Below are 101093 nucleotides of genomic sequence, written 5' to 3' on the forward strand. Positions count from 1 at the left end.
TGCCACCGTTCACACCACCACTCTGTTGCCAATGGCCCTGCGCCGTCACCTTTTGTTGCCACCTGCCACTGTGACCTTTATGAGTTGGTCTCTTGAGGTTCCACCAGCTCTCAGTGATTTCAGCTCTCAGTGGGGGAACCTCGCTGCCAGTGCAGACTGGGCCGTCTCTTCCACAGAAACACTGTCCCATGGCACTTAGATCTGATTATCAGTGATTTCAGTTGTAGTGGTAACTTAACAAAACAAAAGACTGTCTATGGAACCTAATCAGCTCTGTCTTTAAACAGTGGAGAGGGGCAGGTCAAATCGTACTTGTGACTCAGACAGACCATCAAGCAAAACACCTGTCCCTGCCCTCTCTCTTGGTGCCCTCAATCAACACAGGCTAAGTACAGTTCTACTGCTCTTTATTCATACAGTAAGAATAACAACATTTCATTACCCACCCCCCATGCATTCAAGTGATTTGTAACCCAACCCCAAAATCTATCACTTGGGCAACACAGCTCCATTTGCTGTATACCTAGGTAGATTAGGTGTAAATGTAAATACAATCTGATCCTGAAGTCTTTCCCCTCAGCCCCCAGCTCATCATTAGCTGTCAGGGAGAGCTCATTTAGACTTTGCCTACAAATCATAATTTGAAATTATTAGGTTGGCCAACATCACCGAGATGAATGCACTGCCACTGTCGTAAAAAACAACAGCTGTATAAGGAAGATAGTCTGTGTTCATACTTTTCGAATCTATGATACTTTTTCAGATACACATATTTAATCATACAGTTTATATGCTTTTAAAGTGTGTATTAATGTTTCAATTTCAATTCAAATTTCCAAACAGGCAGGGAGCCTGCCTTAGCCTTGCTGCGCCACTGACCAGACTTTTAATGGCCCAGATGGCATGGCCACCAGGTTCCCTTTTTGATTGGGCATTCCGGTTGAAAACTGGATGCCTGGCAACCCTACTGCCCAGCATACTGAGGCTGGAAATCTTTTATATTCCACCTTTAATGAATATCTAATTCTCCCATGTAAAGAGTGGGTGGATACTGTTCATTCCTGAATCTCAATGTCTACTGTCATAAAATAATTATTACCTGGCTCCACTATTGTCTGACACCCCCCTAATTTCCTGCAACTATGACCATTTAAATATCAATAAACATTAAAAAAATGCTTACAACCCATTCCTTTGCACTACTGTGAAAATTTAAATCGATAAAAATTGAAAAAAACTTAAAAATAAACTTTGATATTATCTGTAAAAATTATTTTTAAAAATGAATTCTGCCAAGCCTGATATTAATGTAACCACCAAAGAGATTACCTAGATTCCTTGCGGGGGGCTCAGTGTGCTGGTAGCTCGGGAGAAGCACACTGTCCCTGGTAGGGAGTGGGAGCCAAGGGCAGACTCAGAGTCCGCTTGGCAACAAAAACCAATAGAGAGTGAGATGCCCTTCCCAGGGAGCTCAGGAGAGGGGAGAAGACATTTTGAGGCAGTCTGGAGCCAGCCAGGGAAAGAGCTGGTCTGGCTGTGTGGGAAGTTGGTGAGTCCCAGGCCTGCATGCAGGGTTCCCCCTGAGAACTGGCCTCTAGGGACCTGGAAGCAAGATCCCTCAGCTTGGGTCTTTCCCTCTTCAAGATGACTCCCAGTTTCTGGAGTTTTGCTGGGAAAACTCCCCACAGCCAGGCTGAGTTAACCTTCCAGCTCCCTAGGTGAGATCAGTCACCACATGGCAAGCTCTGCTCTGGCTGCCAGTCCAGGGCTGCCACCTGCTGTGTGTCTGAGTGCTGGGGTGGGAGACTAAAGTTTGGATTTTAATATAGTTTTGTAATCTGCACCTTGAGCCATCACTCCTTTGTGATGAGGGGAAATCCTGGGCCCAGAAGCAGCAAGACTCCTGCATGATGAGGATGCCTGCCAACAGTGATCATCAGTAAAGTTAAGACTTTGCTACAGTTATTTTTAGTACAAGTCACAGACAGGTCACAAGCAATAACCTTTTACTAAAATTAACTGGGACAAAATGGGGAGAAAGGGGGGTCCAGCTCCCATTGTTGCTGGGGTTCTGGCCTATGGTGGCTGAGAATACCAGTGGGCCACCCACGGTGGCTGAAGCGGAAAAAGTCACGGAGGGTGGAAGGTCTCACAGAATCTGTGACTTCCCTGACCTTTGTGACATAATCTTAGCCTTCATCATCAACCCTCTGCAGTGACTGAGGAGTCCAGAGTCGTCTCTGAACCTGAGGAGTTTGTGAGTACACTATCTTTTAGTTAGCTAGTCAGGGAAGTTGGGAGATCCTTTACTCCCTGAACTGTGTCCTCAAGTCAAGGAGTGAGGGTTTGGGGATTTTGGAACCTGCTGTCTATTAAACCTGCAGAGGGACTTCCCATCTTATCCCACTTGTGAGTCCTTTGGGCTGTACCAAACCCAGTCAGCCACATTGCTAACCACTACACAGAAGATATTGTGGTCATCAAGGTACACATACCAACGGGACACTAATTTTACATATGCAATATCTTGATTGGGGAAATTCACAGGTATTATCAGCGTGGGCACCGGTGACGCTGAGAATAGTGTTTTACCCTGTTCTGTTCTATTTATCTCCTGTTTAATATAGTTACTGTGTTACATATATTGTACGTGTTTGTGTTATTTCTTGGAAATCTCCAACTATCCGGCAAGTAAGTGGGGGTTACCCAGTGATTAGAATTTCCCACCCACTCTGCCCTGGTGACCCTGCCAGGAAGGAGCAAGGGTGGTGGAGGCACCGCCAAATAAATGTATATGGGAAGAAAAAGAAGTTACGTCCTGCTGAGTGGGTGGCGGGATCCAGAAGAACCCAGGCCTGTCCATCAAAACCCATGAGGAGATCAGCACTAATGGAAGTAACTGGGTGGATAGGGGGCCACCACATTATGACTGGACACATTTCCATAAGATTGGGCCTGTGTAATAATGATTGGGGATAAGAGCCTCATCATCTCCACTCTCTCCTCATTATGCCAACTGAAAGGGCTGAAGTGGTGAAAAGGGGACTCTAAACCCCCCTAGATCCAGCTGATGGATGCTTACTGTGGCCCAGGAACTGAGAGAGACTGCCCTACGGGGACATACCAGGAGCGGGAGGGGCATGTCAGGGCAATGCTGGTACTGCAAAGAGTCTAGTCAGTGTTGTGGCCCCTAAGTAGCTGTGGACAGACTGTTGTATCTTAGGTAGGCCCCCAGGGCTCTCTACATTTTGCAGGGTAGCTCAGGATCAAGAGGGCAACAAGGTGGCTTAAAGTCACCTTAGCCTCCATCCTGCTGGGCAGCAAGTTCTGTGCTGCACCTTTTAAAGCACAGCACAGAATCTCATCATGGTTTTTCCAGCTAGTAAATCCAGGCCCCTCCATTCCCTAATTCAAAATCTTCTACCTCACACTTTTCATGCACCCAAACCTTAGTTATGGCCCTTAGAGATGTATTAGAATCCACAGATGTTTAAATAAGGATCTAGTTCTTACATATTCACATGGTGCGAGGAACATGCAAGGCATTTCTGGTTATAACATTTCAAAATGGTCCTGAAAACAGGGGTTCAGAAAGGCTCAGGCACAAAATGAATAACATCTTGCAAGGAACATATAAGGAATAAAAAGAGGTTTTATAAACACATTAGGATCAAGAGAAAGGAGAAGGAAAGTGTAGATCCACTACTTAGCAGGGAAGGACAGACAATAGCAGATGACACCAGGAAGACTGAGGTCTTTAATACCTATCTTGCTTCAGTCTTCACTAAAAAGGTTAATGGTGACCAGATACTTAAAAATTAATTTCAGCAACAAGGAAAAAGGAACACAAGCCAAAACTAGGGAAAGAATAGGTTAAAGAATATTTAGATAAGTTAGATGTATTCAAGTCAGCAGGGCCTGATGAAATTCACCCTAGGGTACTTAAGGAACCGGTTGAAACAATCTTGAAACCATTCGTATTATATTTGAGAACTCATGGAGAATGTGTGAGGTCCCAGAGGACTGAAGAAGGGCAAACATCATACCTATCTTTAAAAGGGGGAACAAAGAGGACCTGGGGAATTAGGCCAGTCAGCCTAACTTCGATACCTGAAAAGGTACTGGAAAAAATAATTAAACAATGAATTTGTAGGCATCTAGAGGGTAACAGGGTAATAAATAATGGCCAGCATAGGTTTGTCAAGAACAAAATCATGCCAAACCAATCTAATGTCTTTCTTTGACAGGATTACTGGCCTAGTGGATGGGGGGAATCTATAGGTATGATACAGTCCCACATGACATTCTTGTAAGCAAACTTGGGAAATGTGGTTGAAATGAAATTAGTATAAGATGGGTGCACAAATGACTGAAAAACTGTACTCAAAGCGTATTTATCAATGGTTTGCTGTCATACATGCTGCAGAATGCTGTCATATCTAGTGAGGTCCTGCAGGGAGTCTGTCCCGAGTCTAGTACTATTCAGTGTTTTCATTAATGGATAATGGAGTAGAAAGTGTGCTTATACAATTTGCGTATGATAACAAGCTAGGAGGGGTTGCAAGCACTTCAGAGGATAGAATTTGAATTCAAAATTACCTTGACAAATTGGAGAACTGGTCTGAAATCAACAAGATAAAATTCAGTAAAGATAAGTGCTTAAAAGCTTGCAGCTTATAAACATTATTTCTTGCTTGGTATTTTAAGTAACCAGCTCATTTGTTGGTGACAAAGAAATCCTGGAGACCAACACATGCTTAATTATATTCAGAAGAGGTTACTGAGGATTGGAAAGGGGAAAACATTTTACTTTTTTTAAAAAAGTTGAGCTAAATAGGAAATTATAGACCACGAAGTATAAAGGTGTTGTAGAGAATGTATTGAAAAATATCTAAAGTAATTTGGTGGGAGGACAACTGGAAAACAACAGTTTAAGGATAGTACACATGGCAGGTAGGTCATACTTAACCAATTTTCCGGGATTTGTTGAGATGCTGTTAACCTAACAGTAGAATGAAAATAGCTGCAGCAGAGTAAAAGATTAAAAATTATCCACAATGTTTTCACACCCAAAATTAATCAGTAAGGTTAAAAAAATGGAATAAGAAACAAAATAAATTGTGCTCTGAAGAAAACAGGTCTGTGAGTCTTTAGCAATGCTACTTTGTGCTGTGATTTTGTTGGTGCTCACAAACTAGGTTCGGCTTGGGCCATGCTGGTTCATGCTTGGATGGGGGATCTGAAAGTGAATATTTCTGTAGAATGCTGTAGTAGGTGGTGTTAGTAATTCCACTAGGTGTCGCTTTTTACTTCGAGTACATCCTACTAGCCTGCCCACATTACAACTTACTGCTCCTCCCAGAGTCATATCAGAACCACAAAACTGGGGAGGGAAACCTTCCAACCGGCTACCTTTGAAGCCGGAAATGCCAAAGCAGACAGTTGCTACCCAGACAACCACCAGCCATTCAGGATACAGCCGTCCCCCCCAGGCCAGCCAGTAATGCAATGGTTGTCCAGGCAGGCCATATTCCATCTCCTTGCACACTAGGAACACAGACATGAAGAAAGGGAAACAGGAGCAGTCCCAGTGTCCAATCCAGGGCTGGATTAATGCAGGGGCTTTAGGGGCTGCAGCCCAGAGCCCCAGACTAAGGAGGGCCTGGGCGCAACAGGGCTCAGGCAGGCTACTTGTATGCCTTGGCCCCACGCTACTCCCAGAAGCAGCCGGCTGCTGGCATGTCTCTGAAGCCCCAGGCTGGGGGGAGGCAGCTCCACATGCTGCCCCTACCCACAGCACCATCCCCACAGTTCCCATTGGCCAGAAACCGGCCTATGGGAGCTGCGGGGGTGGCGCTTGCGGGCATGGGCAGCTCACGGAGACACACTGTCCCCTTCTCCCCAGGGATGAACAGAGATGTGCCAGCAGCTGGGAGCTTCCAGGAGCAGCGTGGGGCCACAGCATGCAAGCAGGCAACCTGCCTGAGCCCAGCTGTGCTGCCGGCAGGGAGCCACCTATGGTAAGCGCCTCCCAGCTGGAGCCTGCACCTCACACCCCCTCCAACACCCCACCCCCCTGCCCCAGGTCAGAATCCCCTCCTTCACGCAAACTCCCTGCCAGACCCCCCACCCCTTCCTGCACCCCATACCCCTGCCCCAAGTCAGAATCCCCTCCTGCACCAAACTCCCTCCCAGAGCCTGCACTCCTCACCCTCTTCTGCACCCCAACACTCTGCCCTAGCCTGGACCCACCTCCTGCACCTACAAAAACAACAAGGAGTCTGGTGGCAACTTAAAGACTAACAGATTTATTTGAGCATAAGCTTTCATGGGTAAAAACCCCACTTCTTCAGATGCATGGAGTGAAAATTACAGATGCAGACGTAAATATACTGGCACATGAAGAGAAGGGAGTTACCTCACAAGTGGAGAACCAGTGCTGACAGGGCCAATTCAATCAGGGTGGATGTGGTCCACTCCCAATAATAGATCAGGAGATGTTAATTCCAGGAGAGGCAAAGCTGCTTTTGTAATGAGCCAGCCACGCCCAGTCCCTATTCAAGGCCAAATTAATACTGTTAAATTTGCAAATGAATGTTAGTTCTGCTGTTTCTCTTTGAAGTCTGTTTCTGAAGTTTTTTTGTTCAAGTATAGCTACTTTCAAATCTCTTATAGAATGTTCAGGAAGATTGAAGTGTTCCGCAGATGTGCACAGGCTGAAATTGTGAACAAACAGCATCACTTGCCCCATAACCTCAGCCATACAGAACGCAACGCCATCCACAGCCTCAGAAACAACTCTGACATTAAAATCAAAGGGGCTGACAAAGGAGGTGCTGTTGTCATAATGAACAGGTAGGATTATGAACAGGAGGCTGCCAGGCAACTCTCCAACACCACATTCTATAGGCCACTATCCTCTGACCCCACTGAGGGTTACCAAAAGAAACTACACCATCTGCTCAAGAAACTCCCCGCTACAGCACGGGAACAAATCTACACGGACACACCCCCAGAGCCCTGAGCAGGGGTATTCTATCTGCTATCCAAGATCCATAAACCTGGAAACCCTGGACACCCAATCATCTTAGGCATCAGCACTCTTACAGCAGGATTATTTGGCTAGTTGTACTCTCACCTCAGACCCTATGCTACCAGCACTCCTAGCTATGTTCGAGACACCACTGACTTCCTGAGGAAACTACAATGCATTGGTGATCTTCCTGAAAACACCATCCTGGCCACCATGGATGTAGAAGCTCTTTATACCAATATTCCACATGAGGATGGACTACAAGCTGTCAAAAACAGTATTCCTGATGAGGCCATGGCACACCTCGTGGCTGAGCTTTGTGACTTTGTCCTCACTCACAACCATTTCAGATTTGGGGACAACTTATATCTTCAAGTCAGTGGCACTGCTATGGGTACCTGCATGGCCCCACAGTAGGCCAACATTTTTATGGCTGATTTAGAACAACGCTTCCTCAGCTCTCGTCCCCTAGCGACCCTCCTCTACTTGTGCTACAATGATGACATCTTCCCATGGGAAGGAGGCCCTTGAAGAATTCCACCTGGATTTCAATAATTTCCACCCCACCATCAACCTCTGAGATCCACTTCCTGGACACTACAGTGCAAATAAGTGATGGTCACATAAACACCACCCTATACCAGAAACCTACTGACCGCTATACTTACCTACATGCCTCTAGCTTCCATCCAGGACACATCACGTGATCCATTGTCTACAGCCAAGCCCTAAGATACAACCGAATTTGCTCCAATCCGTCAGACAAGATCTTTATCAAGCATTCTTAAAACTACAATACCCACCTGGGGAAGTGAGGAAACAGATTGACAGAGCGAGACAGGTACCCAGAAATCACCTACTACAGGACAGACCCAACAAGGAAAATAACAGAACACCACTGGCCATCACATACCGCTCCCCAGCTAAAACCTCTCCAGCACATTATCAACGATCTACAACCTATCCTAGAAAACAATCCACACCACACTACACCACAGAAACACTAACTCAGGAACCAATCCCTGTAGGAAATCTCGTTGCCTACTCTGTCCCCATATCTACTCTAGCAACACCATCAGAGGACCGAACCACATCAGCCACACCATCAGATGCTCATTCACCTGCACGTCTACTCATGTTATATATGCCATCATGTGCCAGCAATGCGCCTCTGCCATGTACATTGGCCAAACCGGACAGTCCCTACGTAAAAGAATTAACGGACACAAATCAGATATCAGGAATGGTAACAGTAGGAGAACACTTCAATCTTCCTGGACATTCTACAACAGATTTGAAAGTAGCTATACTTGAACAAAAAAACTTCAGAAACAGACTTCAAAGAGAAACAGCAGAACTAACATTCATTTGCAAATTTAACACCATTAATTTGGGCTTGAATAGGAACTGGGAGTGGCTGGCTCATTACAAAAGCAGCTTTGCCTCTCCTGGAATTAACACCTCCTGATCTATTATTTGGGAGTGGACTACATCCACCCTGATTGAATTGGCCCTGTCAGCACTGGTTCTCCACTTGTGAGGTAGCTCCCTTCTCAAGTGTCAGTATATTTATGTCTGCATCTGTAATTTTCACTCCATGCATCTGAAGAAGTGGGGTTTTTACCCATGAAAGCTTATACTCAAATAAATCTGTTAGTCTTTAAGGTGCCACTGGATTCCTTGTTGTTTTTGTGGATACAGACTAACATGGCTACCCCCTGATACTCCTGCTCCTAAACTCCTTTCCAGAAAGACACTAATATAACAGCTGTTCTAAGGTAAGAAGTAGGCTATTTTGAATTAACTGAACTATATTCTACATGTTCTGAACTATAACTGTAACCACAGAATGGCTTTATGTTAATTAAATGGCAAGCTTAGTATAGTGTTAATAGCCTTGATGCCATAATTGTGATCATTTTCTTTTAAATTAGGAAAAAGACTTGTATACAGGAGCCCCAGAAAATCTAATAGTCCCAGGCCCACAGGAGAGTTAATTGGGCCATGGTCCAATCCTCATATGTTTCAGGATTGCTGATAAAAGTGCGTTTGTGGGCAGGAGAGAAGCCTGGAGAAGATGAGGTGACCTATCCCTCAAAGCGAAACCACTGTTCTGCAAGTAATATTTCATAATTCACGACTAATGACTTCTTATTAATGAGGCAGCAATTCAATTGCTAAATAAAAGCAATACTATATAATTTAGTTAATATTTACTATCTAGCAACTAGTACCAATTTCTAAATATTACTACAAATTACTTCTTTTAAGAAATGTAAGTTAATTTTTAAGCAGTTGTAAGTAACTTATTTATTTGAGTTGAAAGGCTCTTCGATGGAAAAGGTACAGGTAGCTCTGACAAAAGTTGAGAGAGAGCCTGGGAAATTGAGGTTCTCTCTTCATCCACATAATTGATACATCACATGGTTTCCCTTCACTACCCAGCCAATTTGCCTCAGCCCTGACCTTCGGGGACCATCTCTAGGGTGAATGGATACTTCATTCATGATGACCTCGCTTTAGCTGTTCTGCAACTGCCTATGTGCATGCCAATTAGTGCATGAGACTAGTTTTATGTTATGCACATGTCCAGTGGCATTACACAGTTCATATAGACCAGTAAGCAGCTGTCAGAAAGGAACCACCTTCAGACACTACCGGCTTGCACTAGATTTGAACTTGTGACTTGTGGGGTTAAAGAATCCATATCCCTTTAACCATGCTCCTAGCAGTGGTTCGGAGAATTAACTGAGTATTGAAAAGGGCAAGAAAAATGGGCATTATGAAGTAAATCTGCCGATAGGCAGATATCTGATATACCCAAACAGACTGGGACTGTTAACTATATTTTATAAAAGTAAGAATATACATCAAAAAGTGAAGTTAAATGTGATATCCTTATTTCTGAGTTGATTGCACCATATGAATGTTGGTACCCATATAACCACATAATGCCTGTGTGTTAGATATATAATTTTTAGCTTTCATCAGTTTCCCAACAACAGAATCTGATGCTTCCTCACCATCATGATACTGTGCATTTTATTGCTCGCATTTTCTGTAAAGACCAGGCCATTAAGCATTAGGGAGCTATTACTAGAAGGATTACTAGTCCCAAGAGCTCAGAATTTGCTTTCAAGTATATATTTGCTTTCAATATTCCTTTCTTTAGAATGTTTATTATAAATTTAATGTTAAACAGATGGAGATTTTTCTGTGATGTACTGTACTGTGTTCAATAAGATATGCTTTAAACACCACCATCCACAGAAGATTGCTTGTTTTTGGTCCAAGGTCTGACACCATACACTGCAGTCCCCAGCTGAAACACAGTACAACTGTTAAATTTATCCATTTATTTTACCTTTAAGTTTCTTCCAGGTTTGGCACATAAACAGAGCAATGGGTGGGTGCATTAAATATAATTTGAAAGGATGAGTAACAGACTGTTCACCCACTGTGTGAACTTAGTTTCTGTACTTCAGAAAGCCTCTCTTTTGCCATAGATAAGAATTGTACACTTTGGCTGTCTGCAATGCTCTGTAATCTCAGGAATGCAAAAGTCCTCGCGTTATCCCCCTTCCCTGCACAAAAACACTGACATCTGGCTGTGGTTTCCTCTGTTTAGACCACAAGATTGCAGTAAATGAGACATTTATTTTCTCCTCTGTGAATTTCCTTTCTGCTCAGTCTTCACACCATTCCAGACCTATGGGTTCACATAATGTTCTTCTGGAAGAGGCGAGAGAGAGAGAGAGAGAGAGGGAGATGTTGAAAAAGACCATTTTTCAAAAGACTAAACCTTAAATCTCTTCACACTGGTGAGCATAATAAAATTACTTCTATAGTACTTTCCAATCAAGGATCTCTGGCACTTTGCAAAGGTTAATTAATCAATCTCACAGCACCCTGTAGAGTAACAAAGTGTCATTATCCTCTTTGTACAGATGGGTGAACTGGAGGTGCAATTATTATTTATATCCTGCATTACTATAGCATGACAGAGGTCCCAACTGAGGTTGGAGGCTTCTTGGGTAAGTGATTTGTTCAAGTTCATACAGGAAGGCTGCCCAGGAACAGAATTCAGAACTCCTCATCCCCAGTCCTGTGGTTTAATGACACAATCATCTTCCTCTTTCACAATCTAATTACTGTCACTGGGGAAGAATAACTTCTGGTGATTTTGCCTTGTTTTAAGAAAAAAAAAGGGTGGGGGGTGAATTTACCTTCTTAAAGCTTCTGTTTAAAACTTTTTTGAAGTTGTTCTGCACTGCTTGTGGACTCAAAGGTCTAGACATATATTTTATGTTGGGTTGTGTTTGGTTTATTGCCTGTATTATTGTCTTTTTGTGAGCAATCATGCAGTTTGAGTCTCTGTTCCCCCGTTTCAGTAATTACCATTTGTGAATTTAGAATTCCCAACTAAGAAAGCAAACTAAGATGGATTGAACTTACACTCTTTTTCACTGTAATAGATGTGACCAGCCTGTTCAATTTATCATTTTTTCATATCTATATTTGATTCCTACAGCTATGTAACTCAATTAAACTACATTGCGTACAAACGTCCTACCTTTGTTGAACTAGATTGCTAGCTCCTTGGGGCAGGGATTGTTTCTTTATTCTCTAGAAGGTGTGTTGACCTCCTATAGCACCATATACATATTAATGATTCATGTTAATGCTCATGGAATTTGAAAAGAGGTGTTCCCTTGGTCTTTAATAATACCCCCCCAAAAAAACAGTTAAATGAAATGTATGCAAAGAGATTTTTTTTCACCCAGCTGGACAGGGACATTGAAATAACTTATTTGAAATGGGCAAAGAGATGGATGTAATTTTGAAAAAATGAGTTAATCAGTGAGAAACTTTTTCTTTTATCATAAGTCAATACCAGGATAGAAGAAAGTACAGTAAAATCTCTCTTAAGTAATCATTCAATGGACCAGGAAAAACTGGCTACTTAGTGGAAGTGGTCTTCTAATAAATCTAGAGCAGAATGGGACTGAATATGTTTAGAAATACTCAGAGGCAGTGTGTAGCAGAAGGTTGCCCAAAAAGGTGGTGTTTTGTGCAGGTTTCACTGTATAACAACCCCCTTTTTAATTGCCCTTTCTTCAAAAGAAAAAGAAGTCTTATCTACACAGTAACGTATACTGAAATTTGTGATCTCTACACATTAAAACTAATTGACTTATACTATGTTGATTATTAAGCACATGGCACATTTCTCTGTAGAGACATGTCAGAAAGAGAAGCAGTTCTGCGGGGTCTCAATGCATGGATAAGCCGATGGTGTAGGGGAGCAGGGTTTTAGGTTTATTAGGAACTGGGGAACCTTTTGGGAAAGGAGTAGCCTATACAGGAAGGATGGGTTCCACCTAAACCAAAACAGAACCAGATTGCTGGCATGTAAAATTGAAAACATTGTAGATGATTTTTTTAAACTAAGGCTGGGAGAAAGCCCTTAGGGTGAATTTATTAAAGGAGGAACTCCCTATCCTAGTAAAGAGGATAACAAAGAAGTTGGTAAAGTACAGGCAGGAGCTAGTGAGGAACAGTCAAACAGAAAAGAGTCCCATTTATATAATACATGAAGGCAAGCAAGTGAATATAGACAAAATGCTAGTAGTCTACATACTAAGATTGGGTGAACTAGACTGCCTGGATGAGGATAAATGAGGATATTGATATGATAGGTATCACGACAACTTGGTGGAATGAGGAAAATCAATGGAACACTGTAATACCAGGGTATAAAATGTACAGGGATGACAGAGTAGGTCATGCTGGTGGGGGAATGACACTATGTGTGAAAGAAAGCATAGAGTCAAATAAAGTAAAAATCTTAAGTGAATCAAATTGTACCATAGAATCTTTATGGATAGCAATTCCATTCTTGAACAATATGAGTGTAGCAGTAGGACAATACTACCGACCACCTGACAAAGATGGTAATGGTGATTGTGAAACGTTCAGAGAGATTAGAGAGGCTACAAATGCAGAAAATGCAATTAAAATGGGGGATTTCAACTATCCTCATGTTGACTGGGCATAGGTCACCTCAGGAAAGGATATAGAGATAAAATTTCAAGGCATAATAAATTATTACTTTTTGAAACATCTTGTCCTGGAATCTACAAGGGGAGAGGCAATTCTTGATTTAGTCCTAAGTGGAGAACAGGATCTGGTCCATAAGGTGAATATAGCTGAATCGTTTAGTAATAGCAGCCACAATGTAATTAAATTTAACATATTTGTAAGGGGAAAAATGCCAAAGAAACCCACCACAGTTGCATTTAAACCCACCACAGTTGCATTTCTATTTAACTAGCTTCCTCATTTCTGTGTAGTTCCCCTTCACAAAAGGGGAACTACACAAAAATGAGGAAGCTAGTTAAATAGAAATTAAAAGGAACAGTCACAAAGGTGACCATGCCTGCAAACTGCATGGAGACTATATAAAAACACCATAATAGAGGCTCAAACTACATGTATACCCCAAATTTAAAAAAAAAGTAAGAGGACCAAAAAAAAAAAAAAATGCTACCATGGCTAAACAACACAGAAAAAGAGGCAGTTGGAGGCAAAAAGGAATCCTTTAAAAACTGGAGATCAAATTCTAGTGAGAAAATAGAAAGGAACGTAAACTCTGGTAGGTCATGTATAAAGTATAATAAGGCAGATCAAGAAAGAATTTGAAGAGCAACTACCAAAAGACACAAAATGTAACAGCAATTTTTTTAAGTACATCAGAAGCAGGAAGCCTGCCAAACAGTCAGTGGGGCCAGGGTATGATCATAGAATCATAGAATCATAGAATATCAGGGTTGGAAGGGACCTCAGGAGGTCATCTAGTCCAACCCCCTGCTCAAAGCAGGACCAATCCCCGATTAAATCATCCCAGCCAGGGCTTTGTCAAGCCTGACCTTAAAAACTTCTAAGGAAGGAGATTCTACCACCTCCCTAGGTAACGCATTCCAGTGTTTCACCACCCTCCTAGTGAAAAAGTTTTTCCTAATATCCAACCTAAAGCTCCCCCACTGCAACTTGAGACCATTACTCCTTGTCCTGTCCTCTTCTACCACTGAGAATAGTCTAGAACCATCCTCTCTGGAACCACCTCTCAGGTAGTTGAAAGCAGCTATCAAATCCCCCCTCATTCTTCTCTTCTGCAGACTAAACAATCCCAGTTCCCTCAGCCTCTCCTCATAAGTCATGTGTTCCAGACCCCTAATCATTTTTGTTGCCCTTCGCTGGACTCTCTCCAATTTATCCACATCCTTCTTGTAGTGTGGGGCCCAAAACTGGACACAGTACTCCAGATGAGGCCTCACCAATGTCGAATAGAGGGGAACGATCACGTCCCTCAATCTGCTCGTTATGCCCCTACTTATACATCCCAAAATGCCATTGGCCTTCTTGGCAACAAGGGCACACTGCTGACTCATATCCAGCTTCTCGTCCACTGTCACCCCTAGGTCCTTTTCCGCAGAACTGCTGCCTAGCCATTCGGTCCCTAGTCTGTAGCGGTGCATTGGGTTCTTCCGTCCTAAGTGCAGGACCCTGCACTTATCCTTATTGAACCTCATCAGATTTCTTTTGGCCCAATCCTCCAACTTGTCTAGGTCCCTCTGTATCCTATCCCTGCCCTCCAGCGTATCTACCACTCCTCCTAGTTTAGTATCATCCGCAAATTTGCTGAGAGTGCAATCCACACCATCCTCCAGATCATTTATGAAGATATTGAACAAAACCGGCCCCAGGACCGACCCCTGGGGCACTACACTTGACACCGGCTGCCAACTAGACATGGAGCCATTGATCACTACCCGTTGAGCCCGACAATCTAGCCAACTTGCTACCCACCTTATAGTGCATTCATCCAGCCCATACTTCTTTAACTTGCTGACAAGAATACTGTGGGAGACCATGTCAAAAGCTTTGCTAAAGTCAAGAAACAACACATCCACTGCTTTCCCTTCATCCACAGAACCAGTAATCTCATCATAGAAGGCGATTAGATTAGTCAGGCATGACCTTCCCTTGGTGAATCCATGCTGACTGTTCCTGATCACTTTCCTCTCATGTAAGTGCTTCAGGATTGATTCCTTGAGGACCTGCTCCATGATTTTTCCGGGGACTGAGGTGAGGCTGACTGGCCTGTAGTTCCCAGGATCCTCCTTCTTCCCTTTTTTAAAGATTGGCACTACATTAGCCTTTTTCCAGTCATCTGGGACTTCCCCGGTTCGCCACGAGTTTTCAAAGATAATGGCCAATGGCTCTGCAATCACAGCCGCCAATTCCTTTAGCACTCTCGGATGCAACTTGTCCGGCCCCATGGACTTGTGCAACGTCCAGCTTTTCTAAATAGTCCCTAACCACCTCTTTCTCCACAGAGGGCTGGCCATCTACTCCCCATGTTGTGATGCCCAGCGCAGCAGTCTGGGAGCTGACCTTGTTAGTGAAGACAGAGGCAAAAAAAGCATTGAGTACATTAGCTTTTTCCACATCCTCTGTCACTAGGTTGCCTCCCTCATTCAGTAAGGGGCCCACACTTTCCTTGGCTTTCTTCTTGTTGCCAACATACCTGAAGAAACCCTTCTTGTTACTCGTGACATCTCTTGCTAGCTGCAGCTCCAGGTGCGATTTGGCCCTCCTGATTTCATTCCTATATGCCCGAGCAATATTTTTATACTCTTCTCTGGTCATATGTCCAACCTTTCACTTCTTGTAAGCTTCTTTTTTATGTTTAAGATCCGCTAGGATTTCACCGTTAAGCCAAGCTGGTCGCCTGCCATATTTACTATTCTTTCGACTCATTGGGATGCTTTGTCCCTGTAACCTCAACAGGGATTCCTTGAAATACAGCCAGCTCTCCTGGACTCCTTTCCCCTTCATGTTAGTCCCCCAGGGGATCCTAGCCATCTGTTCCCTGAGGGAGTCGAAGTCTGCTTTCCTGAAGTCCAGGGTCCGTATCCTGCTGCTCACCTTTCTTCCCTGTGTCAGGATCCTGAACTCAACCAACTCATGGTCACTGCCTCCCAGATCCCACTTCCCCCACTAATTCTTCCCGGTTTGTGAGCAGCAGGTCAAGAAAAGCTTCCCCCCTAGTTGGCTCCTCTAGCACTTGCACCAGGAAATTGTCCCCTACACTTTCCAAAAACTTCCTGGATTGTCTATGCACCGCTGTATTGCTCTCCCAGCAGATATCAGGAAAATTAAAGTCACCCATGAGAACCAGGGCGTGCGATCTAGTAGCTTCTGCGAGTTGCCGGAAGAAAGCCTCATCCACCTCATCCCCCTGGTCCGGTGGTCTATAGCAGACTCCCACCACTCCATCACTCTTGTTGCTCACACTTCTAAACTTAATCCAGAGACACTCAGGTTTTTCTGCAGTTTCGTACCGGAGCTCTGAGCAGTCATATTGCTCCCTTACATACAGTGCTACTCCCCCACCTTTTCTGCCCTGCCTGTCCTTCCTGAACAGTTTATAACCATCCATGACAGTACTCTAGTCATGTGAGTTATCCCACCAAGTCTCTGTTATTCTGTTATTGTGGAGGTGCTAAAGGAGTACTCAAGGAAGACAAGACTTGTGGAGAAGCTAAATGATTTCTTTGCATTGCTTTTCACTGCAACGGATGTGTGGGTGATCCCCACACCTGAGCAAGGCCATCCTTAGGCATACATGGCATACGTGGCTGCTTAGGGCACCCAAAAATTTGGGGCACCACCAGGACAGCAGGTAAGAGTGGGTTGGTCCCGCACACCCAGCGTACGCTGCAGTCTCCTTAGGCAGGAGCTGTATTCATAGAGCTGAATGTGCCGGCGTGGTACATTCTGCATGAGGGAGAGGGTATGGGGGTCTCTGCAGGGAACTGTGACTCGCCGTCACCATGAGATGGGCCAGGCGGCTCAGTATCCTTTGCTGCCTCGTCCCTTCCCACCCCGGGCTGCGAGCCTGGGCTGCCGCAGCGTCTGCTGCATACGAAGCTCGGTGTGTGTCTCAATGGGGGTGGGGGTGGTTCTTCTGGGGGTCCGTGGGCAGGGGTTGTGGCTGTGCCCCAAGTCGGGCATGGGGCACCAGTTTAATAATACTGCATAGGGCCCCATAAATCCTAAGAACGGCCCTGCACCTGAGCCATTCTTTTTAGGTGACAACTGTGAGGAACTTTCCCAGATTGAGGTGTCAGTAGAGGAGATTTTGGAACAAACTGGTAATTAAACAATAATAAGTCACCAGGACCAGCTGATATTCACCAGAAGTTCTGAAGGACCTCAACGTGAAATTGCACAACTACTAAATGTGCTGTGTAACTTACCATTCAAATCAGCCTCTCTGAATAGCTGACCGGGGGGGAGGGCGTGGGTGGTTGGGGTCACGAATTTAACAATGGGTTTCAGAGTAACAGCCGTGTTAGTCTGTATTCGCAAAAAGAAAAGGAGTACTTGTGGCACCTTAGAGACTAACCAATTTATTTGAGCATGAGCTTTCGTGAGCTACAGCTCACTAAAAAAGGTTCCAAAGGCAATCCTGGCAACAACAGGCCACTAAGCCTAACTTCAGTATCAGGCAAATTGGTTGAACCTATAGTAAAGAACAAAATAATAAGACACATAGATGAATATGATATCTTGGGGAAGAGTCAACATGGCTTTTATAAAGGGATATCATGCCTCATCAATCGATTAGAATTCTTTAAAGGTGTCAATAAACATGTGGACAAGGATGATCAATATGTTGTATTTGGATTTTCAAAAGCAGGCATGAGATAAGCAGGAAGATGGGAAGGTCCTCTTGTGGATCAGTAACTAGTTAAAAGATAAGAAACAAAGGCTAGGAGTAAAAGGTCAGTTTTCACAATGGAGAGAAGTAAATAGTGAGACCTCCCTCAAGGATCTATACTGGGATCTGCGCTGTTCAAGATATTCATAAATGATCTGGACAAAGGGGTGAACAGTAAGGTGGCAACATTTGCAGACATTCAAAATGATGGGGTCTAAATTAGCTGTTACAACTCAAGAAAGATATATTGGAGTTATTGTACATAGTTCTCTGAAAACATCCACTCAAAGTGCAGCAGTCAAAAAGATAACAGAATGTTAAGAACCATTAGGAAAGGTATAGATAATAAAACAAAAAATAGCCTAATGCCACTATATAAATCTGCAGTATGCCCACACCCTGAATGCTGTGTGCAGTTCTTGTCACCCCATCCCCAAAAAAGATATATTAGAACTGGAAAAGGTACAGAGAAGGACAACAAAAATGATTTGTGGGATAGAACATCTTCCATATGAAGAGAGATTAAAAAGACTACAACTGTACATTTAGAAAAGAGATGCCTAAGGGGGGGGATCCGATAGAGGTGTATAAACTCCTGAATGGCATGGAGAAAGTGATTAGAAAAGTGATGTTTGCCCTTTCACATAACACAAGAACCTGAGGTCACCCAATGAAATTAGGGCATCAGGTTAAAAACAAGCAAAAGAAAGTACTTCTTCACACAATGCACAGTCAACCTGTGGAATTGCCATGGCCAAAAGTATAACTGGGTTCAGAAAATCAGGAGGTAGCTGTGTCAGTTTGTAGCCACAAAAACAACAAGGAGTCTGGTTGGGTTAAAAAAATAATTAGATAAGTTCATGGAGGATAGGTCCATCAGTGGCTATTCGCCAAGAGATTAGGGACTGAACCCCATGCTCTGGGTGTCCTTAAACCTCTGACTGCCAGGCACAGAAGCTGATTATGAAAGGGACAGCTTAAACACAGTGAGGCTCCTAGAGGGGACGTCTCCTAATATCCCAACTCATACATTTAATCTTTTCCTTCTGTTCTGGAAAATGCCAGTAAATAATGGTTTGATTAGTCATAAAGTTGCATTGAGTTTTGACTGTGAAGGAACTGGAACCCTGGCCTCAAGCTGAAGAAGAGAATGTGACAGCCTGGGCATGGAGAGTCATCATCTGAAGCAGAGCCATGCAGGTCCTGCAGGTACCGTTCTGAACACCAGAAATCCAAGCAACCTAAAGGTACACGGCACCAGCAACATCATGACGTATATTTTCCTCTCGTGGTTTGAGACTCGTTAACATAATTAGTTATGTTTGCGTACATTTGACCTTTAAAGGGTCATTGTCACTCTGTTTGTTCTTAAAATATAACTCCCTTTAAACACATTGGTAGTGAAGAGACTCGGTTCTACATTTCAAGTTTCTTTAGTAATATAGCAAACCAAAAGAAGCAAACGAAAACAATATTTGCCAGAAGAAAAAGGAATTATAAGGAAAGAGTTCATTTTCAAGTTCCTATGAGGGATTTCCAAACAATAGAGATAAACCCTTTTTAAAGTATTTTACCATACAATGCTCTTTAAAAATAAAATAACTCACAAGCCTCATTTTAGTCCTTACTACAGCATCACTCATCTCAATAAAAAATATCCAATATAAATGTCATATCTCTGCAGGGAAATAAAATGGCCAGCATATGAGAGTTAGTGATAAGTGATGAGAAACATGTTGCACCATGTATTTTCAAAGGTGTAATAACCCACAGTAAATTGTGCCATCCTCATGCAAATGGAGCCAGTTTTAAAGTTGTAGCAAATAGTACTTGTCATGATGAACTAATCTGGTTGTTTCTTAAGCTACTTTAAAGTAGCAACCTACATGTAAATCAAGATGGGAAGAGGCAGATATTCAGATTAAATAAATTTATTTTATTCCTAATTACATAGCACAGGTCGTGCCAAATGTATATTGTTCTCTCTTTGAGGGGTTATTTGTATCTAGTAATATAGTTTTTAATCCACTTGCTTTTGGAATTTTTTTACTCACTGCTTACAGAACTATATGGAATCTTCTTCAAACAGTCATGCTGGGCTTTCTACTATTTTCAGGAATATGATAGTGACAAAGTCCTGCTCACAGATGAACTAGAATTCAAACCTGACTTTTTTCCCTTGGAGATTGTTGAGACAATGGGAAAAATTAGGGAGTTGATTAAGTAGCAGAAGAAAGCATTGGTGCTCACTGCTGTCAAGAGACTTAATAGACCTTAGTCTAGAGTTTTGCTTACCTGGAAGTCAGGGAAAGTAGGGGATGGCCTACAATTCTGTTATCGTAGGTGCCAAAAATTCCATGTGTATTTTTGTTTCTACCAGATATCTTGTTATCACTCTTCCCCTAATCACTCTCACAGATTCATGTATAATTCAGGTAGCATGGCTGTACTGGCATCTGAAGGAACTACTTAAACACAGAAGGGAATTAGATCATGTATTAGATCATGTCTTATTAGCATTGCTCAGCATTTCTGCCATAGGCTGAAGGAGAAAAATACTGCGAAAGGATAAAGAGATAAATAACTTTGGCATCCATGCAGCTTGTGAATGATTCATGAAATGAAACCTATAAACTCCTGCCCAGAATGTGAAGACAGTACTACAGGTACCAGATGTTGACGGGCCCAGAGGGATACGCAGTCTGAAGCCAAGACCTAAAAAACAACCCCCAGCAAAGTGGAATAAAATATTGTACTAAATCCTTTGTTTTTGTATGATTACTACATTTGTGCCTCCCTCCTGCAGCTCCTGGCAATGCCTTAGAGGAAAATATTTGGAAAGACCATGAGTCCTGCCTAACCGCTCCCCGCCTTCCCTTAACCCCTCAATAGAGAAAGAACCAGCACTGCAGTACAGACTGAAATGCTGTTTTGCAATGTTGATTTGTATTGTGCTTGTTTTTTAAATGAGTGCTTCATGTCATGCCACATCCAAAGTTAGTAATGGTGCTGATGGACTCTGGAGTGGCCGATGATGGTCGTAATAGTGAAGGTGCTAGGGGAAAGGGAGCAAGTGGAGAAAAGAGAGCAGACTTCTTACCTGTCAATTTTTATTTAAGCGTAACCATGGATTTTGACTGTTTGTATGGCCCTGTGATTTCTGCCCATTTGTCCAGCATGGGGTTGGAATTGCCAGATTCTGCTTCTGGAATGAATTTGTCTGGCCTCTTATTTCCATAATCCTTCAGAGCCACACAATGGTAAAAGAGCAGGCCAGATGAGAAAATATTTGTGCCTGGGTGCTTGTCCAGTATATTTGCATTCTGCAGGACATGGGAGGACTGTGGAAATCCTCCAGGATTAAAGAAACAGAGCAAGCAGCCTGGTTTATGGAGCAAAGAGTCCTAGAAAAGACAGAAAAGGGGAAAACTGATAGGTAGGGATTGGAGATGTGATAACACTGCTGGATAGGAAAAGGCCTTCAGAGGAGAAGCTGGGTAAAAGATAAATCTCCTCATCACTGTGCCAAATTATGGCAATTTTAGCCTCCTTGTCCTGGGTGGATTTAGTGAGTGCCATATCTTGCAAAGCCTGCCCCTTCCTGCAGCTAATGTAAGAAAAGGGTTGAACCTTCTAAAATGTTCCAGTCTTTTGAATTGCTAGAGCTTGGCCTTTGGGAACAGCTGTTTCACTACGTGGTCTGCAGGTCCTCCCATGCCTTCTCCTGGGCCCTTCCATTTCCCAGCTTCTGGACTGTCCAGCCCCCTTTACCTAGCCAGCAGCCAAATTTCTTCTGCCTCCTCCAGAGCAACCACAGGCTATAACAAAGGAAGGGGTACTGCTCCTGCACTTTCTCATCCTGCCCTGCAGGGAAGCATTGTGGGAAGGTGAGGCAGATCAGAGTAGGTATTCCAGTCCTGCCTATGGCCACTGCAATGAAAGAAGTAGAGAATGGGTGAAAAGGTGGAAAAGCCCAGAGAGGATGTGGCTTGCCCCAAGAGACCCAGGAAGGGTATATGGGATAAGGGGGCCAGAGAAGAGGACTAAAGAGGTCCATATGAGAATCTTGTGGGGAGGGTGACGAGGCTGAGAGCCTCTGAGGGCCAGGGGGCAGGGGGCTGTACGTGTGTGTGTCATACAGAAATGCCAGAAAATGGAATAGTAGATGCACAGAAAAACCTAAGAGGGAGGTCTCAGAGAACAAGAAGGGGGCTATGGATAGCTCATGAGAGTTCAAAAGGGGGATGGGCCTTGGGTGACCCATGGGTGTTTGGGGAGTCCTTACCATCCCAGAAATGATATGGGGTGGGTGTCGAATCCATAAAAGAAGGTCCCAGTGAGTGATGGTGCATGGGCCTGTGTGGGACAATAGATGTGTCTTTGGTTCTTTGTGGAGGGGGGCAATGAGCGTGGATGGGTGAGACAGGTGAGTGAGTTCATGGGTGCTTGTGGCACTGTGACTGGTGGTTGTGGCAGGCAGTGGAGAAAGAAGTAAGAGATTGGGTGGTACTTGTTTCATTAGCAAAGAGTGAAGCTGAACAAGTGGGGATAGGAAAGAAGAAGTAGTGAGAAGGGGAAGAGAATTAAGGAATTTTTTATTGAAGGGAAGGAGTAGCTCTCCTTAAAGAAAAAAGGATTCGACAGAAAAAGGAAAGAGAAAGAAGAGCAAGAGAAAAGGAGACAGTGAATTAAACTTTTATTGTTATCATTAAGGGATTCCCAATCTTAAATGGCTGCATTGCAAAACTCTTACTATAAAATTCTATTCTTCTCATCTTAAGACTTTGATGAGCTCTTTGCAAAATGTACTTTGATGTCACAGAATCATAGAATCATAGAAGATTAGGGTTGGAAGAGACCTCAGGAGGTCATCTAGTCCAACTCCCTGCTCAAAGCAGGACCAATCCCCAACTAAATCATCCCAGCCAGGGCTTTGTCAAGCCTGGCCTTAAAAACCTCGAAGGATGGAGATTCCACCACCTCTCCAGGTAACCCATTCCAGTACTTCACTACCCTCCTAGTGAAATAGTGTTTCCTAATATCCAACCTAGACCTCCCCCACTGCAACTTGAGACCAGTGCTCTCTGTTCTGTCATCCGCCACCACTGAGAACAGTCGAGCTCCATCTTCTTTGGAACCCTCCCCCGCCTTCAGATAGTTGGAGGCTGCTATCAAACCCCTCACTCACTCTTCTCTTCTGCAGACTAAATAACCCAGTTCCCTCCGCCTCTCCTCTTAAGTCATGTGCCCCAGTTCCCTGATCATTTTTGTCGCCCTCCACTGGACTCTCTCCATTCTGTCCTTTCTGTAGTTGAGGGCCCAAAACTGGACGCAATACTCCAGATATGGCCTCACCAGAGCTGAATAGAGGGGAATAATCACTGCCCTCGATCTGCTGGCAAAGCTCCTACTAATGCAGCCCAATATGCCATTAGCCTTCTTGGCAATAAGAGCACACTGCTGACTCATATTCAGCTTCTCATCCACTGTAATCCCCAGGTCCTTTTCTGTAGAACTTCTGCTTAGCCAGTTGGTCCTCAGCCTGTAGTTGTGGATGGGATTCTTCTATCCTAAGTGCAGGACTCTGCACTTGTCCTGGTTGTCCCCCATCAGATTTCTTTTGGCCCAATCCTCCAATTTGTCTAGGTCACTCTGGACCTTATCCTTACCCTCCAGCGTATCTACCTCTTCCCCCAGCTTAGTGTCATCCGCGAACTTGCTGAGGGTGCAATATATCTCATTGCCCAGATCATTAATAAAGATGTTGAACAAAACCGGCCCCAGGACCAACCCCTGGGGCACTCCGCTTGATACCAGCTGCCAACTAGACATCGAGCGGTTGATCACTACCAGTTGAGCCCAACAATCTAGCCAGCTTTCTATCTACCTTATAGTCTATTCATTCAATCCATACTTTTTAAACTTGCTGGCAAGAATACGGTGGGAGACCGTATCAAAAGCTTTGCTAAAGTCAAGATATATCATGTCCACCAGAGAGGTTTTACAGTGTGCTTTTTATGTTTGACTTATGTTTATTTTGGTCATTTGAAAGTGGATATTGGAGGCCATCAAGCATGTTAGAGATCCCATGAAAGAAGAATTAAAGGTCTCTGACTTTCTCCATCCTTTGGTCCAGAGCAGATAGACTTTAAATCCCATTTCACATCACATGCGTGCAACTTTTTTCCTAATGATATTAGAATTTAGGACAAAAATATTGGAGAGACACTGGTTTAAGTGGAGCTCTGTTCTTTTTGGCTGTGTAGAAAGTCAGCACTGTTTTTTAAAGAACTGGAAATGAGTTCTTTGAGACACTCCAAGCTCATTTATCATCCTAACTGATTATGGTAAGGAAGGAAAGAAACAAACAAATACAGGATGTCTCCATCTATAGGACTAAAATTGAGATTTTGTCTGGGCCTGCAAAATCACATTGAACTACCACTCTTCTACTGGGAATCTGTCTTGTGGAGCAGCTATGAAACAGGAGATGAGAAAGTGTAAAAGAAAGATGATACCAAAAATCTTTGATTAATAACTCCAAGGACAGAGGGAGGATGCTTTAAGTAATTGAGGTTTAAATCCCTATGGGGGCCAATCTCGCGGAATTACAGGACTCATAGGTTTTAAAACTTTAGATCATCTAGTCTGACCTCCTGTGTATCACAGGCCAAATAATTTCATACAGTTACTCCTTTGAGCCCAAAAACTTGATTGAGTAAAGCGTATCTTCCAGAAAGGCATCGAGTCTTAAAGTGAAGAATTCAAGAGATGGAGACTCCACCACTTCCCCTTCTCGGCTGTTCTTCACTGTTAAAAATGGGTCTTATTTCTAATTTGAATTTGTCCGGCTTCAACTTCCAGCCATTGCTTCTTGTTATGCCTTTTCTCGATTACAGTGTCTGCTAGTACCCAGTATTTTCTCCCTGTGCAGGTACTTATAAAGTGAAGGATGTCTGCCAGAGGTGAAGAATATTAGGAACAGAAGAATAACCTCTGCCAAAGCAGAGTTTGAAATCCTGGGAGACTAGAAGGAATGGACAGGAGCACTAGTGCTTAGGAAGCACTGCTCATTCTAAAATGCACTATGTTCAGATAGGCCCTACTGCAGTGGCGTTACTCTGGTGCCATCATTGGCACTCCCTCCCGCCCCCCCGAGTTCTGATATTGTATTGTTGGAATTCAGTTATTTGTTTGTGGACATTTATAAGCTGATGGTATGGGCTATTAGACCACCCTGCTGCAGTGTCCTTGCAACAATTGCCAGCAGGTCCAAGAAGTTAGCAGGCTAGGCTAGGCTGCTCTGGTGACAACATGGAATAACCTGGGAGAAGGGGAATTCAGGGTTGTCTTCTCTTGCTGATTCCATCACTTTGGATGCTCTTCTGGCAATGGGGCTGCAGGCAGCTGCATTGCTGAGGAAATCCAGTGAGAGATGGCAGCTGAGTTAGGCAGCACTGATACATCCACTCTGAGGGAGCTGCAAGAAATGCAGACTGAGCACACATGTAACCCTTCTGCCAGGCCAAGTTGATAGCAGCAAGGGCCGGGTTCACTACACAGGGGTTCCCTCTCATCAAAGCAAATGCAAAACTGGCTCGAGCCCCCACCCAGTGACCTGGGAAAATCTTACACCCCCCCTGGGCTCCTCAAAGAGGCAATACTTCCCCTCTCGCAAGCACAGAGTCTCGGTGTAGCAGAGAATCTTTAATAACATGAGGTAAACGACATCAGCATTAAATTGGGGAAACACCACAACTAGTGTTCATTAACCAAACCATGAGCAAAGACCCACCCCAGCAAATTGGGCCACATCCTTTCCCTCGGGTTCTTCAGTCCCAGAGAACCCAAACGTCTCTTGAGTCCAGCAATCCACAAATCACCCAAAGTTCAAAAAGTCCAGCCCCAGAGTTCAAAAGTTCATCTGCAGAGTGTTGCTCCCCAGTCTGGCTAAAATGTGCCTGTGTGTGGGGGGGGAAGAGGTAAGGGGCACCTTATGTGTCCTGAAGCTGACTGCCCCACAGGGCTCCGCTCCGCTGTCTCACGAACGGCTCCGCTCTGCACAGCTCACCGTCTCACGAACACTTCACTCCGCCGTCTCACGAACAGCTCTGCTCAGCTCGCCGGCTCACGAACACTCTGCTGTCTCACGAATGGCTCCGCTCTGCACAGCTCGCCTCACCGTCTCACGAACACTCCGCCAGCCTATTCACAAACAGCACTCTAGTTCTTCCGGCTCCCCACTACTTGACACAGTGCTCAGTGATTCCAGCTCATAGTAGTAGGAGCCTTAGTGCTGGTGCACCATAAGGCCAAAGTGAATTCAGCACAGTACCTGTAGCAAGACTCTTAATAGACCCAAAATTAACTCTGACATTCCACAGTGGAGAGAGACAGAGGTGCAATTGGTGTTTCAGGCCCTCACAAAGGGACCCACACCACCAGGTATAAATACCTGTCTCAAACCTCTCTCAATTCACAGACTTTTGGAACTCATGTCCCTTGCCTAGCGAGTGCTACTTAGTTGATGGTTAGTCCCTCCATCATAACAAAAGGCCAAGTACAGTTCCAAGCACAGTTCCCATAATCAGGGTAATAACAATTTATTCTTCCCGCCCCAATAACAGAGACACTAGGAATCCCACAACAGCCAAAGTGACCATTTGGGCAGTTATAGCCTCATTCTAGGCAGGGTGGGTGTGCCTATGCAAATGAGATCAGCCCCTGAAGTTCTTTTCCACAACTTGCCACACCTCACCACCAGATGTCAGGGGTGGAGCTCATCCTGACTCTGCTTACACACAGGATCCTAGGACTGCCATAAAAATAAGGCCAGTAGCTTCTAATTTCTGGAAATCCAATTTGTTGAATGTTTCTGGAAGTCTGTGAGAGGAAATTCTCCCAGGCTAAAGCTCTCTGCTCTGGAGAGCAACAAGCCTAAGCAGCTTTAGATGGAGGCCAAGTAAACGGAGGTTAGAGTGCAGTGCTGCAGCATTCCAGGGAAGGGAGTCTGAACTCAAAGTAGTACATGGGTGAGGACAGCCTAAACTGTGGTGGAATGATCAGTTCTGACGCTATGAGTAATGTCCAGGGCAGTGGATGAGAAATATTTGTTTATGGATGTCACTTGTAAGTAATGCTTTAGCCTTGTTTGCCAAGTCTGAGAAGTTCTGGTTTAATTAAAAAAAATTGTTTAAAGTACTATTTCTTTAGGCCTCTTCTTTTCTAGCCCAGCTCCCTGGAAATTCTTTCTCCCTTTTTTTTCTGATTCTCTTCATTTTAATTCCTGCTCAAAACCTACTTTCCTGTTCTTAATTATACCAATTCTAATGATTTGACATCTTCTCTTTTCCACCAGTTGTTATGTGTTTGTGTTACTGAGGACAGAACTCACTAGTGTTCTGAACTATTACCTCTACCTCACAGTTTGGATAGAAGCATAGGCGCTAACTTTTCCCAGCACTGGTGGATGCTTGCCCCCAACCCCGCCTCCACTCCGCCCCAACTCCACCCCTTCCCCACCCTCTCCCACCCCACCCTACCCCCATTCCAACCCCTTCCCCAAATCCCCACCCCAGCCCTGCCTCTTCCTGGAGCGTGCCATGTTCCCCCTCCTCTTCCCTCCCTCCCTCCCAGCACTTGCCACTGCAAAACAGCTGTCTGGCAGCAGCAAGTGCTGGGAGGGAGGGGGAGAAGTGGGGGAGAAGAGGGCAGAAGGCCGAGGCAGAGCGGAGGTGAGCTGGGGCGGGGGGATGGGGCAGGGAGCTGCTGGTGGGTGCAGAGCACCCACCAATTTTTCCCTGTGGGTGCTCCAGCCCCGGAGCATGCATGGAGTCAGCGCCTATGGATAGAAGGTTCTATATAAGTGTAACTGTACCATTATAAATAAAGATTAAAATGAGCACTAGGTATTTTCAGGTCGTGACAACATTGGAATCACATTCACGTTGTTGTGTAATTTGGTTAGTGAAGTCCAAGATTTGGAATGCTTGACAGTATTTCACTGTTTGAAAAGTTACTGTTGCTTCAGCTGCAGCCATATTCATCTCCCTAGGAAGATTGCCAGTTTCAAAGGAGAATTTGAACATTTGAACTATGTTTTTAGTAGCAATGTGATCTTTTGTATCTGCGGACTTCTCATGAGAAATGGTAATTAAACTCCTACTCAAGGTACATTCAACCTCAGTGACATGTGTTCCCTTTCTCAGAAAATGACAAATAATCCTTCAACATTAACTCCAGTGTAGAATAATTAAGTTCTTAACATATATTTAGATACGTCAAATGCACCTGTTGCAATAGTATCTATGTGCCAATCTGCAGGATAAAGCAGTAGGGGTGTATACATATATAAGCGGAGTCTGAATGAGCTCTCCCCTGACATCTAGTGGTGAACTGTGGAAAAAGACTTCAGAAGCTGATCTCGTTTTCATGGACACACCCACTCTGCCTAGTTGCTCAGCATAGTGGTATTGCTTGGCCAAATGATCACTTGTGGCTGGTGTTGGATCCCCAGTCTCCTTGTTATTGGGGCAGGAGTAAAAACGGGTTGTTATCCTTGTTGTGTGAACCAAGGGCAGCAGAACTGTACCTGGCATACTCCAATGGAGGGACTCACACTCAACTAAACGGCACTCGCTAGGGGACATGGGTTCCAAAGACCAATGAGTTGAGAGAGGTTGGGGACAGGTACTTGTACTTGGTGGTATGGGCCCTGTTTATGGTTAAAGACACCATTTGACCCTTCCTCTCTCCATGGTATAATAAAAGAGCTAATTTAGACTCAATTGAGAGTCTTGTTACATGCTGAAGAGCTGAAATCACTGATACTTAGTGCATCCGATGAAGAGAGCTGTAGCTTATGAAAGCTTATGCTCAAATAAATTGGTTAGTCTCTAAGGTGCCACAAGTACTCCTTTTCTTTTTGCGAATACAGACTAACACGACTGCTACTCTGAAACCTGATACCTAGGTCTAAGTATTAGACCCACTTTGGGACAGTGTCTCTATTGCAAGAGACTATCCATTGTGCACCAGCAGTGAGGCTCCCCCACTAACAGCTGAAATCACTGAGAGCTGTGTTAAGTTTGGGGGGGGGCATAAAGACATCTTGGCGAATGGCCAGCTGGGAGGCTGGCAGAGAGGCGCAGCAAGGAGGCTGGAGGAGAGGGCCAGAGCAGAGCCCCACAGAGGCGTGACAATCGGCCATTGGGGTGATGAGTGAGTGCCCCTGCCTTCTGCACGGGGTGGGAGGTGAACTCTGCAGCTGAACCTTTGAATTCTGTGGCTGCACTGGCCAAGGGCAGAAACTGTGAGTGGGGTGCGGGGGAGGGGGCACGTTAAAGAGACTTTTGGGTTGCTGGACTTAAGGCCCTGAGGGGGAAAGGACACTGCCCAACTTACTTGGGGGTGGATCTTTTGCTCATGCTTTGTGTCTATGAACCCTAGTTGTGGTGTTTTCCCAAATTAATGCCGAGTTAATTCCCTCCTTTTATTAAAAGGTTTTGCTAGATTGACACTCTGTGCTTGTGAGAGGGGAAGTATTGCCCCTTACAGGCAGCCAGGGAGTGGTGTGTAATTGTCCCAGGTCACTGGGTGGGGGCTTGAGATGGTCTTGTGTTGATTTGTTGAAAAGGAACCCCTAGATACTGAACCTGGCCCTTGTTGCTGCTGACTCCACCTGGCAGAAGGGTTACATATATAAGGCAGCGGAAGCAAAAGAAAATCCCTACAGCTATTGCTTTCGAGGTTACAAGCTTATAGTATAGGTTTGTATTTTATGGCAAGAAAAGTCAAACTCCTAAATCTTCAGCCATCCAAACATCATTGTATTAAACACAATTGAGCTCAGTAATGCTGTTCAATACATAATAGATACATTGCTGAAGGGGAGAGCAAATTATGAATATTTTTAAATCAGAGGTAAAGCAAACAAGAAACCAAGAATAGTACATCACAAAATATCTTTCTTTGTGTATTCACAATATGCCTTCCTCCATGAGTAAATAATAACAAGTTGTAAAAATAAGGAAGTCCTAGTAATTGAAGACCTCTCTCCTTCCCCTGTCTTTGCTCCTTTTTAAGATTGTTCCATGAGCCTAGCCTTTTTGTTCCTTTTATTTTCTTCCAAGTCGTCCTCCAGACCAGCTCCCACTCCAAATTCTGCAAGACACAAAACATGGCAACTGAGATATAATCGTTATCAGGTATGATGACTATAAACATATTCATAAACTCAGTTTATTGTGACCAGTTTTGTCCTGCATACATACAAATAATTTATTGATGAATGTCTCGGACCCTTAAAACAAAGAAAAAGACCCCCTCCATTGCCCCCTTGCCAACCAGAAATAAATAAGGTCTCAGTCCTGCAAACACTTAATCATGTGCTTAACTTCATTTGCACTTCATAGTTTCAGCTGAAAACATACTTTCTATATTAGGGTTTATACTGTTGACCATCACTCAAGTTATCTGAATGCAAAACATGGATGTTATCTCTACTCCAGCAGTAGCAAACATAGCGCAGATGCCTGGAGGCGCTCAGGAGAGTGATGATAACTATACATTGATGAACACAGAAAAAAATTCATGATTCTCCATGCTAGAAAATATAACAATCCCTGTTTGATCATCAGAAATAACAAACACAGTAAATGACGTATGATGTTAACTACAAACTTTTTTAAAAAAAATACTCGAATAAAAATGTTTACCATAACATTTGCTGTAATATAATTTTGATTTGAAAAAGTAACTAATTAAACAGGTTAGTCTTGCAGTAACTTTTCTACAGCTATAAAACACTGATGAACTTATCATGCCATCAGACAGAGGTAGCCTTGCATTGTACGTTTCAAATTTGTGCAAGTGAGTTTCACAAATGCAATTTCTAGTCTCTTGGTTACAGAGGACAGGAATTTCCTCTTTAATTTGGATCAGGAGATTCTTAAATGTTATGATCCTGAAAGTGTCTTCAACATGTTGATAAAAGTTAAACTTAAGGAAATTATAAGACAGTGTCATTTCTAATTCATTTACCATCTGGACCTAATTCTTAAACAAAATCTGTAAAATAGCCACACTGGACTTTAATCCAGAGCCCATGATTGTTGGAGGCTCTTCAGGGTGCCTCTATAGCAAGCATGGGAACAAATGGGGAGTGTGATCTTTCAAAATGTATATAATAAGACATTAATTATCTTGATGGGCTGGGCTCCACTTATATTCCTAGGACTAATTTCTAGACATTTACATTACAGGCATTAGTTAATGTAAATTACTAATTCTGCTCCATTAGTTGACTGAGATTTTAATCTTAGAATGATTTGTTGATCTACTTGGATAAAAAGAAAATGTCAATCTTATACCAATTTATTATGAGTCATTAGAGTGTCTTGTATAATAAGTGTAAGGTCAAGTGGGAAAGCAATTTGAGAACATGGTACATTCCCTGATACCTTGGTCCACAATATGTGATGAGAAATATATAAGCATTCGAAACATAGAATGATCCTTTTACAGTATTCACAGTATGTTTTTGATCCCAGAAAAAAATGTATAAAATAGATGCAAAGAACAGTGATACCTATCACATGTAAAACTGAGAATGATGACTTCATGAAAGTTGTTTTGAGCTGCTGAATTCCAAAGTTCTGAGTTGTGATGGCTGGACATTATAGATGCTGTAGATATGTGTAAGCCTTTTCTTTATCAATGGGTTTGCAGTATCAATGTTGCCAACTACTTTTATCCAATTATAATAAATAGCTCTTATAGAGTTGGATCTACAATTACAATTACTGGCATTGCCTTATCAGTAGCTAAAACTGTATTATGCATTATTGGAGGAAAAAGTCTATGACATGAATAAAAGAATGGATTCATGCCTTGATGCCCCTTTACCATCAGAAAAAGGCTATTTGCAGTGGCTGCCCTGGGACCTAAAAGAAAATATAGAAGTCCTTCTTTGGGTTTTAACTCTCCAGGGATATGATTCTGCAAAGTGCTGGGTGCCTTCAGCTTTCATTGGCATTCTCACTGTTCCACACAGTTTTCAATTAAAAAACAAAAAATGTAAACTCGATTCCTTCTATCATCACAGAAAAATTTGTTTACAATATGGGAAATGAGGCTTTTAAACTGTTTTAAAAGGAAAGTCACAGAGCGCATCCCAGAAGAGGTAATAGAATCTTGAGCCATAAGGGTGGGTGTAGGGGAGTAACAAAGGTGGGTATCCGATGCTTGCTGCTAAAGCTGGCTGGAACCTGGAATTCCAGTTTCATGGGAAATTCAGGCATTTTGATTTTTTCATTCCAAAATGAGAACAGAAAAAAATCAAAATTTCCCGTGGTATAAGTTCAAAAGTTTTGTTTTGGAAAATGGCATTTCATTTCAACCTTTTCAAAATGTTTAGTTGTGATAAGGTAAAAATCACTGTTTCAACTTTATTGACTCAGCTTTTATGTTATATTACATTATAATTTATAACATAACATAAAATTCCAAATGGGGTTAGACCAATATTATGACATAATAGTTGAATACTTTGACTTACGTTTAATTTTTATTTTATATTATAAATTGATAACTGGTTTTAAAATTGGTATTCTACCTAGTAAATTGGTAGTGTACTTGGTAAGTAATATTTTAATTGGTAATTGGTTTGGCAGTTGGTATTCTAACTGGTCATTTCTAATTCCTATTCTAATTGGTTTGGTGATCTCACACACAGGGTGTGCAGCAAGAGAGGGAAATAATGTAAAATCCTACTTCATTATTTTCTTTACTTCCTTGTTAGCAGCATACCTGCATCACTGATAATTTCAACACAGCTCTGGTGCTAGGGTTTGTTTGCAACAGATCTCTGTTGCTTAGCAGAACACAAAACATTGTTCTTGCCAATATCTTAAATAAATGGTGTCTATTAGGCATTATTTGCAAATTTTCAAAAACTGAGGGTTGGTTTTTTATTAAGAAAGTTATGAAATGACTATAGCAGTCATGTATAAGCCCTCAGCACTATTATCATGTGCATATGCTGTGATAGGGATTTTTCCTGCAGAAATAGGTTTATTTTCCAAGGAAAAATTCAACTATTTGGCAAAATATTGAATGCCTATGGTTATGTTTGTTTACTCAGGTTAAATAAAAGTTTAGTGTTTTGTCAAACCAAGATGTCAGAGGCTGTGACACATGGCTAGAAGGGGTTAAACATTCTGCAAAATAAATAACCCTTAAAAGACATATGGGGAGACAATGTCTGTGTTTTTGTGTATTTACATATGTATGAGTAGGGTCCACAATGTAATCAACAGTCCCTGTCTATGCTGTATTCTGATAAATCAGAGGTCAAAAAAATATCCTAGCATTTAAATGAAATGTAACACGGGATATCTCGGTATTCATCTCTCTTTGAAATGTACTGTGAATGGTGGCGTAACAAGCAAATTCCGTTAATTCATATAGCTAAGTACCGGTGATGGACTCCTTCAAAGTCATCCTAATTACCTTTTGTTCCTTGAGGAACTGCAACTTGTCAAAAGACATGAAATTGTATTAAAGATCCTTGGGTCCTAATTCTGTCATCTCAGATCTCCTTAGGCTTCATCAGGGGAAGTTTGAGTCACAAGACTGAGGTCCCAGTTATGCTGGTACGCCCTGAATATGAGATTTGGACATTGGACTATAACCCATGAACTATTTCTGAAAGAACTCTTTACAACTACAAAGCTCACCATCTCTCCTATGAATCTGAACCTCAATGAATCAAACTCATGTCTGTATGTATATTGATCGTTTAACCATACTCTTTCTCTCTTTTGTTTTTTAATAAATTTTAGTTTAGTTAATAAGAATTGGTTGTAGCATGTATTTGGATAAGATCTAAAACATTCATTAACCTGGAAGGTAATGTGTCTGATCCTCTGGGATTGGTAGAACCTTTTCTTTCATATGATTAAATAAGATTTACAGAAATTTTCATCATATTTGACGTGGGTACCTGGATGGAAGCCTAAGGGGAACTGTGTTGTTTGGACTTCTGAGTAACCAGTAAGGTAATAAGGAAGCTGTTTCATGCTGGCTTGGTAAATCTAAGTATTGGAATATCCACCAGTTTTATGGGGATTGTCTGCCCCATTCTTTGCAGTTCACCCTAATTGAGTGACCATAGCTGGCTCCTCACTAGGAACCCCGGTCACAGAGGCATACTCAGTCAGTGGGTTCTGAAGAGATCTGCAGGGCCCTCAAGACAGAGGTGAGAAAAACAGCCAGGATTGCCCAATATTTACAGGCAACTGTCCTGTGGAGAAGATTAGAGGGGTAAAAAGCTGTACTAGCAGTACTGAAGAAGGTGTGTGCCCAGGAAGTTCAAGGCATGAGACATGCACTGCTGACTGATCCTGTAATTTAAGGGTATCCATCTACATCTCCTACCACACACTGACATCATTCATGTTATAACTATATAACAACTTGTGGGGGTGGGCAGGTATTCCAGCGGCAGCTCCTCCTGCATCCTACACATCCTCACCTAATGTAGGTCAGTGATTATGGAGTATTTGCAGAGCGGGGAGAGTTCTGTTCCCTCCTCCTTACCTGGTGTAGGTCAGTGATAGAACAGCGAGAGGAAGATCTGGAGGGAGCTCCAGCTGCTGCACCCTGGCATCCCACTCCACTGAAGATGCTTATGGGGATTGCAAAGACAGCCTCTCATTGTTTTTTCCTGAACACATCTCCTCCTTCCTTTTTCTAACCAAACAATGAAGCTGGCCAATCAGCTTCTGAGGAGCTCTGTGAATTTACATTTGTTGACACATTGCTGGGCAACGTGGGGGAGACAAAAGGGAGACTCCCATTACCATAGCAACAGAAAATGCTAACCTTCCAAGTCCTGAAAGAGAGACGGGACTGTGCTGCTTCCAGTTCCTTGCCCACTCCTGGATGCTCACAGCAGGGATCAGTATGTAGGGAATTAGGTGCTGAAATCACAAGGTAAGTCAGAAAAAATTACACATGCAGAGCAGAAAAAATGTGGGTTGTTTTGTGTTCTTCTCAACCTGCTGTTTAAGCTAACCCCAACATACTGTAAAAATTCCAGGGCCCAGAAGTGGGGGGAGGGGCGCCCTGGGCTTCAGCTGCAGGGGGCATATTGGGCCCCCAGCTTCATCCGCCTGGGGAGCGCTGGGGCTCGAGGCTCCCAGCTTCAGCCCTGTGGGGTTCTCTGGGTGTCACCATGCCTCAGTGGGTCAGAGTTGATAATACCAGATTCAGGACAAACTGCTGAGAAATAGGGCTCACATCCCAAACTGGTAGTTATTGTATAATTAGATATACCAATGCCTGACTCTGCAACTGACCTGCTGTGTGACCCTGGGCAAATCACTTCACGTCTCGGTGCTACTGTTTCCCCTCCCACCCTTTGTCTGTTTTGCCTATTTAGATTATAATCTCTTCAAGGCCCAGGCAGTCTCTTACTCCGTGCTTGTATATTGCCCTGCACACTGGGGCCCTGACCTTTTCCTGAGCCTGTAATTGCTATTTTAATATGAATAATGAATTATAATAATAATGTCCATGCCTCATGTGATGTTGGAAACCTGATTGCAATGTTGTAATTTCTATAAAATCCAAATGTGACGTCACAAACGAGATTATAACTTTTACTTTAGCCTGTTTGAGACCCCATTCATTTTCATGGATTAATGTGAAAATAAATATGGAGTTACAAGTGGGAAATGACGCCCTCAGACATCAGATAAAGGATAAGCAGCAAGAGCAGATGAACTCTTATATGATGGTGATGGGAAAAAGGCAATAGGCCAAATTCTACAGGCCTTATTAGGTGAAACTCTCATTAAATTCAGAGGGAGTTTTGACTGATTAAGGACTTAAGTGTGTTGGACTTCAAGTTAGTATTTATAAAACAGAATGTTTTTTGGAAGGTATAATTAGTTTTACTTATTTTTCATTTTACTGTTGAATAAGCAATAGTCTATCCTGGCACCAGGAGACCTTATGCTATGTGATCTTCCAAAAGATACATACTGTTCTGTGGTTGTGAATTGTCCATGTGGCATTCCTGCTAAGTGCAAAGGTGAAGTGTTGAGGATTACTAGCATTGGCCCTTGGTCAGCATAGATGTGTTTTATTGGCTAGAATTCAGTTAAGGAATCCAAACTCATAAAATGGCCTACTAATGGGTTTTGAGGGGTATTTACATAAGAGAATCTAGAGAGGTTCCAAGTTCCAACACAGCCATGAAAGAAGTCCACAACAATCAGAATAATAGCCATGTCAGTGAGATATGCTCCTCCTGAACCTAGAGCCTTTCAAACTGAATGCTTGACCCACACATAAAAGCTAAGAGAAAATAACATGTATTGGTTATAATGCCATTGTTACAACTCTTGATTAGGATTAGTTAAAAAGTTTGATATGCTACAAGTCGTGTTCCCCATACAGAACAGGAATATGGGTGGTCAAACTTATATTCATTACACACTTTTGATTCTGGTCTGTAATACATAAAGTGTCACTCTCAGCCTGAAGCCATTGTATTCCATATGTTTTTAATTGAATCAGACTAGTTCATTATTTTTAGAATTGCTGCTCTCAATGGGAACTGCAGGGGGTCTCAGATATTGGCTAATAGAGCTATATAAGATAGCAAACCATAATTGGTTTCCAATGTTGTATCATTTAGAAAAGAAAAAAATGTTTTATTTTACCTTTTACACAGAAGCATTAATTCAAAAACCTGAATGAATTCAATGTATTTTATGATTTAAGCTAGAGAAAGGGGGTTTTGCACTCTTCAAATACATTTTCAGTTCAAACTGAATTTATATTTACTTTCCAACAAACAAAGGTCAATTTGGCAGGAAGAAATGTAGATCAAATGGTATAATCCCCATAAGGAAGAATAATTCTGTAAGTATTTCAACAGAGAGCTTGGGAATCCAACAATAGGTTATATTGTTAATATGTTGTTTATAGCTTCCTTTATTGTTTGATTCACTGTTAATAATAAAATAGCTTGAGTCAGCCAACATTCTTCATGTGGGAATCAGTGTATTGCTTGATGTTACTTTCAAATCCTTTCAAGTGACATAATAATCAATCTGACATAAACCAGCAAATAGAACAGAAGATGATGAGTACAACCACACTAGGTTCAGAGACTCTTTAAAACTTAGCTGAACTTTCAGACGTTCACTTCCCCAGACCCTCCAACAACAATTATCTCCTCCCTCCACGTGACCCGTTAGTGGCTCCATTTCCTTCATCCCGATAAAAGGCCTTGGCTACCTTCCAACTTGTGTTCAATGGCAGTCCTCCTAAAAATCCCTTTCTACTATTTGAAAGGCCATGTAGTTACAGCAACCTTATTGCTAGGCTCTGTTGGCCAATGAATTCAAATTGTACATGTTCTGGAACCATGTGCACCTGTTGTGGAGCACACCCCACCACACATTCAGTGACTAAAGTCATTTGTAGGGTGAAGAGTTGAACCCCAGGGAAGTAATTTCAGAAAGGACCAGAAAATTCAGAGCCCTATGAAAGGTAAGGGGCTTGCAGACTCATTATATATACAATATATAAACGTCTGAGCGTCTTGAACGTCTGAGGTTCTTGTCAACTGCTGGAAATGCCCCACCTTGACTATCACTTCAAAAGGTTCTCCCCCGCCCCCTCCGCTCTCCTGCTGGTAATAGCTCACCTTAAGTGATCACTCTGGTTACAGTGTGTATGGTAACATTGTTTCATGTTCTCTATGTACATAAATCTCCCCACTGTATTTTCCACTGAATGCATCCGATGAAGTGAGCTGTAGCTCACGAAAGCTTATGCTCAAATAAATTTGTTAGTCTCTAAGGTGCCACAAGTACTCCTTTTCTTTTTGCCAATAAGTAAAAATTATCAAATAACTTTGAATAACTAACAAATTGGTAAAAGTCTAACTCTCTGTGGATAATTTGCAAACAGAAAAGGGAGCTAAATTTGTCAAATAGTTTGTTGAGAATGACAGGTTTCAGAGGAACAGCCGTGTTAGTCTGTATTCGCAAAAAGAAAAGGAGTACTTGTGGCACCTTAGAGACTAACCAATTTATTTGAGCATGAGCTTTCGTGAGCTACAGCTCACTTCATCAGATGTTTACCGTGGAAACTGCAGCAGACTTTATATACACACAGAGAATATGAAACAATACCTCCTCCCACCCCACTGTCCTGCTGGTAATAGCTTATCTAAAGTGATCAACAGGTGGGCCATTTCCAGCACAAATCCAGGTTTTCTCACCCTCCACCCCCCACACAAATTCACTCTCCTGCTGGTGCTAGCCCATCCAAAGTGACAACTCTTTACATAATCAAGTAGGGCTATTTCCTGCATAGATCAAGGTTTTCTCACATCCCCCCCACCCCCATACACACACAAACTCACTCTCCTGCTGGTAATAGCTCATCTAAACTGACCACTCTCCAAGTTTAAATCCAAGTTAAACCAGAACATCTGGGGGGGGGGGGGGGTAGGAAAAAACAAGAAGAAACAGGCTACCTTGCATAATGACTTAGCCACTCCCAGTCTCTATTTAAGCCTATATTAATAGTATCCAATTTGCAAATGAATTCCAATTCAGCAGTTTCTCGCTGGAGTCCGGATTTGAAGTTTTTTTGTTTTAAGATAGCGACCTTCATGTCTGTGATTGCGTGACCAGAGAGATTGAAGTGTTCTCCGACTGGTTTATGAATGTTATAATTCTTGACATCTGATTTGTGTCCATTTATTCTTTTACGTAGAGACTGTCCAGTTTGACCAATGTACATGGCAGAGGGGCATTGCTGGCACATGATGGCATATATCACATTGGTGGATGTGCAGAGCCAGAAGAGTTCCCAGAAGTTACCTACTACAGGACAGGCCTAACAAAGAAAATAACAGAACGCCACTAGCGGTCACCTTCAGCCCCCAACTAAAACCCCTCCAACGCATTATTAAGGATCTACAACCTATCCTAAAGGATGACCCAACACTCTCACAAGTCTTGGGAGACAGGCCAGTCCTTGCCTACAGACAGCCCCGCAACCTGAAGCAAATACTCACCAACAACTACATACCACACAACAGAACCACTAACCCAGGAACTTATCCTTGCAACAAAGCCCGTTGCCAATTGTGCCCACATATCTATTCAGGGGACACCATCACAGGGCCTAATAACATCAGCCACACTATCAGAGGCTCGTTCACCTGCACATCCACCAATGTGATATATGCCATCCTGTGCCAGCAATGCCCCTCTGCCATGTACATTGGTCAAACTGGACAGTCTCTACGTAAAAGAATAAATGGACACAAATCAGATGTCAAGAATTATAACATTCATAAACCAGTCGGAGAACACTTCAATCTCTCTGGTCACGCAATCACAGACATGAAGGTCGCTATCTTAAAACAAAAAAACTTCAAATCCAGACTCCAGCGAGAAACTGCTGAATTGGAATTCATTTGCAAATTGGATACTATTAATTTAGGCTTAAATAGAGACTGGGAGTGGCTAAGTCATTATGCAAGGTAGCCTGTTTCTTCTTGTTTTTTCCTACCCCCCCCCCAGATGTTCTGGTTTAACTTGGATTTAAACTTGGAGAGTGGTCAGTTTAGATGAGCTATTACCAGCAGGAGAAAAGGAGTACTTGTGGCACCTTAGAGACTAACCAATTTATTTGAGCATGAGCTTTCGTGAGCCACAGGGCTCACGAAAGCTCATGCTCAAATAAATTGGTTAGTCTCTAAGGTGCCACAAGTACTCCTTTTCTTTTTGCGAATACAGACTAACACGGCTGTTCCTCTGAAACCAGCAGGAGAGTGAGTTTGTGTGTGTATGGGGGTGGGGGGGATGTGAGAAAACCTTGATCTATGCAGGAAATAGCCCTACTTGATTATGTAAAGAGTTGTCACTTTGGATGGGCTAGCACCAGCAGGAGAGTGAATTTGTGTGGGGGGTGGAGGGTGAGAAAACCTGGATTTGTGCTGGAAATGGCCCACCTGTTGATCACTTTAGATAAGCTATTACCAGCAGGACAGTGGGGTGGGAGGAGGTATTGTTTCATATTCTCTGTGTGTATATAAAGTCTGCTGCAGTTTCCACGGTAAACATCTGATGAAGTGAGCTGTAGCTCACGAAAGCTCATGCTCAAATAAATTGGTTAGTCTCTAAGGTGCCACAAGTACTCCTTTTCTTTTTGTTGAGAATGGTATTCACATAGCTCACCTAGCATTTAATAGGACTCGCATGTAAAATACATACATAAATCAAGGGGACAATTTACAGAAACTATAAGAAAGGCAAAAATCCCAATGTTCAAACATGCTGAAAGCTGAATTCTTGAAAGTGAATAGCCAAGTCCTTTGCTTCAGAATTTGCTCCCTCTTGTGATTGTCCAGAGCCTGGCTCTGGGGCCATTAGGAAGCAGAATGGTGAGATAGTTGGAAGATCTAGATTTTATCCCTGGCACTGCCACAGACTTGCTGTGTGAGCTTATGTCAGTCACTCAACCTCTCTGTGCCTCAGTTTCTTCATCTGTTAAACAGTGATAACAGTACTTATCCTACATGCTTGTTGTGAAGCTTAGTTCATTCATGTTTGTAAAGGCTTTGAGATCTTCCAATGTCAAGTACTACAAAGGTACAAAGGATTATGGTTGTTAAATATGTAGCTGCAGCAGAAGATGCATTTATCTGAGATGGTATTTCACTGATTTTAACAGGTTTAGTGTTCAGAGCATAGGACTAGTAGTTAGGAAGTACACAGTCCAAATCTTGGCTATTCCACTGACACTCTGAAGCTTTGGGCAAGTCACTTAAAATCTCCTTATCAGTTTCCCTAGCCGTACAGTCGGGACAATAAAGCTTAGCTTTCAACCCGTGAGGATTAATTAATCAATGATTTAGTGTTTTGAAATTGTGAAGCAACTTGAAATTTGATATAAATGCTAAGTAGCAATCTCATTAAAAGCTGCTGGGATGTTCATTGTGCTTGGTATTGGTCATGGGAGTGAATGGTCTCTTATGACCAACTGTTAGCAATACATTTCATGATGGTTGCAATATAAGTGATTACATTAATAAACAGGATCACCCACACCTATATTTGAATACTCAGATCAGCACTTAGGCATGGAAAATGGGCAATTTCTTCAAAATCTAAATATCTTCTTAGAAAATGCCTCTTTTACACATTTAAATGTCTATCTGAGTATCCAGATGTGGGATCTGGATATTCTAGTAATGATTGTGATCATGTGAGTCATTTAGCATTTCATGTGCAGTGCTGAACCCTCTGAACTCTCAGTAAAGTAGGGCATGTTGAGGGTGTTTGGCAGTGCAGCTTATACAGTGAAGTTTTACTCTGAAAAGTGACTCCGTAAAAACAGCATCATGCATCTCTGTTTTTTGTGCTTCTTTGTTTTTAATGCCTCCATTTCATGCATATTCCATTTGCTATGTTTACAAGTAAAACTTGCAAGACCCTCTTGGGTTCTAAAAGTCAAGTTGGGTTCTTTTTTCTGCATATGCATCACCCCCATTAATAAAGTTCATCTTCAACAGAATTGCTCAAGCATAGCTGAGAGCAGAATTTGGCCCTGCTATTAGAACCGGGTTTGCAATTCTGCTGATGCTATGGAACTCAGAGGAGAATCCATCTCCCACTCCCACAGCTGTGCTGTGCTAACAGGCATAGACATTAATAAAGATTTATTTTGGTCATTAAGGTTCCATTTCCACAAAGTTTCACTGAAAATTTCACTTTCAGGAAACCAAATTTGAAAATTGAGCTCAAGGAGTGTCATAAATGGTAAGCTGAAAAAGTACAGTTCCAGCAGGAATCTGTATTTTTATTGGTATCCAATCGTACAAAATTAATCCAAAATGAACAAAATATATGGTTGTATGTTTATTTTTTATTTAGTTGTTCCCAGAAACCTTGCAAAAATTACAGCCTAATATCTTGTATCAAAGGATGTACAGTTTATTTTGTTGCTTTCTCCAAGGAAGTGTTATGATCCAAACTTCATTGTTAATTTAATTTCCCAGTTGCATGGTGAATTTAAAGTTCAATTAAAAAAATACACGTAGTTCAAAACTTCATATTAATGGTTTTATCTAGTCTGTCAGTTACATGTCTTGTATTATTTTCTTTCATGCAGAATCACCTTCATCTGCCTGAATGCTGTCTGGATTTTCAAATTTGTTACATCTGTGGCCATGAATTTGTCTTCCAGTCAACACTAAATAAGAAATGCTTGGAAGGATGATGTCATGGAGATAAAAAGTAATTTACAGCAAGACGTTAGTTTAAATGTTACATATGCAAAAATGATCAAAATACAAATCTTAGATCAGATGGAATGGTCAATATTTCCTGTATTTTCTTGAGATGAGGCACATAATATTTCTATCGTGGTTGACTTCAAAGATAGAGTGGGTTTTTTACTGAAAAACTGGTTTTATGACAAGTCAAAATTTTCAGTATTTTTATTGTTCCTTGTGGATGGCAGGGGCCTGATTCCCCTCTTACTTACTGATTTTACATCAATATAACTTACTGATTTTACATCAATATAACACAGATTTACATCAGGTTTAGACTAGTATAAGTGAGAGGAGACTTTGACCTTGCACTGTTATATGTAGTCTCAGACACGGGTCGTTTAATGTTTTTGTTTATCAAACTTAAATGTCATTGATAGTATTGTTGTTCCTTTAGTAAAATTGGGAAAGCATGGTAATCTTTCATGACCAAACTGCACAACAGGGTAAGTGGGTTGTGAAACAGAAGATTTCTGTTCTGTTCTCACCTCATCTACTGTCACTTGCTGTGTGGCCCTAGACAAGGGTTAAACTCAGATCCGCTATAAGCAGTTAGGTCAATGGAATGCACCCCTTACACCACTTCTGAATTTAGTTCTCTATGCCTAAATTCTTCCTCTCCAAAATAAGAACAATACTTCTCTGGAGCACAAGGATGTTGTGAGTATTAACTAATATGTGTAAAGCGCCTTGCGATTCTTTAACTATAGGTGCTGTAGATATGCAAAGTATTACTATTTTAAGAGGAGCATAAAGATGAAAACCGGGGAGGCAAAAACTTGTGCCTCTGAGGAAGACAAGTGAGGGGCAGATTGCTCCTCCCACAAGAAACTCCAGGGAAGGAAAATTCTATAAGGGGAATCCTGTGCCGTTACCTCCATGTTGTTTCTTTGGGGGAAGGAAGGCAGATTTCCATAGAAAGCAAAGGCCTTCTGCACAGAGCTTTTGTGCCTCTGCTTTGATTCTGGGGGCCCAGTGGTCCCTCTCCATTATCTGGCACCTGGTTCCAGGGGAGCTGTGCTTCAAGGAAAAGAAAAGCAATTTTGCAATGAGTTAGAGCTTTTTAAAATCACACAGGACAGAAGAGAGAGGACATGATGTATGTCTCCCTGGACTGCCCACCGATCCCACACTCATCCGCGGACCTACAGAGAGCTATCTGCAGGGTCATGGGTTGATGAAGGGTGGACACTGCTGATGAGGGTTGTGTGCTAGCACTGGGAAATTTCATGAAGTATCATTTTGGTCAGGAATGAAAGTAACAAATTCTGGGTTATGTTTACAGTTGTATTAAGCTCAGCAGTTTTGATTCACCTGGGTTCATACAAACCTTTTATCCGTACTTTGCTTCTCCTGGCTTTGCACCCCACAAGTTTACAGTTTTGAGTTTCAGATTTATATAATAAAATAATTTAGCAGATGACACTGTGGGTCAACCATCTTATATGGCCTTGCTTATTTGTATGGGACTTGAAAGTATAGCATGGTGGTAAGGCAAATGGAGTCTACTTTACCCCTGGTTGCCAACCTTTAACAAGAGATAGTGTTTATTAATTTCTTCTTATATAATTTGTTTCAGGATAAAACAAAACAAAAAGGCAAAACAAAAAAACTGCAACAAAAAACTCCCACAAACCCTTGCCACTGAAACATCACAATCAGATTGCTGGAAATATGCCTCAACTCCATGCAGCTCCCCTATACTCTGATAACTTCTGCCCTGCGAAGCAAAGTCAACAAAAATGAGCATCACATTGAAAAAAGGCCATCTCAAGTAAAGTAGAGAGAACATTCCTGGAACATTGTATTCTTCATGGAAACAACTGTAAAGAAAAAGAGTTTGAGCAAGCATAATAAAACTCCGCCAAGTGCTGGAAGGGCCCCTGCTAATATCTCTACCATCCTGCCTTCAAAACAGATTGCGACACCCAGTGTGTCAGATCTTCCCAGAGTTTTGCCAGAAATAGTGAGTTTAGATTCCATAGTAAAAGCAAGCCCTGGGAAAAGGAGACCAGGCACCGTAATAATATCAAAACGGTCGAACACTACAAACATGTCTCAGAGTCAGTTGAATCGCCCAGTCATTCCATCAAAGAGACCTGGCTTTAGGGTGTGCTATATCTGTGGCAGAGAATTTGGGTCACAATCTCTTGCCATACATGAACCCAAATGCTTGGAGAAGTGGCGTATTGAAAATGACAAATTACCAAAGCATCTCAGAAGAGCAGAGCCTGCTAAACCTCAGTCCCTCACTGGTGGCGCCTATAATATTAAGGCTGCAAATGAGGCAGCTTATCAGAGTGCTCAACCTCAGCTCTTACCCTGTGAAAACTGTGGTCGCACTTTTCTTCCTGATCGTCTCCCTGTGCACCAAAGGAGTTGCAGACCAAAGGATGGTGGCCTGGGCCCTTCAAGCTCTAACCCCCCTAAATCTGTTAAAGGCCCTAGCTCTGGCCTTGTATCTGCAGCACGTACTGATCAATCTAGTAAAGTTCAACAAAAAAGTGGGGCCATACCAGACAAGGTAAATTATTATGCATATGACCTATGAAAGAGACATGATTGTTTTGCTATAGACACCCCAGAGACTAGAGATGAGTGAACTTTCATCAGATCTTAAATTTCAAGGCCTACTTTTTTCAAAGGCATCTTTTTGCTCCATGCAAATTCTTACCAACTGAGCAAGATTGGAGTAAGAGGGGAATAATGTGTTTGGAAGGGAAGGCATAAAATATTTTAATCCTATTTATCCCTGTTTCTTTGATCTTACTTGTTGAAAGGAGATATTTGGGTTCTCATTTTCATGTTCCTGTGGGAGATGTATCCCCAGAAGAGGCCATTATGCACTATAGGTCATTAAGAGATTATGTCAAACTGCTTAAGCAGGCTTTGCATTTTCTAGTATGTTTTAACAGACATCAGATGTTTGTATTTAATTAACACGAGCCCTAATGTTTTCTTGGACTTTAATTATTCCAGAGATTTATATTTTTTAAATGTTAGATTTAACCATGAATAAAATCATTGGGTTTTGCATGTTCAAAGCCAGCAACTCAGAATACAATGAAAAATAAGTAAACAGACTGCAGTTTTTTCCACTGAATTTGATGAAGGAGCCAAGATTAATGGGACCAATTCTAACTTCAATTTATATGCAAGAAGCTACATGAACATTAACAAAATGGAGCCTATATTTTTTTGTTTCTGTACCAACTTTGGAATGGTACTTTATTTTGGCTGAATTTTTTTTTAAAAAGCGCCTAAAGTTAAGCATCTAGATCCATAATTAGGTGCCTAAATGAGTGGCCTGATTTCAAAAGTGCTGAGCATCCAACTTCATTTGATTTCAATGGAGTCACACTACTGTAAAAAAGGGAACATGCATGGTCCAGTGGTTAGCGCATTAGTCTAGCATTCAGGAGACCCATGTCCACATCCTTATTCTGTTACAGATTTCCTACAAGACCAGCTAAGTCACTTAGGCTCAGATTTTTAGAAATATTTAGGTGTTGCTCTGCTCAGCATTGCAGTGTCTAATTCCCATTTTGGTCACCTTTGAAAATGGGACTTAGCCATCAAAGTTACTTAGGCCTTGCAGTGCTGAGTGTGGCAATGCCTAAATATCTTCATAAATCGGGGCCTTAGTATCTCTGTGTCTCAGTTTCCCATCTGTGTGCGTAAGGAGGGGGCTATAATAGTACTTCCCTAGCTCACAGGGGTGTTGTGAGGACAAATACATTAAAGATTGTAAAAGTGAGCTGTAGCTCACGAAAGCTTATGCTCAAATAAATTTGTTAGTCTCTAAGGTGCCACAAGTCCTCCTTTTCAGATACTACAGTACTAGTAGCTATATAAGTACATAAGATAGATAGACAATGGTGAATAGACAGTAGGATTCTTCACCACATGTTCACATGGCATAGGATATATGAAGTAATGCAAAATGCTATATAAATGCTATGGTTGTAGAAAAAAGTACATTAACCTTGTATTGTTACATTGTATTACCAACCAAATAGCTTGTATCATTATGTAATATAGTGTAATTGTACAATGAAATACTATTATAATGCATATGAATTAAAGTTCCTCTTTATGTACAATTTCATGTTTACTGAAGAAGAAAAATTAATTAAGAGAAAAATATTTTTTTAAAAATTAAAAGAAAAAAAGTCCATAATTATAGTGATGTACAGAAAAGGTTCTACGGAAAAAGTGACTTTGTAAAAATGGTAACCTCTTACTCAACAGATGTGGGTGCATTCAATCACATCTGCTGACTTGATTCGCAAAAATAAGTTATTACTGCTTTTTACTCCTCTTAATACTGCACAGCCAGTGTAGTCAAGGTGACGTGAACTGGATTTTAATCTTTCTTGTGCATCATTACTTTGTTTACTTATTTCCAGTCAGTTACACCTGTTCATTCCACTGACATTGATGGGGGCTGTACAGGTCTGACTGACAGTGTAATATTAGTGATGATGCACAAGAAGGAAAGAACCCAGCTTGATTTTCAGGTCTGAGGATGAGTTTGCAGTGCTAGCCACAAGAAAAGAAATCTCTTCACTGGTAAATTGAATACATCTAGTATGGGAATTCTTCAGCAGTAATAGAAAAGGAACAATACACTGCATTTTTACATTTACAGAACCTCTCTTCTGTGTAGACCTGCACTTTCAAAGCAGAGATGGGAGTGGAAAGAGAGAGAGAATTATAATGGGAACATCATCTCAATTCTCTGAGTAGCATAAAGACCACACAAGAAATAGACCATCTGTAGAGCTTAATTTTTAGTCATCTTGTCCAGTTTTCACTGTATTTTTCCAGCAAATACTTGTAACTATTGTTTATGTTGCCAGCTACACAACAATTTACTAATGTGTTAATATTATGTTAAAAATAAATAATGGCTAATTAAGTAATAGCAAACAGCTTTGCAGCATAGAGGGAAAGAGCTGGGCTGGTGGCAGGAGAAGTTTGGAAAATACAACATGCAGTCATACCTAGTTAATGCAAAGTAGAAAGAGCTGCATCTCAGCCCTGTTCACCTGAGGGAATGTTGCCTCAGGGCATGTCTTTTGAGGGACAGGAGAAGGATCAGAAGAAATTAATAGAGGGCTTCTTGGTGAGGAAAATAATCCTGGGCAGTCCATGTTATATTTATCCAAACTACTTTGGTCCAGAATCAGCAAGTCAATTAAGCACATGTGTAAAATCAAGTGTTTTGCTGAATCAAGTCCTTTTATGAATATTTAGTAAAATATATATATATTAAGAGAGTCTCTGTGCCAACAGTTACATTAATATTTATAATCAGAGACCATCAATAGATTCATAGATACTAAGGTCAGAAGGGACCATTATGATCATCTAGTCTGACCTCCTGCACAACACAGGCCACAGAATCTCACCCATCCACTCCTGCGAAAAACTCTCACCTATGTCTGAGCTATTGAAGTCCTCAAATCGTGGTTTAAAGACTTCAAGGAGCATAAACTTGCATACCCCAATTCTGGGCTAGCACTAGCCAGAGGAACCTCATGGCTCCTCTAATTTGTCCCTGTTTCCAGTGGTCTAAAGGAGTCATTACAACTGAGTATCACTGAAATGAAGGGATGTCCTGCCACACACTTTCCCCTTTGCAAGTCCCCTGTGCAGGGAGTTGGATCAGAGGGTGAGGTAGGGTCAGTTATACAGACTCTGCACCACCTGGGGATTCCTCCACACTGGAGAATCCTGAACCAGTTGGTACCACTAAAGCACCTCTTGAGCTTCTATGTGCCACCAATGCAGGATAAAGCAACCATGGGGAAGCAAACAATCTGGCCCACTGTTTTTATGCTAGCTCTGATTTTCTTCTAATCGTCTGCCAAATCTTTTGTCCAGCTGTAGAGAAAGCTAGTTGATGTATTACTGATTTGTTAGTTCAAAGTTGTTTTTTAATCCAAAGTATGGATTTTAATGGAAACTATGGACTCATTTACATTAATTGAGTCTGACGATATATAAACCAAACAATAGCCTATGCCTAATTGACTTTTGGAGATTAAATCAGTTCTGAAATCCCTCTTCTTGGATCCTATTTGGATTATATAGTGATACATTAAGATGTTGTTAGTAAGGCACATAATTATATTATTTAAATCCAGTCGTGTACTACAGAGAATGCACTACTCTTTCATAGAAAAAAAATGGTTGCTACTTCCTATGCAGATTGATATTAATGAAATGCTATAAATGTTCTTTTTCTGCTTTCTTTGGCAACAGATGTTGATAACTGTCATAAATATAAAGGGAAGGGTAAACCCCTTTGAAATCCCCCCTGGCCAGGGGAAAGCTCCTCTCACCTGTAAAGGGTTAAGAAGCTAAAGGTAACCTCGCTGGCACCTGACCAAAATGACCAATGAGGAGACAAGATACTTTCAAAAGCTGGGAGGAGGGAGAGAAACAAAGGGGGTCTGGGTCTGTCTGTATGCTGCTCTTGCCAGAGACAGAACAGGAATGGAGTCTTAGAACTTTTAGTAAGTAATCTAGCTAGGTATGTGTTAGATTATGATTCCTTTAAATGGCTGAGAAAAGCATTGTGCTGAATAGAATAACTATTTCTGTCTGTGCATCTTTTTTGTAACTTAAGGTTTTGCCTAGAGGGGTTCTCTATGTTTTTGAATCTAATTACCCTGTAAGATATCTACCATCCTGATTTTACAGGGGGGATTTCTTTATTTCTATTTACTTCTATTTTTTATTAAAAGTCTTCTTGTAAAAACTGAATGCTTTTTCATTGTTCTCAGATCCAAGGGTTTGGGTCTGTAGTCACCTATGCAAATTGGTGAGGCTTTTTACCAAACCTTGTCCAGGAAGTGGGGTGCAAGGTTTTGGGAAGTATTTTGGGGGGAAAGACGCGTCCAAACAGCTCTTCCCCAGTAACCAGTATTAGTTTGGTGGTGGTAGCGGCCATTCCAAGGCCTGGAGGCAGGGTACTTAACTCCTGCAGGGAAATTCACAGTCTTCCAACCCAGAGGTTTTTTTTTTCTTTTCTTCCTAAAAGTAAATAGGGGGGGTGTGCTCTACCCATTTGCCTGGAGACAAAAGTGGCAGGTTTTTTTTTAGGATTTTGATTTTTTTTTTTTTTTGTTTGGAGCACAGGTTTGAAAAGAAAATTTTTTTTTTTCCTTTGGGCTGGGTAAGCAGGTTTCCAAGTAGTTGGAGGTTTTTTGCTTTAATTTGGGCCCAGAGCAGAGACAAGGGAATGGTCTTTTTCTGTAGGCTGACAATCACTATCAGAGAATAGGTATTCTATTCCAGCACAGCAAAATTTTACAGCCAAGTTTTGTTTGTTTATTTCTAAACCTCGGGTGTAAAGTTAGTAAAAACAGAGAGGTTAGAATGGCAAAATCTGCGGCTCGACTACAGCTCGAATTAGCCAAATTTCAGGCTGAGGAAAGACAAAGGGAACATGAAAGACAGATAGAACTCATGCAGCTGAAGAAGGAACAAGAAAGGGAGGCAGAACAACACCAAGAGGCTGCCCACAAGAGGGAAATGGAGGCAAGGAAGCATGTGGAGGAGGAGAGGGAAAAAGAGAGGAAGCATGTGGAGGAGGAGAAGGAAAAAGAGAGGAAGCATGTGGAGGAGATGGAGAGGATAAAGGCCCAGCAGAATATACCAACAAACCCTAGCAATCCTTCTCCAGGTACCACTTCCCATCCCAGAAAGTTCCCCACCTACAAGGCAGGCGATGATACTGAGGCCTTCCTAGAAAACTTCGAAAGGGCCTGCCTTGGGTACAACATCTCTACTGACCAATACATGGTAGAGCTGAGGCCGCAGCTCAGTGGACCCTTAGCTGAGGTGGCAGCTGAAATGCCTAAAGAACACATGAACAAGTATGAACTGTTTAAATCCAAGGCGAGAGTCAGAATGGGGATAACACCCGAGCAGTCTCGTCGGAGGTTCAGAGCCCTAAGGTGGAAACCAGACATGTCATTTACCCGACATGCCTACCACATTGTAAAACATTGGGATGCCTGGATATCAGGAGCAAGTGTTGAATCTCCAGTAAATTTGCCCTTCCTAATGCAAATGGAACAATTCTTAGAGGGTGTTCCTGAGGAAATAGAAAGATACATCCTAGATGGGAAACCCAAAACTGTAATTGAGGCAGGAGAGATTGGAGCCAGATGGGTGGAGGTGGCAGAGAAGAAGAAAACTGGTCGCAGTTGGAGCGGAGACCAGAAGGGACCACCCCAGACCACACCCTATTACTGGGGGCCGCCCAAAGCCCCACCTACCTCCCAAAGAACCCTCCAGACCCCTTATCGTCCCACCACCCCGTTCTCCAGCAACCCTCCTCGCCCCAGTGACCCGTCAGCTGGACGATGTTTTAAGTGTAACGAGCTGGGGCATGTAAAGGCCAACTGCCCCAAGAACCCCAACAGATTACAGTTCATTGCACCGGAATCACACCAGAGGTCCACAGGCCCAGATACCTCCCAGATACCCTTGGAGCGGAGGGAAACTGTGAGTGTGGGCGGGAAGAAGGTCACCGTGTGGAGGGACACCGGAGCACAAGTGTCAGCTATCCATGCTTCCTTAGTGGACCCCAATTTAATCAACCCAGAGATCCAAGTGACGATTCAACCCTTCAAGTCCAACTCTTTCAATTTGCCTACAGCCAAGTTGCCTGTCCAGTACAAGGGCTGGTCAGGAATGTGGACTTTTGCAGTCTATGATGATTATCCCATCCCCATGCTGTTGGGGGAAGACTTGGCCAATCATGTGAAGCAGGCCAAGAGGGTGGGAATGGTCACCCGCAGCCAGGCTAAACAAGCCGTGAGGCCTAGCTCTGTTCCGGAAACTTCTATCAGGACCCAGTCAGAGGTGATGGACCTGGACCCCAGGCCAATGTCTGCAACAGCAGTAGTGGATCCAGTCCCAGAGACCCAGACGGAACCAGTCCCAGAACCGGAACCAGCCGAACAACCAACACCAGACCCCGTGTCAGCACTGAATCCAGTACTTGCAACCTCAACACCAGAGGGCCCCACTGAACCTGAACTGGCAGCAGCCGATAACCCTACACAAGAGGCTCAGCCGGAGCCTGAATCCCAACATAGTGCACCAGCGGAGAGCGGTTCACAGTCAACAGAAACAGCTCCATCCCCTATATCGCTTCCAGAGGGACCAAGCCTAGGTCCACAATCCCATGAGGAACTGATGTCTCCAGCATCAAGGGAACAGTTCCAGACCGAACAGGAAGCAGATGAAAGCCTCCAGAGAGCTTGGACGGCGGCACGGAGCAACCCACCGCCTCTCAGCTCTTCTAATCGATCCAGGTTTGTTATAGAAAGAGGACTTTTATACAAGGAAACTCTTTCTGGTGGACACCAGGAAGACTGGCATCCTCAGAAACAGTTGGTAGTTCCAACTAAATACCGGGCCAAGCTCTTGAGCTTAGCCCACGATCACCCTAGTGGCCATGCTGGGGTGAACAGGACCAAAGACCGTTTGGGGGGATCATTCCACTGGGAGGGAATGGGCAAGGATGTTTCTACCTATGTCCAGTCTTGTGAGGTGTGCCAAAGAGTGGGAAAACCCCAAGACCAGGTCAAAGCCCCTCTCCAGCCACTCCCCATCATTGAAGTTCCATTTCAGCGAGTAGCTGTGGATATTCTGGGTCCTTTTCCGAAAAAGACACCCAGAGGAAAGCAGTACATACTGACTTCCATGGATTTTGCCACCCGATGGCCGGAAGCAGTAGCTCTAAGCAACACCAGGGCTAAAAGTGTGTGCCAGGCACTAGCAGACATTTTTGCCAGGGTAGGTTGGCCCTCCGACATCCTCACAGATGCAGGGACTAATTTCCTGGTAGGAACTATGAAAAACCTTTGGGAAGCTTATGGGGTAAATCACTTGGTTGCCACTCCTTACCACCATCAAACAAATGGCATGGTAGAGAAGTTTAATGGAACTTTGGGGGCCATGATACGTAAATTCGTAAATGAGCACTCCAATGATTGGGACCTAGTATTGCAGCAGTTGCTCTTTGCCTACAGAGCTGTACCACATCCCAGTTTAGGGTTTTCCCCATTTGAACTTGTATATGGCCGTGAGGTTAAGGGGCCATTGCAGTTGGTGAAGCAGCAATGGGAGGGATTTACACCTTCTCCAGGAACTAACATTCTGGACTTTGTAACCAACCTACAAAACACCCTCCGAACCTCTTTAGCTCTTGCTAGAGAAAACTTACAGGATGCTCAAAAAGAGCAAAAAGCCTGGTATGATAAACATGCCAGAGAGCGTTCCTTCAAAGTAGGAGACCAGGTCATGGTCTTAAAGGCGCTCCAGGCCCATAAAATGGAAGCATCGTGGGAAGGGCCATTCACGGTCCAGGAGCGCCTGGGAGCTGTTAATTATCTCATAGCATTCCCCACCTCCAACCGAAAGCCTAAGGTGTACCATATTAATTCTCTAAAGCCCTTTTATTCCAGAGAATTAAAGGTTTGTCAGTTTACAGCCCAGGGAGGAGACGACGCTGAGTGGCCTGAAGGTGTTTACTACGAAGGGAAATGTGCTGGTGGTGTGGAAGAGGTGAACCTCTCCATGACCCTTGGGCGTATGCAGCGACAGCAGATCCAGGAGCTGTGCACTAGCTACGCGCCAACGTTCTCAGCCACCCCAGGACTGACTGAACGGGCATACCACTCCATTGACACAGGTAATGCTCACCCAATTAGGGTCCAACCTTACCGGGTGTCTCCTCAAGCTAAAACTGCTATAGAACGGGAGATCCAGGATATGTTACAGATGGGGGTAATCCGCCCCTCTGAAAGTGCATGGGCATCTCCAGTGGTTCTAGTTCCCAAACCAGATGGGGAAATACGTTTTTGCGTGGACTACCGTAAGCTAAATGCTGTAACTCGCCCAGACAACTATCCAATGCCACGCACAGATGAACTATTAGAGAAACTGGGACGGGCCCAGTTCATTTCTACCTTGGACTTAACCAAGGGGTACTGGCAGGTACCGCTAGATGAATCTGCCAAGGAAAGGTCAGCCTTCATCACACATCTCGGGCTGTATGAATTTAATGTACTCCCTTTCGGGCTGCGAAATGCACCCGCCACTTTCCAAAGACTTGTAGATGGTCTCCTAGCGGGATTAGGAGAATATGCAGTCACCTACCTTGACGATGTGGCCATATTTTCGGATTCCTGGGCAGACCACCTGGAACATCTACAAAAAGTCCTTGAGCGCATAAGGGAGGCAGGACTAACTGTTAAGGCTAAGAAGTGTCAAATAGGCCTAAACAGAGTGACTTACCTTGGACACCAGGTGGGTCAAGGAACTATCAGCCCCCTACAGGCCAAAGTGGATGCTATCCAAAAGTGGCCTGTCCCAAGGTCAAAGAAACAGGTTCAATCCTTCTTAGGCTTGGCTGGTTATTACAGACGATTTCTACCGCACTACAGCCAAATCGCTGCCCCACTGACAGACCTAACCAAAAAGAAACAGCCAAATGCTGTTCAGTGGACCGGAAAGTGTCAGAAGGCCTTTAACAAGCTTAAAGCGACACTCATGTCTGACCCTGTACTAAGGGCCCCAGACTTTGACAAACCGTTCCTAGTAACCACAGATGCATCCGAGCGTGGTGTGGGAGCAGTTTTAATGCAGAAAGGACCTGATCAAGAATTCCACCCTGTAGTGTTTCTCAGCAAAAAACTGTCTGAGAGGGAAAGCAACTGGTCAGTCACTGAAAAAGAATGTTATGCCATTGTCTACGCTCTGGAAAAGCTACGCCCATATGTTTGGGGACGGCGTTTCCACCTGCAAACCGACCATGTTGCACTGAAGTGGCTTCACACCGTCAAGGAAACTAACAAAAAACTTCTTCGGTGGAGTTTAGCTCTCCAAGATTTTGATTTCGACGTCCAACACATCTCAGGAGCTTCTAACAAAGTGGCTGATGCACTCTCCCGTGAAAGTTTCCCAGAATCAACTGGTTAAAATCGTCCTTGAGATGTGGAAAATATTGTTAGTCTTTATGTACTTGGTAGTATATTTAGAGATGCATGTGTCTTATTAACTCTGTTTTCCTAGAGCTCCAGGAAGAAATCCCAGCCAGTGTTTCACCCTAGCTGAGATTTGGGGGGCGTGTCATAAATATAAAGGGAAGGGTAAACCCCTTTGAAATCCCCCCTGGCCAGGGGAAAGCTCCTCTCACCTGTAAAGGGTTAAGAAGCTAAAGGTAACCTCGCTGGCACCTGACCAAAATGACCAATGAGGAGACAAGATACTTTCAAAAGCTGGGAGGAGGGAGAGAAACAAAGGGGGTCTGGGTCTGTCTGTATGCTGCTCTTGCCAGAGACAGAACAGGAATGGAGTCTTAGAACTTTTAGTAAGTAATCTAGCTAGGTATGTGTTAGATTATGATTCCTTTAAATGGCTGAGAAAAGCATTGTGCTGAATAGAATAACTATTTCTGTCTGTGCATCTTTTTTGTAACTTAAGGTTTTGCCTAGAGGGGTTCTCTATGTTTTTGAATCTAATTACCCTGTAAGATATCTACCATCCTGATTTTACAGGGGGGATTTCTTTATTTCTATTTACTTCTATTTTTTATTAAAAGTCTTCTTGTAAAAACTGAATGCTTTTTCATTGTTCTCAAATCCAAGGGTTTGGGTCTGTAGTCACCTATGCAAATTGGTGAGGCTTTTTACCAAACCTTGTCCAGGAAGTGGGGTGCAAGGTTTTGGGAAGTATTTTGGGGGGAAAGACGCGTCCAAACAGCTCTTCCCCAGTAACCAGTATTAGTTTGGTGGTGGTAGCGGCCATTCCAAGGATAACGGGTGTAATATTTTGTACCTTGGGGAAGTTTTGACCTAAGCTGGTAAAGATAAGCTTAGGAGGTTTTTCATGCAGGTCCCCACATCTGTACCCTAGAGTTCAGAGTGGGGGAGGAACCTTGACAATAACTTTAATCCTAAAATCCTACCAGCTGGATCTGTAGCATCTGGTGCTGCCATCTGCTGTTTATTCCCTACTGTAATGTTTTACCCACAAAATAAAAATGTTAGCCACCTCTCTCTTCTGCATTACTGTACATCTTAACACAGAATCAGTCTGGTACTCCAGCAAAATCTTTACACCATTCACCTGATCTTCCACAAAACTGTGTAATGAGATCATAGAATTAGAACTTTTTCAAATAGCATGTATTGCCAAACAACATGGGCCTGTTCCTGCTCTCATCGAAGTCAATGACAAACTCTCCATTAATTTCAGCAGGAGCTGATTTGGACACTTTGTTAGAAGGTAATTCACAAAAATATGAGGACATAGAAAAGGATAGATAAAAATGGACAATAAAACATTTGAGTGAGTTTCATTAAGAAATATCATGATGGGTGTGGATGTTCCCCTCTCTCCTCTCTATAGTACCGTGCATTTTAGTTCTGAGTTTCAAAAAGGTAGCACTTTTTGAATAAAATGGAAAACTCAGATAATTCCCATGCGGTTACATATTTATTTATCTACGGTGTCAAACAGAATTACCTTTTTATTACTACACTTAACTAGATAAATATAGGGGTCAGTTCTGGCTTCTATTCTACACCATTCCTGTCAGTATGGCCAGTCCCGCACTGAGGTCATTATGATAGCCTGTGACAAAGAGACAATCTTTCTGATACTAATAAGATTCATACTAGAGAGACTTCCACCCCTACGCTAATGTCCTTAACTGTCAGACAGGTTGGGATGGGTGAAAAAAAGTCTGCTTTCCAGGAGCCTGATTCTGCTATTAATCTTTTATACTTCTTTCTCTGCTCCATTGTTCACATGTGAGCGGTGCTGGTCAGAATTCTGGTACCCTGTCATTCAGTTAGGTAGATAATTTGATGAGTGGGAACTTTTGGCTCGTCCAGTACTAGATGAAAAATTATTATGCTCTTAAGGGAAGTTTGCGACCCAGTCAAATTGAATGCCATAACAAACCAAAAATATACCTCTCAGGTAAGTACCATGTTCTACAAAACAGGCTTGGAAAAAGAAATTACTGTGCATATTTTGTTCATTGTTGAAAATATATAGCCTTTGAGTTTAATAATTGTATTCATGGTAGTGAAGACAATAAATGGTCATAACCTTGTAAAAAAGGACACTCACTAGAAGAAAGTCTTAATGACTTTGTCAGGTATTTGGAGCTATTTTTATGAGGACATATTTCCTCATGACATTGGGCATTAATGTGATCACTCTTTTTATAAGTGAAAAACAAAACCGTGAACAGTAAGTAGCAGACTGTTTAGTAACTGTCCTATGAGTAGTCTGGGTTGGAAAATTCCTTGAACTGGGATCTGATGATTTCCAAAAATAATTTACTTCCAAACAATAATCATTCAAAATGTGACATTTGGGCAGGACAGTTTAAGGAGGAATAAAAATTAATGTTAAATACCAGTGGTTTTAAAAATCCCAAAGAAACTCACCATCACAGAGATTCCATGGTTTAACAATCATCTCTTATGAAAAATAGCAAGGAGAACTTTCTTTCACATTTTGTATTTTAGTTAGCTCTGGTATGTGTATCTGTGGAGGTGGGAGAGAATTTAACATGTAGCATGGGTTCAGGACAGGTATCGTGCCATCCTGAAGGTGATCTAGTTCAGTTCTGATGTTTCTCTCTGGTCTTCAGTTTTCTTTAGAAAAATATTTGCATGCTGTTGAAAATTATAATAAGGAGCCATTTTTTCTTACATTTTTTTAATGTGCGTTTCTAAATAAAGCCCAAGTAGACTTCTGGCTACAGTACATCTTTTATCAGACTTCCCTACTCTCCTCCACCAAGGTGCTTCAGCTATGATCTCGAGGGACAATTTCCAAGGCTTGGTTAGATGTGCTTATTCAGTCTCTAGCCTTTCTGCTGAGAGTGCCAGAAAGAGTGCCAACTGCAACCGTGAGTTTTGTGATGTGGATGTCTTTTTGTGACGTGGCTGGCACAGGACTGAGACCACTAACTCGTTCTCACATAAGCCACAAGCAGTCATCCAATGGCAACTTTTTGCAGTGTTGTAGCTCTGTGTAGTTTGAAAGCTTGTGCCTTCCACCAACAGAAGTTGGTCCAATAAGAGAGATTATCTCGCCCCCCCCGCTTGTGTCTATCCAATGGTAATGATGGCCTGTCACTTCAGAATGAAAGTGTGGTGGAGCTGAGATAAAAAGTTACCTCTCTCCCCTAGGACACCTTTTTAAAGAGAAAGCTATTTGCTTTGATGGTGACCCTTTTGTGTTCCCCCCAATATCATTGGAGGTATCTTATTTTAAATAATTATTTTCTCCTGAGTTAAACTACTCTTTTTCTGCTTGATCCCATACTTAAATGATAATTTTTTATTTAGTATGCTGATCCACTGCTATGGCTATGACTGTGATGGTAGGAGTAGAAGGCTTTAAAACTAACCAGTCAAAGAATAATGAAGTGACATCCATGAATTTTCAGCCCAGAGTCTGGAGCATCTACCTGCTCAAGTGACCATTTAATAAAGGAGGGACCTTTATGGGTTTAGGGCCTGAACCAAAGCCCACTGAAGTCAACAGAAAGACTCCCATTGATTTTTGTGAGCTTTGGATCAGTTCCTTAAATATGATCATTTTCCATTAAAATCATTATTGTCTAAAATGAGTTCTGAAAACAATAATGCTTCTTTACTGCAATTGTTGTTTGCAGCCACCAGCCATCAGACGGCCTCCCACTGTTGTTTGTTATATATGTGGCCGTGAGTTTGGAACTAAATCTATTGGCATCCATGAACCACAATGTCTGAAAAAATGGCATAACGAGAATGACATGCTACCCAAACATTTACGAAGACCTGAACCTAAAAAGCCAGAAGTCAGATCCTTAGGAGGTAAGCTACAGACCAAACAAGAGGAAATGGGAGGGTGTAAGTTGGAGGGAAAAAATAGTTTTAAAGAGAGAGAAATGTTTTACATGTAATTTTGTGTTCATTCGTATGAAACAATCTATTTGTGATAGAGTTTAGCTTGTTTTAAGCATCCTATTTTTTCTTTTGCCAAATCAGTGTCAGTTACAGGTGCTCTGTGCCTCTCAAGTAAGGGCCCCTTATATGTCAATCCCTTCTGAATCTAAAACCAGCCATTTGCGATCTGCTTCGTAACTAAGTCCTTCACGGGCATTACTCTGGGCTACTTTCTGCACCATAGGAAGGCACATTTTCAAGCAGGACAGTTCATCCAAGATCAATATGCAAGTACAACTGTTACAGGGTTCAGGGTGCAATCCAGACAAGTTAGGGAGTGACTGTGGCCACTGGAGGGGCCACGCTGAGAATGGTCAATCAGGGTGAACTGCAAAAAATGGGGCAAATCCCCCACACTGGTGGTTTATTCTTATAATTAGATTCACCAAGCCAGTCAAAAAACACTTTCTGTAAGACCTTACTGGTTACCAAGAAGCTAAAATATCGTTCCCATTTAGCAATCCAGTCTTTGGCTCCCACCCAGACAGCCAGGTCAAATATGGTGTGGATTACTTAAAATCTAAACCATATATAAAGTTCTACCAATTCCAAGAGATCAGACACATTACTAACCAGGTCAATGAATATTTCAGATTTTACCCAAATACATTCTTATGGCCAATTCTTATTAACTAATCTACGTTTTATTTAAAAGGAAAAGAAAGAGTTACTGTGGTTAAAAGATCATTATACCTACAAATATGAATAAAGTTCTTAGGTCATAGCAAAGATAGTGAGCTGCTGATTTGCAAAAACTCCTTCCAGAATCAGTTTAATAATAGGCAGTCCATGTATAGACTTTGTTCAAATTCTTCCATAAGAATTTGCAGGGGCAGTCCAGGGTACCTGGAGACCTCAGTCTTGTGGCTTGAACTTCCCCTGAAAAAGTTGAAGCAGTTCTGAGATGGCAAGGATCAGGACCTAGAGTTCATTTATAGTCCTCTAGTAGGCTATGATAGCCTTTTGACAGCAGATAACAGAGCGGGCATTCCTTGAATGAAGAATAGGTAATGCACATGATTGCTTTGACGTAAATCTCTATTTACTAGACACAGACCAGTAACTAGCTGCATTTATTAGGATAAGGTAATTTTACTACAAACTTCAGAGACATAAAGACAATGATATTATTACATCACAAATTTCATCTAAATGTTAACATTCCCTTTTGATCTCTGAATCCATAGAATATAGTAACAAACAGGAATAGATGTTTATCATCCACAAGCTAATATGGTTACATTGTTAACATCTAACAAGATAAAAGTAAACACAGACAAATACAATTAGTATCTTCTTCTAATTCTCTAATAATACAGGTTTACATTTCAAATAATTTAATCTACTTTAACATGGCTTTGATAACTATCTACAAGAATGGCCCTGTTTACCATTTCAATACTTCTCTAATACATCCTTAAGGTTGATTTTGGGTGTCTACAGCCCTCCTCCCAGCAGGCTCCTTTCTGCTAGGAGCTCCCTGAGTGCTATAAAACCCCCACCTGTCCTGAACAGATGAGTTTCCTTTGATTAGGGCTTTCCTTTCAGCCTAAATGTCCTCCAGTTTACAGCCTAATTGGGCCATCTGACCTATGTTACTCTCTTCAGTTACTTGGGGAGCACACTGCATCACAAGCTTCTGTTGTTTTGATTCCAACATACTTAATTTACATAGGAGACAGGTAAATAGTTACCTTCTCTCCTGTCTGGGAGGGAATCTGTTTCTCCCTGTTCGGCCACAGACTTTAAAACATAGTATCAATGAGTCTCCATAATTCCTTATATAGTGTTAATACAGGCATTTCACAATGATATTAATCACCAGGGTGTCATTAGCTTTAAGAAAAGACCTCGCTCTAAATACTTTTGTAACACAGTAATGTTGTATACAATCAGGTGATGCAACTGCTTATCACTTGAGCTTCAGCCCTTTTCTTTATAGACCCATAAACCTTTAAATAATTCTTCTGAGGGTTACCCCTCAAAGTAAAATGTATTCAAGCTGTAAGGAAGGCAACAAATAGTCTGATGCTGAGGGAGCTTCATGCTCTTTCTTCCCCGGCTTGTGTTTGCTGAAATGCAAATTGTTCTGTTTCCTGTCATCTCTTCCCCCTGCTGTCTTGATGTTTACTTTTTGTATGTAAATTGAGGTAAAGACACCTGCCTTTAAAAATAAAAGGAGTACTTGTGGCACCTTAGAGACTTTATTTGAGCATAAGCTTTCGTGAGCTACAGCTCACTTCAGAGCTGTAGCTTTTTGCAGATACAGACTAATATGGCTGCTACTCTGACACCTTCCTTTGTTTAAGATAGACCTGTTTAACAACTCTTCCTGACATACCTGGTTTAAACACTCTTTAGTCATAATTCTAGCATATATCCATATCTTTTAATACCCACTGGGTACATACATCACATGATCAGTCAGATATAAGTTTTCAAATGATACCTCACAAGGCATATTTTGTACAAAGAATTTAGTACAACAGCATGTAGGGTGTGAATACATGGGGTGCTTAGTGTCACACTGACATATGCATTCATTAGAACAAAATATCCTCAGGCAAGAGCAATTTGGGGACTAATACCTCAGCCAGCTTTTACACCTATAATGTTGGCCATTTAAAAACAAACTAACATTTGCCAATGGTAACCACAAAATGGTGTCTGAGATACCAGAGTTTTAACCCTACCCTAGTAGTAATACCAATGCTAACTATGTAGTAACTATTAGCACATGTTGCCATTTTAAAAGCAGCTACTGTATACACTACAGTACAGCATTTTGCTCTTCATTATATATATATATATATATAAATTACAATACCTTATGCAATAAGACAGTTGCATTGATCTTTCTACTGTCTCTAAACCCTAATAGCTTAATACAAATACACTTCCCACTGTGACATATGGAAGCCTAACTACAGTGGAAAATACTGTATGTGATATAAAATAAACATTCATTTCCTCTCACTTATTCAATGATTGGTTTCAGAGGAACAGCCGTGTTAGTCTGTATTCGCAAAAAGAAAAGGAGTACTTGTGGCACCTTAGAGACTAACCAATTTATTTGAGCATGAGCTTTCGTGAGCTACAGCTCACTTCATCAGATGTTTACAGTGGAAACTGCAGCAGACTTTATATACACACAGAGAATATGAAACAATACCTCCTCCCACCCCACTGTCCTGCTGGTAATAGCTTATCTAAAGTGATCAACAGGTGGGCCATTTCCAGCACAAATCCAGGTTTTCTCACCCTCCACCCCCCCACACAAATTCACGCTCCTGCTGGTGCTAGCCCATCCAGGACAGTGGGGTGGGAGGAGGTATTGTTTCATATTCTCTGTGTGTATATAAAGTCTGCTGCAGTTTCCACGGTAAACATCTGATGAAGTGAGCTGTAGCTCACGAAAGCTCATGCTCAAATAAATTGGTTAGTCTCTAAGGTGCCACAAGTACTCCTTTTCTTTATTCAATGATTGCAATTTTGCCCGATTCTGCAAGTTGCGGAGTTTCCTCACTTCCCCTCCCCAGATCAATGAGAATTGGCAGTGCCCAGTGTCTTGCAGGATTGAACCCTTACATTTACTCTGTGCATATGTCTTCACAGCAGAGTTAGCTCCGGCTGTTATTTGAGTGTTGCCTGTAAACCTCCCTCCTGTCCACACATAAAACCCTCTTTCCCATCTTGAGTGATGCTTTCAGCCTGGGTTTGCTGGCAAGCTTGGGGTGTGGGTTACAGCCAGGGTTCTGCTTTCACTCGGGCTGGTGACTCACCCTGTTTGCAATGAGGATGTAGGCTAACTCATTCAAAGTGTTGATAGCCCTTCAGTTCCTTCCCACATTTTCCCTTGGAGAGTGGCTCTGCTGACTACAGCACAAAGAACCATGGGATATGCTCCCAGGAGTCTCAGCGACAGATACAGGTGAGTGCAGCAACAGTGAGGACACAGTAACTCGAGTATTGTTTTGCAGTATGGTTGCTCTCAGCCAGACTAGGCTAACCTGAGTGCCTGAATTAACCCAAGATAGTTCTGCAGTGAAGACATACTCTGAGAAGACATTTTCATTTCATTAGCTCTTTTTATGATTGTCACTTTTATTACTACATACCAGGAGTAAAAATAAGAGAAAAAGATAGAGGACTAGATCTGATAGAGGAGGGCATGGCTGGGTAAAAAAGGAATACTTCAAGGTTTTGTGGAACAGCAGCATTCTGAGCCACTAGCTATCTTGGGGAAGTGGGAGGAAAAGAAAGTATCTACTCTTAGGGCTTGGCTACACTTGCGAGTTAGAGCACATTAAAGCAGCTCCAGGCACCCTAGCTCAGTACTCATCCACACTGGCAAGGCACGTAGAGCACTCCTGGTACTCCACCTTGGCAAGAAGATTAATGCTTGGTGCGCCTTGGCTGAAATGCCCGGGCGTCAGTGTGAACAAGGTGTTGTATTACTGCACTCTGATCAGCCTCCGGAAACGTCCCATAATCCCCTTAAGTCAAGTGGCCACTCTTCTCATTGTTTTGGAATCGCTGCAGGAATGCGGATATGCCCTTGGAAAGCTCCGTTTCTGACAGCCGGCTGCTTATCTGCTCCAAGACAAAGCAACCATTACTGTGGAATGCTGTGTGTGAGAGAGAGAGGCGGGGGAAAGAGAGGAGGTCTGCTGCTGTCTGAATTTACAAGACAGCATGCTGACATGCTTGCAGCCCCCCAAAACCCACTCTCTCTCCCCCACATACACACAACACACTCCCTGTCACACTCCACCCCATCCCACCCCCATTTGAAAAGCACGTTGCAGCCACTTGCATGCTGGGATAGCTACCACAATGCACTGCTCTCTGTGGCCGTTGCAAGAGCTGCTAATGTGGCCACACAAGTACACTTGAAGCTGTCAGTGTGGACAGACTGCAGCGCTTTCCCTACTGTGCTCTACTCAGGCTGGTTAAACTCAAAACGCTCTACATCTGCAAGTGTAGCCATGCCCTTAAAGAAATCAGCACAGCAGGATGCACCTTTATGAATCTGCATGTTGCCTCACTCCTATGCAGTCCTACAAGGTGTTGAGTACCTACTGTGAGGTGCTATGTGCCCACAGATCCCAAGGAGGCACTTGACAGCTTCCACAATATGGTCCTAAGTGTCTGCTGCTGATAGGCTGAATAGCACCATGTTTGAGCAAAAACTATGTGCTCCCCACTCTCCTGTCCCCAAGAAAATAATCTTCCTTTTGTTCTTTTTTGCTAAGATGATTCCAATCATCCAGAAAATGCAAACTACCGCCCAAACCACACACACACACCACATGTCTCACAGTTTTATAAATGGAGGAGGGGGGTAGCCTTTTTGGTGAATGGAACAAGCAGTGTTCTAAAGAGAGGTACCGAAATGAGATCTGTTTACATAAAACTTTGAATAGTTGACATATTTTTTTAAAAAAAAATAAGTGTGACTGGAGAGAACCACTGAACTGATTGCAGTTTTTTTGTTTTCTGAATGCAACAAATGCCTGTAGGGAGAAAGTCACCTCCTTTCCTTTTCTGTCTCTCTCTTTTTATTCAATAAACTTTCCAAAGTACAGAAAATACACATTCATTTCCTGCAAAAGAAAGGGGTATTTGCCTCAGCCAAAGAAAGAAACACCAGTCGGTTGCTCATCTAGCAAAAAGAACATTAGGAACAGGCGTATTAAGAGATCTAAGGGTTATTGTGGTTATGTGAACTGTTGGATATGAATCATATTAAAACTGCCTGGGCCCTTCCTGAAGAGATCCATATCGTGCCAGTGACAGAAACCATGGAATATTTTAAAAATGCATGGGAGCTTTTTTAAATAGACTGGTGCTCGCAGTTTGAAGACAAGGTGAAAGAAAACAAGGTTTTATGATACAAATTAAGTAGCTGAAATAAACTCCAGCTATTTCTTTAGAGCCTGATCCTGTACTCGTAATGCAGGTAAACTCCCACTGAAATAATTGTGAGTAAAAATTGAACAAAATACTACATGTGTTTAGGAAAGGACTGCAGAACCAGTCTCAATGACCTCAGTGGGTGTTTTGCCTGAGTAAAAACTGCAGGATTTGTCCATAAGAGGTTTTGGGCTAATCTCACTCCTATTCAAGTCAATGGCAATACTCTTGTTGACTTAAACTGGAGAAGAATTGGGCCCTTTGCTCAGACAAACACAGATGGGACATACACAACATACATTTCCTCCCATCCACTTGGTCAGATAATACAGACTCATTGAGCAGAACTTGAAATAAGGCCAAGAAAGCGAAACTTTGCTGATAATAATGTGTATACAAAGATGTAAATAATTAATTAAGAATTCATACCATAACACAAAGAGCAATGTTTTTTCCTTGCTTTAGTACAATACAGAATGACTGAGTTTAAAGTTAAGTTTATTCAACCCCTGGGACTATAAGCAGGGCTTTTTTTTTTTTTTTTTTTTTTTTTCAAAAGCAAGATGATTTGGTTAAAACTAAAAGGCTCAGTCAACAGGTATTTCCTGAAAATATTTTCCATAAAGAGCTGAATATGGCTCTCCAGAATGAAAACTAATACTTTCTTTTTTAATTTTCCAGCCAAAGGTTTCTATGATCTTGATGCTCTAAATGAGGCTGCCTGGAACAGTGCCCAGAGCCAGTTAGTTCCATGTGATATTTGTGGGCGTACTTTCCTGCCAGACAGACTGATTGTCCACCAGCGATCCTGTAAACCGAAACCAGCAAAGTAAAGTACCCCCCTCCCCCCTCAAACACACACCTTCCAGCCAAAGCATTAAAGGAATAAAATCCTGCTTGGAAATAAAAGGCCTAGCTCAGAGGCTCTGTAAAATCACAGTGATGTAGAAACATGTTCAGATCATCTCCTTGGTAAAAACAACAGTAGCCACTATAACATAGGCCAAATACAGTGATTTTTTAGCACATCATTATAGAAATGGAAAACATATCTCATCATTTCTGTGCTCTGAAGGGTGCAGCACAGAGCTCATAGTTCAGGGGTGCCAGTAAGGTGCCTTTAAGCCACCTCCTGAGCCTGTGCTATTCTGGGGGGATGTAGTGGGGCAGTCACCCCGCTCTGGCTCAGAAGGGGTTAAAAGCCAGCCCCTGGAGAGGGCTGGGGCTGAGAGAAAAGGCTAGGCTGATTGGGCAAGCAGCCATAGCAGGGGCCATGCCCCAATCAGGCCACAGCTGGCGCTATAAAAGGGCTGTGAGCCAACAGCTTAGGCCCTCTCTCTCGAGAGAGGGAGAAGGACCTGACTGCCTGGGAGCTGAGCAGGGTTCCTGCGAAGAGTAGTGCTGGGGAGCTCCAGCCTGGTAAATCCCCAGGCTGCAGGCCTTATGCAAGGCCTACAGAGGTACTGGGGCTGCAAAGGGATAGCCTGGGGTTAGGCAAAGGCAGCTGATGAGTGGTTTACAGGCTGCCGTCTGCCCCAGTAAGTGGGGGCTAGATGATGACTGGCAGTTGCCACTGAGGCAAGATGGGGATAGAGGGTGGGGGTTGCCCTGGGAGGAGAGACCCAGAGTGTGGGGGCACTGCCAGGGGGCAGCACCCCAAGGTAAATGGGCACTGGGGTTTGGGAGGGACATGGGGGCTAACAGCAGGCAAGACACCAGCCTGCAGAGAGTGCTCTGGAGGCTGGAGAGCTAATTCCCAAATTGACCAGCTGGAGGTGCTGTGCTGGTGAATAATCCCCTTGCTACAGAGGATTACCCTTCACTCCAGAATGAAAGACCCCGGCAATCAGAAGAGAAGCACCCAAATACATAGCAGGGAACTTCCTGTCTCAAATAATGATGCAGGAGAATATCCTGCAGCACTCAGTGATGGTATCTGGGCTGTGCCTCCCTGTCCAACTCCCATGTAAATTACTTTTGGGGTTTAATATCCTCAGTTTTTAAGCTCTGACTGGAACTATCAAGCTTCCTACCTGTAGTGGGTGTAGGGTGAGTCACATGTCTTAGTAGCCCTAGTGGGTGGGGGGGGCAGCTAGAGGAGCCAAGTGTTGGCTGAGCATAAAGCTTAGTTTAGCAGAGCACAATAATCTCCCTTCACACCACCAGCTCCGTCACTCCCTCTTCCTGAGTTTTCCCGTTTCCTTTGTGGCAGATTGCTCTCTTCCCCAGAAATAATAAATAAATCAGCCTGCAGCAGTTCTGGCACCTTGGAGTTGCACAGTTTGCATGGCTCCTAAGGATGTGGGTATACTATACTAAATTAAGCCCCCCTCTCCATTAAAATGTAAAGAACGCAGAACTTTTTACCACCTACCATAGAACCATAATTTTAAATCACACTGTAAGACAAAGCTATTTAATCTGCTTAAACTGGCCTAAGTATTTAGCACCTGGCCCAAAATACACTGCCACTGTCAATGAGAGGTACCCATTGACTTCATTGGGCTTTGGATCAGACCCTAAAACAATAGGAACCTACTTTACCCATCCATTGCAACCATGGAGGAGGCATCCATAATCAGGTGACAAAGTGCAAAGGGGGAGGCCAGCACTGCCTAGCATGGGATGGGTGTGTTTTGCCCCATCCTAAACCATACTGGTAAGCACTAGGAGGTCTGTATTAGGGGCTTTATCCTGTTCATTGCAGTCAAAGGCTAAACTCCCATTGATTTCAGTGGTTCAGGATCAAAGTGCTAGCACAAGACATGGGGATATGTGTTTTATGGGGCAGCACTAAAGATTTTTTTACATCCAACATTTCAAAGAATGCTATTGTGTCCCAGAGCAGAGTCAGAGAGCACCAGTGAAAGGGTTAAACGTGTGAAGGAAGCAATATATACTCTAATAGAATTTCAGCAGAGAGCACTTTTTTTAAACCTCACTCTAAAGTGTTTTATTAAGTGGCTAGGAAGCATGTTAAGCAATCATATGAACTTCCTGAACTGCTGAAAGAAACTGGATCACCTATGAGTTTTCACCTTCAGTTTTAATGCCATTAAGCTGGTTGTATGCATCCTGTGACAAATGTGACTATTCCTAGAATATTTGCACTTATTATTGCATTTATAAAAATCAGATGTAAGGAACTGGATGTCTTTATGTACTCTGAAATGACACATGGGCTTCAAATACTTTTTTTTTTTCAAGCTATCAGTCTGCACAATTTGCCATGTAAGCAAAACAAGAAATAGTATCATTGTTCAGCTATTAAGGGATCACCCCTGGCCCTGCCCAAGCCCCAACACAAAGTTAATTCAGATGGGGACAGATATCAGCATTCTCTGCTGAAAATAATTTCCCAAACAGTCAAGCACCTAAGCAGCCCTTTCCTCTCCAGAAGGGGAATTTTATTTTCTCTTGTTACATATTTCCTGAAGTCAATGGGCCAGTTCCTGCTTTGCAATGCAAAGCTCCATAAACCCAACAGATCCATCCCCTTAAGTATCTTCGTTGCATTGTACGGAATTCTTGGGTGGCATTGGAGCTACTTCACCTCTTCTCCCTGGGACTGGTGGAGGGGATGTAGCAAGGGGAAAGAGGGCTTGGCCAGGATGTTCCCATGCCCCAGCCATCTGTTGCTGCTAGATCCACCCCCAGAGGCTGTTGGCAGCCTGAAAGCTATTCTGTTTTATTCTGGGGACTGGCCTAGTGCAAAATGGCATCAGGATTGGAGGAATTGGCAAAGGTGGCTTAAAACTACCTTTGTGCCTCCTCCGCCCCCCTTCTCAGTTGTGGTAAGCAATTCTTTGCTGCAGCTGAGGAACTGGGCCATCCAGCTTCGTTCCAGAGCAATTTTAAAAGCAGAAATGATTTAAAAAGGGACCAAGGACCGTTAAGGTAATGAGTTCATTTGCTGGCATTGAAAACTAAATATGAGGTAGAATCTAAGATTGACTGTCAATGGGATTTAGGATCCTTATTGCCTAATTCACTTTTGCAAATGGGACTCATGAGCCTAAGTGATGTGCTATTTTGCAAATGTTACCCGTAATGACTGACAGCAGCTTCATGTAAAGCTCTCCCTGCATCCACCTACTCATCTCCCCAGACGGTGTATCCCAAGAGCAGAGCTGAGCCATCTGAAGGGCTATGCACATGGGGTGTTAACACATACTTGTGTGGATCATGCCTTTGGACTCCTGAGCCTTACCTCAAAATTCCCCTCTACAAAGTTCCTGTCACAGCGGCCTGAAGAGTGACTGCTATGCAGGCTTCTGGGGAGTTGGATTAGGGCTGACAAACTTTGGCCATGAGTTTGAAAGCTGTTGTGCTATTGAAATGGAAAGCTAGAGTTTAATTAGAGCTTCACAGCCCAAAGTGAAGTAACTCCTGTTAATATAGCAGAGCTTGCTTTATATATTTGTTTGTGAGATTGAAAATATGAAGGTGACTGGTAGCCTGGCAGTGCAGTAGCAACACAATGGTTCTCATGCCTAAGGGACCCGAGGTCAAAGTCTAAGCTTTTGTACCAACAGGGTGAGTGCACTTTGTAGGTATCACACACCTGGGCTCTGTGTGGGGAGCAGACACTCAATATCACATCACTCTCTAACACAATCCCTGTGGCAGATGAAAAAAGGAGCGCCACCAGCTAGTTCTAGGACTAGTCCGCTTCAGCCAGCACTAGGATGTGGGCCCCTTGGGGGAAAGTAGAATAAAAAGGCATGGATGGGGAAGGGACCGTTCCACAGAACCTGGGAACATCTGCCAAGATCATGGGTGAGGAATGCAATGGGTCTTTTGATCATTTTTGGTGATGGTTGTGTGTGTGTGTGTGTGTTTGTGCAGTACTGGAGACTACAGCCTTCTGTTTATCCATATATGAGGTAAAGCATAGGCAGTAGCATGGAAGGCTTCTTCACACAATCCCAGCAATCAGCCTCAAAACTGACGCTGGAGAGGATAGCTCGATCTCCAGCCTTTGTCACTGGCCTCTGACGAGACTGCCAGCAAGAATACTAGACCTGTGCCAAGTGCAGTGGTAACTTTTATGTCAACATTTGCCCAGTGGGCTCTGCATTGATACCATCAATTCATTTCACAACTTAATTCCTTTTCAGCAGCACTAAGCTGTGATATGTCCAGCATTTTCCATATTTATTTGGTATTAATCTTTCAACCTTCTTTCAGAAGAGGAAACAGAAAACTAAAAAAGCAAAGCATTTAACTTTCTTTGCTTTTTAGCATTGTTTACTGTTCTTTGGCTACTTGTCACTTTTTCTTATCACACATTCAGTTGGCTTATAGCGGGGTCCCACTTCAATCCCATGTTTCTGCTGACCCAACACATAAGTTTCCTAAAGGTCTGAAAAATGTTTTCCTGCACTTTAAAGAAACAAAGAAAGTCCATTTAGTTTGCTATGACTGTGCTGATAGCAACTAAAACCATAACTAGGCAAGGGTTATAAAAAGTCAGAATACAAGCTAAAATATTACTGATTCTCATGCAAGGCTCGGAACATGCTAAGAGAATGAATGTCTCCTTTAAACAAAGTTATTGTTATAAAACGCACAGATCCAGAGTTGGAGCCTAATGTTCACTGAAGGCAATGAAAGTCTTGACTCCAGGAAGGGACTCCCAAAATCCTTGCTCAGGCAAAACCTCCATTTCCTGTGGAATTAGTAAAAACTGGGTAAGGACTTCAAGATTTGGCCTAACGGGGGAAAAAATTTCAATTGCAAATGAATAATGTGTGTAAAATGTTTGCCTACCTTGAGTGACACATTATATTAATAGCTATGAGAATTTCATCTGCAAAAGATCTCTAACTCTCTCAAATGTTAATGTCATAACATGTTGGAAGTGATCAAAACAATCTAGGGTGTGACTCCTTCACTATCTACTCAACTTCCTTAATGAATGAATGTTTATGACAAAAGCCTATGAAGGAGAAAATGTGGCAGTCCAATAATTGATCTTGTTCATGTAAGTGGAAAAACACTATTATATATATGTAAACGTTTTTCAAAATTATTTCATTTTAAATCTTTTTGCTAGTAAATATTTTATCTGCAAAAATTACTGTTTATTTTTATATATAAAAAATTGCTAAATCATTTATTTGTTAATAAACTTTATAGACATGTTTGTTTATAGCTTTCTTTTGTCGTTTTATTTTATACACAAACTATTCCGCTCCGATAATCCTTGTGTAAGTGGTGGAAAGTATCCAAATATTTATTGTACAATGTTAGATAATTTCATTGTAAACTTGATTTATACCACATAGACCAGAAATAAACCAGGCACAATGTAGAAATTATACTTCCTACGGCCTTTGGCCTTATCCTGAACTCTTACAGTGCACATACTTAAGACACACTGAAGCAGAAGCAGACTATAGAGTCCATTGAACAAACGTATGTTTCACACGTTTTATAGATTTTCTTTACATTTTTTCAAAGTTTTTCATGAAGGTTTTTGAAATTTTCCTAAAAAAAATAAATAAAATAACAAAGCCAAAACCAAGCACACACACTGCACCCCCAACAAATCCAAACATCACAAGAAAGTGAACATTTTAGCGTGGCAGAGGTTGTTTTAGGTTTTAGGTTTTTGGTTTTTTGGTTTTTTTCATTTTTCTCTTCCTTTTTTCTTTTTGCTCTTTTTCATTTGTGAAATGGTAAAAAGAAAGAGGATGAGGGGAGAGGAAGGGGAGGGGGAAAACAATCCCCCCCAAAAAAATTGTTGGTAGTAAGTTTCCAAAATCCCAAAATTTTCTCTCCTCTTTTCAATATCTCTAACAATTGGAAAAAAGTAAAAAATTTTCATTTTTGGAAAAAATACCATTTCTTGTCATAAGGCATGGTAAATGAAAAATTTCCCCACCCTTACTAAATCTAGTTTAAATTTAATTTCAGCTGTTTTCTACAAAAAAAAGTTCCTTAGAAGAAGTAATTCACCATTATTACAACACCTTTGACATCTGAAAGTCAAAATCATGTAAATATTCAGCCATTTCTTACTAATCCCCAAACCTTCTAGATGCTGAAATCTAAAACACTGTAAAGTGTCACACACACAACATAACATTCAAGATTTTTGAAATGCACTGCCTTTCAAGAAGGTCTTGTCAGTTCGTGGATGTTTACTCCAGGTGTATCCACACCAATGTAGCTGTGTTTTGTGCAAACGCCTAGTATGGATGTACTGCACTGGTGTCAACTGGGACTTGCATTAGTGCAGATTCCTCCAGTTTGAAACAGGATGAGCTTCACTGGAACAAATCATGGTTTACACCAGTGCAAAGTCCTAGACTAGATCATGTGCTGCACTGGTGTAAACCATGATTTGTTCCAGTGAAGCTGGAACATCAGGGGCTAGAAATCCCAGTGTAGACAAGGCCTGAGTTACTTCAGAGGAAATCAAAATATTCATCATTATGCGATCTCTTACAGTAATGAATATTGCAAGGGAGTAGGAAAACAGCACTTTTCAGTGACCTCTCTGCTGTCCCATCTTGAGCTTTTACCAATGTATACTGCTAATAATATTCCTCAGAAGTGAGTCCTAAAAACAATTTCACTTAAATCTTAATGAAAAGCACATTTTAAGGTAAATGAGTTTAATGATATTTGGGGTTTAAGTTTAAAATACTGCAAGCAATCTACTCTGTAAATTAACAGTGATGTAGATTGAGCCAACCTGAAACCAAATGCTGACACGTGCAAGTGGTATTTTAAAAAAAACCCAGCATGGTTTGAAAAAGCAGCAGTTGGTTTTGATTGTTGATGAATCAACAAAGCCCAGCAGGTGGCAATATAGGCACTTGTCGTAATCTGAAATCATTGAACTCACGTTGTCTAACTATTTTAAGAAGATGTAAGAAAAATATAATTCGGTCGTGTGTGGCTGCACCTCTCACATGGAAAATAAAAGTCTGAACACTGAAGGTGATTTTATTCACTAAAATAATGCAAATTCCATGTGTTAGGGCCTGGGATTATTTCCATCACTGGATCCTTCTTGCCGTATGCATATTTTTGGGAATTTACCATGTATTGTTTCATTAACAAAGTTCATTAGAACAAAGTTTCTTTCAATTGCAAAGTGCACAGTCTGTCTGGAAACCAGACATGCCAAAGCCGTGAAAAAGAGGCAGAAATTGGGCTTGTTTTTGGTTTAATTGGCTTGTGAGTTGCTTTTTGGCTTGTAGCTTGTTGCTGCTTCTTCTTTATATATATATATATATATATATTTTTTTTTTTTTACCAGCTCCCAGCAAGCAGGGGCAAGGAGGCAGAGTCAGGGATGCACAGCAGGCCCACCACAGTCCCAGACTGCATGCTGGGGGCATCTAGTCACATAGAGTGTTGGAGTTCTTAGGGATTGGCTTGTTTTGGCCTTGATTTGAAATGGGATTAGCTTGAATTTTGGCTTATTGTGAAAGTCGGGGTACTTATTTATCGTGTGAAAGTTGGCAACTGTGCTGGAAACACATCCCACAATTTTTCTTTATGAAATGGCCTTTTGAAGGCTAACAGAGTTCACTCTGATCAGAGCTTTGTCTTGAAGTACTGCTGTTAATGGGTTTTACATTTGACCTGCCTAAAGTAAATATTCTCATCCAGATAAGATTTCAAACGGTTTGTTCTGTTCTTAATTAATCAACCATTCTTCAAAAGCCAAGTTTGATTCTGGGGTTAGGTCTCATGATTAATTTACTGATCACTAATTATTTTTAGTATTATCATTTGTTAAATGATGGGTGGAAATATTTGAGGTGGGGGCTGAATTATTTGTTTTTAACCACTCAGCTGGAGAGTCCAAAGAGAAAGGAGTAAATATGTAACACAGGATCTATTTAGGGAAGGCAATTTTAGCAGTGAGTTGAAGTTCTGTATATTTTTGTGCTCGGAGAAATACAGAGAGAAAGTGAGCCTAGTGAACATGAAGGTTTCTTCCGGGCTTCTGGATACTGAAGTAACTGGAGAGTCCCCCGGGGTGAAATTAAGAACCAAGAGTCCTGGGGAGCCTCTGGAATCTTGAAAGTACTGTTAAGAGATCTGACAATCTGTAATAACAATACTTCTATAGTACCTTCTATTCAAGGCTCTCAAAGTGCTTTACGACCCATCCACTAGGCTTATAGTCCTTGCCAGACAAGTCTTAGTCTCGCTATGCTAAAGTTAGGGAAACTGAGGCCCAGAAAAGTTACTTGACTTGTTTGACCAGACCCAGCAATACCACCCAATACACTTAATGCCCAATCCTGTCCTCTCAGCACTGGACCCTGCTCCCTCACAATACAAAGCGCTATTGCTTGTTTGGATGGGCCTGCAGGGAGAAGCTGTAATCTTAATTTTCCAAACTATAGAACCCAAACTGCAAGTTAAAACCCCACATTTTAGCACTTAAATCCCTAATCCTGCAATGAGTTGCATGCTGGTAGACCCCAGTACCCATCAAGTGCTCTGCTAAAACCATATGGTTCTCTGTGGATGCAGGGTCCTACACATGTGCAAAGCATTGCAAGATTGGGACCTAAATATATACTTTAGTATATAGAATTGGCATTTGTACTCTTATGTGATCACTTGAACAGGGGTTTAAGCTCTCGGTAAAAAAAAATGCACCTTTTGATTGATTCTAAGAATGGGAAGCCCTGATTGCGCACATCACAGTAGTATCTAAGGTCCAGCTCCACAAAGATACTTAGGAGCCTAAGTCTTGGTTAGGCACCTATGTCCCAGTTTTGGCTCCACTGTGATCCACAAAACTCCCGCTGAATCCTGTAGGTGCCTCAACTCACTTGGTGCCTAAGTTTTAAGGGTAAAAGTTCACAAGAGGTCTATCTTTCTGCCTGTGGGCATATGCACTGCTGCCTCCCTCTAGGCATCCAGATGCCTCTCTCCTCCTTCAGCTCAAGATTCATTCACAAACTGAAGGAAGACCAGCGTTCATCTACCTAATTTGCATGTAGGGCCCAATCTGGTAGGTGTGATCAGAGGTCCCTACTGGATCAAGTTTCAGAGGGATAGCCATGTTAGTCTGTATCAGCAAAAACAATGAGGCTTCCTTGTGGCACCTTTGAGATTAACAAATTTATTTGGGCATAAGTTTTCATGGGTTATAACCCACTTCATAAGATACATGGAGTGGAAAATACAGTAGGCAGGTATAAGTACACAGTTATGCTCTCTCTCTGGCCCAGTGACTATTTAAGTATTTATCCACTGTGGAACAGTTGTGAGGGCACTGCCCTGGCAGGTGAGAGACCCTGGGTCCAGGCCCCCTACTCCAATCACTCTATTAAGCCACAGTGGAACAGCTTCAACAGGAGAGGCTGATGGAGCCCCACATCACAACATCCCATAGCTCAGTGGTTAGAAACTCCCCTGAGAGGAGGAAGACCCCCTTCTTAACTCCTTTTTTCCCCTCTAGGGGGGAGAGAGGGGAATTGAACCTGGGTCTCCCACATCCCAGGTGTGTGCACTAACCACTGGGCTAAAAGTTGTAAAATGAGCACATTCTCTTTCAACCAGTTTTGTGGCGTGAGTCAGATGTCTAACTCATTCCCCCAAGAGCCACCTTAGATGCCTAAGCTCCTCCATGCTATGTGGCTCCCTGCAGGCTGGACTCCTGAGAGGGGCCGAGCTTAGCATACACTCATCTAGTCAGCATCTCCCATTGGCTAGCTTAGGCAACCCCTGGCTTTTGTGGATCTCATTCTTAAGCACTTCTCTTTCCCCATTCACTGTGTTGGGGACCTTGGCACCTGATTTGGCTTTGTGGATTGCAGTGTCATTCCTGTGATTTTTCTAGTTGCCTAAAAGTTAGGCACCATGACACTCAATGTTGCAATCCCCATGTCCCTTTGTGGATCCCACCCTAAGCACCTAACTGAGATAACTTGGCACCTATCAGTGGATGGCTCCTATCCATACCACTAATGAGGGCAGGCAGGTGAGCATTTTAGGATCCAGTATATATCAATTTGATCTGCTTGTCATTTCACTCTTCCATTTTTTCTTCTCTATTTCCATTTTCTTCTTCTCTATCATCCTGCAAGATTTAGATTGTATTAAATGTTAATCAATTGCCAAGACTTGGGGGTTTTAGTTTGGGTCCTTTTTCCCCCTCATATAATTATTTATGTGTGTTATCACAGGTTGGAGATACTTGTGCATCTGAAATTCAGTAAAAATATATTAGAAAAAAAGAGATTAAAGACCAAATTCTGGTCTCATTTACACTAGAGAATTCAGTGAAGTTCTTCTGGATTTAAACCTGTGTAAATAAGAGCAGAATTTGGCTATGGTATGTGTTCTGTCAGTGAAAGAAGACCACAGTCACCTTTGGGACAACAGTCAATTATAAAACCATTAAGCTGCTTTTCCTGTGCAGGTGGTTCAATGTCCTATCAAGTGTTTAGTCTCATCAAACATCTGACTCACTGGATGTGCACATTTCCCAGTCTCTCTGTATTATTTTGCAATGAGAGAGGACAGAGAAATTAGAAGTTTAAAATTATAGATGGACCTGAGCCACAAACTTCAAATCCAGATTGGAATTTTCAGTGTTCAGGGGTATTTTTGTTCCAGGGGTTTGGTTCAGGCCCCCGCATAGCTAAAATTGAACAGAAGTGAATTGGTAGAGTTGTTTGGTTTCTCTTCGGCACTAGTCAGGATCTGGTATATTAAATATTCACCAGTGTCAAAAGAAATTGGAAGTTTTCCCATAAATGCATGCAATATTCCAAAGAACAGCAGGAATAGCATTTACAGTATCCTCCTGACCTGTAATTCACCTCATCATTTTTCAGTACATAAACTATGGCACCTCTTAGATGTGACATACCATAACTTGATGCAAGCCAGTGCAACTGCACACTGGGTTCATTTAAACAAATATCTCCTCCTCATTTAACAAATGGATAGAACTGCTTGCCATCAAAGATGACCAAATTTCCTGTACTTCCGGTGGGCACCTGATGCTTGCTGCTACACTGTCTCAATGACAGTGGGAAAGTCTGCACATCTTGTGCAACAATATAATAAATAAGAAAATGTTTAAATTGTACTAAGTGCTATTGTCCTTTAGTGTGGTTATTGTTCATTTTTACCCAATCAACACTAGTCCATAGTTTGATAAAGCCGATACAGTAAACCCCAACCTGGGGATTGTTTTAATATGGAGGGCTATTTTAGATTAAAAGTAAGCTTTCTCAACCTCTGATTCTTTGTTGGAGATAGGAGTGTTGCTTTCATTTTGACTGTGGTGGTAGGCACCAGAGATTCCACAGGCAAAGTGACTACAACCCTCTTGGTTGACAATCCAGGGACCTTTAGCTTAACTAGCTCCGTGAGTCCTTATACCCTTTGTGGATCAGCACGGGAGGAACCTGTAATACACCTTCCCCACTGGGTTATGCTTTAGGAACACAAATTCTGTCCTTCTTTAAGAAGCCTAGCTTGGGGGGGAGCAGAGTTTGATAGCTGTTGTAGCACCTAAACTAGCACCATTGTACTATATACACTGCATGTATATAGAGGATATAATAATAATAATGAATAATAATGGTAGTTATGGATCTGTAAATGATGTCTGTATTTTTGCAAAGCTTTGATAAAATAATTGTTAGGAAAACAATCCATTGGAGGAAATTTAGGGAGCCAGAAAATGAGACCAGAACAGGAGACAAGAAGTTGTGCTAGTGTGAAGCAATTTTGCTGAGCATGCCTGATCAGAATCTAAGGGCTTGGCTACACTTGCGAGTTACAGTGCACTAAAGGAGCCCCGGCACACTAGGTCACTACCCGTCCACACTGGCAAGGCACGTAGAGCGCTCTGACTACGCAGCTAGAGCGCTCCTGGTACTCCCCCTCGGCGAGTGGAATAATGTTTGGTGCGCCCCTGCTGGAGCACCGTAGCGCCAGTGTGGAAGCCCTGGTCTGTTAGTGCGCTCCGAATGGCCTCCAGAAGTGTCCCACAATGCCTGTTCTAGCCACTCTGAACTCTACTGCCCTGCCCTCAGGTGACCAACCGTCAGACCCACCCTTTAAATTCTGTGGGAATTTTGAAAATCCCCTTCCTGTTTGCTCAGCCAGGAGTGGAGTGCTCTCAGCAAATCTTTCCAGGTGACCATGCCTCCATGCGCCAGGTGATCCCCAGTATGGAGCAATGGCGAGGTGCTGGACCTCATCAGTGTTTGGGGGAGGAAGCTGTCTAGTCCCAGCTGCGCTCCAGCCGTAGGAATTACAATACCTTTGGGCAGATATCAAGGGACATGATGGAAAGGGGCCATGACTGGGACGCTCTGCAGAGCAGGGTTAAAGTGAAGGAGCTGCAGAATGCCTACCACAAAGCCCATGAGGCAAACAGCTGCTCTGGTGCTGCCCCTGCGACCTGCTGTTTCTACAAAGAGCTGGGCACAATACTTGGGGGCGACTCCACCTCCATTCTGAGGACCACCATGGACACTTCGGAGCACAGTTCAACAAGGTGGGGGGGGGGAGGAGGAGCAAAGCGGGAGCGAAGGTGCTGAGGCAGAGGAAGACACCCTGGAATCCCTAGATGCATGCAGCCAGGAGCTGTTCTCAAGCCAGGAGGAAGGTAGCCAGTCGCGGCGGCCGGTGCTTGGGGAAGGACAAACACCAGAGGAGGTTCCCAGTAAGTGGCTTTTATTTTGGGAAGGAAGTTATTCGGTGCAGGCTCTTGGGGCAAGGGGGGTTAGGACTGCATGCATGCCTAGATGTGGAATAGGGTGTTGATGTGCTCTCTCACATCGTGGTAATCAGCCTCAGTGATCTCTACAAAGGTCTCATCCAGAACTTGGGCAATGCGCTTGCACAGGTTTCTCGGGAGAGCCGCTGTGGTCCTTGTCCCAGTAAGACTAACTTGCCTGCGCCACTGTACCATGAGGGGTGGGGGGACCATTGCTGCACACAGGCAAGCTGCATGTGGGCCAGGGCGGAATCCGCATTGCAGTAGAAAACCCTCCCTTGCTTCCCAGGTCACCCTCAGCAGCGAGATATCTTCCAGAATGAACTCCTGTGGAAAATGTGGGGACAGTGTTCAATATAGGGGCCCCCTGCCAGTGTTGGCTCTCCCCAAGGCACAGAAACCCAGAGGACAGTACAGCCATGAAACAATTAGTCACGCTTGACCCTGTGCTTACTCACCATTTTGGGGCTCCCATGGGTTATGTGCGCTCACTTTGGGATGAGTAAATTATGCTATTGTGTAGACTGTGCTTGCCCGTAAGTACAGGGGAATCATTGCTCTGTCCGGTGTGAACAATGCTGCCTCTGTTAAGTATTGCATTTTGCCTTTACGGATGCTGTCATAAATATAAAGGGAAGGGTAACAACCTTTACGTATGCAGTAATATAAAATCCCTCTTGGCCAGAAGTACAGAATCCCCTTACCTGTAAGGGGTTAATCAGTTCAATTAACCTAGTTAGCACCTGACCAGAAGGACCAATGGGGAAAGAAGATACTTTCAAATCTGGGGGGGGGGGAAGGGAAAGGCTTTGTTTTGTGCTCTGGGTGTGTTCTCTCCAAGACAAAGAGAGAGACCAAGCAAGTAATCCAGCTCCTACTGAAATGATACATCTAATATTACAGAAATAGTAAGTAATAGCAAGGAATGCATTAGATTATCTTTTGTTTTATCTTGTGAATTTTCCCTGTGCTAAGAAGGAGGATTATCCCTGTTTTTTGTAACTTTGAAGTTTTGCCTAGGGTGGAATCCCCTGTGTTTTAAGTCTTATTAGCCTGTAAAATTACCTTCCATCCTGATTTTACAGAGCTGCTTCTTTTATTTTTTTTCTTTATAATAAAATTCTGTTTTTTAGGAATCTGATTGGTTTTTAGTGTCCTAAAAACCCAAGGGTCTGGTCTGTGCTCACCTTGTTTACCTATCTGACTGGTAGATTATTTTCAAGCCTCCGCAGGAAATGCGGTGAAGGGACTTGGGGGAATATTTTGTGGAAACAGGAACTCCAAGTGGTCCTTTTCCTGAATCTTTATCTAACTCACTTGGTGGTGGCAGCACTACTCATTCAAGGACAAGGAAGGATTTGTGCCTTGGGGAAGTTTTTAACCGAAGCTGGTAGAAATAAGCTTAGAGGGTCTTTCATGTGGGTCCCCACATCTGTACCCTAGAGTTCAGAGTGGGGAGGGAACCCTGACAGATGCAACCTTGAGATCTCAGCTGTCTGTGTTATCACCGGCCGAAAGACTCCAAAGAATCAGAAAGAGGCCACTTAGAAGCAAGGAAAACATATTGCATGAAGTAATGCAACATTCAAGTAATGAAAATCGAAAGTGCAGGAGTGGCGGGACAGTGAAAGGAGGATCCGCCAGCAGAGTGAGGCGCGCCAGCACAAAAGCACGGTGCTCTGGCAGCAAAGCACGGATCGGCTGATAAGCATAATGGAGCGCCAAGCAGACTCTATCCAGGCGCTCGTAGCCATGCAGACAGAGCACTACCGCGCCCGCCCCTGGCCCCTGCAGCCCTTGTCCCAAAACTCTTTCCCTTGTGCCCCCATGTCACCTCCAACCCACTTTCCCCAATATCCGGGTTCTTATCGCCACCAGCTGCCTCCAACACCTGTAGCTTCACCACCCAGCCCTGAAAACTACGACCCTCACCCACTGCACTCAACCCCCATCACCATGCAGGATCCTGAAGTGCAGCACTCATTGCACAGCACTCCAGACAGGAAGGCTGAGTATGATAACAGGACATACGCAAATCTGTGATTGTACCGTTCCCCACCGCTTCCCTTTGCCCTTTCTGTTTCCCAAGCAGTTGTTTCTTTTCAAAAAATGAATTTTCTTTTCAATAAATGGATTTTTTGGCTTTGAAAACATTCTTTATTATTGCATAAAGTAAAAGATACCTTAGCCCAGGAAAGAAACAGGCACTGCAAGTCAGCGTAGCAAACACAGATTCCTACTAACATTGGAACCACTGCATTTCACTCCCAGGCAGAGCACCAGACATTACTGGTGGCTTTCAGCCTCAGATTGCTCCTTCAAGGCATCCCTAATCCTTGCAGCCCCGTGCTGGGCCCCTCTAATAGCTCTGCTTTCTGGCTGTTCAAATTCAGCCTCCAGGTGTTGAACCTCCGAGTTCCATCCCTGTGTGAATCGTTCACCCTTCCCTTCACAAATGTTATGGAGGGTACAACACATGGATATAACCGCGGGGATGCTGTCCTCAGCCAGGTCCAGCTTCCCATACAGAGAGCACTAGCAGCCCTTTAAATGGCCAAAAGCACACTCCACAGTCATTCTGCACCGGCTCAGCGTGTTGTTGAACCGCTCCTTGCTGCTGTCAAGGCTCCCTGTGCAGGATTTCATGAGCCACGGCATTAAAGGGTAAGCAGGGTCTCCAAGGATCACAATGGGCATTTCAACTTCCCCTATGGTAATCTTCTGGTCTGGGAAAAAAGTCCCGGCTTGCAGCTTCCTGAACAGGCCAGTGTTCTGAAAGATGCATGCGTCATGCACCTTTCCAGGCCAGCCTGCGTTAATGTCAATGAAATGCCCACGGTGATCTACAAGTGCCTGGAGAACCATAGAGAAATACCCCTTCCGATTAACGTACTCGGAGGCTAGGTGGGCTGGTGCCATAATTGGAATATGCGTGCCATCTATCGCCCCTCCGCAGTTAGGGAAACCCATTTGTGCAAAGCCATCCACAACGTCATGCACATTACCCAGAGTCACGGTTCTTCTGAGCAAGATGTGATTAATGGCCCTGCACACTTCCGTCAACATGATTCCAACAGTCGACTTTCCTATTCCAAACTGGTTAGCGACTGATCAGTAGCTGTCTGGAGTTGCCAGCTTCCAGATTGCAATAGCCACCCACTTTTCCACCATCAGGGCAGCTCTTAATCTCATGTTCTTGTGCCGCAGGGTGGGGGCTAGTTCATCATACAGACCCATAGAAGTGTCTTTTCTCATCCGAAAGTTCTGTAGCCACTTCTCATCATCCCAGACTTGCATGGCAATGTGCTCCCACCACTCAGTCCTTGTTTCCCTAGCCTAAAAGCAGCATTCCACGGTGGTGAGCATGTCTCTGAATGCCACAGGCAAACTTGTATCATATGCATTACTCGAGTTGATATCCTCGTCGGAGCCCTCACTGTTCCTTTGGATCAGAAGGAATAACTTGACTGCCAAACGTGACATGCTGGCGAGATTCGTCAGTATACTCCTAGCAGTTTGGGCTCCATTCCCACAGACCGAAGGGGAAGACAGAGCACACAGTACAAAAAACATTGAAAGATGGCGCCAAATGTGGATGGAAGCACAGGGATTGCTGGAATGCAAACCGATGCATCACGGGGCATTGGGACAGGACCCCCACCCCTTTCCACAAGCCACAGAATGGGAAGAGGTTCTCTGTGGGGTAGCTGCCCATAAGGCACCGCTCCCAATGTCGCTGCAAATGTGGCCACGTCAGTGCGCTTGCAGCTGTCAGTGTGGACAGACTGCAGTGCTTTCCCTAATGCGCTCTCCGAAGGCAGGTTTAACTCAAAGCGCTCTACATCTGCAAGTGTAGCCATGCCTTTAATGATTGTTGCAACTCAGCTATGGAATCTGAGCTGTGTGCTGCCGTCCTTACTCAGGCCAACCTTCCACTGGGGTGTCAATGGCAGTTTTGTGTTCTGCAGGGTCAGACTCACTGTGGTATCCTTTATATAATCCAAAGGACAAAAATGCTTTGCATTGATCTTCTGTATCTAAGCCTTTGTGATCTCATATTTCTGTGTGGCGTAGGAAAATTAATTTTAACTTAATTTTATGTATTGCAATAATTCAGATAAATTACCTCTATGACATACACAACAGAATACTGTAGGGAAGATTTTTCCCCTGCCTAGCAGCTACTTTGCATTAAACTGCTGGTACAAAATGACCCTCATGCTGTTGTAGACAGTCACAGAAGGATTGTCCCACTGTATCTGGATCCTCTGGTGGTGCAGAGCTGGATGCAAGTTTTTACATCACCCCCACCCCCAGCAGCAAGCTTAAGAAGCATGAGCTGCTGTGACCTTGGCATTCCCTGGCTGATATATCTCCAGCTTGGGGATGCTGGCGACTGGTACAAAGGATCAGGCTGCTGTTACTACTAATGGTGGAGTGTCGGCCTGGCACCCAGCCAACCCGGAGATGGGGAGCATAACAGTGGACTGAAGCTCCTTTTGCAATCCCCTCCTGAGATCTGGTATGTAATTCTTGACTGCAGCTGAGGATCCAGATTTGTATGTTTTACCAGTAGATTAGTAAACAAAAATAAAATTACTAAACATTTAAATTGTAAGTTGTTTGGACCAGGGGCCATCTTTTTTTGTTCTGTGTTTGTCCACAGTGGAGTCATAGTCCATGATGGGGGCTCATAGGCATTACCACAATACAATACAAATAAATAAATACATAGATATAGTTAGTGATAATTATTAATAACAAGGAAGTAAGACTTAAGACTCCTTTAATTCACCCTGTTGTGCCTATGCGTTGTACGAATTCTGTGTCCAGATACTACAGTGTTTGGCATTAAAGGCATCTCTGTCAAGAGTGTGATTTTTATATAGTACATGTGCTGAAATATCTAAGTATAGCAGGGTTAATTAAGGTCAAAGTTTGTAATTCTAGGTTTAGCCCAGAGTCTTACTGTTATTTTAATGTGTTTTTTTTCTTTCTTTTTGAACATCATATCCAAAATAAAACAAAAACAACTTCTATTGACATTGTACCACTTCCAAAATCCAGGATTGTGAGACATAACCCTGCTATTTCAATGCAGGATTGAAAACAAAACCCTGCTATTGACACGGTATCCTGCCTACAGCTTCTTTGGATCTGGTATGTTAGTGGAGCCATTACAACTCATACATTTTAAGAGAAAGTTCCTCTGACTTTATTATCAGGTCCTCCAGATGTGATACCATGCCAGTAGAGAGTTGCGACACTGAATTAATGTAACACATCACTGAATTTTTTCCACAATGTAGCTGAAAATATCACAATAAATTGCTTAGGATGATGGTATGAAAGTGCATACAGTGTGGTCAACAGATTGTGGTCCGCAGTCAACCTGCAGAACTCTTTGCTCGAGGATGTTGTGAAGGCCAAGACTATAACAGGCTTCAAAAAAGAACTAGATAAATTCATGGAGGATAGGGTCCATCAATGGCTATTAGCCAGGATGGGCAGGGATGGTGTCCCTAGCCTCTGTTTGCCAGAAGCTGGGAATGTGCTACAGGGGATGGATCACTTGATGATAACCTGTTCTATTCATTCCCTCTGGGGCACCTGGCATTGGCAACTGTCGGAAGATAGGAAACTGGACTAGATGGACCTTTGGTCTGACCCAGTATGGCCGTTCTGATGTTTATATGGTTTTTATCTAAAAGTAGTGAAAGGCCGCAGTCAATGCTGAGAACTAAGGGACATAGTCTGCATTTCTTTTGTTGTTGCCACGGGTTGTTCCTTTTATACACTGAGAGTATAGTGCCTTTAAGTGCTTGCAAAGCCCTGGAATGTGTGGTTTATAACAATATTAGGAACTGACCCATAATTACAGCAGTGCTACTAGGCATGGCTCTAGTAATTTATTTTGTAAGCTCTTGAAATGCTGATTATTTCGTTCTTTCTTATAGTCTGAATCTGGGGTAGGTAATAGCAGGCAGAACAGAGCCCTTTTTCCAGGATTTCTAACAAGGATCTGTTATGCCTAACGTCAGTCTGTATCTGATACAGTTGTCTCATTCTTCATAATTCTTTGATGAAACCCAGCAATGATACCAGCATACCCAGCAGGCTTGTGTAGTGCCCTAGAGCAGTGGTTCTCAAACTAGGGCCGCCACTTGTTCAGGGAAAGCCCCTGGCGGGCCGGGCCAGTTTGTTTACCGGCCACATCTGCAGTTTCGGCCGATCGCGGCTCCCACTGGCCGTTCAGGCTGATGGGGGCTGCGGGAAGCAGCGTGGGCTGACCTTCCTGCAGCCCCCATTGGCGTGGAGCGGCGAACTGTGGCCAGTGGGAGCCGCGATTGGCTGAACCTGCGGACGGCAGCAGGTAAACAAACTGGCCCGGCCCACCAGGGGCTTTCCCTGAACAAGTGGCTGCACTAGTTCGAGAACAACTGCCCTAGAGCTTTGGCATCCTTCTCTCCGTCTATTCCAAACCAAAGTTTGTATTTTATGGTTCTAGTCTTAGTCTCTGATTGACAGGAGTATCTCTGCTTATCAGCTAGACTGCCAGCAAATACTATCAGCTGGATTGTCTGGTCCACTAAGAACACTTCCTTCTGCAAAAGCAGTGCAAAGTGGCCTTGAGCTGGCTAGAGATAGCCAGGAGACATTTTCCTTGTACAGAGAAACTTTTTCCTGGTGGAAAGCTGGCAGAGATGGTCCTGCAGCCTCCTGTGCCTGCCACCTTCCTGTGAATCAAGGAACCACAACCAGTGGCCTCCTCTCTCCATGCCATCTGAGCAGAGCTCTGACAGAGTGGAGAATCAAGGCCATGATCTCTGTACATTTGAGGGACTTGCTCAGCCACGTCTTGTGAAAGGAGTGGAAATACTTCTTATTTATGTGTAGAGGGCTGGTATGAGTTCTGAGCATGACTTTAGTCCCATTTAAGCCCTCAATGTCAGGTTTAAAAGGGACATAGTCAATAAAAACCTCTTTGTATGACTTGTCTGCAGAGGGATGAATTTCACTCTCCATGAATAAATCCGTGACTGTTGTTGTTGTAGGATTACAGAATTTACAATTCAATTAGAATTTTCCAATTAATTAAACTTGAAATTATTATACTAAACACAGTGCTCTGAAGACTACTTGGATTTCTTTTATAGATAATACAATGTAAAAACATAAAAATTAGATGGTAAGAAGTGACTTGTATGATATTGCATAATACATTAACCTTACTCAAATGAGATGACTTTTTCTAATTAACTGTGAGAAAGGGAGAAAGAGAGAAAGAAAGAGAACGAACCAACCATCTGTTTTAGGAAGAAGCCCATTTATAAACTGCTATTTTCCTTGCAGATGCTGACCAAGTTAAGATACAATGAATATCCAAAATAACTGCATTGTGGGCGAATGTGGTTAACATGCAGTTGGATATAAAAATCAAATACGACCATGGAGAAACTTCTCCTTTTGGCCACAGATGCACTGATGACATATTCAGAGCTAGAATCATTCAGAATTAGTACATTAAATAGCATAATTGTGGTGGAAAATACAGCTGACACGGCATCCTCGTGGCTAGTGGCATCATCTGGGAGCCTCGGGTTCAGGAGTGACACCACAACTCTCAATCTCTGGGCCACATATTGGAAGAGATGAGAACTAGCTGGATCAGCTACTATGGCATCTCTCACCAGCTTCTTCAACATGTTGGCTGATTCAAAAATGGTATTTATCCGAACAAAAGGGGTTGATTTTAGATGATTTTCTTATTGACTACACTAGCAGCACTCTGCTGGTATAGTTATCCCTGCATGCTATATCAAAAACGTGCGTCTCGTCTGGATGCCGTTTATATCAGCAAAGGTGTACTTTATGGCTTATTCCACTCCCTGCCCCAAACAAAACAAGTTATACCGATAAAGTGCAATTGTATTGGCATAATTGAATCTACCCTAGGGGCTTTTGTTGGCAAACCTCTGTCCGACAGGGATCACATCTCTTCACGCTCTTGACCGATATAGCTATGCTGGCAGAAATCTGTAGTGTAGACCTGGCCTAAGGAGACCAAACTCAGTTATTAGTATTAATTATATTATATTTAATATATAAATTAAATTATATTAATCATTACAAATTATGTTAAAAATGCATGGCTTGTTAATTATAGTAACTCATTATGTGTGGTTTAAAAAGTCATGCTTTAGTAGGCTGAAAGCAGCAACTGGCAAAAGGTGTACATGCAAGTGGTCAGAATAGCAGAATTCTATCCTTAATTTTGCTATTTACTTGCTTTATAGCATTGGGAAGTAACCACTTCTCTGTGCCACACTTCCCAGGGAACAAAAAGGGATAATCAGACACAATTCAAGTTTTTGGAAGGGCCCACAAAATGGGTTTCTGAGGCCTCACAACTTCTGGGATTCAGCATCCAGCTTAGCCTATTCATAAATAAAAAAGAAGGGGAAGAATGATCACAAAGCATTGTGTTCTGATCAACATCGCAGTAGGATACATGCAAATAGTTTGTGTGAATGTGACGAGAGATTTAAATTAATAATCTGCTATACATTTTTAAAATCTTGCTTTTAGTGGTTTGTCTTTCTCCCTCAGTCAAGAAGTAGATAGATGTTTTAAAATCTGCTATGCATGTACATAGAATATAATGTTCTTGTGGAAAACAGTAAAGGAAAATAAAATGTCTTATAATTTCTTTGATCTGATATCTTCTGCTACCTTTCTCTAAAATGGTATAACCTCCTGAATGGAAGGCCCAGCAGGTCTCAAACTCAAGTCTATAGAGCTGTCACCAGCCACTTCTGTGGTGCTACCCAGCACCAACTGTAAGTAGCTCACTCTCCACTTCCCGTAACCTGCTATGGACACAGACCCTGGGAAGTCCCACCTCAAGGGGTCTGTCAGGCAGCAGCCTCAAGGTGTCTGATTGGCTTCCTGCCCTACATAAACCCCAGAGGTGTTCCAAGAAGTGTCCAGGTCACAATATGGATCTTCTGTAGCTGCTATGACCATTCTACCTCTTGAACTCCTGGTTTTGACCATGGCTTGATTTGGACCTCACCTTCTGACCAGGACCGCGAAACCTGACTTGGATTCTGATCCTTAGTATTGACCTTGGCCTGGGACTTGACTATGTACTCCTCTGCTGCTCTCAGCCTCAGGTTTGACCCAACTCTGATGCTGGTCCTTATTGCCCATGTCAGAATCCTGATAGAGTAAAAGAGAGAGTCATCCAGCCTGGGAGCAGAGACAATACCATGAAACTAAAATAACACAGCTCAAATATCAAATAGTGACTAACAAATACCCATGGCAGTCCTCACAAAGAACAGCTATAGGCTGAAATACATTCATAGGTAACATCTGACATTATGTATGCTCATACAATACATGAACAATGAATGTGTTCCTGGAGATAGTGCTTTGTTTGTGGACAATTCAGAAACCAAAAAAAAAAAAAGGCTACATTTGATGAATAAATCATTCACTACAACAGTACATCCAGCTGACGGGGAGCGGGCGGTATCTATCTTCACCTTTCCTGTGTGGAAGTAAATGCACCACAGCGGCAATTGTCAAATATGTTTCTTTGGTTGATATTAAATCTCTAAAGTTAACTGACAGAGTAGTAGAGGAAAGTCTCACTTTTTTCATTGGCAAAATTAGCATTTTTTTAGTTAAATATCATTAGAATTCAAATATTTAGTGGTAAAGAGCTATATATTCTGAAATATAGTACAGTCCTAATTATCCCAGTTGCATGTTGGGAGAAATGTTATGCACTGGAACTAGGGAGTGCAGCCAACCTCAGAATCCCTGTCCAAAACCACTCTGTGGTCGCATCTACCCTAGAATTTTTCTTACCCATTATTCCCAGTAAGTAGTGCTCAAATAGTAGTGCAGACTCCATGTTGTCTAACTCTGGTCTGAGCCTCCAAGCCATGTATGTGGCCATCTGTATTTCCCCATTTCACATTCTGTATCCTTCCGCCTCCTTTTCATGGCTGTTTGGAGTGTGTCTGTTTAAGTGTGGCAGGTTATCCCTTGGTTCTGAACTGTCCTTGCGGAGGACCCTTAATCAGTCTTAATAGCTTTACCCTGTCCTTCATGGATCTCTCTTTGAATCTGACCCTAATGGAGTGTAATGTGTAGGATGCGGTTAAAAGCTTTCTGGGCAGCTTTACTGAATATTTTAATCGCATGCTTTTCACCCATGCACGCAGGAAGGTGATCATGAGCTGCAGGTGTACTTTTCATCTTCATATTTCCATTTTCTAAAGACTCAACACTTTGTTGTGGTTGTTGCTGTTTGCCAGAGTGTTCAATTTCCAATGCACTTTGAACACTTCAGTATACTCTGCGGCAGTATAAGTATATACTTCCTTTTTCACGTGCCTTTGTGCTTCTTTTCTCAATGTTTTAAAATTTAAGTGCATATAATGAACAGATGGGACAACCAGGGCCTTGGAGACTTTCAGCTTATTTTAGAGCACGAGCTCTTGCTCTTGCTTTCTTTCTACCATATACACATAAAGGATTGCAAACAATTACCCGGTCACAGGTGCCCTTGTTTATCCTTTATCTATCATCGTCTACTCATCTTTTTAAAAGCAAATAAAATTTCTCTGCAGGCTGGAACACGACACATGTACAGATGATTTTTTTATCTAAGTCCTGCCTTAGTTTTAAGGCTGCACGTCTTTCCTTGAATCAAAATCCCATATGATAAACTTTTCATGAATTGGGCTTTGAGGATTATAACTGAGAAAAAATAGTGACTTATAATGGTGTTCTTTCATGCATAAGGAGAGAGGTTTATCCAGCTTGATCCTATTATGGACTCTGTTAGCACAGCTTATAATGTTACCATGGCAATGCTCCCTAATACTGCTGTTTTAAAGGTCTGTCATCGTTTCTTAAAAATACATCTTTTTAAACAACCCCCAAACATCCTGCCCCCTACTCTCTCCACCCAAAAATAAGATCATATATATATACTTACTTTGAACAATTCCCTTTCACTAAACCAGGCACGCAGATATTTATAACTGTTGTTGTGTGAGTATATAGGCTGCATTATGCACACTGGAAATAGACAAAAAGATCAAAGACATCTAAAAGAGAAAATAGAATGACATTGATCTCATTCCATGGTATAAAAATGACAATTTCATGGACAGAATAAGTGTCTGTTTCTATCGTGTATCTTTATTTTTGTGTTGCCACATCATACCCTACCTCAAACCAAAGGAAGGAATAAGACTGTAGGCTTAAATTTCATACTCTAAAATAAACTTATTTTTAAAAACTCTTCTGGTAGGATTGATGGTTTAGATCCTAGAGGGAAAAGGATTAAATCACAATCTAAATTAATCCTTACAATGCTTGGATGTATTTTACTTGTAATTGTTGACACAGTTGAAATTAATTTCCAGCACTTTATTTTAAACAGTGGGAACATTTTCAATATCCAAATTATAGAATTACATTGATAAGAAAACTTTCTGCATCAGACATTGTTGAGCTCTCTCTGGTCCCTCCCAGGGACTCTGAACTCTAAGGGCTAGATACCCTTCCATGAGATCTGCGTTGACTTGCAATATAGAAATGTCTCTCTCCAAGGGTGAAATCCTGGCCTCTTTGAAGTCAATGAAAAAACTCCATTGACTGCAACAGGGCCAGGATTTCACCCCAGATGACTTCATATTGAAGACAGGATCTTACAAAGCTTTCATAACTCCACTCTGAGCCCAGTGGATCTCCAGAAGAAAGTGTAATCTGGCAGAAAAGGAACATTTTAGTAGAGCTGATCAACCCTCTTCAACAACATCCACAGATAAGGCATTAAGTAGTTGGCTGCATATGTTTTTTATTTACCATTGTTAAGACAACAAAGCAAACAACAATCAAGGACAGAAAGTTAATGACAAGCACTCCTTGGAGGTTAAGTTTTACAAGAATTCGATGGCAATTTTCAAAAGATGTAATAACTCTCCTAGGCATCTTATTCACAACAATAGGGGAAAGAACCCATGTTCCTCAAGGCAGTCAATAGTATCCAAATGTTCAACTCTCAGCATGAAGACACTTAGAAACAGGTGACCAGGGACTGGAGCAGCAGCCACGAGGCCCCCAAATTAGGAAACCACAAAAGTCAATTAATGCCCCCTTTGCCTCCTGATCTTTTAGACCTATGCCAAATGCAGCTCAGACAACATGGAGGGTCTGTGCTTTAATTTTTAAAATATACCAAATACACGTGCTTGTATTTACAAATATGTAATACAGATGCAAACAACTGTGCACATTTTGAAAGTTGACTAAAGACTTGAGATTTTACTTAGCATTACCTAGTACATATTCCCAGGTGTGGGGTGAAGCCTTGTAAACACACACTGTTTCAAACAAAGATCAATGACATTAAAACATTTTAAAAATGCTACATTAATTCAAACCAAACTTTGAAAGCCTTGAAATTCAAGGTTAAGGTTAAAGTTTCAAACCAAACATCTGAAAGTCAGGCATTTTCCTGAGCCTAAAGAAAACATTTGTTATCTACAAAAAGAAAAGGAGGACTTGTGGCACCTTAGAGACCAACAAATTTATTTGAGCATAAGCTTTCGTGAGCTACAGCTCACTTCATCGGATGCATTCAGTGGAAAATACAGTGGGGAGATTTATATACACAGAGAACATGAAACAATGGGTGTTACCATACACACTGTAACGAGAGTGATCAGGTAAGGTGAGCTATTACCAGCAGGAGAGTGGGAGGGAGGGGGTGGGAAACCTTTTGTAGTGATCATCAAGGTGGGCCATTTCCAGCAGCTGACAAGAACGACTGAGGAACAGCGGGGGTGGGGGCAGCGGATTAAAGCTGGAGGCAGGTAGGTAGGCATAGCGTTGAGTAGGTTTCCGGTATAGGGTGGTGGTTATGTGACTGTCAAGGTTCCTCCCCCACTCTGAACTCTAGGGTACAGATGTGGGGACCTGCATGAAAAACCTCCTAAGCTTATCTTTACCAGCTTAGGTCAAAACTTCCCCAAGGTACAAAATATTACACCCGTTATCCTTGGAATGGCTGCTACCACCACCAAACTAATACTGGTTACTGGGGAAGAGCTGTTTGGACGCGTCTTTCCCCCCAAAATACTTCCCAAAACCTTGCACCCCACTTCCTGGACAAGGTTTGGTAAAAAGCCTCACCAATTTGCCTAGGTGACTACAGACCCAGACCCTTGGATCTTAAGAACAATGAACAATCCTCCCAACACTTGCACCCCCCCTCTCCTGGGAAATGTTGGATAAAAAGCCTCACCAATTTGCATAGGTGACCACAGACCCAAACCCTTGGATCTGAGAACAATGAAAAAGCATTCAGTTTTTTACAAGAAGACTTTTAATAAAAAATAGAAGTAAATAGAAATAAAGAAATCCCCCCTGTAAAATCAGGATGGTAGATATCTTACAGGGTAATTAGATTCAAAAACATAGAGAACCCCTCTAGGCAAAACCTTAAGTTACAAAAAAGATACACAGACAGAAATAGTTATTCTATTCAGCACAATGCTTTTCTCAGCCATTTAAAGAAATCATAATCTAACACATACCTAGCTAGATTACTTACTAAAAGTTCTAAGACTCCATTCCTGTTCTGTCCCTGGCCAAGACCCAGCATACAGACAGACACAGACCCTTTGTTTCTCTCCCTCCTCCCAGCTTTTGAAAGTATCTTGTCTCCTCATTGGTCATTTTGGTCAGGTGCCAGCGAGGTTACCTTTAGCTTCTTAACCCTTTACAGGTGAGAGGAGCTTTCCCCTGGCCAGGAGGGATTTCAAAGGGGTTTACCCTTCCCTTTATATTTATGACAGTGACCATCGCTTATTAGCACCATAGTGTCCAGGAAGTGGATCTCTTGTGTGGACTGGTCCAGGCTGAGGTTAATTGTGCGACGGAAATTGTTGAAATCATGGTGGAATTCCTCAAGGGCTTCTTTTCCATGGTCCAGATGATGAAGATGTCATCAATGTAGCGCAAGTAGAGTAGGGGCATTAGGGGACGAGAGCTGAGGAAGCGTTGTTCTAAGTCAGCCATAAAAAAGTTGGCATAGTGTGGGGCCATGCAGGTACTCGTAGCAGTGCCACTGATTTGAAGGTATACATTGTCCCCAAATGTGAAATAGTTGTGGGTGAGAACTAAGTCACAAAGTTCAACCACCAGATTTGCCGTGACATTATCGGGGATACTGTTCCTGACGGCTTGTAGTCCATAAACACTACCCTATACCGGAAACCTACTGACCGCTATGCCTACCTACATGCCTCCAGCTTTCATCCAGACCACACCACACGATCCATTGTCTACAGCCAAGCTCTACAATTCAACCGCATTTGCTCCAACCCCTCAGACAGAGACAAACACCTACAAGATCTCTATCAAGTGTTCTTACAAATACAATACCCACCTGCTGAAGTGAAGAAACAGATTGACAGAGCCAGAAGAGTACCCAGAAGTTACCTACTACAGGACAGGCCCAACAAAGAAAATAACAAAACACCACTAGCCATCACCTTCAGCCCCCAACTAAAACCTCTCCAACGCATTATCAAGGATCTACAACCTATCCTGAAGGACGACCCATTACTCTCACAGATCTTGGGAGACAGGCCAGTCCTTGCTTACAGACAGCCCCCCAACCTGAAGCAAATACTCACCAGCAACCACACACCACACAACAGAACCACTAACCCACGAACCTATCCTTGCAACAAAGCCCGTTGCCAACTGTGTCCACACATCTATTCAAGGGACACCATCATAGGGCCTAATCACATCAGCCACACTATCAGAGGCTCGTTCACCTGCACATCTACCAATGTGATATATGCCATCATATGCCAGCAATCCCCTTCTGCCATGTACATTGGCTAAACTGGACAGTCTCTATGTAAAAGAATAAATGGACACAAATCAGACGTCAAGAATTATAACATTCAAAAACCAGTCAGAGAACACTTCAATCTCTTTGGTCACTCGATTACAGACCTAAAAGTGGCAATTCTTCAACAAAAAAACTTCAAAAACACACTCCAACAAGAGACTGCTGAATTGGAATTAATTTGCAAACTGGATACAATTAATTTAGGCTTGAATAAAGACTGGGAGTGGATGGGTCATTACACAAAGTAAAACTATTTCCCCATGTTTAATCCCCCCTCCCCCCCCCCCCGCTGTTCCTCAGACGTTCTTGTCAACTGCTGGAAATGGCCCACCTTGATGATCACTACAAAAGGTTCCCCCCCCCACTCTCCTGCTGGTAATAGCTCACCTTACCTGATCACTCTCGTTACAGTGTGTATGGTAACACCCATTGTTTCATGTTCTCTGTGTATATAAATCTCCCCACTGTATTTTCCACTGAATGCATCCAATGAAGTGAGCTGTAGCTCACGAAAGCTTATGCTCAAATAAATTTGTTAGTCTCTAAGGTGCCACAAGTCCTCCTTTTCTTTTTGCGAATACAGACTAACACGGCTGCTACTCTGAAACCATTTGTTATCTAGTTTCCATATATTCTTTTCAGCAGCTTATCTGACATTTTTAATAGCTTATAACATACAGATATCTTAATGTAACTTCTTAACAAGCACATACAAGCCATGTTCCAACCTCCTCTCCAAACACACTAGATCCATATTCTAATAATCTGATTCCATGAAGACAGATCAAGATCTGATGTAATTGCAGTGAAGAGACATAAAATCAAAAGTCAAGATTGAAATCAATGAGAATTCCGGACACTCAGTTCATCATAGGAGGCACTGAGTGTTCTGCAGGCTGATGGAGCTAGCCTGGTAAGTCTTATGGAGCTTATAAGAAAACTTTTTTTAAAAATCTGTACTCTGGCTGCCAGTAGTTCATTGTACCGATTATCAAAATCTTGCTTATGATCTAGCTCATTCTTATATTGCTGTTTGCTTCTTCCTAATGTCCTCTCATGAACATTAAGATCCTCTGATTAGGATAATTAAGATTAAACTCCTTTTGCTCTTGAGCTTTTGCAGGTATTGGAAAATCACTTATCCTATTAATGGAAAATTTGAAAAAAATGTCATTTCAATTTAATATCAGCAGTGCACTTGATAATTAAAACTGAATAACCAATTTATAAAGATTTCAATTCTTTGTTAGATTGTGTTTTTGTTTTAATGGTCAAAATGTATAAGCTTGTTACTTGGTTTATATGTGTCTAATTTGGGTGTGGGGATATTGGAGAGAATAAAAAGAACAAAAAATAACCAATAAGAGAAGATGGAATAGGGCAAAAGGGAAGATAATGTCTTAAAATCTCTGTCAGGGACACTTCACATAAAACCTAAAATTAGGAGCTGTTGTATCAACCAGGCAAGGTACTAACAAGCTTCAACAGGACTTTATTTTCAAAGTGGAAACCTCTTTACCAAGCTGCTGTAGCTTTCCTCTGTAGCTTTCTCCCAGCCTCTCAACTCCTCCCCCTACCTTACTGTTTCCTGTCTTTTCAGACTCCCAACAGCCAGTGCTCCCAATTCTAATAATTACAAGCAACGTCTAAACACCACGTTCCCTCCTCTCTTAAGAAACTCTCCCAATTAAAATAAACATTATTGTTCTAACCACAGGAACAAATATGAAAAAGACACTACACTGTTAGCAGAAATATTACACTGAAAACACTGTAGATACTACATAACATAGTCTCTAGTCCAGATAGGTGGTCGTCTGGGTCTGACAGGCCGTCGCTCAAGCCCCAGTTCCAGTTTAATGTCTTGTTGTGTTGTTACTATGGTGAAGTCGTCATCCAATGCAGACTGGGTGTTGGCATAATCTCCTCTTGGTGCATAGGCAGGTGCAAGACAAGAAGCATTCCATACCCGCCCATCAGAAAGTCGATATGTGTAAGGTCCCTTCTTCTCTATGATTTTAAGAGGAGCTGTGAATTTATGGTCCCTTTTGCATAAAATTCCAGGTTTTCCTATTCTAACGACGGAGCCACACTCATACTTTGATTCCTTAGCACCCCGCTGCTTGTCTGTGAAAGCCTTAGACTTTGCTTGGTTCTGTTCAACTGTTTTTCTCACGTCATCCTTGTTTGGGGCATCAGGTCATGCCTTTCACAATCCAGCAACGTTCAGTTTAGTATTCATCTGTTTCCCATGCAGTAACTCTGTGGGTGATCTTTGCATTGTGGCATGTCGTGTAGCCCGGTATGCTTGCAAGAAATCAGTAGTGAAGTTTATCCACAATCGCCCTTCTAGTTTAGCCATTTGCAAACTCTCTTTCAAACTTCTGTTTAACCATTTGATTTCCCCATTGGCTTGAGGGTAATATAGGGATGACCTTCTGTGTAAAATGTTCCTCTGTGCTAGAAAAGTTTCAAACTCCAGGGAAGTAAATTGACTACCTTTATCTGAAACCAGTTCTTTGGGGTTACCTTCCCTGCTAAAAACTCAAGAGAGGAACTTAATTACTGTAGCAGAAGAGATTTGTGATGTAAACGCTACCTCAGGCCATTTACTGAAATAGCCTATTAAAGTGATGGCATAACGGCAGTCAATTGGAGCAGTATCAAAGGGTCCTACAGTGTCAATCGCCACTTTTTCCCATGCAGATTCAGGAGGAGGAACAGGCTGTTATGGAGGGGTACATGTCCCTGCTGTCTTATCATGCATTTGGCAAGTGACACAGGATTTTATGAGTGCTTCAGTTTGAGAGTCCATCCCTGGCCACCAATACAGATCCTGTAGTCGTTGTTTGGTTCGGACAATTCCTTGATGAGTATCGTGTGCCACAAGGAGCCGGTGTGTACCTCGTAGCACACAAGCCATCAAACAAAGAAAGTTCATCCCGAACTCTAAAATAAGGCAGCAAAACTGGGTCAAGGTTTTTAGGGTGACTGGGCCATCTCTTTGTCAGAAATTCCCATAGTTTATGTTGAATTGGACACGCTGAACAAGCAGCTTGAAATTGTTCTCTTGTACCTGCAGTGAGAGTTCTTGTAATAAGCGCAACCTCTACATCCTCATCCTCCAGTGGACCATTTGGTGAAGGCAAAGGCAGGAGAGAAAGGCAATCAGCAACCACATTTTGGTTTCCAGGCTTATATTCCAATTCATAATTGAAAGAGAGTAGTCTTGCAGACCATTGAGCAATCCTTCTCTTTCCAGTCCTTTCATGGTGAGCAACGTTGTCACAGGGCTGTGGTCTGTGTGCAACTTGAACGTGTGGCCCCACAGGTAAGTTCTCCATTTTTCAGTAGCCCAGACACTAGCAAGTGCTTCTTTTTCGATTTGTAGAATATTTTCTCTCAGCATTACTTAGTGTCCTTGAAGCAAATACAACAGTCCTCTCTATGTTGTCCTCATGCAGTTGTGTTAGAAAAGATCTAGTCCATAATCAGAAACATCAGTAGTTACAATTGTGGACAATGCAGGACTGAAAAGTGCAAGTACTGGACTATGTACAATCAAGTCTTTCACCGTTTTGAAACTAGCTTGTGCATCCTAAGGTTGAACTTCTCCGTAGTAATTCCTGTAATGGTTCAATGACAGAAGCATAATTGGTAATGAATTTTGCATACCGGGAGGTAAGACCCAAGAAGGAACGTAAGGTTTGCAAATCTGTTGGAGGAGGAGCATTTGAAATTGCCAGGATATGATCTGGATCAGGTTTTAGTCCAGCCTGTGAAATTGTATGCCCCAGAAAGGAGAGTTCAGTTTGTCTAAATTTGCATTTGGACCTATTGAGCTTGAGGCCTGCATTGCTGTTGCAGTTTAGTACAGACTGCAGGTTATTGTCATGCTCCTCAGAAGTATTTCCAAACATGATAATATCATCCAGATAGCACTGAACTTAACACAGATAGCACAACCATGTTGATTCTTCAGAATCAATGACATCATTTTTTGAAAGGCACTTGGGGCAGATGCGAGATCATATGGAACACGTTTAAAACGAAATAGTCCCTCATGTGTAATAAATGCTGTGAGGTCTCTGCTATCTTCATGCAAAATAACCTGGTGGTATGTGCTCTGCAAATCAAGAGTAGAAAACATCTTTGCTCCATGGAGTTCTGCAAATACTTCTTCTATGTGAGGAAGAGGATGGCTGTCAATCAAAATAGCTTTATTTGGTTCCCTTATGTCCACACAAAGGCGAATGGCTCCACCCTTCTTCTGCATCACTACTATAGGTGAAACCCATTCTGAGGAGTCGATCTCTTCAATAATGTCCTTTTGAACAAGTTTTCTAAGTTCCTCTGAAACACCTTCCCTGACTGAAAATGGTAAGCGCCGTAACTTCTGTCGTACAGCCATCACATTATTCCACATTTTAACTTTATGCAGAAACCCATAAGCACAGCCGAGTTTCTCCTCAACTTGGTGTTGAGTCCCAGCTGAAACTGGTGTGTGTACCGCAAGAGTGCTTTGCTGAGAAAGATCAATTCGTCCATTAACTACCCTGAGACTGAAAGCAGCCAATAAATCTCTGCCAAGGACAGGAGTGCCTTTGTGGACAACGTAGAACTCTGCAGTTACACAGCAATCACCAAAAGTAACTATTACTGGCAGGGAGCCACGTACTGGAATATGGTTTTTCAAATAGCACAACAAGTGAAGCTTTGGTTCAGTAAGAGGCACATCTTTAAAGTAATGTAAATAGATGGAATCAGGTAGTATAGATACTGCTGAGCCAGTGTCCAACATTAGCTAAATAGAGTGTGGTTTACCTGAGGGTATGGCCGAAATGTTTACAGTGCACTTTATCTGTTCTGGAATATGTGCAGTAGTGATTTTGTCCACGCTCAGCACAGTAACATCTGGCATTGTAACTGCATGCACCTGTTGATTGAACTGGCTGCTGCAACATACTTTAGCAAAATGTCCAATCTTTTTGCAGTGATCACACTGAGCTACTTTTGCTGGACATCCTGTGTAGCTTGCAAGGTGTTGTGGGGATCAACAGCAAAAACATGCTTTTACTGTATTTTTGAATTTGGTGGTTTTTCATTAGTTTTCCTCTTGCAATTGTGTGTCTGCAGTGGTAGTGAACTTTTCTGCAAAGGAGTCACAGCCTGGACTGTGCCTCCTGTATCCATGCTCATTATTTTGGCTTCAGCTGTAGCTGACTCAATCTGAATAGCAATGGTTATTGCTTTTCCTAGTGTAAATTGTGGTTCTAGAAGTAAGAGTTCTCTTACATGAAGCATGGTTGTTTTCTCAATGACCTGGTCTCTAATCATCTCATCTGCCATATTCCCAAAGTCACAAATTACAATCAGACTTCTCAGGGAAGCAATATACTGCATTATAGTTTTTCCTGGTTTCTGCTCACGCTGGTGAAATCTGTAGCGATTAGCTATTACATTCACTTTTGGCACAAAAAAATTCTTTAATGCAGTGAGTGCAGTCTCATATTTATCATCTGCAAGGGGAAAAGTGTAAAATATATGCTGCCCTTCTGCTCCAAGGCAGTGGATTAGCAGAACATGCTTTCTTACTTCAGAAATCTCTGTAGCACTGATTGCAAGCAGATAAGTCTCAAACATATGGATCCAGGCAGTAAAAGCAATTGGAGGCTCACCTGGGCTTTTCAGAAAGGGTGCAGGCGGGTTCAGAGGCAGAAGATCCATCATCGTCACCAGAATGTTGTATCAACCAGGCAAGGTACTAACAAGCTTCAACAGGACTTTATTTTCAAAGTGGAAACCTCTTTACCACGCTGCTGCTGCACCCTTTGTAGCTTTCTCCCAGCCTCTCAACTCCTCCCCCATCCTTCCTGTTTCCTCTCCTTTCAGACTCCCAATGGCCAGTGCTCCCAATTCTAATAATTACAAGCAACATCTAAACACCACTGGAGCAAGCTCACTATGGGGCAAAAAAGCACTAATGAGAGAGAAATAGCAATGTTTGAGGCCTGTACCTGGCCTGGGTCACAATCACTCCATAATTGGATTATAACCCCTCTAAATCAACAAGGCATTGAAAACACATCCCAGCAGCACAAGGAAAGTTAGAATAGTGCCCAGATAACAGTAGTCTGATCCTGCAAGCAAATTTAGATTTTAGTCAACAGGGTAGATTAGAGTAATTAAAGGGTCAGTCATATTCCATATAAACATCCACCCATCATCTATATGTTGCTCATCCCAGACAATGGAGGTAAGAGGAATGTGACGGGTGTGCATTACAGCTTGTCCCCATAGCTTCGAGTACCTTTACTGCTACTTCAATTAGCCTCCACTGCTCTGAACCATCATCTTTGATTTTGCTCATGGGCTTCCTGTCCTTAAATGCATCATGTTCAGGTTTCTTGTCTGCACATTTGGTGCCCTGCTTAATCTCTCAGCAGAGATACACGTAGCAATCAGTTCTTCCTATTCTCTCTTAACACCATACACTCCACCCAGCCCTCACTATTTACTTTCCCTTCCTCTTCTTTTCCACTCTCAGCATTGTGTCCTCTTCCCACTTAGGTGCTGAGAACCTGCAACTCCCATGATTTCTTTTGATGGGATGGCTTCAAAAGGGGATGTAGGGGCCCAGTAACTATCAAACGCAGGCCTCAACTACCCTTTCTCTTCTCCATAAACTGACTTTTCCCACAAATCCTTTCTTTCCTAATCTCCGCACACCTCTCTCCCAGGCTTGAACTGTTGCCGATGTTTGACTTTTGTTACCATTATCCTTAATTTAAGGCAAATATTCTCAATTCATAAAAACTATTTGCAAACTTGGACCTTCAGATGTTTCACTGCTACTAGTTACCCAAATAGCAACAACTGCCAACAATGCCCAATTTCATCTATGACTAGCCAGGAGACTCTTCCCTTTTTGACAAAGGCAGACTTCATCATGTTGATCCATGTATATGTGACCTCCAGGCTTGATTACTGCCATGTGCTGTATCTAGTAGTGCATGTGATAATCTAGAAGAATCTCTAGCTGGCATAGGATGTGTCAGCCCATCTCAGAAACAAAATAACACTGATGCAGCATTTGCTCTCCTTAGGCTTCTACGTCAAACTCAAAGGGCTGGATACAAATTCTCTGTGGCACCCCCTTTCCACTCGGCATACCGAAGAAGTAGAGACCATCAAGCAGATACTTAGCTCTCCCTGATTCTCAAACTGGTCTAATTCAAGCCCCAAAGCAATTTAAAGCAACCTAGTGGCTGTTCTAAATGACACAAGCTGGTAACCGCTCCCAAGGTGCCATTTGTCAGCTTATTATACCCAGAGCGCAGTAGTATTGTGACTATGCTTCTCCAATTCAGGGGCATGGAGAAGGAGTAGCATGTAAAGCCGTTATACCAGGTATACACCAGTTTAAGGTTCCCCATGCCAAGGGAATTCTGGCATGGCCAGATCTGACAAGTTTCTGATACTTTTGCATTGTTCCAGAAGTGTAAAGAGTCCAGAAAAGGAGGAGAAATTATGGTCCCTGGGTCTTGATCTTCAAAGTCCAACCTCTCTCAAAGACCAACTCTCTTCATCACTATAACCATCCCAAACTGCAATCAATGGAACAAATGGAACTGTCAATAAAAGTGAAATGCATGAGAGAGGGGGATAGAGCTTTCATGGCGGCCCAGAGCTGTGGAACATCCTGCCTCAAGATGACAATGAATCTGTTTCCTTCTTAACACAATGATGAACCCATTCCTTTACCAGAGCTTTGCCACCATTCTAGCCACCTCCCAAGGGGAGAAGACACAAAAGGAAATGTGTGTAGTGAAGGAGGAAAAAATCCTTCTAATGCAATAGATGATTCTGAAGAAAAAATAAGTTGAAGAATGTATCTAGGCAAGATAAACTCTAAATATTGTTATGTGCTATTATTTAAGTTCCTTATCTATATAGTTTGAGGTGGGGTGGGGAGGAAAGAAAACAAAAGATCTCGGCCAGAACCTCAGCTGCTGTAAATCCAGCATAGTTCCATTGACTGCAATGGATCTATGCCAATCAATAACAGTTGAGTATATGGCCCAAATTGTTTTAAACTTTGCTGGCTTTCATTTTCGAACCACTCACATAGTACAGTGAGTGTGGGACAGAAGGATGGATGAGATAGATTGTAAATGCCTTGGGGCTGGGTCTTGTCTTATTTGTCTTGCACGGTGCTGTGTTCGTTTGTGGTGCTATGTGAATAATAAATAAAAAA

General features: G+C 42.5%; 1 protein-coding gene and 1 long non-coding RNA gene across 4 annotated transcripts; one reads left to right on the plus strand and one right to left on the minus strand.

The window, feature by feature from the left end:
• Positions 1-10693: 10693 nt before the first annotated feature.
• ZNF475 (zinc finger protein 475) lies at positions 10694-65063 on the plus strand. Of its 3 annotated transcripts, XM_075128623.1 has the most exons (6): positions 10694-10854; positions 29954-30028; positions 42033-42157; positions 43775-44719; positions 57926-58106; positions 64836-65063. In XM_075128623.1, the coding sequence occupies exons 4-6, from the start codon at positions 44009-44011 to the stop codon at positions 64985-64987; spliced, it is 1044 nt and encodes a 347-aa protein (XP_074984724.1). In that variant the 5' UTR covers positions 10694-10854; positions 29954-30028; positions 42033-42157; positions 43775-44008; the 3' UTR covers positions 64988-65063. The 3 variants fall into 3 exon arrangements, with proteins under 3 accessions (XP_074984724.1, XP_048705363.1, XP_048705364.1); XM_048849406.2 differs by lacking the exon at positions 29954-30028 and having other exon boundaries at positions 10695-10854; XM_048849407.1 differs by lacking the exons at positions 10694-10854; positions 29954-30028 and adding an exon at positions 34680-34817.
• Positions 29628-34612, minus strand: LOC125636409 (uncharacterized). Its single transcript, XR_007356579.1, has 2 exons — positions 34422-34612; positions 29628-29984 (listed from the first exon to the last, which is right to left on the minus strand). It is a non-coding gene; the product is annotated as an uncharacterized LOC125636409 (long non-coding RNA).
• Positions 65064-101093: the final 36030 nt, after the last annotated feature.

This window comes from Caretta caretta, chromosome 5, assembly GCF_965140235.1.
Source record: "Caretta caretta isolate rCarCar2 chromosome 5, rCarCar1.hap1, whole genome shotgun sequence".
Taxonomy (NCBI): Eukaryota; Metazoa; Chordata; order Testudines; family Cheloniidae; genus Caretta; species Caretta caretta.

Excerpts from the sequence above, each read along its gene's own strand:
- ZNF475 (XM_075128623.1), top strand. The coding sequence starts at position 44,009 with ATGGAAACAACTGTAAAGAAAAAGAGTTTGAGCAAGCATAATAAAACT. Across the intron at positions 44,720-57,925 it reads GTGGGGCCATACCAGACAAG|CCACCAGCCATCAGACGGCC; the intron begins GTAAATTATTAT and ends TGTTGTTTGCAG. Across the intron at positions 58,107-64,835 it reads AGAAGTCAGATCCTTAGGAG|CCAAAGGTTTCTATGATCTT; the intron begins GTAAGCTACAGA and ends TTAATTTTCCAG.